Source organism: Pleuronectes platessa, chromosome 3 (assembly GCF_947347685.1).
Source record: "Pleuronectes platessa chromosome 3, fPlePla1.1, whole genome shotgun sequence".
NCBI lineage: Eukaryota > Metazoa > Chordata > Actinopteri > Pleuronectiformes > Pleuronectidae > Pleuronectes > Pleuronectes platessa.
In genome coordinates this window covers 19,173,840-19,309,157 of record NC_070628.1, presented here as the reverse complement: position 1 = coordinate 19,309,157, position 135,318 = coordinate 19,173,840, and the positions used below count along the sequence as shown (strand labels likewise).

General features: G+C 41.0%; 6 protein-coding genes and 1 long non-coding RNA gene across 9 annotated transcripts; 1 reads left to right on the top strand and 6 right to left on the bottom strand.

The window, feature by feature from the left end:
* Window positions 1-1,384: 1,384 nt before the first annotated feature.
* Window positions 1,385-21,678, bottom strand: tmod1 (tropomodulin 1). Its single transcript, XM_053418005.1, has 11 exons — window positions 21,538-21,678; window positions 15,943-16,079; window positions 11,508-11,664; window positions 10,436-10,552; window positions 8,693-8,782; window positions 7,787-7,917; window positions 7,456-7,563; window positions 6,133-6,276; window positions 5,497-5,641; window positions 4,617-4,716; window positions 1,385-3,267 (listed from the first exon to the last, which is right to left on the bottom strand). The coding sequence occupies exons 2-11, from the start codon at window positions 16,063-16,065 to the stop codon at window positions 3,228-3,230; spliced, it is 1,155 nt and encodes a 384-aa protein (XP_053273980.1). The 5' UTR covers window positions 16,066-16,079; window positions 21,538-21,678; the 3' UTR covers window positions 1,385-3,227.
* A 1,562-nt stretch (window positions 21,679-23,240) lies between these two features.
* On the bottom strand, window positions 23,241-33,672 carry tdrd7a (tudor domain containing 7 a). Its single transcript, XM_053419100.1, has 21 exons — window positions 33,460-33,672; window positions 33,137-33,281; window positions 32,890-33,004; window positions 32,584-32,667; window positions 32,257-32,294; window positions 32,027-32,067; window positions 31,181-31,351; window positions 30,102-30,773; window positions 29,762-29,952; window positions 28,990-29,182; window positions 28,773-28,884; window positions 28,369-28,580; window positions 27,956-28,090; window positions 27,308-27,391; window positions 27,074-27,208; window positions 26,354-26,464; window positions 25,944-26,124; window positions 25,584-25,750; window positions 24,776-24,966; window positions 24,194-24,354; window positions 23,241-23,473 (listed from the first exon to the last, which is right to left on the bottom strand). The coding sequence occupies exons 1-21, from the start codon at window positions 33,661-33,663 to the stop codon at window positions 23,241-23,243; spliced, it is 3,576 nt and encodes a 1,191-aa protein (XP_053275075.1). The 5' UTR covers window positions 33,664-33,672.
* A 19,253-nt stretch (window positions 33,673-52,925) lies between these two features.
* LOC128436271 (dynein regulatory complex subunit 4) lies at window positions 52,926-60,833 on the top strand. The gene is made up of 12 exons (XM_053418040.1): window positions 52,926-53,116; window positions 56,331-56,382; window positions 56,468-56,563; window positions 56,800-56,997; window positions 57,143-57,343; window positions 57,432-57,486; window positions 58,602-58,807; window positions 59,016-59,183; window positions 60,057-60,143; window positions 60,226-60,435; window positions 60,565-60,630; window positions 60,726-60,833. The coding sequence occupies exons 1-12, from the start codon at window positions 52,926-52,928 to the stop codon at window positions 60,831-60,833; spliced, it is 1,638 nt and encodes a 545-aa protein (XP_053274015.1).
* A 211-nt stretch (window positions 60,834-61,044) lies between these two features.
* On the bottom strand, window positions 61,045-69,200 carry stra6l (STRA6-like). Its single transcript, XM_053419478.1, has 18 exons — window positions 68,879-69,200; window positions 68,424-68,496; window positions 67,916-68,016; window positions 67,669-67,799; window positions 67,450-67,570; window positions 66,919-66,964; window positions 66,689-66,814; window positions 66,503-66,576; window positions 65,734-65,842; window positions 65,448-65,601; window positions 65,185-65,260; window positions 64,963-65,044; window positions 64,773-64,821; window positions 64,179-64,296; window positions 63,953-64,072; window positions 62,822-62,985; window positions 62,244-62,387; window positions 61,045-62,045 (listed from the first exon to the last, which is right to left on the bottom strand). The coding sequence occupies exons 1-18, from the start codon at window positions 68,902-68,904 to the stop codon at window positions 61,804-61,806; spliced, it is 1,956 nt and encodes a 651-aa protein (XP_053275453.1). The 5' UTR covers window positions 68,905-69,200; the 3' UTR covers window positions 61,045-61,803.
* A 912-nt stretch (window positions 69,201-70,112) lies between these two features.
* spink4 (serine peptidase inhibitor, Kazal type 4) lies at window positions 70,113-72,885 on the bottom strand. The gene is made up of 4 exons (XM_053419331.1): window positions 72,719-72,885; window positions 72,275-72,306; window positions 71,321-71,433; window positions 70,113-70,298 (listed from the first exon to the last, which is right to left on the bottom strand). Exons 1-4 carry the CDS (start codon window positions 72,768-72,770, stop codon window positions 70,253-70,255), a joined length of 243 nt encoding a protein of 80 aa, XP_053275306.1. The 5' UTR covers window positions 72,771-72,885; the 3' UTR covers window positions 70,113-70,252.
* A 212-nt stretch (window positions 72,886-73,097) lies between these two features.
* LOC128437258 (phospholipid-transporting ATPase ABCA1) lies at window positions 73,098-110,053 on the bottom strand. Of its 3 annotated transcripts, none has more exons than XM_053419328.1 (49): window positions 109,847-110,053; window positions 105,940-106,045; window positions 104,813-104,906; window positions 103,448-103,589; window positions 103,196-103,314; window positions 98,253-98,374; window positions 95,934-96,125; window positions 94,329-94,418; window positions 89,784-90,033; window positions 89,540-89,679; window positions 89,324-89,440; window positions 87,855-88,049; window positions 86,185-86,393; window positions 85,930-86,106; window positions 85,617-85,839; window positions 85,210-85,431; window positions 84,892-85,096; window positions 84,650-84,763; window positions 84,353-84,527; window positions 84,098-84,229; window positions 83,869-84,008; window positions 83,628-83,765; window positions 83,265-83,491; window positions 83,103-83,175; window positions 82,780-82,982; window positions 82,574-82,625; window positions 82,350-82,454; window positions 82,073-82,221; window positions 81,825-81,949; window positions 81,544-81,642; window positions 81,207-81,396; window positions 80,981-81,075; window positions 80,844-80,876; window positions 80,629-80,734; window positions 80,196-80,270; window positions 79,530-79,699; window positions 79,237-79,414; window positions 78,985-79,100; window positions 78,747-78,891; window positions 78,488-78,611; window positions 78,243-78,372; window positions 77,906-78,089; window positions 77,651-77,757; window positions 77,205-77,346; window positions 76,955-77,089; window positions 76,729-76,832; window positions 76,468-76,560; window positions 75,859-76,102; window positions 73,098-75,763 (listed from the first exon to the last, which is right to left on the bottom strand). In XM_053419328.1, exons 2-49 carry the CDS (start codon window positions 106,003-106,005, stop codon window positions 75,620-75,622), a joined length of 6,810 nt encoding a protein of 2,269 aa, XP_053275303.1. In that variant the 5' UTR covers window positions 106,006-106,045; window positions 109,847-110,053; the 3' UTR covers window positions 73,098-75,619. The 3 variants fall into 3 exon arrangements, with proteins under 3 accessions (XP_053275303.1, XP_053275304.1, XP_053275305.1); XM_053419329.1 differs by lacking the exon at window positions 109,847-110,053 and adding an exon at window positions 106,312-106,902; XM_053419330.1 differs by lacking the exon at window positions 109,847-110,053 and adding an exon at window positions 106,387-106,902.
* A 9,756-nt stretch (window positions 110,054-119,809) lies between these two features.
* LOC128437269 (uncharacterized) lies at window positions 119,810-123,444 on the bottom strand. Its single transcript, XR_008338185.1, has 3 exons — window positions 123,329-123,444; window positions 123,044-123,239; window positions 119,810-119,860 (listed from the first exon to the last, which is right to left on the bottom strand). It is a non-coding gene; the product is annotated as an uncharacterized LOC128437269 (long non-coding RNA).
* Between the last annotated feature and the right edge of the window lie 11,874 nt (window positions 123,445-135,318).

The following is a 135,318-nucleotide window of genomic DNA, read 5'->3' as shown; positions in this document are numbered from 1 at the left end:
GTTTCAGACTCATGGTATGTGGCATTATATAATAGATTCCACTTATTGCTTCTCCTATTAATAGCAGTTACTTAGTAAATAGTATATATTATGAATGAAGTAGAATGAAATACAGTTGTTATAAAGTCCAATCAAAAAGCAATTGTCTGAATAAAGAAGCAACCACTCTGGAACAAAGAAGCAACCACTCTGGAACAAAACAAAGGTTAAAACTAAAATGATCCCAGGTCTTAGACAGCAATTATTTGAGTAACTAACCAAGAATAGACAGAATAGCGGAAACAACTCCCCAATTTATAACTAATTAAAGTTGAATTAAATCAAGACGATACATGAAATCACTAAATGGCACAGAGAGAGCACACACTCCTGCCAAGGCCCAATTAACAGTCCCTTTATGAAACCACTCTTAAATTCACTAGAGGCAAATGAATTATTCTCAGCGAAATCAACTAAAATGATGAAAATCCTTCTCCCTCGCAATGTTAATGTTAAACAAAATCAAATATTACTGCATCGGACCCCTGATCCGATTCCACACTGATATGGGTTTAATGGGTTCTCTCTTGAACCATACTCTATCCTTCCACCAAGTTTCGTGCTAACAAAGAAATGCAGAAGAAAACATGTATAACAGTTGATAAATTACAATAATTCATATTTCATTGCTTCGATATGTTGGCTTTCATTCCCATCATTGCTACAGTTATGGCTTTGTCCATAGACTACATATACACAGTCTATGATCTAGTTCTATAGATAAAATGTTGGGCAAATCTTGTCTTAACATTACTAATCGATGACCTCTGAGTTTGACCTGGACATAAAGAATTTGATAGAGAAAAACTTTGCACTGCAGTGTGATGACACCTCACACGTTCTAACACATAGGTCCAACACATAGCTGCATCGATGCTGAACTCTTGAAACTCTGCCATTGATTTCCCAACCTTGCATTAACACACAGCCCCAGCATCACAACTACATAATTGTATTCAAATTCTTTCTCTCTAAAATACCAAGCACCAGGTTCCTCTACGTTCTATCACAAAGTAAATAAGATGGTAAAACTTTGTTTCTCTTTACTGGGAACAAGATTCATATTATTCTGGCTCTCAGGTGAAATCTGAACAATGACAAGGAAACAGGGGACAACCATCAATCATTACAGGTTAATAAAATATATAATGTATAGTAGTATCAGTACAATTCTTTGCATGATGAGGGCACTATGTGGTAGAGAAAGATGGACTCTCTATGCTGTTGTGGTGTATTTTTTCCATTTAGCCACTGGATGTCACTGTTGTCTCTAAATCGAAGAACATTGCACTCTATAACATCCAGCTAAATGCCAATAAAGTTTAAGCACACGAACATTGTCGGATTTGTATTTTTCAAGCTTTATTTTACCCCTAATCAAAAATTCAACCCAAAAAAAAGAACAAAAAAAAAAGAAGTGAACTATCAAACAAAACACAAGAGTCAAGCATTAAAATATCAGAGAACACCAGACAGAAGAAAAGAGTGGCAGGGGCCCAGTCCTCGCTGCCTTTCAGCATTCAGATACTGTCTTCAAATGTTTACAACACAACGCCCACAGCACCGACGAAACAGGAACAGAGTAGTGGTGACATTAAGTGGGTTAGCGGACTGTTTTCAATCTCTGAGAGTCCGTGGCAGGTACAGTTGTTGGTAGGAGAGACAGACAAATCTCATCTCAACAGTGTGCAGACCATTTCAGGAAAAAGCGACATTAAGGCTCTAGTTCCTCTTTTTTTTTCTCATTGTGCTGTTGAGTCTAAAATTAAAAGAAATCAAATGAATTGTTACCAGATAAACAGCAGCATTTATCATAGTTGGCTGTGGATTTGCCAATCTGACAGCTGTAAAGACATTAGAGGTTCCCTGTGTTTTTAAATCTGTCTAAATATCCACTCATGATATAATCCAAACCTCGACTGAGACGTTAATGTGAAACTCGTAATAAACAGTGAGTCAACAGTACCGATCATTTCATGTTAAGGCACACTTTTTTTTTTTATAGCTCCAGTAAATAAAAACAAACACAGTCAACAAAGCAGACCTGGTTTAAAGTGCAGCAAGAATCCATTCATATACTGTACGAGTTGGCACATAGTCAAAGCATCCACAGTTACCTCGATATCACAAGATGTCGTTGGTAGAATATTTTACAGTGGGTTCATAGATTATCCAATTTCAGTATACAAAACTTCAATTGGCAGTTGTCATTCGCAGCTTATAGGATTCCTCTGTAGAGCCTGCTGATATCAAGGCTAGATAATGTAACCGTGTAAAATTCACATTTTGTTTTACAGCAAAATGTTTTTATTACACATCCAGCACAATGGATCCAATTAATGCCAAGTATTTGAATAGATACTGACTCTTTCCCAGGTCTGTTAGAAATAAATATAATCCGTATATAGAAACAATCTCACAGGTTTACAAATCTGTCTATAACTGAAAGTCTGAGGGCATGAGTCACTAAAATACAGTTTCAAACAGAGTAGGAGAAACGGCTGTAACATCAAACTGTCACATCAGGGTCAAAGTGTGACATTATAGTTTTCCTATAGTTCTTTTTCAGTTTTGTCTGTCAAACTAAAAAAGGACATTGACTTTTGTGTAAAGTTGGTAGGAAATACCTTGTATGTATATGCTGACGTTGAAGCAACACCAGAAACTGTTGGGAACAACAGTGATGACCGTACAAATCCTTTACAGCACATTTATATAATTGATTAAGCTCAATTGGAACAAGGCTTGTGAAATAGGCCCATCACCTCTCAAATGGTTGCGCATTAAAAACCAGACCTCCAGCCCTTCAATATGAAATCTAGACACTTCCTAAGATACTTAAGGATTCAAGATGAGAACAAGCTCATACAAAGAGCTGTAGATGTTGTTGTCCAAGACTAAAACCAGAGTCGAAATACAAAATTCAGGGAACAAGATAATATTACTCTTTTTAGCATGCACCGAAAGCTCATAAGGACACTGCTGATTAATCCCATTGGATCCTTTAATATCTACTAAAACTGTCAGTAAGAGTTTTTCTATCAACCCTTGACCCGGCGTGGGGGTCGTGGTCTTCTGAAGGGTCGTCAGAGGTTGTTTACGAGACTGGGCACCGGAAAGGTGACGGGGGTCAAGGAGGGAACATGGGGATTGAAGGTAACCCTGGTTTCTACACATTCGTCCGACACTTAGGGAAGATGGGTCCTCCCTCCAGCCTTCTCTTTCTTACTGCAGATGGAGAGAGGGATGGTAGAACACATAAGGGAAGAGAGAGAACAAAGGAGGGAGAGGAAAGAGAGGAGAGGGGGAAGAAAGGGAGACAAAATTTGAAATTAGATTTTTCATCATTATCTTTAACTAAAGTAGAGAAGAGCCAACTGAAAAAGATCAGGAAGCAGAACAAAAGGATGAAAGATTCACCACTTTACTACAAGTGGCTGCAGAAGGAAATGGCTTTGGCAAGAGCTGCTGAATGAAGAGAAGAACAAGAGCCATAGGCTGGAAGGTAATTGGGGTAGTGCTGGATTAATCCACTCTGGTTTTTGCCTGATTGGCTGATTACATAATCCATCATCCATGGTTTGGGGCCTGGTGGCACTTGCCTCATTTTCCCTCTTTGCCAAGTTGGTAATCCATCTTTTGATAAGAGGAATTATAAGAAGAGAAGAGCAGAGAGCAAAGAGGCTGAGCAGAGGAAGAAGAATTTCTCCTGACAGTGCATGATAGACGAGAAATAAGCCATCCTGTTGTTGTATCCCTCAACCAACCGCTGCAGATTCAATGCATTCACATAATACGAGGTCAGCTTTGACCTTTGACTTGAAAGCTAATCAGTTAAAATGTAAAAAAAATTCCCTAAAGGCACACTTGGCATATCATGTACAAGTGGCCAGTGTTTTGTGTGGCCACTTTGATCTTATGACCTTTGACCACACAACTTGAATCAGTTAATCTGTGAGTTTATGTGAATATTTGTGCCAAATTTGAAAGGATAATCTTAATGGGTATTTAAGATAACGTGTTCACAGGGCAACAAAAGGGATGTGTGAAGTCGAGGTGATCTTGACATTTGAGATTTCGCTTTAAAAAGACAACAAATTAAAAGGCTGCAGTGACCTTTGACCACCAGATTCTAATCAGTTCATCCTTGATTCCAAGTAAAGGTTTGCACCAAATTTGAAAGGTAATATGAAGGTGTTCTTCTCAGAAGAACAGATGGACGGGAGTTCAAGGCTAAAGCATTAATTAACAAAAATAATATTTCCTTTTTGATCAGACGTTCTTTCACTTTCTTGGAAACCTTGGCAACAAATCATATAGTTTCAACAGCTGAAACACGCGAGGCAGTGAGGCCTTTGCAAAGAGATGACCAGAAGAGGAAAAGAAGGAAGGTGATGATAGGTACTGTGCAGAAGCAACAGAATCCCTCAGAGGAGCCTGAGAGGAGGGGGCAGCAGCTCTGGTGGTTTGAAAAACCACCAGGAGATGTTGGCAGAAGAGAGGCGAGGCAGAGCAATCAAACTGTGCCGTGAAGGTGATTCAAAAGGTTTTCTTATTTTTTTCCTCTCTTTCAATACTTAGTCTTGGACTTGAACTTTTTCCCAAAGGCCCTCTCCAGCTCCGGAACAGACAGAGTGAGGGTGAAGGAGCCGTCCGACTCAGACCTGACAACCCGGGCTTAACGATGACGAGGGGGAGGGAAAACCATTACACATTATGACACTTCCATGCAGCTTTTCAATGGTTTGTGACACAATACAAGCAGACTATGAAAATATCAGGAACAAGCTAAAACATAATCTGAACTAAAATGTGATAATAATTCCAAGTTTGATCCTGATCCTTCGGTTGAGGAGAAGAAGGACAAACGTATCCTCACTCTTTAATCTGAAACTGGTTGTGAAGAGCAAATAAAAACACACAAATAACTCAACTCCTTTTTTTAATAAATAATCTTGCCTAATAAGAAATATCTTGTTCCATGTGCAAAACTCATTTGCTCCAATGTGTTTCATTTTTCCCTCTCTCTCATGCAAACAGTCCTTTCTTAGTGCTGATGTCATCACTCAGGAAGGTACTGCTTTGATTGGCTGGGGCTTTTTAGCTGATGACATCATCCTATTACTTTGAGTATTCGAGTCTGATTAAAGTAGAACTCAAGGAGATATAGTGAAGATAGAGTGTCAGCGCTGATGCACATAACAACTCTAGCGCTGCCAGAACACAGTGTACTAGTTATGTAACTAAGCAAAGCACGGTGGGGTGAATCGGTCATCGAATACAGTTTGTACTTGAAATGTTATACGTTTTAATCAGGCCAAACGACTTTTGTCACGTTCCCAGATCTGTTGGTATGTGTTCATGTCCCTGGTTTCAAGGCTCAGGGCTGCTTCGTCTCCATCAAGTGTGTGTGTGTGTGTGTGTGTTTGTTTGTTTGTTTGTGTGTCTGTGACTAACCAAGGTCGTTGTTGTTCATCATGGCGTTGGAGCCTCGGAGGCGCGGGCCCTGCTGGGTGAAATGGTAACCAAACTTCAACAGCGTGGTGTTTTTCTCCAGCATGCTGGCTATCTCCATCTCCACTTTGTTGCCTAACGGTTGGCTCTGGATTTGAGAGAAAGTGTGGGATGGATAGAGCAGGAACGACATAAATAGATGGATGAATAGTGGTGGGGGAAAAAAGGGGATTTATGGTAGAGAGCTGGAGGAGGCATTCTGAATGCTAGCACCACTTCAGATAACAGAGGGATGTGATAACAGAGGACGAAGCAGTGGGGGGGTAACATGCTTTTTTTAAATTACGTTTTTGTATCATTCCAACCAATCGATCCAGGGAGCCAAATGAAGCTAATGACACGCAAGAGAAAGTCGCAGGATAACACATCTGTGAATCATTTAACAAGTTGAACTAATGGGCGAGCAGTGAGTCACAGCTGTACGACTCTGCACTATGACACATCACTATGAAATCTAGGAGCATTAGACTGAAGTGGCAAAGATGGTCTGTGTACACGACCTGGCACACACACGCCCACACACACATTTCTCTGCATGGTTAGTGTGTAGGAGTGTGCATGCACTCTATGTGTTGGTACCTGGTTGTCTATCTTGAGCTCCTGTAGCGTGGTGTTGTACTGCAGTGAGTTTATGAGGAACAGGATTCCAGTCCCCGTGATGAAGTTGGACTCAACGTTGAGGCTCTTCAGTGTCGTGTTCACCCTCAACATCTCTGCCAGGGCCTGAAGAAACAAACAACAACACATTACAAACCGTAAGCAGCTCATTGCCTCGCAGCCATTTTTCTAAAATCCGGCTACTGGGTCACTGAAATAAGGGATAATCAGCATGATTTTCACGAATAGATTTTATTAGTTAGTAAATGGTAGTTTGATTATATGCAACACCAGTTATTAGGAATGTTTAACCTCACTTATATTGTAACCTATCTAGCTACTAATCCCACAAACTAGTCTTTGGGTTAGGGTTAGGGTTCTGTCTGTGGAACTGATATCTCACAAACTGTTCATCTTATCAGCTTCAGATTTAGCACGTGAATTGTTAATGCTAAGGTTTTGACACGCGAAATGCTCAATATTAATAAAATCTGAATAAACAGTCGCAGTGAACATGTCTTCTACGTTCTCAGATAAACTACAACACTCTTCGACAACTGGATCGATTCACGGGTCGAAATCGCCCCCAGATCATTTTTATAATTTTTTTTTTTTTTTTTCACCATATCTGACTGTTACACAGTCACAGGCTTCACAGGTGCTGATCTCTGTCATGGCACCAACATTCATAGAATCACTTCATCTTTGTCTACAAAGTAAAAGCACAACAATTTATTGCTGCAATGCTTTATATTGAGCTAAATCACAGAGCTTTTATGTTGAAATAGCCAACATGATATGTATGAATAGAGTAAATAATTCAAACACATATAAGCAACATGCATGAACAATGATAAAGCAAATTCAGTTTGATTTAATTGAACACATTGACTGTAACATCTTCAATGCAGGTAAACCGGGTAGGATGAACTCAAAGTTGTTTTACTTCACTCTGCACCATAGATGGTATATAAAATGTTCTGTTACAGTATATTGGTTGCCTGTTTTGTTATCCCTTAGTGAGCACTAACAACAAGGCTCGGTAGCATTACCACAGGCCAAGAAAACTGGCAGGTTTACAACGGGCACTGCACTAGCTGATGAAAATATGGGCATTTATACAATATATGTCATTATCACAATAACAAACACAGAAAGGCTGCTCGGGCCAAGCTAGTTTTTTATAGGCTAAAAGGATTTGCATTAAGTAAAGACAGTCAGACCCTTTTTCTTGTAAAAGACAGACTTAGTGTTATAGCAGTATAACACCTACTGAGAGATAAGAATGTTACAGCTATAACTTACAAATGCTATGGGGTCATTGCTCCTGGTTCCTACGATACTGAACCTCTCCACCACAGTGTTCTTCATCAGGGCCTCAGCGTACGCCTTCAGAGTCGGGACGGGGATTTTCTGTGAACAGAAGGAAATACCAGTAAAACATTACAGCTGAACAAAAGCTCTAGGATTAATTTATCCTTGATTAAAATGTAAGGGTTTCACATAAAATTTGGCACAATATAGCAACCCTTTTCTATGAAATACAGAATTTATATAGAATTTGGATGTACAACCTCATATTAAACCTTGCTATCCTCAACATAACATTTACACAAATAAACAAACAAGCTCTTACCCTGATGTTGTTGAGGTTGACTTCAACTAGGTCAGGGTCGTTCCTCTTTAATCTCAGCAGGGTGTCTTCTACGTCAGTGGAGTTGGGCTCCTCATCAGGGACTGGTTTGTACTGAGTGCACTGGATCACACCTGGGACACAACAGAATTTCAGAACACACTCTTTTTGTGGACCCAGTAAAACAAGCATATAGTCCTTTCCCCAATGTCTACATGTAGTTCACTGAACACCATAAATAGCATCAGCTGAATAGTCTGTAAACATACTGCATCTGCTTACAGTCCATGCCAAACAAAACAATGTTTTCTATATTATTCATCAAAGTAACTTTTTCCCACAGTCATTGATCATAATGAATATTGTTTATGATTATTGGGCTCCCTGCTGGATCAAGAGGGAACTTCCTCAGGGCACGTCCTCCTTGAACTTATTAAATCATGATACATATATGTATCATATAATTTGTATGAACTTAATGTGTAGTGTTAAAAGTTTGTACAGGTGAATCAGTGATATTCCTGGAGAGTCTGTAGAACAATGTCTCAATACAAACTTGGCTATATCTGCTTATTTGCTCAATGTGTAACTATATTTGTGCATGGAAGGAGTGCAACACAAAGAAAGAGTGAGCCTATTATGTTTGGTAAAGTAAACCCACTTTCTGCCAAGATGATATCATTTCACTTGACTCCAATCCAAGCCAAATCCAACTTGAGCATTTTTCCACAATGAGGTGATATTTTCTTCTAACCAGCCCAGAGATCTGCTGCGTTTCAGGCTTCTTGGACTTGTTTCTTGGGAAAACCCACCAGATGAGGCTGTGTTGGAATCAAGTGAAGAAAGCTGGTAGCGCTGGCAGATTTCATGTGTGTGTGTGTGTGTGTGTATGTGTGTGTTTTTATGTACTGTTGAGGCCTTGCTTGTTGACAATGGTGCTGCTGGCCAGGGCTTCGTAGTACTGCTGGTTACTCATCAGGGTGTGCATACCCAGAATGGCTGGAAGACAGAGGAAGGATGAAGTGAACAAAGGGCTGAAAAACAGTCAACAGATTTGTCTTACATCCATACAGATACCACCATGCCAAAAGCAATTGCAGCATCACAAGCAGGTAAAATCGGACACCATCTATCAAATAAAGCAATCATGCAGTCATATGATGTGAGGTTTGAGGTGCAGTAGTTGAATTGATAATACACATGTTCCAGCTGTGGTGTATTTGCCGTAGCTGAGATCCGGGTCTCTGTTGGCTGATTACTGTCCTCTATATGACAACTATAAAGCACGTCACTGTGTTAGCCTGTGAGGTCACCCATCCAGAACCTTTCCTTGCTGTGAATCTGAGCTGTGTTTTTACTGACGGCAGATTATATAAGATGATATTTAAATAACTATCACCATCAGGAGCACAGACTGTGTTTGCAACGATGTAAACAGTCTTGGAACAAAAGCTACCAAGCTGCTCTTATTGGGTGAGGTATGAGGAGAAGGGGGTGGCCATGTTACCCTCAACCACCCCAGATAGTTTTTTTGCTCCCCAAATACTACATTTTCCGTTTCTTTTCCTAGTTGCAATAGTATTTTACAGACAATCTCATGCTGATAACCAGTTGCCATGCTGATGACAGACAGGGGCCTGAAGTTGCAGATCAAATATATGCGTTTCCATTTTGTAAAAATCATTTGATGAGTTCAAAGATTATCCCAAGGTAGCAAAGAAATTATGGCTTTCATAACATATTATTTAGACCTATAATGTCACTAAGTAAAGTCCATTCTGCCCCTAGGCTCTGACAAAAGTCCCTTTAAATTCAAACATACTGCATCCAATTTCACACACTCACACACATTCCAGTTTCCTAAATATGCCTGATTTTTTTAAAATGTATATCTTAACTCAATTCAAACATGATATTTTTTTACTTATTATTCTTGATTTTAAATGTAAACATAGACATGTTATGGAATCAGACAAAAGGTGGTACTTGCAGCAAAATACTGACCACAGTAGTAATGAACACTGCGTTCAATATGTTACACAGACTCTACTCAAGCTGTCAACATGAACATAACAGCAGACTATAGGATCACCCCATGCAAAAAGCTTTGTGCAGTCTACAGATATACCCCGGGTGTCGTTCAGCTAGCAAACAAAGAGATCCGGCAGGAATGGAGGAGGTGGAAAAGATGGAGGGACTGATGGAGAGATGAAGGGAAAGGGTGGAGGGGAGGTGGGAGTAGTGCTACAGGGGATGGAGAAGAGTTAGATGGAGGAAAAAAGGGGCTGGTTAAAAGTGAAAAGATGTGATCACACTGATTATTGCATAACCTATTATTATTTCATTTCAGCAAATTCAACTCCACAAATAAAGTTTATTCAAAGTCTCATGAGTCTCATTCAGAGATTTTTTAATTAATAAGTTAATGTTTTTAGAAGATTTAGAGGTTTGTATTATAAACATTAAACATTAGAAAACAGATGAAACAAAAAAGCTAAAACCAGTCCAATATTTTTGGTGCATGGAATATGTGTAAGGTAAAAATTACCTTGAACTAATAAATCTAGACCTAAATATAGGATTCTGTGAGGAGACGTGTGTATGTGTGTGTGTGTGTCTGTGTGTCTGTGTGTGTGTGTGTGTGTGTCTTACCTGCAATATCACACAGTTCAGCATCAGTAGCACTCGCTAGAGCTTCTTCTAGCTCTGGCTCCAGAGTCACGTTCTCTAAGATGGGGTCCACCCTCTTTTTAGGCACAAATTCTTTTCCTACAACATGATTATTACACAGTTTTAATGCACAGACAACCTCATGAGACCACAAGCACCTAAACCTGAGCTGATGGCGTTTTGCATAATTGTGATATTATAGTATTTTCTGGAGACAATTTATGTTCCCATGTTATTAAAGGTCCCATGCCCTTGAACCTCTGCGCAGGTTGAGGTTGAGGGAACTTTGCAAGTTATCCTGACCCGTCGGGTACAAGATATAATACTGACTTGAATGTGGCCATGAACGCTTTTCACAGGTAATTTATTATTCTGTAAGATTAAAGTTTTGATATCAGTGCATATTTGGCAAACATGAACGCAGGTACCGATACATCTGTTAAAGGTTCATATTGACTGACTTTTATCTGCCAACCAATCGGTCAGACTCTGAAAGTGAGTAGCTAGAAGCAGACTGGTTGTACAAGAGGGCAGCTGCAAAAAGACAACATGGAGTTGTTACAGAGTGGTCAAAGAGAGATTTGCAAATGTCCACACCGTTCATATGATTCAATTGGCTGCTTATTGGCTGAAGCATAAGACGAAGATGTACTTGAATACTTTGGTCGCTGGTAGTAAAGTTACAGCTGCTTAGCAAGAAGAGGACATCACTAATTCACTTTCCTCCTCTGCAGCAAAGATGATGATGATGGGAGTGACAGCAGTGACGCCTTCTAGTTTCCCACAGACATGACTGGTATCTCTCACCATCCATCACTTACCTCTGATAGTTCAAAGATACTTTAGGTTTACTATCAATTCATAACTTTGTCTTGTGCCTATACTACACCTGAAAGAGTAGAGAGTCATATAACTCAGATATAAACTCATACATATTAAATATTTAAAGGACCCAAACAGGGTGGACATTTCTTGTCATATGTTCACTTTGTATCAACAGTGCTTTTAAAACCACCTCTTTATCTAAGTAGATTCATCATGAGACACTTCTCACCTCTCTTCTCCCCTGTGAAGGGCACCAGGTCTTCTTTGTCGGGATGCTCTTTGGCCTGTTTCTCCAGATGGGCCAGGAGGTCATCTCTCTGAAACGACCCCGTCGGAGCTTTCTTAGTCTGGTCCTTCTGCCGCATCCCAGCCGGTAGCAATGCGTTCTAGACCAGCACAGGCATTTAAATCGTTTAAAGGACTGGCACATGAATATGTCTCACTTCTTTCTTCTTTTCATCGTAGTCATCAGATACATAAACCATGGACAGAAAAATATTGTGCAAACTTATACTCATTCTCTGATGCAGCTGAAATAAACATTTGTTACCGCACATTAACTGAATGAAGATCCGCCCCAACCTGATTTTTTTTACCCAAAGATCTCTGCATTAAGAAAAAGAAATGTTCAAAACACCCTATGTCACAATGTTAAATAAAGTGAAAAAAGAAATAAAGCCCTGAGTTCGTCCCCTGATCCAGATCCACACCCAAGTTTAATGGATTCTTTCCCAACCCACATCGCATCCTTCCCTCAAGTTTCATCATAATCCGTTCAGCAACAAACCCCCAAAAATGGTCAGTGGTGAAAACGTAACCTCCTTGGTGTTGGTAATTAGTAAGATTAAAATACACCTTAAAAGCATGGACCCCCAATGGGAGAGTAAAGACTTATTCTTGAATACATTTTGCAGGTATTCATTCACAATTCTATCGATATCCGTCCAACATTGATATGGTCTTACTCTCAATAGTAAGTAATAATACAACACAGAGCATCACAGTATAGAACAGAGTGAGATAGATATAGAGATAATGTTGCAGTATCTCTGCTCTGGTTAATGTCACTCCTACATCTCTACTCCAACATAGGACCGAGACGTTTCCCAGAGCTTTGGTGCATACCAAGTTATTTTCACTCCAAAGCCAGATTTAAAAGCCAGCTCTTTGAGGTGCCACTTAAAGCTTCATATCTTATCTGTCCCCTCAGCACTCAGGGACTCCTCTCTCCGTCCTCATGACTCCATGTCTCTTTCATTTGCCTCTCGCTCTTAATTCATCTGCCGTCAGTCTCCCTCCTTTTACCAGAAGCTTCCAAAAGGATAATCATTCCAACACAGCCAACAATAAAAAAAAAAAATTGAAACTGCCTTTTTACAAAGTCTATAGAAGTAGAATAAACCTGCTCCCCCTGTGTTCACGTGACTTACAGGAGTATTTATAGAAAAGACAACACCACCGCTGCCAAGCTTTTTATGTCACAGTTTTATCAGCTACAGATAACAGGCCTCTTACACTCGCTCCCAGCATGAGACCCTCCTGTCCCCTCTAACTGTATTTCTCTTTCTACTTTCTCCCTCTGATCTCTCTCTCTCTCTCTCTCTCTCTCTCTCTCTCTCTCCCTCTCTCTCCCTCTCCCTCTCTCTCCCTCTCTCCCTCCCTCTCTCCCTCTCTCCCTCTCTCTCTCTCTCTCCCTCTCTCCCTCTCTCCCTCTCTCCCTCTCTCCCTCCCCCCCCCTCACAGGCCACAGTGGTGATCTATGGACAAGGCAAGTTTATTTACACAGCACCATTTAGACACAAGGCACACTGCCTCACAGAAATGGCTGTAATGTAAATAACAACTAAATGCGTCACAGAGGCAGCGAGCACATGACTGGGACTTCAGGACAGTATGTGTGTGAGCACTGGTCTGAGATACAGAGGCTCCCTTTTCAGACGTGTAAAAAGACAACGTTTTCTGTGTAAATGTGTAATTTAAACCCCCGAACCCAGCAGAAGAGAATGAAACAATCAATTTAAAACGTTGATATGGACAAATTGTTTGTGGAGAGTTGGTGATTTACACGACAGACACTGTGAAACATGAGCATTTTATTTAGACTTTCTGTAAACCTGATGAACATAAGTCCAATATTCACTCTGCTTTTTGATTTGGGATACACTACGATCAGCAGCTAGTTGATACTAGACAGGTTGGTAGCAACACAGCTGCACATTGCAGAAAATACAGTCACTGTAACAAGAAAACAGTGAAGTTGAGGGCCGTAAACTGACACTTACACTATGCAACCTTTTAGCTTAAAATAGTAGCTTCAAAAATAGCTTGATGGGACACTGATTTGAAAAGGGAGGATGGCGCCATTTTCATTCCAACTCCTCATTCTGAACGTCTGTTCTTCTCTATGTTAATGTAGTAAGAGGGGACAGAACACAAGTGTGTGACTGACTGAAGTGGAAGAATAATGCTGAGCTGTAGATAAGATTAAAAGACTTAGAAGTCATTATGAGTCCACCTCCAATAATTAGTGAGGAAACTTTTGAAATATACAGAATTATTCTAAGCAGAGTTTGGTATATTTGTTGTAGTCGCAGCTCCTCTGGTTCAGGACACCGGGTAACAAGTGTAATATCCACCGTTAAGATAGGTTTCAGTTCAGTGAGTTGGACTACGCAGTCACAGTCAAGAGACGGTCAAGAGACTTTCTCAACATGAAAATCCTTTAATTGCAAAAACATGGCAACCAACATAAATCATCAACCCCGGTGTGGCGGCAGAGGGCGCTGTTGCTCAATAAAAGCTGTAATGAAAAAACTTGCTATGATTTAATTTGAAATGCTACCCCTGCATTATCCTATTCCAGATTAAACAGGACCTTAGAGATGTGACCCCAAAGTGCTTTGGATACCTGTAAACTGTATCCAAAACAGATCACAGGTGAGAGCCACAAGGATGTGACCATGATGTCTGAAGTACACAGATCCAGATGTACTGCTAGCCCATTAGCTGTGACGTAGTACAGTATGTGTCCACAGAATGTTAGCTGGGTGATTTACAAAACATTTATCCTTCTACATCACAGGGCAGCTGGCAGACATTGTGTTTTTCTCCCACATGACGAAGCTTTTTCACAGACTTAGAGGAACTGACGTGAAGCCCTGCTGGGAAAGAAAAGGGGCACTTCACTGTTGTGTAACACGTTTCCCTCAAACACAGGCACAAACAAGGCAAACGCACTCACTGCCTCACCCTGTTTATTATGTTAAAGTCATGTAGTCGCTCTGGTCACTCAGTGCTGGCATTCACACACACACACACACACACTCGCACACACGCACACACACGCACACGCACGCACACGCACAAACACACACACACACACACACTGAGCCCTGCAGATTATACCCTACCAGTCATCCCCTTGGCATTGAGGGGGAATCCAGGCTCTTTATGAGCTGTTGGGAAATTCATGAGCCAGCTACTACAGCTGCTGTCACCACTTCCACCCATGACGCATGACTGTGGGTATGAAGGTAGACGTTTTAGAAGTATCAAATGGTGAAGAAAGTAAATACGCAGAAACTAAACACAGTCACAACTGGTGAACTGGACCAACTATAGCACAATGACTGCAGCCATGATACCCTAACCTGGCCTCCCATGAACTGCACCACAAACAGACTAATGCTGTACATCAGTGGTTCCTATGGATCGGGACCCCCCCCGGGAGGTTGTGAGAGGGTCGCAGGATGATTTCAATATATCGAAATACCATTATTGTTACAAGAACTAAAAATTACTTTCTTTAAAATTTTACAGCACCACAGGAAACATTGCATGTAGGTGAATGTGTTTTCGGCGAACTTGCTCAAACAAAAATCCTTTATAATATATAGAATTCAGTTGCATTTTATTTTCAGGATTTATTCATCTGGATCACTTGGCAATTTTGGGGGAAATTATCAGAAAACAGCAAAGAAAAATGTAGCTGCCATTCTGCTGTTCCAAACGAAAAGTTCAGAGGACTCGTGGTTTATTTCAGTTGTTACGATTGGGGTGAAATGACTGTTCACCCTCAAACTAATGTATAGTTTCTACAACTCGATAAAACTGACAGTTGATTGTTGTTCTAACATTTCATAAAATCTCATTATGCTCGATAATCAGTTGTATTAAACTGTAAAAAATACTGTGTGACCCTACATACAATCTTTAATTTGATTACTATTATTTGATTATAATAGAAACTCTAACCAGCTAAAAGGTCCCATTGAGCACACACACTGACAAACCAGCTGCCAACTGAGGCACAACTACAGAGGCATGTAAATTGACTCTGGAAACGCTGGTTTTATCTAGAGCATTCAAAGCACTGTCCATCAGCTGCCAGTGAAGTAACACAGTGAACCTACTGCCCTGGAACAGTAATAACCTTTGTTCCAGGGCATTACCCAGTTTGTCACTATTCAGTTTGACTGGCTTACAACTGAAATGACCAGCTAACAACAATTCAGATGAAAACACAAGTAGCTGCAGTGACAGACTGCATTATGCAGTATATTACCTTAGGGATAACTGTTAAGGATGCCTGACCTCCTAACTCTCCCCTGACAACAACACAGTGACAGGAACAGCTTCTTATGGACTTAATATTGCAAACTTACATCAGGGTCCAGCTCCTCTAGTTCATCCTCTAATCGCTGCAGCTCTTCCTCTGAGAGTTTCTTCAGCAGCTCGTCCTCGTCTATGTCCCTGTACTTCTCCATCTCCTTCCTCATCACCGACATGATGGACAGCGCACCTGGAGACACAGATTCACATGAAATGTGGGCACACTTACATACACAAAGTTATAACTGTTGTCATTACATGGATTTTCTTACAATAAATCAGTGAGTGACCTTCAGGGACCAGGAACTTCCTTATTGGTCAAGTATATGTAAACAGACAAGGGATTTGACATACTCCACCAAGGCCCAACAGTCCCTTTATGAAACCACAATTAAATTCACTGAAGCTGGTATTTTTTTTTTTCTGGACCAAATTGCACACACTCATAAATATCATTCCCTTAAATTATTAGCATTCCTTTAATTTATGGAATTAGTATTTTTGTGTTCACATTAGCATTCAACCAAATCAACACGATATCTTGGCATGTTTTCTTTTTGGCAAGGTTTATATTTCTGAGCTGTGTGTTGAGATATGAGATTCAGAGCTGCCATGCTAATTTTAAACTGTACAAACACAGCAAGAGATATGAGAGGCATTCCTACACTTCCCTGACCTCAGTGACCCCTCCACGCGGACAGACTGTAATGTAGATCAGGAGTCTTCAGAAAGAAATATGTCTGTGGATGGAGAAAGCTAATAAGAAAACAGTAATGGTGGAATAACAGTGTTTAAAGGGTCAGCGAAATTGGCTCTAGTCTGGCATAGGACAAAATGGCAGATATAGTTTATACTAATCATGCATCAACTCAATGCTGCTGCTTGTTGCTGTAAGAACTTGACCAAACTCACTTCAATAACGGCCAGCTCAGGGGTAAAGTGAAGAGTGATAACAGCTCTCAGAATCAAACGACAAACGCTACAGTAAGTAATCTTACCGTTTGAGAGGCAGCCAATCAACTCATTTATGTTTGTCTTTATCTTTTTTGATGATGTAACACTATTGTTCTGAAACTTATGATAACACATCATCACATTCAGGAGAAATGATTTTGGAAATTTGATTTAGTCCAAACAAGACATCCAGATTGAGGTTTGATTAATGAAGCCTGTTTGAGTGCAATGAGAATGGATACAATTGGCCTTCACTCCCGGGTCTAATGACTCTGCAGTAGCTCTGGCTCCAATCGGCAGTGATGGGAAATGACACCAAGGTGAGGACGGTAATTTTAGAAGGACAGCTAGATTAGAGGCCGCCTCAGTTTATGGTGCGTTCGTGACGTTGAACATGACTCACCGCAAAAAGAAAAACAGAAAGCCAAACTCCTCTGCCAACAGGAAAGTACTCAATCGACTTTTTAACCAGGTTTACCCAAGTTTTAAAAACCTGCGTTTACAAAATTTTGGTGTGAAACAGATATTAAGGACTCTAAATTGGCCGTGGGAGTGAATACGAGAGTGAATGGTTGTTTGATCTTGCATGCAGGTCAAGCAATACTCTGGTGACCTGTCCAGGATGTACTCTCACCCATTGGCAGCTGGGATTGGATCCAGCTCCACATGCTATCCTTTAAGGTAAAGCAAAATAGGTAATGAATGCATGAATACTTTTATTTTGTGAGTTGGAGTTGGTTTATATTTTCAAACCAGAAACAAACAAGAAAAAGTCAGATTGTTTTGAGTTGGCCATGAGGCCTTAGTTTAGGTATAAACACTTTTTCTCAGGCAATAATGACTTAGACTTAATGATAAGTTATGTTTTGAGAGTTGTAACTTTTCTAATAATCATTTTGAAAAAAGGCCAGACAGTAAGAAGCTTAAATATTCTGACCTTGGTTGATGATGTAGAAGGCGTCGTGAAAATGTGTTTGAAAATTAAAAAATAGGCCTAAAAGACTTTACGTCAGGTGAGGCAGCAATGACTTGCCTAAAGCCATATTATACAAACCAGCTGTTTACCTAAGTTCAACAACAGACCACTGATGTGATTTCCCACAGGATATACATGGATGAACTCCATTACATGATCGTGGATTATGATAACAGCTAGATTGTTTGCAAAGACAATATGCCTGCCCACATATACTACTATTTCTGACCACACCTCTATCATTACAGCTGTCATTACCGCTCTGCCTTCCATGAACCCCCTTAATCTCTTTTTAGATTATTATCTGTTAGACACAACATCTATTGCACTGCTGACCGTCCTGGGAGAGGAACACCTCTAGACTCTCCCTGAGGTGTCTACGTTTTTCTTCCCCATGTTAAAAGATTTTTGGGAACATTTTCCTCACTCCAGTCGAGGCTTAGGGAGCGAGGGTATCGCTCCCTCTACGGGTTGTTAAGCCCTGTGAGGTATATTGGGATTTGGGAATATGGGCTAAACAAATAAAATTTGATTTGATTATAACAACAGGCAAACCTTGAACTAGCACACATTTGCACCTGTTCCTTTGTCTGAACTAATCCTCTCTTTCCTCCCAGTTTATAACCTGTTTCTGACCTCAGTGTCAGAATGCAGCTCTGCTTCTCTTCTCCAAACACTCTGCACAAAAGGCTAAAAGTCACAGCCGGGATGAACCAGATATCTTGTGTGGAAATGTGTTTTTTCTCCTACTTTCTGTCTCAGCTGGAGAGACTCTGGATCCGTTTTCCTCTCAGGGTAACTGTCTACATGGCAGGACAGAGTTTGGCTGCTGGACCAGATAATCGATGATGGGTGAGCTGCAGCGGAACATTTGTGGGTCACATCACCAAACACTTGTCATACGTGCTTGCCCCAGAGTCCAGGTCTCTTACAACTCTGGGTCAGGCTTTGAAAGGAGTTGTGAGCTGCCACTGACAGATCCTCACATGAAAAGACTAATAATAACTTGAGCCAGCCTCCAATGCCGGGATAAGAATTAACTCAAATTAGGCAGAACAAGTTTGAGATGGAGTTTAAAAACCCAACTGACATGCAAGAGATCCGGCAGTCGAGCTGCACAAATGTGACTGCAAACTTTACTTTTTGATCTTAAGTATGTCAGCAAGTGTGTTTTGGCTGACCTCCTAAAAGGTGGGGTCAAGCGTGCCGTTCTTTTGTTCTGCTCACTCTTAAGCTCATGACAAGACAAGTTTCCAAAACCAAAGATGAAGAACTGGGCCGAACTCCAAATAACGCTGCAAGTCTGCTGGAAGACACTGACCTGCCCCGATGAGATCTAACAGACCTGCGTCTGTATTTATAAGGTTTACAAGCTCCTGCTCCATCCCAGAACATTCACTAGGCAGAAAGGACGAACAAGCAGCGATGACCAGAGACTGAATGTTCCCTGTTAAGTCATAAACACTTGACTTGGCCCCTAAACCAGGACCCCTGCAGTCACCTCTAGCTGCAACACTGGTGCACGACTATTCATCCAGTCAGGTGAGGGTAAAACCTTGCAAGCGCCTGGTTTAATGTGGCAACTGCACACGCGGCTACACTTGTGTATGTTGAGCTGCTTCAACCACGATTTTTTCTTTGTAAATCTTTTGGTTTGCTATTTAAACATAAACCCCAAGGAACTCCAGAGTGGCGCTTATAGCTGTCACAGAAAAACACAGTGAGAGCCCGGCGGACGCCTTCCCTGGTAAATGTCTCCAAACAGCTTACACCGTCATGACAACAATTGCATGGGAGCAGCACATGAAAAGTTCACGTAAAATGTCTTCAGCTTGGCGAGTTCGAGATATACTGCTGCCGTCTCCAAGCCGTTGTCAAACCCAGTCACCGTAGGAGTTTAAACTAGCTGAACTGACCCTGACACGATTTGTAAACTTTTTACTACTGTAGGTAGTATAGATTCCGACAGAAAAATAAAACTGAATTAAAGCTACGGACTCCAGATCCCTCTTGAGATCCCCTGGAGATCTAACCAGATGATAACTGCAGGGTTGAAGGGGGATCCTTAGCTGCAGCGTGGGTCAGATAATCTTTCATTTCCTGGGACCGTGCCCCGTTGAAAGTGCAGGATTGAAGTCGTTTGAATTGTGCTGGTTTATAAAAGTGGCACAGAAGAAAACAGCTGAGAGGCAACTGTCCTGCTGCCCCCTCCCCCCCCCCCCCCCATCAGCCACATGTCATAAAGCAGAGACAGCGACAAGCTCCAGCATAGTTTGTGTGTGTGTGTGTGTGTGTGTGTGTGTGTGTGTGTGTGTGTGTGTGTGTGTGTGTGTGTGTGTGTGTTTTTTGCTCTGTTAGTAATAAGGGTGTCCACTTACTGGGTAGATTTAAGTTTAGCACAGATATTAACTAAATAAATAGCCAAACCCTAACCCTTAAATTCAGTCAAGCTGCATCACACTAGTCCCCTGAACAACATCCACTGATGATCCTCTAACAAAACCAGAGAGACCTTGAAAAACGCTCTATCGTAACTATCTTTCCTGGATCAGCCCCAATTCAGATCTGCACCAAAATGTTATGGGTTCTTCTCGGCCAAAACTGCATCCTTCTACCAAGTTTCCGAGAAATACATTATATTTCTGTAATCTTGGTCACAAATAAATAAACAAACAAACGGACAGGGATGCCACAATCCTCACCATGCTAACTCAATGGAAACTGTTCTAGTTCTGCAAAGTGCCTTGTGATAAAGTCCGTCGTTATTATAGGGCTATACAAATAAAACAGCATTTAACTTAATAATTCTATATTACTCTCTGAAAACTTTAATCAATCCCTTTTTGAAGGACGATAAACTCATCAGAAACTGGCCACTGTGTTGTGAAGTCTCCAATTTGAGGACCAGTGTGGAGTCTTATGTCACCATCTACCTTTTCAGAGGCCCAGCAGCTCGGCTTGCTGCCTGGGACCTGGGGTTTGTCCACTGGTGCATTCTGCAGAGGTCAAAATGTTATAATGTTTTAGCACGAATCAGTGCGTAGTCTCAAGTTAGCTGCTTGTGTGGCGCACCACTCAGCTCAGAGATCATGAAGAGACCAATGGATGCATGTATGCAGGTTTTAGATGGTGTGCAGGACTAAAGAGTGAGGAATCATCTCCTGGAGAGAGATGCATGCTGGACCACAACAATTTAAACTAACCAATTCATGAAAGGTCACGAAGAGCAACAGCCTGAGGACAACGGCTGCCCCTCATTCATGCACTACGTAGGAGACAGGTTATTGTCTACAGCTACAGCATGTTTGACCTCTAAAACAACCATTTTATTAGATGTTAGAATTTAACCGAAGTTGGGAGCGTATGCAAATGCAGATTATAGTAATTTATTATAATTATGAACCATAGGACATTTTCAAATTGGTCATTAAAGAAAAAATATCACACATTACTCCAGCAGGACTCCAAGTAACTGTGCAGGTTTTTTTTGTTTTAAATCTTGTGTCATTACTTTAACAGGAAGTCTCCAACAGCCAAGAAAACAAAAGGAAAGGAAACATTAAAATAATGAACTATTCCTGATATTCCACCGAGCTCCTCTATTCTCACTGACTTGTAACTTCTCTCTTTTTCAAACTGTTGCCCTGCTCCATTATTTGCACGCACATATGTGATGTGCACTAGTGTGCGTTCGGTTTTTTTGCGTTTATTTCCGTACCTCCTCCCGCGCTATTTATAGCCGGACGGTCCCACCGGGTGACAGCAACGAATACTTTGACCAGATATGGTTTCCTCCAGTCGCCCTGCGAGGGTCCGCTGCGCTGCGAGCCGCGCTGCGAGCCGCGCTGCTCGGGGAGAGCTCCGACCGAGTCCCGCTACAAGACACCGTCCAGGGCCCCGCGGATAAATCCTGAATGCGGCTGATTTGAGAGTGTTCCCAGCAGTTTCCTCCCTCCCCGTCCCCGCTGCTCGGCTCTCAGAAGTTTTTTTTTGCAGAGGCTGAAACTCATCTCCCGCAAAGGGCAAAGTAAACTTATGTGGGGGGAGAGAGAGAGAGAGAGGGAGAGATCGTCCCTCCTCCTCCTCACCCCACATGCGGCTGCCCTGTCACTCCAATGATGTCACGAAAGGCAACTGAGCCCATTATCGGACACACAGTCACACAATATTTGATCTAACTCGGAATGTGCTCGTTGTAAACCTGCCTGTTGGATTGTGCCGTTCTCTTGTCCTGTGCCAATGCTCCGGAGCTTCTTCGGAATTAATCCTCGTCTAAGGGACTCCTCCTCAAACATTTCTACAATGTACTGTCACTTTTTTTATTGCTTGTGTGCAGAGCTTTTTTTTTTTATTTAACAATCTATGGTGCATGCAGAGTGAAGTTAGGAAAGTGTGTTCATCCTAACTGGTTCATCTGCAATGGAGAATTTAGTTTTTATAAAATGAAACTGAATTTGTTTTAACACTATTTGTGTAACGGGATAGTTCACAGAAAATGCACTCATTACCCACTCAACACTATGCCGATGGAGGGGTGGTCATTATGAATACGGCTTCATATACAAGATTGACATTTCTTGTGTTACTTTTTCATACATTGTATGTCAGCTATTTCTGCAGTCCGTTAAAGCAACTGATACAATTTTATTTTTAATTCTGCTGGATATCAAGGAATGAAGCAACAGAACAATCATTGTGCTTCGAGTACGTAGGAAGGAAACGTTGCAAATGCACCGTAAGTAAGCCTTCCTGAAAAGAGGTCACAAGTGAATGGCAACATTCATTTCCAGGATATTTTGGCTCCATTACTCGACAGTGGGAGGAAGTGGAGACAAGTCATAGTACACCCGCATTCACTCGACCGTTTATTAGAACAAATTGTGAACAACTTTTCAAGTTCAAACAGTAGTACAATATTTTTTTTTTCAGCCAAGTAACACAAGAGGTTTCAATCAAGTTTTAACAACTACAGTTGTTAAATTGTGCTTAGTAGTGCAGAGAAGTCAAGTGAATTGGATTAGTAAAACACAGATTATTATGTACACAAAACAAAGTGCAAAATGAACCACACAGCAAATAAAACAAATTAAATCAGGTCATATAATCACAACATAACATGCAGCACAAAAATGACTTAACTAGAAGTAAGTCTGTCAGTCCTTAAAGTCTGGACAATTATTCCTCAGCTAAACAAAACATCTGTTATCTTCACAAGAGCCTTGGCTCTTTGTAAGTCTTTGATTGGCAGAAAGATCCAGAAAATGCTGAGTGGTGAAACATTTGGCTAGAAAAGTCTCATAGGATTTTCAGATTTTAGAAAATTAAAGGAACCATCAAAAACAGTGGCTTGTTAAAAAAAAAGTATAGTTTTGTAGTCGGAGTCTGAAAACAGATTTATTTCACCGTGTTTGAAGAGACGTCTTACGCAGCTGAAGACAGCTCGACGTCCATGTCGACCATGAGGGTGTGAATCCACAGGTCCCTCTCCTCCAACGTTGTGTCCACAAGATAAACGGTCAACCGGGGCTCTCTCAGCCTGCCTTTAACCTCTGACCCCTCATGCACACTCACCACCTGGGCTACCAGAGCTTTCTTTTCCACATGGTTTCTGAATAAAATGGAGGCTTCCTCTGACCACTGGTTGTTTATCACACCTGGAGGAAAAACAGGAGGAGATACAACTGTATGTGGACAGATACTGAGCTTAACATGTGGGTATAGGCGATCTGGCTGATGACACAAAATGCTTCACTTTGTCTTACCAAGGGTCATTGTGACGCATACAAAAAACTATTATTTATTCAGAGGAAACCCAAGGGGGTAAAGTTTAGAGCAACAATTCAACAAAACATGCATACAATAGAGTATAGATCCAACACAGAAGCATCCAGGGATTCTTGCATTTAATGAGGACAGTTTATTTAATATATAATGAATAATAATAATTGAGCGAGAGTTGGATAAATGCTTAATGAAAAATCCGAAGGACTGAAAATTCATTAATTTTGACTATAAAGAACACATTTAAAAAACAATTCATGGTATTATCCCTCATATATAAATAAAATGAAATATAATACAATTTTACCATAGACTGAGCATCATCAAAGACATGACAGCCCCCCAAAAGCAAACCCAAAACTTCTTCAGCACCCCCTGGTGGCTGGCTGCAGTATAGGTCATAAATCCCGCCCCCTTCTTGATAGCAGATGGGCCTTGGGACCAATCTCAAAAGTCAAAGTACACGTCAAATACATTTTTCTCAAAGACGCTATGTAATCTTAACTTATAAGTTGGAGGAAGTAGTGATGAGTCATCCATCTTTATTGACTGTCTATGCAAAAGCCAAACATCAACTATTACATTCATCTCACCTGCCAGTTGCGCAGTGACAGCCTGGAAAGGCAGTTGTCGGAATTCCTCGATCAGGGGCCTGATGAGATTACTGTGGACATGCTCATGTTTTCCATAGTCGAGCTCATAGACAGACACCAACCCATTGGCCAGAATGCCTTTCACCTGAACGCGGTGCCAGCTGTTGAAAGATATATCAACCATTAACAATAGCATCTTGTTTTTGACAGATTTACACAACCAGCAATGCTCAGGTACCAATCACAAGAATTCATGTTGTATCATTAGAGTAAAAACAATTTAAAGAGCGCTGCAGTGTTTTCTTTGGGAGTCTTTAACTCCTTCCAAAACAGAGGCATGTTGCAGTCTCCAATATCAAATGAGATTAGCTACCGGACAGAAGCACTTACAAATTAACTTTTAGATCTACACAAGTTTAAAAGATGTTACTATGACAACATTGTGTGTGTGATGGATGAATGGACATGGGTTTTGTTTCATGGTCAAACACTCTTTGAGCACACTCTTCGCAGGAGCCATGTGTGTTAGGTACAAACTACAAATCACATTGGCATTAACTAAAAACACATGAAATCACTTACTTCTTGTCTATTCTGGCAGCAAAGAATTCTCCACTCTGAATGTGTGTGGGGGTAGTGGTCTTGTGTTGGTTATAGTAGAAGATCATCTCCCCCATCAAAACAGTTAGCTTATGCAGGTCCTGCCATGGCTGTAGCACAAAGTACCTCGGGTGGCAGGCCACCGGCACAAACACATCCATGTTCTGACCAGGCTGAAAGAACAGGAAGAAGAAAATGAGGTGTTAACTACCCCATGGCATTTTTTACCTTATTTTACAGTTACAGTTAAGGCACAGTTGTGATGCCTTTCCAGAGGAAATCAGCCTTCTGTTAAAAACAATTATTAAGCAGTACACCCTCAACAGGGCAGCATAGAGTTGAGAGTTCTAAGAAAAACACACATTGTGACAGTGGATGTTTTGTTAAAGAAACTTGAAAAGGCAGCTGTAAGTCCCTGTGCCCAGTGGAGGTGAGGAAATAGTTTTTTTTCCCGATGCATCTCGATGTGGACGACTCTGCATTGATGCACAGACAGAACATAATCGATTCATGTTTTCTGCTACATTCACTTTTAGCTATGTCCCGCCGCTGCTCCATTTTAACCACTACAGCTTCAGGATCCAGACAGACGGACATTTCAGTTCTGGACATCTTTTACCGTGTCACAGTTTCCTGTTTGAGTGTCCCCCCCACTCTCCAGCTGACCTGGTCCCACATTACACTTTAACAATAAATAAATGAGCTTTCAGAAGATGTACACAAATAGGCGCAAATTGAAGGTATCAAACGTTGAGCATGAATGAGACATGGTTTATTCCCCTCCACACACCTGGGGAAGCTCCAGTAAAGGAGGCAATGGAAGTGGCTGCTTCACATTTTTGGTGGTTCCATTTGTGAGAGAGGAGTCAGCTTCGTAGCAAGGCTGGTTTGAAGTCTTAACGAAAGGGCTCGGAACTGGGCTGTTCAGAGTCAACTTCTGCACTAGAGCATCGAGACCTTGGTAAACACAAGTACATGCAAAACATCTTCAAATGGAGAGTTCATTTCAAAGTCATTGTGCTTTAAATACAAATAATAAACAATAAAACAAATGTGTCGCTGCCCCAATGTTTTAATTTCACATGTCAGACCAAGAAAAAAAAAAAAAGAAGAAAAAAAAAAAAGAGTACTAGCCTCTGTTAAGTATTACCTGTATCCATGCTATAGGTGCTGCTGGTGAAGGTGTAGTTGTTCTGTGTGATAAGTTTCTGCCACTGCTCAGACTGAGCCAGCTCATGGTTGATGCTCTTGTGCAGATCCTGGCTGTCAACACCGATGAAGAGGTACATATAGACCAGCAGTGCACCTTTGTGCTCATCTAGTTTCGTGATCTGAAATGAGGCATATACAAAGTTAGAAAGACTCTAGAGGTCAGCATGACTGTTCACTCTCCCTTGAAGAAGCCAACCATAACCTGAGCCCTTACAGTTCCTGTCTATCAGGCAGTATTTTACCATGGCTTTATTCATAAACTTCATTTGCAAAGTGTGTTTATTTAGATTATAACTGAAGTCTAACTTAGCTGTAGGCTTAACTTGTTAACCATGTTAAATATATAACCTTCATTTTACAGTCTTTAGAGCTCATGACAGCCTCTTCCATCCACTGAACAGCCTGTGGACTCCATTCGCCCTCTGGAACTTTGAGGTCGGCCAGACGACATCTGATAGCCTGGAGAGGTCAAAAATTATACAGTGTTAGGATCTTTAGGAAGTTTATTGATGCCCTTTGCTGAATTATCCTTTAAGTACTATTGACAGAAGTTTTTAAATCAAGGAATGAATGCGCCTCCTGCTATGCATTGGTTGGAGATTAAAGCAACAATGTAAGTTTTGGTAGGCAACAGCATCCTCTGCTGGTACGTAATTCTGTTTGGCTCTGAGTCCAACTGGTCACCGAACAATATATAATCCTCATGATGTCTGGCATACTGAAACAGAGGTGCTGTCAATAACAAACATGTCAATTCCAAGCGAAATTATTGTTGTTTTAAAAGTATCTTTCTTTATCGCTGGTATGAAATGACTAATACATCTTTTTAATGACCTACATTTCAGCATCATTTTAAAACTTCCTGGACCTGATTCTGACATTTAAAGCCACTGACTGTCATTCGATTTGGCACTTCTTGTGGGAGATGGTACCTGCTCACCAATGCTAAATAGCGCAAGGAAAAGGTGGGAAGAACATGAGTGGGCTGAAGGTCACAAGCTCTGTGCAGCATGGTCGTTACTTCATGCTCAGGTGGACATACCACAACAGCCACAAACAATAACTGACCTGCGGTGGGATGGTGATGAACTCTTTGAGTAAAGGAGGGGGAATCTCTCGGAGAGCAGTCACCTCTACAGTTGCAGGGATCCCCAAGTCAATGAAGAGGATCTCCAACACTCTGTTGTTGTACATGTTGGTGATCTGAAAACAAGAAAAGTGGGAGCCAAAGAAATAAAGAAATACATTTTTTTTTTTTTTTATACATTTCAATATTAACTAATTTATGGATTCTGATCTTACCTCGACTCTGGACCACTTTCCTTTGTAGCTGGCAAGACAGAACTTTCCACTGAAGGGTCTGGACACCAGGGACTCAGAGGTCATCTGGTAGGAACAATAACAGTGACTATGTTTACATGGACAGCAATATTCTACGCTTTGTTTTTACTCACAATAGGACAATATTTTGATAATGCTGTTGCTAATAGAATATTCCATTCACATTCATGTCCACATAATGCAACTAAGATCACAAAGCTCCACTTGTCTTAATTCAAATATTCAGAGTGAGATCTGCTAAGCAAAACAGTGATTTCTTACAACTTGATACAACCTTGAGTCAGAGACCTCCATAAAGTCATCCATGCTTTTCACATCTTGACGAATGCACAACCTTATTTGTCCGCCTCTGTCTGCCTACTCCGAACAAACAGTGTAGATCCCAACAAACAGGTCTGGTTTTCTAAACTACCACCAACTATTTCTTCTTCAGAAAAGAATTCAAACCTGTGACTTGCATTCAAACCTGTGACCTGAAACAGCCTCTCATCAAGAAGCTTAATAAAGAGACACTAGAAAACTAGACTGCAGCTACCATACTGTCACTTGAAATGTTCTACAACACAGGTGCAGGAGCAAACTGAGATATTTGTGCACTGTGACGTCTACCTGGAAGATGAAGAAGGCCTCGTTTTTTTCCAGTAACTTGTTAAGTTTTGCTGTTCCTCTGGAGGGAAGCTGGCAGTAGATGATGCCATCTGGACTCACTTTTGTGACGCACACGTCCTGTTGGGTAACATTCAACTACAGGCAACACAAAGAGTAGAGTAAGATAATACAGGAGGGGGTTGATAACACAATTGTGTGTCACTGAGGACTTACAAGTTACTGGTTTAATTCAAAATGAATGAAATGCAGAGTTCTTGTAACACATTTTTGGCTACTATAGCATAAGACAAAATAATATAAGAATGGTACAAAACCACCACTTGCTGGGTTAAGGTTGTCTTCAATGCACCACAAAAAACAAAGGAAGCTTGTAGCTCAGCATTACTACACGTGATTAACTTCTTCAAACTTACAGTCAGAGGATTGTTCATGGTATTGTCCCGCAGGCTCTTGAGGCAGGTGGAGTTAATGTTAATGTCATCATCCTGTGACGTGTCGTACAACACTACCAAAGGCAACTCGATCTGCTGACATGGCTCCAATGTCTCCATAAGCAGAATCTTCCCAACTACCAACTTATCTAGGGAGGACTGGACCAGTGGGTGGGCGCTGAGAGTCTCTAAACCTGATCAGAGGAAGGTAAAGAAAAAGGAGATAAAGGGTAATCAATTCAGGGCTATTTATAACTATATGGTATTGACCGATGATAATGTTTTGTCCTTCATTTAGAGGAAGATTTCTCCTGTGATATCTTTAGGGCTTTCACCAACTTCAGACAAATTAAAGTCTTCAGGTAGATTCCTTATCTTGCATGTACCTGCCAGTTTCACATTAGTGGCCTGGAAGGGAAGAGAGAGGAAATCCTGGTGCAGCTCCAGCAGATTACTCCCACTCATCTCCACGGAGAAGCCATAGTCAACATAATACACCTGATAGGCAGACACACACACACAAGAGCTTTTTTTGATACAGAAACACTGACCCGAGTTCTAGCTGCAGAATGCCTTCATCCAACAAACTGAAGGATTAGTTACCTTGACTTTGTTAGGGGCCATAACCTCTATGACCTGAGCTCTGGCCAGCTCGTCTCCACCCTCTCCCCTGACTGCTATCAGCTGACCAACACGAGGGTTAGACAGAGGGTGGTGGGTGGAGCCTTGACTGTAGAAGGAGCACATTGCATCCTCCATGGCTTCCTGGGCATTGGAGTAGTTCTCCCCTACATATCTGAATGGACAGAATCACTTTTTTTCCAGCTTTATCACAATATGCATAGCAGGCAGAACACTTATCTGACATTGCTTTATCAAAATAATGGCTCATATCTGTTTTCACAGTTAAGACTGCACCAAACTAATTACAGTTTTCTGTTTATCCAAGTGAAACTGATAGTGTTGGTAAATGTGTAGAAATAACTATCTGGATTCACGATTCGACACCACTAATTAAAACTAAATTAAGGTGATCATCCCTTTGTGTGAAGAGCGACAGAGACAAGCTCACACACACACACACTCCTGCAGGTAAGTTCCTCCTGCAGATTATGACACAACATTGTGTTTTAACTTCATTGTGGCAGAAGAAGCGAGGCAGAGATAAATTAATTCAGCAGTTTATTATAAAGTTTGACGAGTGACACTTAACCCCCGGGGTTCAGAGGAGCGTGCCTTCAATCAAACGAGCAAGGTTTTGTACTGTATCATGGCTCATTAATTCAAATAAATGTTTGGTGAGTGAAACATTTCTTTTCTGTGAACCCCATCTTAAAAATTTGAAATGTACCAATAATCTGAAAGTGTGCCCTACCTTATGGTAACAGCATTGCTCTTAGCATCAGTAACTAGCACAGAGGGAAACTGCTCTGAGGGACGAGGCAGACCGGGAGTAATCTTGGGGCTCGGGACCTCGAGACCAGAGGGGAAGGGACATCTGCAGTGCTGCTTTGCTTGTCCGTCTGTGGCTTCCATGTCTGTGCTGTCTGAGAGATACAGGATGGCCTGGCCAAAGGGAAATATATTAATGACTGACATAATGTATACAAATAATTTAAGATAAGGTCAGATTAATTTCCAAGGTGACTTCACAGTACTGTTAACTTGTAAAATGTGTTAACACTGGTACACTGAGTGCCATCGTATTCACTTACCCTGTTCTTGTCGTGTGGTATGGGGTACTCCACAGAGCACATATCCAGGAGAAGAGGCAAGTGGTCCAGAACATTTTCAGGAAATGGCGTCTTATATGTCTCAATGAACAGTTTCGGCAAAGCATTGGCCCACAAACCATGGCTGTACTTGGTCAGAAGCTCCTTTATTCTCTGACGCACTTCAGCCGACACAGTCACAGCAGAAGTTGTTGAGAAAGGGACAGAATCAGAGGTAGAGGAGAAGGTGAGTTTCGAAAGGGGTAAAATGTCAGGGCCACGTGGAGTGTTTTTCTTCCGGGTAGCTGTACTTATATTATGATTATCTTTACATTCTTTGGCTGCACGACTGGCACGTGGGGGTATTTGGGGAGCCAGAGCTGGGTTGTGGAGAGGGCTACGCAAAGTGACAGAGGAGAGCTGCTTGCCTGAAGAGGCAGCAGCAGATTGGGGAGGAAAAATGAAGGTGGGCTGCGCTAAAGGGCTTCTGGAGCGAGGGGTGGGTTCTTCAGGTTTTGAGGGACGTGGAGAATTTTGTGTGGAGCTGGCTTCAGAGTTAGTGGGAGATGTTAGAGGGGTGTTGTTGGCGACAATTCGAGGAACAACAGAGAGCTTTGGAAGCAGAGGGGGGTAGACCAGCCTGTCAGCCCGGTTATTACAGGAAGTTTGCTCCAACTGTGAAGAACACACAAGAAAGAAGATAAGGGAAAGAAGGAAAGATTCTGACTCTTACCTAAAAAAGGTTGTGTATAATATAAATTTGTGGGAAAAAATATAAACTATTTAAATTTCTGAATCATCAAACTATGTCCACAAGTTGGGGCAACCATGAATATTTTTCTCATGTTAAGAAATATGTAGATGCTATAAAACATTAATGCAAGTATTAAACATGCTCTTCAGACAAATACAAAAACATGACGGAACCTGGTTTCTTAACATTGGATTTAATTCAAATGCATCACAGTAACCACTTTTTTAAATAAAAATGAAAAGGATACTCTTAATGAACTAATGTAAAAAAAACAGGGCTGGCCAGAAGTTACCCAATTAAAAAACATGTTGATGCGTAATCGTCTCACCATACAGATGTGTGTCCACTTCTCCAGGTCTTTGAGCACCTGAGGGTGAAGACTCTCACTGAACATTTTACTGTAGAGCTCAGATATCTTTGACATCCACAGTCCACTGCGGTACTTCTTCAGAAGGAGAGTTATTCTGCTCTGCATCAGCCCCACGTCACACAAGCTGGACTGCATGGACAGAGTTCATAATTTACCACGACAAGCATATCCACATCCTCTTTTGGTTTAGTGCAAACATGAACACACATTTAACAGATTGGCGAAATAAATTCCTTAAATCGGTTTGGGTATCATTTGTGTTTTTGCCACTACTGGTGCTAAATCAATACTTTTAAAAACCGTTCCAGTTTCTTACAGTGCCAGAAATTATGATTTTATTTTATTTTAAACACTGCATGTCTCTAAATCGTTTTGCATGACGTACAGAGACACTTCCCTTGCCACAAGAGTGAAATTGAATTTTAACTAGAGACTTAGAATGTTAACTAGATATTACAGTGATGTTTATGTTGCTTGTTAGCAGAGCGACTATTATAGTGCAGAATTCAGGCACTGAAATGCGGCAGATATCTGCATTGTGATTCGTTCCGGTACATAGGGCCATGATTGGCACCAGATTTCTGTAACCAACCTTATTCATTAAAAGGGTTTATGGAAAATGTCTATTATGACATAACTGAATCGGGTGGGTTTTACATATATTATATAAACAGAAAAGTTATATATTTTTCTAGCATACATTTTCTTCTTACAATTTGCTTGCCTAATATCACAACCATTTCTCCTAGGCTGTGAAGTAATTTCCATTAGACAAAGCAGAGAGATACAGCGATTTATCTGTACCTTGGATAGATTTGGTCTGGAAGCTCGTTCCAGGGGCTTCTCTGTGGAAAAAGAAGGGAAAAAAAAACATTAGATGCAGAAGAGCAATTTTCCTGGTTGTTAATCTGATTCTTATTTTTAAATATTCCCTCCCCAGGGTCATGTTGAAAATAGCTCAGCCGTGTACAGATTTACAGACATAAAAATGTTGTGAAATAAATGAGGATGTAAATCACAAGGGTCTGACTTACCTTTGGGTTGTTGGCAGTTTGCAAAGCTGTTCTCTTTCCTGTTGGCAACAAAGCAGTGTTTTTTTTGTTTTTCATAGTAACACCGTCATTCAATGCAAATGCCAGTACTACAGCTCTACGAGATTAAGCCAATACAGGTTTACCATAATATGTCTTGATATAATAGTCCAATAGCCCAATCAGATAAATATGTTCAGACTCGGCTGTGAATTGTTTTGAGAGCGACACATGAGACTGTAAAAACAAATATATTTTAGCATCAAGTACTGTTTCATAAAGGGAGTTAACATGGTAACTTATCAGGTTTGTCCACATGTGTATATTCACCTGACACACTGTCTCACAGCTGGTTGAGGAGCCGGTTGTCTGTGTTCGACAGGAGTGGAGTAGCTTAACTTTTGGTCCAGTTGCCTGATGTTTGGACACAATACAAGAGAAGCTTAACATTATTGTTTTAGAATACACTCCAGACAAAGCAAATTTAGAAGAATAAAGAGACAATATTCCATTACAGGAGATTTTGGACAACCAATGACTTCTTATTTCTGGCTGGCTGTTGTCCAACCAACTTTTAAGTGTAGCCACAGCTCATCATGTCTTGACAAATCTTTATTGCTGATATTGTCTTTCTACCTGTAGTCTCCTGCTGCACTGAAGCCTCTGAAGCCACCGCAAGTCCGAGAACGACTTGATGTCCAGTTGGAAGCACCACTAGCTGAGGGCTGGCGGAGGGAGGACCTCGGCTTCACTGAGAGTATGGAAAGAGGGATACGAGTTTTGTTTGATGAATGACGAGAAACCTTTTTTGGAGGTTTATGTCCCCGCATCTAATTTTAACAAATAAACAATGGGTGTTTATGAAGTAATAAGTGTCTCCTACAGTTGAACATCAGGGGGTTGGAGGGTTTGAATCTCATCTTGCAGTTGACGACTTGGGAGCGGCCGGATTTCTTGGAGCTCTTCTGCCTGGCCACCAGCTCAGCAATGTGGGCCGTTTCTCTACACGCTGCGGCATAGCATTTCAGCTGCAAAGCAGATTCATTCATTACACTTACAGACACATGTATTCCCATGAGACGTCAGAACAGAAGATTTCACTAAATTTGCAGAGAGGTGCAAGGATGAAAAAACATTAGTCAAACCAATTCAGACATGGTGAAACAGTGGACGTAAGCCAGGGTTAATGATAAGAGCAGCACTCACCTCACCCATGCCGTACTCCAACTTGACCACAGAAGGGATACTTCTGAGGAAGTGCTCCAGTTCAGAGAAGCCCAGCTTCTTCAGCGGGATGTTCTGTCCACACAGTGACCGGTACTCTGACTGGAGACTGTTGATGGACACACCACGATTGCTGGACTGAAGAACAGATCGCAAGATTTTGTGGATCGCCTCGCTGTCCGACATCCTGGCGGACACACACTGAAACAGAGACAGCACGGAAATGTAAATCATCAGAAGTGCATCAGAAACACCTAAAGCGACCTGAATCATAATTTTGCTTCCAGAACAGTCTGCTGTTCTGTCATTGGGTTCTGTTGTATTACAGTCAGAGTTAAAACTAATCTATAGATTTTCTATTTTTTTTTGGGGAGTTGATAAAAACTCAGATTGTAAATCACCAAGCACATCTTAGATTTCCTTCAGGGAAGATAAATAATCACAAGGAATGGAAGAAAAGAAAAAATGAACACACACAAATATATTTTTAGTTCAGACTTATTGAGACTTATACGATCATCACACTTTAGAAATACACAAAGGATTTAAAACATACACTTTTGTTCCAGTACTTCCAAAAAACAAGGACTACTTTGTGTATACACGCACACACAGTATACCTGCACGTATCCACATATCTATTTATACACATATTAAAACTACATACATACACATATCTAAATAATAATATAAACTCTAACTATTAAAGCTGTTTGGTAAATTGAGAAGATACCGCAATAAGAGCCCCAGTGGAGGGTTTCCACTCCAGAGTTTGAGGAGATTTACAGTCTGGAAAGGGCGGTGCATAGAAATAACAGCTGATCATTAGTGAATCAATTTCTAAAACATGTGAGAATCATGCAAGCCAACAGACTTGGTGACATAAAACCGTGCGTTTTAAGAATAACGTACTAATGCATATGTATAATTAGCCATGTTACATTGAAAGATGTTATTTGGTGTAAAGTATTGTCTCCTTGGGGTTTTAACTGATCAGGTTTATAAGGGCTAATTGTTTCGCCTGCCTACCACGTGACAGTTCGTTTTCAAGTTAGCGGAACAACTTGCGGAGGAGCAAACAGCCCTGACCTCGACGATGATCGAACAGCAAACTCATTCACTTGTAACCGGAGACGTTCAGGTGGCTTTGAAACCACTTACCGTGCGGTGCGAGGGAAGTTTCTGCACTAAGTTCCACTCAGACGCCGGTCGCTCCTCGATGTGAACCAGCAGACAGGCGACGTCTAATCACTGTCTAGTAAGTCAGGTGCGGGAACCACATGTGCGCTAGCTAGCGGCTTACCACGGCTAAGCTTCTGCGTGTAGCCCGCGGTTGGTAGCTAACAGCAAATAACGTTTGTTCGTCTTCTGACAGTTGAACGAGTACAAACAGGTCGACAATTTCCCGCGGTGACAAACGACATTAACTCGAACTATTGTTTTCTTCAATGTGTAATTTACCTGTAACTTCGACTTGCTTTCCCAAACTGACTTCAATCTTCCTCCGCAGCCTCCGTAAGCACGAGCTCGTTCACGGTCACAAGGTCACTACCGGTTCCTCAGATTTATTCATAATTTAAATTCAGCACAGTTGTATCAACACGTGTTCCTCAAATATACACAAAAAACGAGATGAAACCGTCACGTTTGAGGCAACGAGTAACGTCAAATAACGAAACTACATGATTTTATCTTATCTTTGTTCAACGACAATTGCTGCATTTAAGTACGGTAGGAAATTCAAAGCATCTAATACTGCCGCAAAAAAACTGAAATATAGCCTCTGTGAATTGTGCATTTAATGGAGAAAGCCTGAGCTGGCTCCAAAAAAACAACTTCAATTCCATTTTACAGTCCCATGATGTAACTTTTACACATTTTATTTTTATTTCACTCTGTTTATGCAACATAACCACATTTTCAACTTTCAAATGCACAGTAGAAGCTTCCTAAGAGTTTAGTTTTTCTCTTTTGTTAGCACAGGCCTGATGTCTGCCGAGACCAGGAGGAGACACCAAATGTGTATTGCATTTTAAGACACACTTTTGCTGAACACCTTCCTGATCATATTTAAGTTTTAAATTCCCCATTCACTGTTAAGACGTTTTCGATGTTCGTTTAAAAACTGGTGATTTTTATCCTAATTTGGTGATGATTCTATTTTATATGGTAAAGCTCTTTGCAATATGAATTTCTTACAGTTATCTACACATAAAGTACATTATTATCAAACAGAAGCTATCCATTTGTATTGCACAAACCTCAAATGATAAGAATATCTGTGTGATGCAGTTGATTATAATAAAACTAAATAAAAACTATTATCAAAGAATTGGCCAGCTGTACATCCATGTCCACTTCTTGAACAGATGTTACAGAAGAAATTGTGATTATGTACAAAGGTTCACATTTACCTCTGACTATATATAGACAATACAACAGGTCAGATTTGACTTAATGTATTTTCCAGCAGATGTTTCAAATTAATTAATAAAATCAGACACTCTAGATAGATAGATAGATAGATAGATGGATACTTTATTAATCCCGTGGGAAATTCTTGTGCCTTGTGAGGACAAGAGCACATTACTCCCTCAGCGACACGGTGATCAACCCCAAAGGGGCTCATCTACAATCTCGGATTTCAAACCTTTTGTTTTATGAATCAGAATCAATGGAAATGTTTCTTCAACAGTCCTCTCCTGGAGTGACTATGACCTCTGGCAGAGACTGTGATGCCACTTGGCTTGTCTGCGTTAGTGAGGCCATGACCCAAGCCCACATCATGTCTGCCTGGGGAGAAGAAGATGTCCGTAACAGTGAGGATAAGGAGAGGTGCGGCTTTCTGAGAGGGATCAGATGAGGGTTTCTCAGCAAAGTATGAAACAACATCCAGTGCCTCCTGGCCTTACTGTTAACAGGGGGTTCTACGAAAAATGTCAATGGTTAGTAAACTGAGATTAAGACTAAAAATAATGAGGGAAGAAAGATTAATTATATCTCGGATCAACATATCAATAAATTCGAGGTAATTTAAAGGGAATCCTTATTTTGTCAAAAACTTGGTGCATCTAAGTCAGGGGTATCCAAACTACTGCCCGCGGGCCAACTGCGGCCCGCTGTCCATTTTTAATTGGCCAAATAAAAAAAATCACTTTAATGGCACTTACTAATAGCACTCTGTAGTTTTGCTTTATTTTTTGAAGAAATTATAGATTCTTGTTGTTCTGGGTTTGTACCCTCGGGCCTGAATGCACTTATTGTAAGTTGCTTTGGATAAAAGCGTCAGCTAAATGAAATGTAATGGACTATGGTCCACTGTATTGCACTTCTGAGTTTAGACACTAGGTGGCACCAAACTCACCAACTGACTTGGTGGCGCCCAACACACCAACTGGCGCCCAACTCACCAACATACCTGCCAGCTGTCCCTCAGAACGCTGCATGCGGCCCCTCGGGATAAAACGTTTGGACACCCCTGATCTAAGTGGATAGATTTAAGCAGGAGTTATTTGGTGGATTGTAAATGTCATAGCTACACACACACACTGACCAGATGGCATGTTGTTGAATGCGGAGTATATAGAAGGCCTGTGTCTCTCCAGCTTGTTGGAGATGAGCAGCTGACAGAAACACATAATGACTGGATTGTTATGATAGTGGTCAGCAAAGATTATCCCAATCCAAGTACTGTAGCAGGAACATGGGGAAATACTGTTACAGCCACACACCATAGACGAGACAGAAGAGTATATTTACAATAGTCATATTGTTTATAGGTATGTCTAGAGACGGCTATGCCTGTGTTCAGGACCTCTCTGACTACCTATATACTGAATATCAAAGTACTGTAAAAACACTTTGCACAATACTTTCAGAGAGAGACTGATACTTTGAAAAATCTCCTAATCTATACAGTAAAATTTTGTTGATATTCAGTACATTGATAGTTTTAGAGGTCCTGAACACAGGCATATCAGTCTCACTCTGAACTTATCGAGCAAAGTGTTTTTATAGAACTTTGAAATATCCAGAAATTAACTGAATTGATTGTACACATGTTGGACTTTACTTTGAAAAATCTCTTGATCTATACAGTAAAAATGTTTGATATTCAGTATGTAGGTAGTCAGAGAGGTCCTGAACACAGGCATATCAGTCTCTCTCTGACCTTATTGAGCAAAATGTTTTTACATTACTTTGATATTCAGTATATAGATAGTCAGAGAGGTCCTGAACACAGGCATATCAGTCTCTCTCTGAACTTATTGAGCAAAGTGTTTTTATAGTACTTTGAAGTATCCTGGAATTATCCATTCCACAGTGCAAATGTTGGACTTTACTTTGAAAAATCTCCAAATCTATACAGTAAAAATGTTTGATAATCAGTATGTAGGTAGTCAGAGAGTTCCTGAACACAGGCATATCCGTCTCGCTCTGAAGTTATTGAGCAAAGTATTTTTATAGAACTTTGAAATATCCAGAAAAAGACTGTTTGATTGAACACATGTTGGACTTTACTTTGAAAAATCTCTTAATCTATACAGTAAATATGTTTGATATTATGTACATTGATATTTTGAGAGGTCCTGAACATATCAGTCTCACTCTGAACTTATTGAGCAATGTGTTTTTATAGAACTTTGAAATATCCTGAAATGATCTATTCCACAGTGCAAATGTTGGAATTTACTTTGAAAAATCTCCAAATCTATACAGTTAAAATGTTTGATATTCAGTATGTAGGTAGTCAGCAGAGTTGGGCAAGTTACTGAAAATTAGTACTTAGTTACAGTTACTAGTTACTTCTTTTAAAAGTAATTGAATTACTTCACCAGTTACTGTATATCAAAAGTAATTAGTTACTAGGCAAAGTAACTTTTAAGTTACTTCTGTTATTTTATTGTGAAAATGTTTTATTGTGAAAATGTTACATGATTTTATTTTGAAACGGTTCCGGTAGAGTCGCGGACATCCTGTGATGACTACAACGGCGCTACGGAAAAGGTTTATGTTTTTAGCAACCCTCCGAAGAAGCACAATGTCTTTCGGTGTCCACGGTTGTTTTAAGGTGTTTCTAAGTTGTTCAATGTTGTATTAAGGTGTACGGTGTTACAAGGTAGGCTCAAATAAACGACCAGAACATTAGTTTAAGTCTCGACCATCTTTCGGGGGATCTGGTTCACTTGTCTTCTTGTCTGCAAGTGTTCAGTTTTCTCAAAAGAGAGTAACGCGAGTAACGAACTTATTTAAATTTCAGAAATTGTAACTGCGCTACTTGATTAAAAAAAATACTTCGTTACATGCTCGTTACGGCTAAAAGTAGTGGAATTACAGTAACGCGTTACTTTGTAGCGCGTTACTCCCAACACTGGTAGTCAGAGAGGTCCCGAACACAGGCATACCAGTCTCTCTCTAAACTTATCGAGCAAAGTGTTTCTACACGTTAATTTGGGTATCTGGCATGTCTACTGTCCCAAAAACTGGAAAAAGACAACTCTCGTGATTTGTTTTGGTTCCTTTGTGTCAGAAACGATACGCTAGATGGCATCGAATGGGATTACGACCGAAAATACGTAATGTTCCAACCATGCCCATGTAGGGAGTCTTGGTACATGGCCTTGTACCACCCCGCACCTTCATCTCACCGGCTCTGGGGGGAGCCGGGCAGTCTCTCCCCAGCTCATTAAATGATCCTTGTGGTATTTTGACCAAAATATGTTACAGACATTTCATTAAGACCCCAAGGAACCATATCAACTGTGGTAAAATGGGCATACGATGGGTCCTTTAAAGGGATAGCTCACCCCAAAATGGAAATTCCCCCATTACCTCCTCACCACTATATACCAATGGAGGGGTGGGTGAAGTGTTTGAGTCGGTGGATGTGGATGGAGAGGCGGCCATTATCCTGACATATTCCAGATTTGTGGAGGACTTAATTTCGAGCCACCTGGAGGCTCCGGTGGGCCCTTTGGAGCCAAAACTACAGTCAGCATTACAACTAAATTCTTTAAAAGATGGAAAAATGTCTTTGTCTAATTGGTCTGTGAACACTTCATGTTAGAATGTTTGTAGTAACAGTTGGGACTGGGCAGTACACACACGCAAACACACACGCAAAATCAATACATGGAGTCCCCCATCAGATGATCTGGGCCCATAGAGCCATGATCTCATCATCATGGGGTCAGTGGGAACATTTGAAGAGACACAAACACTGAACACATATTTTAAAAATGTGTGCAAAGGAGAGCTGGTGGTCTCTTAATTACATTTAGTTTTTTTTCCATGACTGATGAATACATACTGTTCATGGAATTATTTCTAGAGGTGCTGAGCAGTACTGTAAAGATATATAACTAAATATAATATTTGATATTAATGATCAAATACATATTATAAAATAAACGGGGGGAAAAGCCTAAAAGCAGTTAGTTAGTGCTGTATCTCTGTCTGTACAGGATGCCTTCAGATACTGGGCTGACTGTAGGTCATCTGCACTTTGGCCTGACTCAGAGCTCAGTGCACAGAGAGTTGAGGTGTAAATATATGGATGTGTATTTTTTTGCAGCACACTTGTTTGAGATGGACAAGTAAAAACTAGAGCTGCTTGTGTAGAGTCACTGAACAAGAAGCTGATCTCAGCAAAACAAGGAGTGACATCAACATTTCAATTGATCATTGATAAAAACGGTGTGTAATGTTTGCTCGGCCTGTCAATCACTTTAGGATCAATTAACCAGGTTTTCAATATTAAAAGGGAAGCATCTTTTAATGTTAAAATTTGAATCACAGATTTTTATTTAGATGTAAACAATGCAGACAAGATCATAGAAGAATTGAATACTCAAAGATTAAAGACAATGTGTCTTTGATGTGTCATGCAGCTCTTGACTTAATCATTGCCTATAAACCAGTGTTTGATCATTCTGAGCATCTCACAGTTTTGAGAGAGAACGATTTTTGATAAACAATATCAGGCATCTGCTCAACGACAAAATCAAACAGCAAGATTACTGCTGATTCAACCTGATTTCAACCCCAGGAAGAAAGAGCAAGTTGTCCCACCATGTCACGATTCAAGTTGACTTCTGAAAAGAGAGAGAGAGAGAAATATTGGTACACCAGGAATGAGTACCAGGGCCTTCAAAAAGAGATCAGACATCTGAAAGACCTGTTGAACAAGGAGAGGGACAACGCTCACTATGAACGAGGGAGGAGAGTCCAGGCCTGCAATGACCTGCTGGAGACCCAACAACAGTTGGAAAAAGAGAAATCCCTGAATGAACAGCTCATCAATAGGAAAGGAAGATCTAGGTCACCCTTATACAAGCAGAGGATGATGGACAGGGACTCTAGAACTACCAGCTCCATGGAGGTGGTGACTGAGCTAAAAGCTGAGAAGGAAAGATACAAGATTCCCAGACTAGGACGGAAGAGACAGACATCTTCCCAGGCTCTTATCCCAACAGGGAAGCAGCAACACCTGACCAGTGACCTTAGGAATAAACTCAGGGCTTCGAGAGAAGAAGAGCGAAAGCAACAAAAAGTTTCGAACTTCAGGATCGAGCAGGACGCTCGCTGCCAGGATTCAAATTTTGCTGTTAGGCAGGGAGCAGATAGGCTCTCATTCACGACTCACACAGAAGAAGACAGGGCTCCCAGACGTGAGGCTGCCAAGCGACAGAGGTCTGCAGTTTACACTGAAACAAACCATCGGCAGCAAGTCCTTTCTAATTATAATGAGGTGGAGGAATCCTTTGGAGATAAAAGGCACACCTGGAAGAATGACAGAATGTATCAGCACTGAGGAAACCAGATATTGACACCCAGCCTAAGAGACTACGTCCATATTTGCATATGAAATTATATTTCATAATAAATCCTGAAAATGAATCCTGCGAGTGAAATCATTCGCACTCCGCTTCATCGTCTCAACCTCGTTTCATCTTTGATCGGACAATAAACAAGCTTGAACTTTCCATTATGCGTAGTGCTCTGTGTTCTGTCTCTGCGTTGGGGTTTGAACACGCTCTTAAACATGACACCTGTCAAATGTAGCACCATGTCTCTCATTGTCAGGCTCTGATATGGAGGTACAGTTGTCACAGTAGATGGCGGTCATGCACCTAGACATTAGTTTCGACCCACCAGTGAAGAAGAGATAATAATAAGATTAATGTGGAATGGTGATCTTTGCTGGATCTCAAGGGAAAACATTTTATTATGTCGATTTTTAGAACATTGAGATGGAAAAGGGGTTGGATTCGTCCACTCTACAAATCAAACTAGTACTGAATGCACCTTGACGTTGGTTTCCATCCGCCAATAAACCGAAAGAAGAAGCAGAAACGGAAGGCTGGGAACGGATCAAGCAACTGAAGCAGGATGTCCGCACTGGCCTTAAATGGATAATTCACCCAAAATGAAGATTCCCTCATTATCTACTCACCACTTTGCCGATAGAGGGGTGGTTGAAGTGTTTGAGTCCACAAAAGATGTATTCACTGGTAGACAGCGTTGCAGCCAAAGTAAGTGGCAACCTCTACTTCAGAAGAAAAAACAACAGAAAAAAAAACTGAAAATGTCCCCATATTGTTCCTGTGGTGTCATCCAAGTGACTTATTGGTCAAAGTGTTTTTATAGAACTTTGAAATATCCAGAAATGAACTGATTTGATTGTACACATTGTTGGACTTTAGTTTGAAAAATCTCCAAATCTATACAGTAAAAATATTTGATATTCAGTATGTAGGTAGTCAGAGAGGTCCTGAACACGGGCCTATCAGTCTCTCTCAGGGTTCCCACGCTTGCCTTGAAAAAAAATTCCATGCTACCTCCTGATTTTCCAGGTACCATATTAAGTAATGATCTATAGGCCCCTGAAGCTTTCCGCGCCCCCCTCCCCTCACAAACACAACCCCCTAGGACACCTGACTACTAACTTGATTTAAAAGATGTGCCAGTCAAGTCTACATTGTAAATGCTTAGAGATTATGTCTTATTGATATATCAATGCATGAAATAATGCAACAATCTGTAGATGACCAACAATTTATTGAACGGGAACTTTGAGACACATGAGCACTGGGATTGATATTTGTTCTCTCTTCCACTCCTCTCCTATCTTATCCTGTCCTCTTCTCTCCACACCTCCCCTCTCCTATCCGCTCCTGTCTTCTCTTCCTACTCTTCTCAACTCCTCTCCACTCTTCTCCCTTTTCCTCTGTCATCCTCTACTCTTGTATCCTCCTCTTTCATCTTCTCCCCTCTTCTCTTCCTCATCCTGAATCTACAGCATGTCATTGTCACTCACTCCTGTAATGCATCACACATTTGAGATTATGAGTCTTACGTAGAAGAGGTAATATGCCTACCCTTACTCTGTAAAAGCTTTTGTAAATCAAACTAATGAACCTAAAAGGAAAAACATAAGGCTGGTTCCCCTGTGGTTCCTCAGTACAGCAACCTCAAAAATGTCTCACCCCAAATGTTCCTATTAAGTAGTATCATTTTTTTAAAGTAAAAACGAAAAATCACAAAATAGCTAAAAGTAGATATAAGAATGAATGTTACAAAATTGATCAAGACTAGACTGGTCATGTCAACTAGTATAGAAGTAATGTCACAGCCTAATGTGAAAATGTATTGGTAGTTAGCTAGCAACGCAAGCTAGCAAGATTGCACTGCATGTGCTTGCTAACCATCATTAATGAATCCAAATTCAAAACATACTCCCCTAAATGTGGTGAATAACACGGTTTTAGGAAAATTTAGTGAGTGAAATACATATGGGGATCGAACATAGTTCTAGTATTTTAAAAGCAAGGTAAAAATTGCGTCAACAATTCTAGTGTAAGCTGAAGCTAGCAAGTTGCAGCTTGCTAGCTAGCAAGATTGCACAGGTTACTAACTAACGTTGATAAACCCAGGTTTATCACACAGTTGAAACACAGCTTCTTACATTTGAGGATAAACTTGCATAAGAAGTTTCACTGTAGATGTCAAGGCTCCCGTGTTGGCTGGGAAATGCATGTATTTGACCCTTCTATTGAGATCGCGAGTAATGTTTCTCGGTTATTATTCCCGAAGTCCACCAATCCGAAAATATACTTTTAAAGTCCATATCACCAGGTTGCCTCATCAAATTCCAACATCCAATACACCAGATAGGATGCCAAGAGCATGTTCTACAACATGGGATCATCCATTTCTATCTACAGTAAGAGCTGTTCACATGTAAAGGGTTTTTATAAACTTATCTTAATTCTGTGCTCAATAGTTTCATTTTATTACTATTTTACACATCATCCAATACAATTTTCCAGGATAACTGTTTCAATTTCCATGTAAGTGTTCACTTTTGCTCAGTTTCCATGACTTTTCCAAACCTGGAAAATGAAAAAATAAATTCCATGTTTTCCATGGTTTCCAGGTACCGTGGGAACCCTGTCTCTATGAACTCATTGAGCAAAGTGTTTTATAGAACTTTGAAGTATCCTGAAATGATCTATTCCACAGTGAAAATGTTGGACTTTACTTAGAAAAATCTCCAAATCTATATAGTTAAAATGTTTGATATCCAGTATGTAGGTAGTTAGAGAGGTCCTGAACACAGGCATACCAGTCTCTCTCTGAACTTATTGCGCAAAGTATTTTTATAGAACTTTGAAATATCCAGAAAAAGACTGTTTGATTGTACACATGTTGGACTTTACTTTGAAAAATCTCTTAATCTATACAGTAAATATGTTTGATATTATGTACATTGATATTTTGAGAGGTCCTGAACATATCAGTCTCACTCTGAACTTATTGAGGAATGTGTTTTTATAGAACTTTGAAATATCCTGAAATGATCTATTCCACAGTGCAAATGTTGGAATTTACTTTGAAAAATCTCCAAATCTATACAGTTAAAATGTTTGATATTCAGTATGTAGGTAGTCAGCAGAGTTGGGCAAGTTACTGAAAATTAGTACTTAGTTACAGTTACTAGTTACTTCTTTTAAAAGTAATTGAATTACTTCACCAGTTACTGTATATCAAAAGTAATTAGTTAATAGGCAAAGTAACTTTTAAGTTACTTCTGTTGATTTATTGTGAAAATGTTTTATTGTGAAAATGTTACATGATTTTATTTTGAAACGGTTCCGGTAGGGTCGCGGACATCCTGTGATGACTACAACGGCGCTACGGAAAAGGTTTATGTTTTTAGCAACCCTCCGAAGAAGCACAATGTCTTTCGGTGTCCACGGTTGTTTTAAGGTGTTTCTAAGTTGTTCAATGTTGTATTAAGGTGTACGGTGTTACAAGGTAGGCTCAAATAAACGACCAGAACATTAGTTTAAGTCTCGACCATCTTTCGGGGGATCTGGTTCACTTGTCTTCTTGTCTGCAAGTGTTCAGTTTTCTCAAAAGAGAGTAACGCGAGTAACGAACTTATTTAAATTTCAGAAATTGCAACTGCGCTACTTGATTAAAAAAAATACTTCGTTACATGCTCGTTACGGCTAAAAGTAGTGGAATTATAGTAACGCGTTACTTTGTAGCGCGTTACTCCCAACACTGGTAGTCAGAGAGGTCCCGAACACAGGCATACTAGTCTCTCTCTAAACTTATCGAGCAAAGTGTTTCTACACGTTAATTTGGGTATCTGGCATGTCTACTGTCCCAAAAACTGGAAAAAGACAACTCTCGTGATTTGTTTTGGTTCCTTTGTGTCAGAAACGATACGCTAGATGGCATCGAATGGGATTACGACCGAAAATACGTAATGTTCCAACCATGCCCATGTAGGGAGTCTTGGTACATGGCCTTGTACCACCCCGCACCTTCATCTCACCGGCTCTGGGGGAGCCGGGCAGTCTCTCCCCAGCTCATTAAATGATCCTTGTGGTATTTTGACCAAAATATGTTACAGACATTTCATTAAGACCCCAAGGAACCATATCAACTGTGGTAAAATGGGCATACGATGGGTCCTTTAAAGGGATAGCTCACACCAAAATGGAAATTCCCCCATTACCTCCTCACCACTATATACCAATGGAGGGATGGGTGAAGTGTTTGAGTCGGTGGATGTGGATGGAGAGGCGGCCATTATCCTGACATATTCCAGATTTGTGGAGGACTTAATTTCGAGCCACCTGGAGGCTCCGTTGGGCCCTTTGGAGCCAAAACTACAGTCAGCATTACAACTAAATTCTTTAAAAGATGGAAAAATGTCTTTGTCTGATTGGTCTGTGAACACTTCATGTCAGAATGTTTGTAGTAACAGTTGGGACTGGGCAGTACACACACGCAAACACACACGCAAAATCAATACATGGAGTCCCCCATCAGATGATCTGGGCCCATAGAGCCATGATCTCATCATCATGGGGTCAGTGGGAACATTTGAAGAGACACAAACACTGAACACATATTTTAAAAATGTGTGCAAAGGAGAGCTGGTGGTCTCTTAATTACATTTAGTTTTTTTTCCATGACTGATGAATACATACTGTTCATGGAATTATTTCTAGAGGTGCTGAGCAGTACTGTAAAGATATATAACTAAATATAATATTTGATATTAATGATCAAATACATATTATGAAATAAACGGGGGGAAAGCCTAAAAGCAGTTAGTTAGTGCTGTATCTCTGTCTGTACAGGATGCCTTCAGATACTGGGCTGACTGTAGGTCATCTGCACTTTGGCCTGACTCAGAGCTCAGTGCACAGAGAGTTGAGGTATTTGAGTATTTTTTTGCATTACACTTGTTTGAGATGGACAAGTAAAAACTAGAGCTGCTTGTGTAGAGTCACTGAACAAGAAGCTGATCTCAGCAAAACAAGGAGTGACATCAACATTTCAATTGATCATTGATAAAAACGGTGTATAATGTTTGCTCGGCCTGTCAATCCCTTTAGGATCAATTAACCAGGTTTTCAATATTAAAAGGGAAGCATCTTTTAATGTTAAAATTTGAATCACAGATTTTTATTTAGATGTAAACAATGCAGACAAGATCATAGAAGAATTGAATACTCAAAGATTAAAGACAATGTGTCTTTGATGTATCATGCAGCTCTTGACTTAATCATTGCCTATAAACCAGTGTTTGATCATTCTGAGCATCTCACAGTTTTGAGAGAGAACGATTTTTGATAAACAATATCAGGCATCTGCTCAACGACAAAATCAAACAGCAAGATTACTGCTGATTCAACCTGATTTCAACCCCAGGAAGAAAGAGCAAGTTGTCCCACCATGTCACGATTCAAGTTGACTTCTGAAAAGAGAGAAAGAGAAAAATATTGGTACACCAGGAATGAGTACCAGGGCCTTCAAAAAGAGATCAGACATCTGAAAGACCTGTTGAACAAGGAGAGGGACAACGCTCACTATGAACGAGGGAGGAGAGTCCAGGCCTGCAATGACCTGCTGGAGACCCAACAACAGTTGGAAAAAGAGAAATCCCTGAATGAACAGCTCATCAATAGGAAAGGAAGATCTAGGTCACCCTTATACAAGCAGAGGATGATGCACAGGGACTCTAGAACTACCAGCTCCATGGAGGTGGTGACTGAGCTAAAAGCTGAGAAGGAAAGATACAAGATTCCCAGACTAGGACGGAAGAGACAGACATCTTCCCAGGCTCTTATCCCAACAGGGAAGCAGCAACACCTGACCAGTGACCTTAGGAATAAACTCAGGGCTTCGAGAGAAGAAGAGCGAAAGCAACAAAAAGTTTCGAACTTCAGGATCGAGCAGGACGCTCGCTGCCAGGATTCAAATTTTGCTGTTAGGCAGGGAGCAGATAGGCTCTCATTCACGACTGACACAGAAGAAGACAGGGCTCCCAGACGTGAGGCTGCCAAGCGACAGAGGTCTGCAGTTTACACTGAAAAAAACAATCGGCAGCAAGTCCTTTCTAATTATAATGAGGTGGAGGAATCCTTTGGAGATAAAAGGCACACCTGGAAGAATGACAGAATGTATCAGCACTGAGGAAACCAGATATTGACACCCAGCCTAAGAGACTACGTCCATATTTGCATATGAAATTATATTTCGTAATAAATCCTGAAAATGAATCCTGCGAGTGAAATCATTCGCACTCCGCTTCATCGTCTCAACCTCGTTTCATCTTTGATCGGACAATAAACAAGCTTGAACTTTCCATTATGCGTAGTGCTCTGTGTTCTGTCTCTGCGTTGGGGTTTGAACACGCTCTTAAACATGACACCTGTCAAATGTAGCACCATGTCTCTCATTGTCAGGCTCTGATATGGAGGTACAGTTGTCACAGTAGATGGCGGTCATGCACCTAGACATTAGTTTCGACCCACCAGTGAAGAAGAGATAATAATAAGATTAATGTGGAATGGTGATCTTTGCTGGATCTCAAGGGAAAACATTTTATTATGTCGATTTTTAGAACATTGAGATGGAAAAGGGGTTGGATTCGTCCACTCTACAAATCAAACTAGTACTGAATGCACCTTGACGTTGGTTTCCATCCGCCAATAAACCGAAAGAAGAAGCAGAAACGGAAGGCTGGGAACGGATCAAGCAACTGAAGCAGGATGTCCGCACTGGCCTTAAATGGATAATTCACCCAAAATGAAGATTCCCTCATTATCTACTCACCACTTTGCCGATAGAGGGGTGGTTGAAGTGTTTGAGTCCACAAAAGATGTATTCACTGGTAGACAGCGTTGCAGCCAAAGTAAGTGGCAACCTCTACTTCAGAAGAAAAAACAACAGAAAAAAAAACTGAAAATGTCCCCATATTGTTCCTGTGGTGTCATCCAAGTGACTTATTGGTCAAAGTGTTTTTATAGAACTTTGAAATATCCAGAAATGAACTGATTTGATTGTACACATTGTTGGACTTTAGTTTGAAAAATCTCCAAATCTATACAGTAAAAATATTTGATATTCAGTATGTAGGTAGTCAGAGAGGTCCTGAACACGGGCCTATCAGTCTCTCTCAGGGTTCCCACGCTTGCCTTGAAAAAAAATTCCATGCTACCTCCTGATTTTCCAGGTACCATATTAAGTAATGATCTATAGGCCCCTGAAGCTTTCCGCGCCCCCCTCCCCTCACAAACACAACCCCCTAGGACACCTGACTACTAACTTGATTTAAAAGATGTGCCAGTCAAGTCTACATTGTAAATGCTTAGAGATTATGTCTTATTGATATATCAATGCATGAAATAATGCAACAATCTGTAGATGACCAACAATTTATTGAACGGGAACTTTGAGACACATGAGCACTGGGATTGATATTTGTTCTCTCTTCCACTCCTCTCCTATCTTATCCTGTCCTCTTCTCTCCACACCTCCCCTCTCCTATCCGCTCCTGTCTTCTCTTCCTACTCTTCTCAACTCCTCTCCACTCTTCTCCCTTTTCCTCTGTCATCCTCTACTCTTGTATCCTCCTCTTTCATCTTCTCCCCTCTTCTCTTCCTCATCCTGAATCTACAGCATGTCATTGTCACTCACTCCTGTAATGCATCACACATTTGAGATTATGAGTCTTACGTAGAAGAGGTAATATGCCTACCCTTACTCTGTAAAAGCTTTTGTAAATCAAACTAATGAACCTAAAAGGAAAAACATAAGGCTGGTTCCCCTGTGGTTCCTCAGTACAGCAACCTCAAAAATGTCTCACCCCAAATGTTCCTATTAAGTAGTATCATTTTTTTAAAGTAAAAACGAAAAATCACAAAATAGCTAAAAGTAGATATAAGAATGAATGTTACAAAATTGATCAAGACTAGACTGGTCATGTCAACTAGTATAGAAGTAATGTCACAGCCTAATGTGAAAATGTATTGGTAGTTAGCTAGCAACGCAAGCTAGCAAGATTGCACTGCATGTGCTTGCTAACCATCATTAATGAATCCAAATTCAAAACATACTCCCCTAAATGTGGTGAATAACACGGTTTTAGGAAAATTTAGTGAGTGAAATACATATGGGGATCGAACATAGTTCTAGTATTTTAAAAGCAAGGTAAAAATTGCGTCAACAATTCTAGTGTAAGCTGAAGCTAGCAAGTTGCAGCTTGCTAGCTAGCAAGATTGCACAGGTTACTAACTAACGTTGATAAACCCAGGTTTATCACACAGTTGAAACACAGCTTCTTACATTTGAGGATAAACTTGCATAAGAAGTTTCACTGTAGATGTCAAGGCTCCCGTGTTGGCTGGGAAATGCATGTATTTGACCCTTCTATTGAGATCGCGAGTAATGTTTCTCGGTTATTATTCCCGAAGTCCACCAATCCGAAAATATACTTTTAAAGTCCATATCACCAGGTTGCCTCATCAAATTCCAACATCCAATACACCAGATAGGATGCCAAGAGCATGTTCTACAACATGGGATCATCCATTTCTATCTACAGTAAGAGCTGTTCACATGTAAAGGGTTTTTATAAACTTATCTTAATTCTGTGCTCAATAGTTTCATTTTATTACTATTTTACACATCATCCAATACAATTTTCCAGGATAACTGTTTCAATTTCCATGTAAGTGTTCACTTTTGCTCAGTTTCCATGACTTTTCCAAACCTGGAAAATGAAAAAATAAATTCCATGTTTTCCATGGTTTCCAGGTACCGTGGGAACCCTGTCTCTATGAACTCATTGAGCAAAGTGTTTTATAGAACTTTGAAGTATCCTGAAATGATCTATTCCACAGTGAAAATGTTGGACTTTACTTAGAAAAATCTCCAAATCTATATAGTTAAAATGTTTGATATCCAGTATGTAGGTAGTTAGAGAGGTCCTGAACACAGGCATACCAGTCTCTCTCTGAACTTATTGCGCAAAGTATTTTTATAGAACTTTGAAATATCCAGAAAAAGACTGTTTGATTGTACACATGTTGGACTTTACTTTGAAAAATCTCTTAATCTATACAGTAAATATGTTTGATATTATGTACATTGATATTTTGAGAGGTCCTGAACATATCAGTCTCACTCTGAACTTATTGAGGAATGTGTTTTTATAGAACTTTGAAATATCCTGAAATGATCTATTCCACAGTGCAAATGTTGGAATTTACTTTGAAAAATCTCCAAATCTATACAGTTAAAATGTTTGATATTCAGTATGTAGGTAGTCAGCAGAGTTGGGCAAGTTACTGAAAATTAGTACTTAGTTACAGTTACTAGTTACTTCTTTTAAAAGTAATTGAATTACTTCACCAGTTACTGTATATCAAAAGTAATTAGTTAATAGGCAAAGTAACTTTTAAGTTACTTCTGTTGATTTATTGTGAAAATGTTTTATTGTGAAAATGTTACATGATTTTATTTTGAAACGGTTCCGGTAGGGTCGCGGACATCCTGTGATGACTACAACGGCGCTACGGAAAAGGTTTATGTTTTTAGCAACCCTCCGAAGAAGCACAATGTCTTTCGGTGTCCACGGTTGTTTTAAGGTGTTTCTAAGTTGTTCAATGTTGTATTAAGGTGTACGGTGTTACAAGGTAGGCTCAAATAAACGACCAGAACATTAGTTTAAGTCTCGACCATCTTTCGGGGGATCTGGTTCACTTGTCTTCTTGTCTGCAAGTGTTCAGTTTTCTCAAAAGAGAGTAACGCGAGTAACGAACTTATTTAAATTTCAGAAATTGCAACTGCGCTACTTGATTAAAAAAAATACTTCGTTACATGCTCGTTACGGCTAAAAGTAGTGGAATTATAGTAACGCGTTACTTTGTAGCGCGTTACTCCCAACACTGGTAGTCAGAGAGGTCCCGAACACAGGCATACTAGTCTCTCTCTAAACTTATCGAGCAAAGTGTTTCTACACGTTAATTTGGGTATCTGGCATGTCTACTGTCCCAAAAACTGGAAAAAGACAACTCTCGTGATTTGTTTTGGTTCCTTTGTGTCAGAAACGATACGCTAGATGGCATCGAATGGGATTACGACCGAAAATACGTAATGTTCCAACCATGCCCATGTAGGGAGTCTTGGTACATGGCCTTGTACCACCCCGCACCTTCATCTCACCGGCTCTGGGGGAGCCGGGCAGTCTCTCCCCAGCTCATTAAATGATCCTTGTGGTATTTTGACCAAAATATGTTACAGACATTTCATTAAGACCCCAAGGAACCATATCAACTGTGGTAAAATGGGCATACGATGGGTCCTTTAAAGGGATAGCTCACACCAAAATGGAAATTCCCCCATTACCTCCTCACCACTATATACCAATGGAGGGATGGGTGAAGTGTTTGAGTCGGTGGATGTGGATGGAGAGGCGGCCATTATCCTGACATATTCCAGATTTGTGGAGGACTTAATTTCGAGCCACCTGGAGGCTCCGTTGGGCCCTTTGGAGCCAAAACTACAGTCAGCATTACAACTAAATTCTTTAAAAGATGGAAAAATGTCTTTGTCTGATTGGTCTGTGAACACTTCATGTCAGAATGTTTGTAGTAACAGTTGGGACTGGGCAGTACACACACGCAAACACACACGCAAAATCAATACATGGAGTCCCCCATCAGATGATCTGGGCCCATAGAGCCATGATCTCATCATCATGGGGTCAGTGGGAACATTTGAAGAGACACAAACACTGAACACATATTTTAAAAATGTGTGCAAAGGAGAGCTGGTGGTCTCTTAATTACATTTAGTTTTTTTTCCATGACTGATGAATACATACTGTTCATGGAATTATTTCTAGAGGTGCTGAGCAGTACTGTAAAGATATATAACTAAATATAATATTTGATATTAATGATCAAATACATATTATGAAATAAACGGGGGGAAAGCCTAAAAGCAGTTAGTTAGTGCTGTATCTCTGTCTGTACAGGATGCCTTCAGATACTGGGCTGACTGTAGGTCATCTGCACTTTGGCCTGACTCAGAGCTCAGTGCACAGAGAGTTGAGGTATTTGAGTATTTTTTTGCATTACACTTGTTTGAGATGGACAAGTAAAAACTAGAGCTGCTTGTGTAGAGTCACTGAACAAGAAGCTGATCTCAGCAAAACAAGGAGTGACATCAACATTTCAATTGATCATTGATAAAAACGGTGTATAATGTTTGCTCGGCCTGTCAATCCCTTTAGGATCAATTAACCAGGTTTTCAATATTAAAAGGGAAGCATCTTTTAATGTTAAAATTTGAATCACAGATTTTTATTTAGATGTAAACAATGCAGACAAGATCATAGAAGAATTGAATACTCAAAGATTAAAGACAATGTGTCTTTGATGTATCATGCAGCTCTTGACTTAATCATTGCCTATAAACCAGTGTTTGATCATTCTGAGCATCTCACAGTTTTGAGAGAGAACGATTTTTGATAAACAATATCAGGCATCTGCTCAACGACAAAATCAAACAGCAAGATTACTGCTGATTCAACCTGATTTCAACCCCAGGAAGAAAGAGCAAGTTGTCCCACCATGTCACGATTCAAGTTGACTTCTGAAAAGAGAGAAAGAGAAAAATATTGGTACACCAGGAATGAGTACCAGGGCCTTCAAAAAGAGATCAGACATCTGAAAGACCTGTTGAACAAGGAGAGGGACAACGCTCACTATGAACGAGGGAGGAGAGTCCAGGCCTGCAATGACCTGCTGGAGACCCAACAACAGTTGGAAAAAGAGAAATCCCTGAATGAACAGCTCATCAATAGGAAAGGAAGATCTAGGTCACCCTTATACAAGCAGAGGATGATGCACAGGGACTCTAGAACTACCAGCTCCATGGAGGTGGTGACTGAGCTAAAAGCTGAGAAGGAAAGATACAAGATTCCCAGACTAGGACGGAAGAGACAGACATCTTCCCAGGCTCTTATCCCAACAGGGAAGCAGCAACACCTGACCAGTGACCTTAGGAATAAACTCAGGGCTTCGAGAGAAGAAGAGCGAAAGCAACAAAAAGTTTCGAACTTCAGGATCGAGCAGGACGCTCGCTGCCAGGATTCAAATTTTGCTGTTAGGCAGGGAGCAGATAGGCTCTCATTCACGACTGACACAGAAGAAGACAGGGCTCCCAGACGTGAGGCTGCCAAGCGACAGAGGTCTGCAGTTTACACTGAAAAAAACAATCGGCAGCAAGTCCTTTCTAATTATAATGAGGTGGAGGAATCCTTTGGAGATAAAAGGCACACCTGGAAGAATGACAGAATGTATCAGCACTGAGGAAACCAGATATTGACACCCAGCCTAAGAGACTACGTCCATATTTGCATATGAAATTATATTTCGTAATAAATCCTGAAAATGAATCCTGCGAGTGAAATCATTCGCACTCCGCTTCATCGTCTCAACCTCGTTTCATCTTTGATCGGACAATAAACAAGCTTGAACTTTCCATTATGCGTAGTGCTCTGTGTTCTGTCTCTGCGTTGAGGTTTGAACACGCTCTTAAACATGACACCTGTCAAATGTAGCACCATGTCTCTCATTGTCAGGCTCTGATATGGAGGTACAGTTGTCACAGTAGATGGCGGTCATGCACCTAGACATTAGTTTCGACCCACCAGTGAAGAAGAGATAATAATAAGATTAATGTGGAATGGTGATCTTTGCTGGATCTCAAGGGAAAACATTTTATTATGTCGATTTTTAGAACATTGAGATGGAAAAGGGGTTGGATTCGTCCACTCTACAGATCAAACTAGTACTGAATGCACCTTGACGTTGGTTTCCATCCGCCAATAAACCGAAAGAAGAAGCAGAAACGGAAGGCTGGGAACGGATCAAGCAACTGAAGCAGGATGTCCGCACTGGCCTTAAATGGATAATTCACCCAAAATGAAGATTCCCTCATTATCTACTCACCACTTTGCCGATAGAGGGGTGGTTGAAGTGTTTGAGTCCACAAAAGATTTGTTCACTGGTAGACAGCGTTGCAGCCAAAGTAAGTGGCAACCTCTACTTCAGAAGAAAAAACAGCAGAAAAAAAAACAGAAAATGTCCCCATATTGTTCCTGTGGTGTCATCCAAGTGACTTATTGGTCAAAGTGTTTTTATAGAACTTTGAAATATCCAGAAATGAACTGATTTGATTGTACACATTGTTGGACTTTAGTTTGAAAAATCTCCAAATCTATACAGTAAAAATATTTGATATTCAGTATGTAGGTAGTCAGAGAGGTCCTGAACACGGGCATATCAGTCTCTCTCTGAACTCATTGAGCAAAGTGTTTTATAGAACTTTGAAGTATCCTGAAATGATCTATTTCACAGTGAAAATGTTGGACTTTACTTAGAAAAATCTCCAAATCTATATAGTTAAAATGTTTGATATCCAGTATGTAGGTAGTCAGAGAGGTCCTGAACACAGGCATACCAGTCTCTGGTAACTTATAGAGCAAAGTGTTTTTACAGTACTTTGAAGTATGCTGAATTTTTATTTAGTAAAATCTCATAATTGATATTGTCAAAATTCTATTCATAAAAATGACACAGGTATGACAATATGTACTTCTTGTGAATTTAATCCAAGAAATTATTTGTCAATTATGCATTTGTATAAGCACAAGTATATGCTCCATGTCAACAGTTTATTTTGAAAACCGGACATAGGCCCCCATGTGTTCTTCCTCTAAGTACTCGCAGTACCGCTAGTACTGCGGTTTGGATGCGTTTACCATAAGTGTCAGTATGTGCAGTAGAATTTCTGTGTCAGCTGATTTGACCACAGAGATGCGAGTGTCGGCTGGCATGATCGCAGTCATATATTTACACTGTTCTAATAGCACTTGACAAAGGGTTATTGAAGGGATCTTCAGCATTGACATTAATGCCACTTTACACTAATGTTTGCAGATAAGAAAATAGTTTTAGTTTAATTCTTCCCTCGGTATTTTCTTTATGCATCATCAAGTTCTTGCTTCTCTACGTGATATTATGCTCTTGGGAAGTATGAATTCATAGATACCTGTTGAAAACTGTTGCTCTACTTTCAGAATCATTCAATTGCCACAGGAAGTTAAAGCGTCAACGTGTAACAGTGACACAGTCACAGACAAGGGCATCAGACTTTCCCTGGAAGATGCCATTGAAATGTGGAATGATGGAGACATCACCTTGGCAGCGGTGTTGAAGGGATTGACCACTCCCTCTGGAGCACATCGTATCATAAATAAGCCTGTCCTGGGTTTTTGATGTAGTATTCACCCTGTATTGTCCAAAATATGCATTGACCAACCCACTACACAACCTCTTGTTTTAGACTTGCCTTAATGTAATGGTAGAACCTTAAGTCTGAATACTGGCCATCAGACAGAACTGTAGTGTCTTGTTGTGACGTCTTTCTCCACTGCTAATGATAGTCATCTGAACCAGCCACAGAATCAGGGCTCAGTCACACATACTAATCTATTACTACACCATATTGCAGAATGTGCTTTGCCTGGAGTTAAACTTTGCTAAATATATCACTGCCAAAACCTGTGATATGTTTAACTGGGCCCTTAGACCTGAAGGATTTGTTATTCTTTCATGTAAGTGAGGAAATTAGGTTTTAGGACTTCGTCATCACAGGTTAGTAAGCATACTCAGTACTTTCCAATGCATAAACCCATAGACTGTACTGTTAAACCTATAGAATTTGTTCAGTGTTGACGAAGGGAAATATAAAGTTTGCGTTTTTACAAGAAACTGGCTCAACTCAACAGTAAGCTATTGGTTTAGCCATCAGCTTACAGTTATCAGCAGCATTAGCTGCATCATGGCAGCTGCCTTTAAACAGTTTAGCAACCAAGCCTCTTGCCTTTAAACAGTGTAACATCGCAGCTGGCTTGGATGTTACACTGTAACAGCTGGCTTACATATCAGTGGCAGATTCTGTTTACACAGAAAGTGCAACGAGACATCGCTTCCTGGATTTGAGCTTGCCCTTACTGCGATGGTGAGTGAAGTTTCTATCGTTTCCTTTATGATGCATTAGCGCATGTTAGCTTAGCATCAGTGTTTAAACATCTGTTTTTTTCCAGGCACCTAAGAGTAAGAAGCCCGGGAAAAAGAATCCCGGGAAAAAGAAATCCTCTGCGGTGGTAGTCAGTCGGTCCACAGAGATGACCAAGGAACAGGTCAGAGGCTAACGATGCTAACATGGCTACAACATTAGCTTCAGACTAAATCACATGATACAACCTGTTAAAACTGATTCTGTTTATAAACATACATACACAGGTATATGTGTACATATACATGTATATTACATGTTTAGTAGTAGTATTATATCGGTATATTACATCACACTTAGCTGTGGATATAAATATGATTTATTTAAGAACTGTGAAGAGCTCCCACTCTGTCCCCGCAGATGGAGGAGCTAATTGTTCATCTCGGTGAGGAGTTGAAGCGGGTGCGGGAGGAGAAGAGGATCTTCAAGCTTGAGAGTGAGAAGAACCAGTCAGTCTGGGAAACTTGCAGGAGACACATGGAGAAGGTGAAGGATGTGCTGAGACAAAGATACCGGGAGAGAGAGGAGTTTCAGCAGCGCCACCGAGTGGAGATCAGTGTGAGTTGCACGTTTGTCCTCTGATGCCACAATATTTCCAGACATTTTGTATAATTTTATAAACGTGATTTTAGTTTTTTAATTGACAATTTTAGAATAATCAGGAGGTTTTCCTCTAACGATCAGTGTGATGGTTGATGCTCAGGTTTACAAGGAGAAGCTGATGCACGTCCTGTCTGAGCAGCACAACACCATCTCTGAGCTGAAGATGGACACCGCCGCCTCCGCATCACTGATACAGAACCAGCACACCGAGTCAGAGCTGGCACTTCGGAGCGAAACAATGCAGGCAGACGCCAGAGAGAAGGCACTTCGCAACAAAAAGTTCATCGAGGAACTCAAACTGGTAAGTCAGATTGAACTTCAACACTATAACACTCTTTAGCTTTTCCGTACTTCATTTATGCGATTGAACATCGTTTGATTCTCAACAGAAACACCAGGTCGAACTGTTGGAGATGACAGACAACTATGACCGGAGAAACAGAGGTAAATTAACTGAATCTGACCTGGTTGGTCAGAACATGCACCGTTAACAAAGCCTGACAACACGACGGCTCTCAGAATGAAGCCATATCTGTATCGCCCCCTGGTGTCTGGCTGCAGTAAAGGTAATAAACCTCTTCCTTGTTAGAAGACGGGACTTGGGCGAAAGTAAAAAATAAAATCAAAGTAGACGTAAAATGAATGTTTGTCAAAGATGGTTTCTGTCATTTCAGATACTTTTTATCACAATGATGTTTGTTCAAGTGTTTCTGATCAGTTTAGTTTTAATTAGTTATTTGATGATATAATTGATTGACATCTGACACTGACTCCTAATTGGTCGAGCACTTTAGGGTGAGATATTTAAGCTTCATCTTTGTACAGTGGGAGGAAGGGGAGATGTGTCAGCATCTTCATTTACAGTTTCAGTTTTAGACTTGGACAAATAATGTTAGTATGACGGGATCATGTGATTGATCACATGTCCAATCAGAGAAGGAAAAATATATATATAGATCAACCCACATCTTTAAAGACAGTTCTTAGAATTTAATCAGTTTGTCCTCCTGCAACAAAATCTGTTAATAATAATTTAATCAGCAGGAATAACAATCATGATTCCTAGATATTAATGAAATTAAAAATTATTATCAGATTTACTGATGAATAAATAAACTAATCAGATTCTGTTTGTTTCTATGGACGAAGTTTCAAGAAAATATTTATAGAAATGAATTTCATTAACTATACTTTTAGCTTTAATATATTTGTTAAACTATAAAAAAAATAGTCATTTACAAATCTATTTATAATGCCTATTAAAGTATCACATTTCAAGTGTTAAAGAGTTAAATTTATAAATCCATCTTTTACTTTAGTTGTTTACGAATGAGGATCTAAAACATTTCTGACACATGTGGTCATAGATGCAGCCTGATAAATGATTGTGGTGTAACATTAAACTATTGTTCTTAATGATTCAGCTAATAATTATTATAAGATAGAAAACTGAGGCTCTAAAAGACTGAAGGTTTAGCCTTTTATTTTTTTGCCCTGAATCCGTTTAACCGACTTTCCCTTACTGATGAACTCTAATTCTTCTTCTATCATTTCAATAGAGCTGGAGGTGAAATTTAACGAGAAAATGGAGGCGACCATCCAGGTGGAGGAAAGGAAGCGGAAGTCGGAGGTCAATGAGCTTGACGATCGGATGGCTGCTCGATTTATAGAGCTGACGGAGGATCACGGACGTGCTCTCAAAGTAGCTCAGGGCTATTACTCCAGCATTCAGAACAAAGTGCTGGCGGACGAGAAGGAGCTGAAGGTGAGAGACAGACAGTTAGTGACCTTTGAGTGTTCAAAGGTCACAGTGGCCTCAGGAAAATAAGTCGTCCAAACTCCTGTTCGTTAAAAATGTTAAAAAACTTTACAAGTGTCACTATGATCATCAATTTATTTTGATGACACTTGATCAAAGGTTCGACAGTATTGACAATTTCAGTTTTATGTGTGGTGCTTCTGTTTTTGTCCAGGAGGAGGCAGCAGAGGCGCTGAAGCAGCTGACACGAGTGGACAAGAACCTTTCAGTTGCTCAGCGAGAAAACAAGCATCTGCGCGAGTCTCTGCACGAAGCCCAGCAGGAGCTGCCCGAGCTCCGTGCTCAGCTGCAAGAATACAACAAGACCAAGGCCAAGATGGTGGTGCGTTCATATCTCACAACCTGATCTGAACCCAAACACCTCACAGCTCGATTATCTTTAATCCCATAACATCGGTTTTCAGTGTTGACATGTTTTCTAAGTTTTTTTCTCTTCTCAGACTTTGGTGTTGAAGGTTTTAAAGATAATCCTGGTTTGTTTCCAGCTGGTGACGATTCGTGGCTCTCACGTTCATGGTTTCAGTGAAACAAAATGAAACCGTTCATCTGAAGATTGTCTCATTTATTTAATTACAAAGTAAAAACAATCCTTGATCGCCAAAAGTTAACGAGTTCAATCTTACCCAATGTTCCATAACTCCGAGTTTACAGCAAATCTGTTCATCCTGCTCACAAACACAAATTAAACAGACGACGGACAGGGGTGGAAATGTAAACTCTCTGATGGAGGTTAAAGGTTCAGATTTAGTGACATCTAGTGGTGAAGTTGCAGGTTGCAGCTGAATACCCCTCACCTACCCCTCCCATTCCAATCATGAAGGAAAAACCTGTGGTTGCCCTCAGTTGTCATTAAAACTCAGAGGCTGTTTAGTTTGTCCAGTTTGGGCTCCTGTCAAAAACATAGCAGCCTCTGTAGAGGAGACCCACTCCCGATGTTAATATAAAGTATTTAAACATAAAAGGGCCCATTCTAGGGTAAAGAAAAATACAATTTGTACAATTTAGATGAAAACGTCACAAGGATTACTTTATATTCAGTTTCAGCCAATAGATCCCTTTCACCTAAATCGTACACACAGGACCGTTGACTGTTTTTTAATAGAAACTAAACCTCCGTCACATTATTTGTAGAATTGAAACGTAAACTAACGTCTCTGATCGATCATTTTCTTCTAAACATCTGATGGTGTGACAGAAGTCCGGTGCTCGGGCGAAGGTCACCGAGAAGGAGCTGTGGGATCTGAACATCGAGCACGAGCTGCTGCGGCAGGCGTTGGAAAAGGTAACGTGGATGTGTGTTGTCACGTGACGTCCCGTCAGCGCGGCGGCGGGAGTTGACCCGAGGTTGTGCTGGTTGTCGGCAGGTTCAGGATGAGTGCGACGAGCTGCAGAGGAAGCAGAAGGAGATCAAGTTGGCGCTGCAGCAGAAGAGAGGCCTGGAGCACCTGCGGCTGGAGATGAGGCTCGCTGCTCTGACGGAAACGGTGGAGACGACGGAGGGCCAGCTCCGCGCCGCGCTCTCCACGGCGGCCGCCAAGGACACCGACAAAAGCAGCGCCGCCAACATGCTTAGGGTGAGTGTCCCCGAGGGTGAAGGTTCAGAGCGGACATGGCTCTTCTCCACAGGTGTGCCGTCGGGACACGTCCTCTGAAGACACCACTTTGTGTTTCACGTCTTCAGTCTGTGATTCTTCTTCTCGTAGGAAACGTTGGAGTCAAAACAAAAGACCATTGCTGCGTTAGAGGAGGAGCTGGCTCTCAGGCATAAGGTGAGTCGCCAGTGGACACGTTAAAGTGAGGCTGTAAATACACGTCATTTCCTGTTGTGACACGCTGACCATTTGACCTATGATTTGACCTGCAGGAGTACGAGCAGCTGCTGCAGACCTCCACCGGCAGACTCAGGGCCCTGGGCGTCCCTCTGCATGACTTCCCCTTCAGGCCCGCGAAGCAGACACCCAACAGGCAATAGGCAGTAGGAAAACAGAAAACTGCACGTAGTTAAGAGCGTCACGTTTTAGGCAACGAGTTACGTAAATGCCTAAAATACACGTTTTTCTTTAAATCTTTTTTGGATGGCAATTGCTGTTTTAAGTACCGTAGGACTGTTATATATTTAATTTAGCTGCATTGTGCATTTAATGTAGAAAGCTTGAGCTAGCTGCAAAAAATAGGTCCTGAAATCCATTTTAAGTCCTGTGATGCAACTTTGACCATTTAGCTTTTTATTTCACTTTTTTTCCCCAACATATTCACATTTTCAACTTTCAAATGCACAGTAGAAGCTTCTTAAGAGTTAGTTTTTGCCTTTTGTTAGCACAGGCCAGATATCTGCAGATTTTATGACGAGTCTGTTTTATACGGTAAAGCTCTTTGCAATGTGAATTTCTTACAGTTGTCACCACATAAAGTTTATTATTATTATGCAGAAGCTATCCAGTTAGATCTGTATTGCACATACTCAAACGATAAGCAGAATATCTGTGTGATGCAGCTGATTATAATTAAAATAAAAACTAGTATCAAAGAATTGGCCAGCTGTACCTCTATGTCCACTTCTAGAACATATGTTACAGAAGTTGTTATGATTATGTACAATGGTTCACATTTACCTCTGACTATTTATAGACAAGACATCAGTTGAAATTTGACTTGATTCTTTTTTTGCCAGCAGATTTTTCTATAGTCTATGGTATAAACTGACATTTGAAAACTAGAGACAAGAACACATAAAGCGCAAGTTTTCTCAAAAACAACAACGCATATTTAAATCTTACAACTGCATACAATTAATCTCTAGTACCGGTTATCACACTATCATTATATGGCGAGTAGAAAGATGAAATCAACCTGTGATCACATTAACCAAGTCAAATCAGTCTGATTGTACTGTGAGACGACAAGCCTTCATTTTATGAATAAGAATCAATGGAAATGGTTCTTCAACATTCCACTGCTGGAGTGACTGGGACCTCTGGCAGGGACTGTGATGCCACTTGGCTTGGCTGCGTTAGTGAGGCCATGACCCAAGCCCGCACCACCATGTCTGCCTGGGGAGATGAAGATGTCCGTAACAACGAGGATGAGGAGAGGTGCTGCTTTCTGAGCAGGATCAGATGAGGGTTTCTCAGCAAAGTGTAAAACAACATCCAGCGCCTCCTGGCCTTACTGTTAACAGGGGGTTCTACAAAAAAAAAGTTAGTGGTTAATTAATTGGAAATAAAAAATAATGAGGAAAGAAATGCACAAATAAAAAGAATATCCCGGATCAACATATCAAAAAGTGCAAGGTCATTTAATGGGATTCCTAACTTTGTTAAAAAGTAGTTATTAAGTGGATTGTACATATCATAGCTACACACACACACACAGACACACTGACCAGATGGCATGTTGTTGAATGTGGAGTATACAGAAGCCTTGTGTCTCTCCAGCTTGTTGGAGACGAGCAGCTGACAGAAACACACCATGACTGGATTGTTATGATAGTGGTCAGCAAAGATCATCCCAATCCAAGTACTGTAGCCTGGAACATGGGGAAATACTGTTACAGCCACACACCATAGACGAGACAGAATAGTATATTTACAATAATCATATTTAAAGGTATTTATATATATATATATATATATACACATATAAAAAAGATATGTCTATCATATATTTGTTGTTTCTTTGATATTTTAGGAAAATGCTTAATTAAGGAACCAATAGCTTATTGACTGGATTGCTAATTAACCATCTCACTTATCTACAAACACATTAAAAAGTAATACATGTCATGTATATACACTGACTGCTTTATATAAAGCTTATCTGTCATATTCCTAAACCCACTACTTGTCCTTGTCTTGATTCCCTCAGTATGACAATGCTTTGTGAAATACTGACATCTACTGGATGATGTTTTGCAAGCCCCTCAGAGATTACGTATTTTTGTTGGATTGAAATTCATCTCACCAGCATCCATGCTTTCATATCCTCTCTGCATGATGGTTCGGTCTATGCGTGACACCAGCCACGTTCCTACAAAGATGCTGCACAGCAGCCTCATGATGCAGTTGCTGATCCCCATCACCACGTTGTAGAAAAAGAAGAAGTAGTTGAAGCAGTGGAATGCCTTTCTGTAGAAGAGGAGGAGAGGAAAGTACTGCACCATACAGATTTACACTGTTCTAATAGCATTTGACAAAGGGTTTTTGAAGGGATCTTCGTTATTGTGAAACATGATAATTCATTAGTGTCACTTTACACTAATATTTGCATATAAGAAACTATTTTTTGTTTATTTCTTTCCCTTGATATTTTCTTTATGCATCATCATCAAGTTCTTGCTTCTGTACGTGACATTAAGCTCTGTGGTGAGATTTGTTTTTACATGAATTAACAGATACCTGCATAAAACTGTGGCTCTACTTCCCCTGGAGGATGTCTGTGAAATGCAGATTGACGGAGACATCACCTTGGCAGAGGTGTTGAAGGGATCGACTTAATGGGTTACTGGCAGACTGGAGCCCATTGTATTCTAAATTGGCCTGTCCCGGGTTTCGATGTCGTATTCACCTTTTGTTGTCACATAGACTCATTGACCGGCCCACTACAGAACCTCTTGTTTTAGACTTGCCTTAATGTAATGGTAGAACCTTAACTCTGAATACTGGCCATCAGACAGAACTGTAGTGTCTGGTTGTGACGTCTGTCTCCACTGCAGAGTGAATGAAACTCATATGAACCAGCCACAGAATCAGGGCACAGTCACACATACTAATCTATTATTATACCATATTGGTGCTTTGCCTGGAGTCAAACTTTGGTGAACTTTGACCTGTGATATGTTTAACTGGGCCCTTAGAACTGAAGGATTTTTTATTCTTTCACAAATGTTATGAGGAAATTAAGTTTTAGATATTCGTCATCACATTATATCCTGAGCCAGTCCACATAACACAGCAAATAATTAAATTAACATTTTTAATCTACTGCTTTATTACCATCTCTCCCTCTTTCTACAGTATTTGCAAGCAAATAGATGATCTGAGTTTTAGTGTTGTGTCCATCTGATGTTTTTATGGCGCCCACTAATAAACCCACCTGTTGTTAAGAGCCAGAGGTTTGTCTTTGTCTGTCGGAGATATTTTGTCCTGGAGGAAGAAGATCTGCACCAGAAGAATCTGGAGAATCACCAGGCCGATTACCAGGCCGATGGTGAGACTGAGAGACAGCGGAGAAAAAAGTGAAAAATCTATCAGTAACAGTGTCTTTCTCTCAATCCAGCCATCCAATCATATATTCACAACCACAGGGAAAGCACTCTTACACAATGATTCCAAGGTTGGTGAGCATAATCAGTTGTCTCCCATGCTGTATGGGGATAACCAGCACATAGGCCACGAGCAGGGCCATCAGGAAGTGGACAAAATGGACAATCAGATAGCCTAAAAGAAAACAAGAAAAAACATAAGAGAGTCATGCACAGATATCTCATTGTGTTTTATCACTTTTCATATTTTGAAAATACAGTGGAAGCATTAATGAGCAACTATATTTAGTGTAATTATTATGTTAGCAGATTCTTGTAAAGAGGGATCGCTCCTATCTACACCTTATGAAATTATCATTGAAGCTAATGCAATATTGTATTTTGTAGCTGCCTCTGTGATATTTTAGACCAATTTTCTGTATTTTTGTGACACATTTGAAGACACAAGAAAAAAAAAGAATGAAAGATTCATCTTTTCCCTCCTTTTGTGGTTTCAGACACTAAGTAGAAACAAGAAAAAGAGACTTGGAGCTGGGTCCCAAAATATGAATAAAGGAAGTCCTAATGTAGATCACATCTGCTGCTCTTGCTGTTTTGGAAGCATGCTGCACATGTTAGTTGTAAACGTGTCTTGGATCATGAAAAGCTCACCCCACAGTGTAAACGCGATTTGCCATCCAGAGTATCTTGCAATTGAAGCCTGTAAAAGTCAATGAGAAAAGTCTGTTTGCCCAAACGAGTGTGTGAAATATGTCATCATATAAGAAAAATAAATACAAAGAGATGCAAACAACAATGCATTTAATATATTTAGACAACTGTGTGTGTGTGTGTGTCTTACTACGCTGACAGCCGAACTGGGTTTGTGAAACTTCTCAGGAATAAAACCCTTTTGCCCCCTCCACAGTCTCTTCAAGTGTTTCCTGTATTATTAGTAAAACATGTAAAGAAATTATCATTAAATATGATATATTTTTTATAAATTTTTAATAATTTCCCCAACATTTAACAATAACATTTTTTAGCTGTACATTCCAGTTTAGATTTGTTATGGATCTCTAACCTGTAACATGCCAATACATGGAAAGTGTACCCAACAGAGTTGAGACTAGCAAAGATGGTGGTAGCTAGCCAAGACTCTGAAAATAAAGAAAAAAGTTAAAGTTAAAGAAGTTAGAACGTGTTTCATTAAGTGATGACCATCATATATAGCAGATGAAAAACTAACTAAGATTTAAGAATAGAGGAAGCAGGGCAGATCTCACATTAATCCCACCGACCATGAAAGCACCAGACTATATGGGGGGTGCAGACTGACTCACTCACTCCGAGCCACGTCAATGAATTCTTCCAGCTGTGGTATCATGGCTCCCAGAGCCTCAGTCTGGTTACAAGAAGAAACCAGTTGCTGCAATGTGTTCTTCCACCTGTCCACTTGGCCAAAAGCCACATTACTGAGAGTGTAGTCTGCGATAGTCATCTGGAGACATTATAAAAGAGAAAATTAATACAACTGTCCCTGTTGCACATGCACAGATTATTTACCTGGGTAAAATGTTCTGACCCAAGCCCACAGTTGAGATATTTGATTTTACATAAGAGATGTCTTTACCGTATAAAGGCCTATGAGGGATATAATGGAAGTGCCAATGATCCTGTTGGGGAACTTGAAGTGCGGGTCCCACTCATACACCCGCCTCTGGAACCAGCTGAGTGGTTCACTGTAAAACAAAAAGGTCAAAACCCCTGTGGGTGTATATATGTAGGTGTGGGTACACAGACCCAGGCTGCTTTCAAGTGTCACCTGAATACTCGCACTGGAACTACAAATATTGCGAGAGCTGCTGCAGGAGTAGCATAATTTAAACATAACAACTTTCTAACTCGGACTCTCACAATATCAATGCGGTAAGGGAACTAACTGTAAAAGTATGGATGCTGAAGTTTACCAGCAGCACATGAACACACCTCACTGGATATAAAGCCAGACTGCACTGAGCTGCTTTACCTCACAACAGTAATATACATTTTTTTTTTACATATGATTAGACAGACTTTCATCCTGATTGTATTATCATATTAAAAAAAATACTTATGATAACACAACATAACAAAATAAACGTATCAAATATAATAAATAGGAATTGTAATTTCTAAACTATAGTGAACTTAGAGAAAAAAATATGTTTGCCTGAAATCTTGTCAAAAAGACATTAATACATCTTTCATGTTATGTTTTTGTTCGCATTAAAAGTTTCACAATTAATACTAAACTAGTTAGAACTTGAAATAGAGGGTTTCATAACAGGAAATTAACCCTTAAACCTAACAACAAGAAACCCACTTGAATGCAGCATGGTATGTATGAGTGTGTGTTGTACCTGTGTGCTGGTGCTTTCCTCAGCAGTCCCTTCACATGCTGCACCTGGTGTTGCCCAATCAGCTCCTCAGGGTCCTGGCAGCAGATTCAGCACAAACATTCAGAAAATTCAAGAAAGAAAAAAGCTAAACATTTTCTATAATCACAGCACATCCCTTCAGAGATTTCACGCATGAGTCAAACCGACCTCCTGTTCCAAATGCAGCCGTATTCGAACACCTTTAACCAGAATGTAAAAAAACCGTCCCAAGAGGAAGATGAGAGAGAGGATGCACGGCCACTGGATGATCACCTTCTGGTATGGACCTAAAATCTTTAAAACCACACAAAGTCTTCCAGTCATTTGCTTTTTCATGAGGATACACACTGCAGCCGGCACAATGTGCTTCCACAAGCGGGGATTCAGTACTCACCTACCTTACCATCAGGACAGGTGAACGTGTCCCACACTGTGATGATGATCCTACAAACAAGGCATGTATTATTTTTGTGTGGTAAAATATAGTCATCCACATGTAACTCTGCCAAAGAATTTGTTAAATATTTCTTGCCCTGTTCGATGGTTTGTGTTTTTGTTTGTTTGTCCACAGGTAAAAACTACTAAAAATATTTTCATGAAACATTTACATTTTTCCCCCCTTTCTTTAAAATTGCAATAGATGAAGGTATTTTTTGTCTTTTTTTTATCAATCTACCAGCTATTAATTCATCAATCTTGATGAAAATAACTACAAACATTGATGAGGCTGATTTTTATGAATGTGCGCAATTTCGTGCAGATCCAAATTAAAGTCTGGATCTACTGAGTTTAATTATGGTTTCACAAGGGGATGGTTTGGGCCTTGGTGGAGGCTGTCTAAATGCCATCCTGCAGAATGACTTCACATTTGGTGATATACATGTAACTAGTATGTCACTATAACATACATAAGTAGGCTAAATACTCACCAGGACAGAGAGTAGAGTATCCCCAGCACAGCACCAACTGTTCGGAAAGGCGTGGACAGACAAGCAAAGAAAGGGAAATACACCATGCCCACTTCTAAAGCTCCAACCAGGTACACGAGAGCTGCGGGGAACAGTCAGCAAACATCACTTCAGTTAATGCATTTCTTTTACTCTTTACTTATGCTAAAGATGTGTGTATATGGATAACAGAGGGAGTACCTCGAGCCCAGGCTGGGAGGGTGAAGGGGATGTAACTTTCAGAGAAGAGCAGCAGGACGCTGCTGGAAACTGCACCAAAAGCAAACCCATAGGACCAACGGTTACTGAGGCTGCCTATAGTATCCAAAGGCCTGAGGGACAACAATGACAGCATTTCATAAACAAATAGTTACTTCGCTGAGGTGGTTGTCAAAAACTTTTCCATTTTTCCTCTTCACAGATTTAGTTGTTGTTGCTGCTGACTTACACCACGATGCCAAAACGTCCCCCGAGGAAGGGCAGTCTGCGGTCGATGGCCAGGCTGTATGCTCTCTTCTGGAGGAAGGACAGCACCGCTACAATCAACACCTGGAAAACAATATATCAATACACATAAACAAATCTACTGGAACAAATACATTGACTTGTGCTGTATATTACAGAGGTGGCAGGATGATCTTCTGAATCTAGGGGCCATCTTGTAAAAAGATGCCTCACATACAACACTGTGTACATCATGAGTGATGCCACTTGATCCAAAGCTCTCTTGTGTTTTGTTGCAGTGCTACATATTGTGATTCTGTTCATCCACGTCCTATAATTTACAGGTTGAGTCAAAATGTTGATTCTCAGGATACTTCTCGGCTCCCGTTGACATTCATCTCAGTGCACGACAAACAACCAAATGAAGAAGCACAAGAAAATGTTAGTTTCAGGGAGAAGTCACTTTCATTGTGGTTACGTTCATGTTGCAGATCAATGGATAGACGACTTACTGCAGGTATGAGTGACAGGTGCAGGAAGAGTTCCACAGAGATTCCACTCTGACAGACCTGAATTGTGGCGATCCTGGAGAAGCAGTGACAGCATGAACATGAAAATGATCCAGGGACAAAATGAACCTGAGTCTAAATGAACAGGACCAGATGGACCTGAGTGGAACAGACAAAGCCTAAACTTTACTACACAAAATATAATAACTGAAGGAAGGCAGACATCAGCACATAAGACTGTGTTTGTGAGATCGGTAAATCATTAACATTTTATAGTCCAAGTTCTCAAAGTCTATGAGTGCAATTCTCTGTTTGCTAATCCTTCCTTTTAAGTCTCCAGGTTCAGGTTTGCTCTCCCTCCGTCTTCAGGTAGCTTATCTCAAACTTTACCTTAACGAGCTGACGATAACAAAGTACACAGCAGCATCGTAATGTATCATGATACAGACTGTACTCACTCGTCTTCCACGCCGTCTTTTTCCATCCTGGATCAGTCCGTTGATTGAAGCCTGCTCCACTGTGAAGATATAGGAAGTGACTGTGGATCAATGTCACTTCTCTATTTCCTGGTTTCAGTCATGTGACTCCCACATTTGACCCCAGGATACAACACTTTGTGTTACGTCTTTATTTGCTCACACTTTTTTGTCCATATCACACAGACGCACGCACACACACACATGCACACACACAAACACACACACATTACATTTCAGCGACTTACAATGAGTGCATTTAACCATGATTTTTTTTTAATTCAAAGTATAGTCAGTCCACAAACACACACACACACACACACACACACACACACACACACACACATACACACACAAGCACACACTCACACACACACACACACACTATTGACTACTGTGTTACTCAGTATAAGGAGTGTAAACAATTAGCTCACGCACCGAGATGACCAACAGATCATTCACCCTATGAGTCTGCTTTACAAAGGAATGCATCTCAGATTGTGTTACAGAAACCAATAAATCCCATTTCCTTTCTTTCCTTTCACCTGATATCTGCTTTGTTTATTCATTAGTAATTTTATTCTAATTCTAGCCTCTGTTTTACTCTATATGTCCATTTATCCATTATCTTTACATCTTTTCTGTTGAGAGGGGAGCCGGAGCCTATCCCAGCCTGGACAGATTGCAAGTCCGTCACAGACCTGTTTCACTCCTACATACATAACCCAATCTTCAAAATGATGCTAAATATGGCGACGCCTGCGAGCTAGTTCTGGCAGGCAACTCGAGCTGCGCTGCGCCAATCACGTGACATACATCATGTGACATACATCATGTGATATACCTCAATCTCCACAACCATCTATAATACACACCCACCTTATCAGGTGGTCTATTTAACCAGAGGGACATTTCCCATCAACCCCTCTTGCTCGCACTGCTGCTGCAGTATGGCTACCTGTTGCTACAGTCCCTCCACCACCCCAGCATCCACCTGTAGGCCCAGCATCCACCTGTAGGCTCCAACGGGGGGTTACAAGTATTTGCTCATCACTCCCATCATTCCTGTGTAATCATATGGGGGAGTGATTAAGTTGGAGCCTAGACGCCAAACACTAAATCTGTTGTAATAAATATATTACATGATCAAACGTGAGTTGTCTGACAGAAATGAAGTGATTTATGATGAAGAAAAAATATAGACATCACAAGAAGAGACTGCTGAATCATATTTTATTGCCCATGGCAATTAGAGGATAATCTTTAGGACAGTTTGGATCCAGTTATGTCAAAGATCCACATTGGACACAGGATCAGATCCTGGTGAGTCCCTGGTGAAGCCCCCTCCGGTGCAGATCAGCAGTTCTCCTCCTTAACGATCAAAATTTCCATCCTGGTTGTTCTGCAAAGAGAATCGTAACATGACTTCACTGGGATTCATTTTGTTTTATGCGTTCACTTTAGTCCTGAATGAAATCTCAACATCAACTTAACTGACTGGCACAAACTGTACCGACATTCATGGTTCCCAGAGGATTTATCCCTATGAGTTTGATGTTGTGGTTTGTGATTAAATACCTGCAAAACCAATGACCTCGGACTCAGTTGAACTTTGTGTTTAGGGCTAATCATTGATCATAACTTGATTGATTTAATACCTTTCACAATACAAAGTGCTTCCCAAACCCGGACCAATGAAGAAAACAAAACATCAAAGACAATAAGTGACATAAAACAATGGTCAAATAAAAGGGTATAACATCACATATATAGGTAATGAGCTAAAATCAATTCAAGTTGGTAAAAGTGAGTTTTGAGAGATGATTTAAAATCAGACAGTAATGTTTTAAGTCAAAGCTAAACTATGAGCATGATACTGTGCTAAACTAACCCACTGATGTTTTTATCATTGTGCTACGTTCATGTTAGCACTTAGCATAAACAGCTGGGAACTAACAGTACTTTCACAGGGCTAGTAGCATTGACTCCTGGATACTCTTTAGTAAAAGGACACTGTTACTAGGTAAAGTAACATGAAATCATGAGACAAAGACTGAGACATTTTTTGATTTGAAAAAGATATTTGAGAAAAAGATCTGAAAACACAAAATCCACAAAGATCTTCTAAATTCGATTGCTTTAGTAAAAAAAAAGGCACGTGTGAATATTATTCGGTCACCAGAGTTGTGACTGTTGTCTCTGAATAAACATTAATGACCTTTAGCTCCTCCCCCATGAACAGAATCATGAAAAACAGGCTACATTGGAAATCTTCCAGCGATGTGTTGTGGTCATGGTTGACCTTCGTGTCTATAAATGAATTCACCGCCAGATGGCGACTGGAGCATTTTCCCCCCCTCCATAGAGAGCAGATGGGTGTTGTGGAAATGGCATGGGAGAGAAGCAGCTGTGGGTTGTACTCACTGTCTCTGGACACACAGGGTACACTCGTTTGCATAAGTGATTCCATCGCTGCCACACACAGGAGCGAGGTTCAGAGGGCACGCCATGATCTCCGTCGTGCTAGGACACGAAGGCTGCCAGAAAATAAACCATTATGACGTGACAACAACAACAATAACAACAACTGAATAACAGCAATAAAACATTCGCATATATCTGTCAGATATGAGGTTTAGGTTTTTAAAGGCTAAAATTCTCCCAACATTACATAAGCAATAAAGATGTTTTTTTTGTATATTTGTCTTGGACACACACACACACACACACACATACACACACACACACACACACACACACACACACACACACACACAAAACACACACACACACACACACACACACACACATACATTTGCAAAGCTATCCTGGATAAGACATTGTATTGACTTCCATACATTGCGGACAGCCCAACGCAAAACCTAATCCCTAACTTTAACCTAACCTTCAAATGAAAGGTCCACTCAAACCAGCTTCTTGGATCTGAAGGAGGAGGATAACAGCAGACATTTAGGCTAAATGAATGTCAGGCTTATTGGCACTGGGATCACACCAGTGTTTTTCCGTTTTTTCTATGAATTGGTCACCAGTTACTTGAATTGTATTGGATTTGGCTGAAACGCTGTTTACCCCTGAAACTCCGGAGGAGTTTTTTGGACTCAAATAATTCACCCACCCCTACAACATCAAAGTGGTGAGTGGATAATTCGTGAATTAATTTTTTTTTTAACTATCCCTTTAACCTTGACCATGACCAATTCATGCCTAACCCTGAACTTAACCTAACCACAGTTCACATCTTACCACTAACCTTAACCAGGTTCAAAGGTTCTGACAAGGTCAGTGTTTACAATGGTAAAGGTCATAAAACATTAACAAAAATGATAAGACACATAAATACATAAATATGCTCGTCACCTTTCTCACAAGTCCTGACGTCTCCTCTGCATCTGTTAAAAAAGGCACATGATTTCTATTCATATATTAAGTCCAGATCAGTATGTAAATAACTGACAAATATCATGACAACATATGTGTAGACATGAATGAAAAGTAACTAATTTCATGTAAACATCATACGCTACCTGTGATATATTTTATTATGGTACCTAATATTGATATTTCTGATCCATTAATGTTAATACACAACTAATATAGAAACAACTAGAGTATGAGTGCATACTTGAAAAAAACTTGAAAATGTTTGCCTGAACCCAGCGTTAATACTCTTTATAGATGCAGTGAGGTTTAACTCTATGGTCTCTGAACAGAACAAACTCAAAGTTTGTCTATAGACTTACATTTTAATCTATAACCTTTCAAACTAGACGGCAAAAACACCTCAAATGTAGTTTTTGTTACCTGCAGCCAAACAAACAAGCAGGAGTCCCAGGAAAACAGCTCTTCCAGTCATGTTAGTGGATGAATAACTCAGGAGGGACAGGAACCTTTGAATGTGTCAGTGTTCTCACTGGCAATAAAACTGTGTTTGTGTGCGTATGTGTGTGTGCACACTCGTGTGGGAACGCAGCAGGTGAAGCTAGTCACACAATCACATGCACAATCTAGAAACTCACAGTCATCAGCACACATTAACACCCACACCCCCCAAACATACAGTAAACATATCTTTTGTTCAGTCAGTAGCTACAAACTTCCATTTGAAAGGCCCATGGTGGCGTTTTGTATCTCACTCAGGGTACACAGGTGAAAGATAAAATAATCAGATGAGGAGTCGTCGTTCAAAATGTATGAATTTTTATTTATTTATTAAAGAGTAACTATGCACAATGAGTAACAGACTCAAACTGTCGCTTAATACTTAAAAATGTAAACAAATGATAATATTGAGCACAAGAGAAAAATCACCACCGTAGCACTGTTCTGTTTTCCTCTTCTTATCTCACCACTGTCTGCCATTCGCTCGTTTCCCCTCGAACACATGAAATTTCTCATATTCTTCAAGTTTTTTACAACTCCTTTAATACAGTGGTGTGGCTGCCATGTGTCTTATCTGTTTTCCAGTGCAGAGATCTGTTTTTCTAATGTCTGACTTCCAAAATCCCCAACCTCTGCGTGTTTGCAACTTACGGGCAAACGACAGAGTACCCAGAGGGGTTTGGTCTGTTGAGGCGCAGACTGTCAGGATTGGTGCAGGGTTAAACCTAACAATAGATAACAGAAAAACACCCATCCAAGATTTTTGATACGACACAGAGCACCCGTAATGATAATCTGTCATCATTTAATACCCTGGATTTTGTTTGTTTTGGACTTTAAAGCATCGCAAGCACAACTCTAACTGACGTGGTCCCTGTTTATGTGAAGTCCGACTTATTCACTTGCTCTGGATACAAGAAATGCTCCTTAGTTTCTGACAGCTTATCAAAGTGAACGGACAGAGATCAGAATTTGGCAACACCACTAGAAGATAGATGGCTCTAATGCAGACTGAATGAGAGAGAGAGAGAGAGAGAGCACGTGTATCGTTACATTTTGTTTGAGTTGCTGGAAATGAAACGAGGAGGATTTCTGTCAGTCGAGCCGATGGAAAAGACCTGAAATAAAAGAAAACTTCAAAACACAGCTGCCTCCTCGAGATTATGCTGGTTGATCACAGATACATATTCAGCTCCGTTTGGCACACAGACGTTTTGTTCACTCCACTGGTAACACTTTTTTTTTGTTGATTTGACATCAAACTACTGTTAATGTACACGATATCCACATTGGCGCCAGTTCAGGTCTAAAAACCCCCCATCGCACAGGTTACTGGAACAGATTCCACCTTTAGATCACGTTCGAGCACAGAAGCTGTAAAACCATCTCCTCCATGCTTGGGGGGGGGGGGGGGGGCGGGGCTACAGGATCATTTGCAGGAACGTTTCTTTATACAACAGAATTTGGGTTGAATCTCCACGTGTATATAATCCCACAACACTGAAACAGTCCTCTGCAGTCCTATACACATTGATCTGACGGCATGCTTTTCGGCACACACACACACACTAAAGTGCTGGCAGTCAAGGTGTGCGGCCCGGAGGAAAGCATGCAATATATATTTCCATCGAACTTTCATCGATCCAGTCCCAACGTTAACTTCATCTTTCTCGTGTCCCTTCTCATCGGTCTGCGGATCCGTTTTAAAGAAAGCAGAGGGCGAGTAAAACAACAAGCCGGCATAACTGACTGCACGTCTCATACGGACACAGAGCAAACACAGGATTTTTTGTTGTTTTCTTTTTGACAATAACGGACACCATTTGAAAAAAACTAAAACCGTCAAGTTTCATTCATCAACTCCACAAAAACAAAATCTCCTTCGTGTGCTTTGGATGCATGTTGCCATCTGTCCTCTACATTCCTCGGCAACCTTAAAAACATTGTTGTTTCAATGGAGTGCTCGGATTCCTCTCCCCACCATGGTACAGTATAGGCACTGTGCTGGACAATGTCAAGGACACCAAGAACAAAAAGACAACTTGGGCGTTGATCTTGATATTAGAGTTAAAATTAGTAAAAATCATCTTGCGTGATAGTTTGTTTCTGACTGAAATCAACTGGATTGTATTTTTCTTTGACCATCGCTCACATTATAAAACTTGAGATTGTGAGAGTTTTGACCCTGAATAAAAAAAGTAGTCAGTCAGTCTGTCTTTAAGCAGTTGGCAGTGAAGGATCCAAACCTGTTTCTGTTTGTTCGTTGCTGCCGTGATTTCACATACACAGTCCCACTGACTACTGCTAACTATTCTAGAAACGTAGAGAAAATATAGAGATGTCTGGTCCTGTCGTCCCCGACGCATTGTCCGTTGAGTGAGTTGCAGGGGTACAGGCTTTCCAGTCTGACGCAGCATAATAAACGTGCTGCTGCTTCAAGTGTTCTAAGTGTTCTTTTTTTCTTTCTTTCTTTCTCTCCATCCGTCTAGTGAAGGAGAAGCACCAGTCTCCAGCCCCCACAGGAATATCTCCTCATCTTAAATATATTTATATACGTCTTGCATTGATTTGCATTGAGTTTTCATAGCTTCAGTGTCTGTCGCGATACCTGCAGGTCTCTGCCTTTTCAAAAGGCTGTGCGCTGAAATGCAGGTCCACTGAGAAATGATAACAATTAAAAAAAGACTACAAAATAGAAATAAAAAATAAAAAATGAAAGCAGTTCATCTCCCCCCTAAGGTTAGTGGTCCATATCTTCTGGGATCGGGGGGGGGGGAGGGAGGTTGAAGCAGAGCAACAACCCGCTGACGGTTTGATGTTGAATCAGACGCAGCTCTCCCGAGTCTTGCTGTTTTTGAGAAAGGAGTTTAGCTGGGGAAAGTCCACTACCACAGCGTCCCGCTTGCTCAGATGCATGTCTTTCAAATGGTCCTCGTCACTTTGGTCCTTGGCGAAATTTACAAACACCTGTAGAAAAGTAAGGAGACGAAAAGGAAATGAGTCTGTGTTGGAATCAAAGATGAAACCTAGTCATAGTCAGAGCTTTGGGCGTGTGTGCTTACTTGGTCTAGAGTGGTCTGAGAGACTGAGTAGTCCTCTATGCTGAGCGCCTCCTTGTTCTGGGAGAGCAGAGAGAAAATGCGGGCGAGGGAAGTGAGGGACGAGGGCAGCTGGTACTGCAGCATGTTGCGGTGCTTCTCCTTCAACGTGCTGCCTGGGAGCTCGTGCTCTATGAACCCCATCACCGGCCGAAGGTCTGGGTCCGGCCCGGCCACCCGCAGGATGATGGTGTAGCCATCACCAAATCTGAGGGAGAAGAAAAGAAGGATGAAGAGTTAGAGAAGAAGACTTGACTCTTTCTCCAATTTCTCATGATATTTCCTCTGCCTAGAAATGTGTTTTCATCTGAATTTTTTCTTCTGCAATCTTGTTAGTGAACAGGATTGCATGAAAACGACTGGATGGATTACCATGAAACTTAGTGGAATGATGCATTATGGGTCAGAGAAGGACCCACATTTTTTTAGGTGCAGATCAGTGGCGCGGATCCCAGATTTCCTTTTCACATTTTTAACATTGTGTTTTTTAAATATTTTGTTGAGTTATCGTTCTACTTTGCGATGTATTTGTATTGCAGGTCTATTTGAAATTGCTCTGGTGAGGGTTCCTACCTGTTCTTGAGGTGCTGTACGCTGCCCAGACAGCGGAACCTGCCGTTGACCATGATGGCCATCCTGGTGCAGAGGGCCTCACACTCCTCCATGCTGTAAACAAGAACACACCAAGATTAGGATAATCATATATAAATTAAAGGGGGGGAATAATCAAGGAATAATCTCTTGGATGCAGTATTAGGAAAATACTGCATGGTGTATGGAAATACACATTTGCATTGTGGATTTAACGGATGTAGTTCAGATCACTGGTCTAACCTGTGAGAGGTGAGGACTACAGATCGTCCCTCCTTGATGATGCTCAGGATGGCGTTCCACAAGGCCCGACGCGCCTTAGGGTCCATGCCTGTAGTTGGTTCATCCTGTGACAAGGAAACAACAGATTCTCAGCGGCTGCCACAACACAGCGATCAACACACAATGTCTCACAGGAACCTGCAGCCGCGCTTTGTGTAAAATAGTTTAGATTTATTTCCCCACTCACCAGAAACACGACAGGCGGTCCTCCTATGAGAGCGATGGCAGTCGACAGTTTCCTCATGTTTCCTCCACTGTAGCTTCCTGCTGACTTGTCCACATATTTCACCAGACCCAGCTTCCGGATGCCCCACTCTGCCACCTAGTGGATGGGATGAATTTTTCAGTTTCACACATTTATACATACATATTTTTTAACACAGACTGTTTAACTCATATGATGTAGGATTGTCTATGTATTTGTGTTTGCTGCTGACCTCGCAGACTTCCTTCTCAGGCACTCCTCTCAGGATGGCGTAAAACTCCAGATGCTCTCTGCCAGTCAACAGGTCGTTGATAGCGTCAAACTGGGGACAATAGCCCATGTTCTGATGCACTTCATCGATCTCTTTGGTTACACTGGAACGAAATAAAGAGGAGGATTATTAAGTGTTATAGAAAGCAAAAGTATGCTGAGAAGTACTGTTGTTTTTTGGTAGAAAGTCTGCTTATTTAAACAATCTTATTCAAGCCGTTTTCTGAACAGGGTTTGGATGGAGTTGTTTTGTTCAGTCTTGATTCAGCAACTATTTCAAATATCGTTAATGCTGAAAAAATCTTCCATACTAAAGAGGCTGCATAGGAGAATATTGAATGCATCTTGTAATAGTCTAAAACTGATGATTGGATGTGTTGGTTATTCTGTGGTATGATGTGTTCTTACCTTTTGCCAGCCAGGTACGCCTCTCCACCGGTCACTAGAGAATCTCCTGTCAGCATTTTAAAGGTGCTGGTTTTTCCTGCTCCATTCACCCCCAGCAAACCGAAGCACTGCAGGAAAGGATACAAACAGTTTACCTCAAGTAAAGTGACCATTATTTTCTAATTCAGTCTTAAAAATCCATTTAAACCCATATTAAAGCTTTCCCTTGTGTTAAACAGGTACAACAGGTGTTTAGACACTCCCTTTGTTTCATACCTCTCCAGGGGGGATGCCGACACACAGCCGGTCCACTGCTGGCTTCTGTTTCCGCTTGTAAATCTTGGTAAGCTGCCTGAGCTCCAGGATGTCGGTCTGTCCTCCTCCACCCAGGATCCTCTGTCTCTCTCTGGCCACGTCCTCATCTTCTTCTCCAATAGGCTTCAGGTGACTGGTGGAAGACCTGGACAAGCACAAGAGTGGAAACAGAGGAGGAGTTGCATTATAAATCAGATTTACTGGAGGTGTTACATTTAAATCCCTCTCACAGAGAAGAGTTTTTAATGCTAACATTTTAAACCTGCCTGAACACCCATAGTAGGCGAGTTTCACCCACCTGGCCTTAATGCAGAAGCGATACTGAATGAGGACGGTGATGATGAAGAAGATGAGGCCCTCCAGGGCCATCGCAAACAGATTCTTTCCAACCATGTCCCAAGCCAGAGGTGAACGGAACCGGTTTTCACCTGAAACAGTACAGACAATTCCGTTGTTTTAGAAACATGTTGTCAAAACCAGAAAGAGTAAAACAAAAATCCTCAAGCAGACATGGCTGTGTTAACAGAAGTGTGCTGTACTTACCAAACCTCTCCAAAGCATCAGACATTGCCTGATTCTTCACCATGTCAATCAGTCCTCTGCCCAGACAGAAGTGTGGGAAGATGAGGAACACGTTCTTCAAGATGTCGTTGATGCCACCGACCTCCTGAAACGTCAATATTTACAGTTAATATTTAATCAACATGGGTAGAATCATTTATCTTACAAATATCTTTTCTTCTAGACATTTTTTTTCAATCATCAGTTAATAACTTGTCTGTTCCATAGCGACATTACTTACATTGCTGCCGAACAGCTCCAGCACAAATGTGGAGACACTGCCATTGATTCCTATCAGTATGTTGACGCTGGTCAGAACCACGTAGGCCGTGCTCGGAATCTTAAAGAAAAATGAGGCTGGGTACATCAGAGGGGTGATCGACCACCTGAGAGGAAACACACAGATCATTGTTAGATGAGAAGCACAAAGAAACTGAGAAAATTATAAAATGAAGAGAGTGAATTTGAGTCAAACTAACCCGTAGAGCAGCAGCAGCAGAGCCAGCACAGGCAGATTAGTGGAGGAGACGTAGGCGTCTTGTTGGAAACACACAAAGATAATGATAACCAATGTAGCTGGGACGATGTAGTTGCACTGCAAGAGAGGAGGAAAAACAGGCGTCAGGGCTTAGAAAAGAGCAGCAGGTTCCAACTTATTAAGACTTTTCTCTTTTAATTTGTCTGATAGTGTGGAGAAGAGCCAGTGGAAACAACTGAATTCATTTTCTTACCATATCCCAGACAAAGTTGGCCAGCCAGTAGAGGAGAGGCTGCACTCCACTGATGAACTGCAAGTGCTTTGCCTTGTTCACTCTCTCCTGAATGAGGAAAACCACAAAACTGGCCGGGACGAAGGACATGGCAAAGATCACGCAGATGGACACCAACACGTCCACTGACGTTGTCATCCTGAGAGAGAGAGAGAAGAGAGAAGAGAGCGAAAGAAGGAAATGAGTATAAGATGATATTTCTCCAAAATATAATAGGTACAAATTAAAATGCAGCTCAAAATCCTGATACTCACAGTGCGACCTGTGAGAGCTGCTCCTTGGTGAGGTTGAGTGGGTGATTGTGGGCGGTGATACCAAACTTTGTGGGGTCTTTGCCGGCTGGCAGATTTGCTCGCAGGATGCCGTTGTTCATCACGTTGAGGAAGGAGCCGATGCTGTGCCAGCCCTTGTTGTTAAACCAGATCTGGAGAAAAGAGAAGCAAAGTGTCATTTCAGTCCCAGTAACTAAAAAAGACCTCTGGAGGTACATTGCTAGCTTTCTAATCAGAGTGCCATAAGTGAGAAGTGGAAGATTTTTATGATTTTCTTTATTAAATCCTATAACCTTTTTCCATATTCACAGGCATATTGCACATGTGCTTAAGCTGTGACCAAGGCATTCTTTTTATGTGTCCGAATTAATGATTAAAGGACAACTTCTGAAAAAAAAGAAGAAACTGTATTTGGAAGTTTTGTGTGGGACTGTGGTGCTGCAGCTGTGCTAGTGTTTAATCTGCAACAACGTGGAAATCAATTATTATGCAATCAATTTACACAATACGACAATCACTGTGTGCATATTGTGTCTAACAGAGCCATGTTGAAGAATTTTGACTGGGAAGCTCGTCAGTAGCAAACAGGGACAAGTGCTGTTGTATAATCTCTTTGAGTGCATGTGTCATGTGCATGTCTGTACTAACCTTGACATTATTCTTGCTGTCCAATCCTTGGACAAAACTGGAAAGACTGTGAAAGAAACGATCAGCTGCTGCTCCCTGGGGGACGGGTGAGGAAGAGAAAGAAGGAGAGAGGTAGAGAGGGAGAGAGGTAGAGAGGGAGAGAGGGAGAGAGGGAGAGAGGGAGAGAGGGAGCTCTTTAGTCTTTAGTCTGATTTTCCCAGGGGATTATTAAAGTATGCATCTATCTATCTATCTATATATCTATCTTCAAACCTACAATAACAACGTCTATTACATCAAAAATGTTTAAAAACATAAATTTTGAAATAATAATGTCTCATCATGACTAACAGTCGTAAAATAAAAATGTTATTAGCCAGTTTTAATTCAGTAACATGCTGCTGTGGACCAGTTCATCGTGCATGTAAAGTGATCAAATCATGAACTGTCTTACCCTCTCCAGGCGGAAGCGTCTCCTCAGATGAGCGATTGCTTCGTCGAGATCGTCGCTGTTGGACAGAAGCTGAGATCCGGGGGCACCCAGCGAGAATCCTCCATATCTGTGGAGAGCAGGATCGTTTTAACATCAGTGGGGGACCCAGACAGCACAACAGCTACTCCAGTTCAATATTATTGATATATCGAGACCAATCATCTCTGATAATGTACCTGAACTCGTTGACCCCAATCTTGTTCTTCAGGCTGGAAAAAAAGAAGAAGATATTCAGCATCAACAATTCCTTTTGTGAGAATTAACACATATTTAGGTTTGTCACACACACACACACACGAGAGATGAGTGTTACCTCTTTCCAATAATCTGAGCGTAGGTTTTAACCAGATAGTCTGAGACGTTCCTGCCAGTCAAGTTCTGAAGTGTGTCTTTGTCACTGATCTTCATCTGGAAACACAAACAGTTCAAAACAAAGATTAACATTTGTTAGTTTTTCAGTGTGTGTTTTATTGCTTCTCTATTTTGATTATTTAATAACCATTCTATTTTTGACTTTCTTAATGTTTGGTGTCACTAACATGTGGTGGTGGAAGTCCGCCAGCACCAGCCGGACACTCGGGCAGCATTCTCTTGCGGCCGTCGCAGCTGCACTCGCACATTGGAGACGGATTCTCCATGGTCCAGTTGCCGTTTTCAAACATGTCCATCAAACCTTGAGCGACTTGTGGGATCGACCACTCATCCTCTAATGGAGTGCACGAGTTATTCCTGGAGCACGGAGAGAGATAAGTTAATAATACTCACCAAATCACCATTATTCAGTACTAATATTATTTACTATGTTGAGATCTACAATAGTATCTATATATTTCAATTTTTTCTATTTCACAGTAAGATAAAAAGAGATAAACTCACAGTAGGGGTTCTCCTTCCATGCAGCGTGTTCCAAATCCAGGTTTTCCCATCAGAGCTCCAAGTAGTTTGTTGGTGTGGGCATTCTCAGGCATGTCATTACTATAAACACACACAGATGATGCTATCAATCTAATATCATTTTAAAAGGTGCAATCATAGAAGATTTGATTGAGGGGGAGTAGGTGGTTTGACAGAAAACTGGTTGGCCATTTTATTTTGATGATATCATATTTAAATGGATGAATGGGAGGAGGAAAACGTGATCAAATGTAATATCTCACCTGATGAAGGTAAACTGTTCTCCGTACATGCTGGGATCCAGAGCCAGACTGGGGTACTTTCCAAAGGGAGGAACGATCAGGCTGAACACCAGAGCGATACACACAAACACCGCAGGCAGAACAATCTGAAAAATAACCAAATTTCCTAAATTTATTACATATTACAACAATAAACTGAACAGACAGAGTCCTCGTGTGGTTTACTGTGTACGTGACTAAAAGTTAGTAAGAAAAAAGCATCAGCATACCTGAGCAAAGAATCCTTTTCTGGAGCGTTTAGCATAGAGGTATCGTTTCCAGAGCAGCGCAACAAACTGCTGCCTCTTCAGACTCCAGCCTTTCACCTGGTACGAACCCTTACCATCTGTTCCACTGAGCCAGTCGGTCTCACGGGACTCTGGAAAGAGACACCGCAACACACATGAGCACACTCATCGTGTCGCATTGCTAATAATATAACTGCAATTGCAAAAGTGCTGCTATCATTGCACTGCATACTGGGTGGTGCAGGTCTAACTGGGTCACCTTCAGAGTCGTTGAATTCAAAGTCGTCCTCGGTGAAGGGCTTCAGGCAGCTCTGGTGGTCTCCGAAGGCGTGATGGCGACGAGTCCTTGTTGGTACGACTCCATCTGCATTCACAGGAGAGTAAACACATTCATTTCATTCTCCTAAAATATGTCTTAAACTATTTTTTAAAGAAATATGTGTAAATCTAACTATTTTAAGTGGAAAATGTTAATAATCTCACCTGAAAGCTCCACAGCGTCCACTCCACTGTCCTCAGCCACTTTCAAGAAAATCTGAGTTGGAAAACATTGAGTTTAAACAATGGCTAAACTCAAAGCAGATGTTTTACGAACTGCAGATGCTTAAAACCACAAAATGAAATGTAATACAACAGATACATTTTATTTACAACCATCTGTGGAAGAAAAAGACAAAGGGGCAAGTCACCTCTTCCAGGCTTGTGTCAGATATTCCATAGCTGGATATTCCCAGGTCGGTCAGTCGGTCGTCAAGCTCATGGAAGAGCTCCACAAAGGCTCCGTCTTTAGCGGACTGGTAGGGCAACACATATGTGAGTTCATGACCGAGATCCTCCACCAGGCGAGCCTCCGAGACGTGCTTGAATATCAGGTTAGAGATGAGGGATACATCTGTAGGAAAGATCGAGAGTTTGGTGAGAGGGAATAAAAAACTGTATTTGTTGCAAAGATAATCTTGAATGAAAAAAAACTGTCCGACTCTGAGGCAGCGAATTTAGTGTCAGTTCTTACCAATGGTGGTGGTTTCACTCTCCGGTTCGCTGCCCAAACCAGCATCAGAGCTGCTCTCTGATACGTTGTCCTCCTGAACAAAGGACAAAGAGGTTTCACAGGTAAGAACATCAGGCGGAAATATACATCAGATTTAATTTTTTATAATAAATTGATGCTTACCTTCTCTGTTTTCTTGTAGCAGACGGTGCTGGCAGAATTCCTGCAGGACTGAAGGGCCAGGTCGTAGTCTCTCTTGACCAGGGTCAGGTAGTAGCCTGTCCCCAGCTGAGTCTTCAGGAAAAGTGAGGAGCCCACGCAGCACAGCTTTCCATGGGAGATGATGGCGATGCGGTCGCCCAGGATGTCGGCCTCATCCATGTGATGAGTGGACAGGATGATGGTGCGGCCTAACATCGGGAAAACACACATTGAACTTCATTGGATGGAATGTGCTGCTTCTGAGGAGAATTTGGCTTAATGATTTATAGAACTACAAAATTAACGACATCAAGTATGGAAAAGAATGACAGTAGTTTCATTTACCGGGTCTGTATTTAAGCAGCAGGTCCCATATGCCCCTACGTGCATAAGGATCGACCCCAGCAGTCGGTTCATCCAGGATCACAACCTTCGAGCCTCCAACAAAAGCCAGGGCCACTGACAGCTTCCTCTGCATCCCACCTACAAAGACAACAGGAAGAAAATGTTAAGGGTGACATCTTTCTTGCTTCGTATATCTAAAACAATTTCATGTAATTTGAACATTTTCAATAGTCACACTGACCGGACAAGGTGCAGGTGCGGGACTTTCGTTTGTGCGGCAGCCCGACATCATTCACGATCTGCTCCATCTCAGCCTTCACCTTCTCCTCCGGCAGCCCCTTCAGACGGCCGTAGAACCAGATGTGTTCCTCAACCGTCAGCCTGGGTCACAGCAAGTCAACAAATCACACATCCAGCACAACACAGGAGGGACCATGCGTGCTAAGAATCTCTTGATATGGAATACATACATGCTGAACAGTACGTTGTGCTGCGGACAGACGCCCAGATTCTGTCGGATGGTGCTGAGCTCAGTGCGGATGTCCTTGCCAAGGATGTAGGCCGTACCGGAAGTGGGCGGGAACAACCCCGTCAGGATTGACCTATCAGAAACAAAGCAAGGGCACATGAGGAAATCTTCTAAACTGAGTAGATTTCAAATTCCCTTAACAATTCTCTTGGGAGCATTGCACTTATATTGTGTGATAAAACGTGTGTTAACTCACATAGTTGTGGTCTTGCCAGCTCCGTTGTGTCCGAGGAAGGAGGTGATCTGTCCTTCGTAGAACCTCAGTGACAGCTCGTCTACAGCCAGCTTTTTCCCATGGCTGTAGACCTTCACCAGATTTTCAATGTAAACACCCGGTTCGATGTGGCTAGGCTCCTCCTCAATACACACAGCTGTGGGGGAAGAAAAGGACAAGAACGGCATTTTAGCAATGACATAACTTGTTGTTTCACTAATTGTTTTATATCTCAAAATTCTGCTTAGTCAGAAAAATTATACTGATAATCATTGGTACCTTCAGTGTTGCCCTTCTTTGACGGAGGGGCGGAGAGGTTTCTGGTCTCTTTCTCCCCGCACCAGTACGTCCTAGTCAAAGGGAAGTACCAAGCTCTGGGGATACCATACTGACCTGGAACAGACAGAATTATTTTAGTGTTTTAAACAGAGTTCACTGAAACAATCTACAAGAACTCATAGTCCTATCAATATTAAACTGTATATCATAAATTTAGATAGTAAAATCATTCAATGGCTCACCAGGAAACACAGCTTCGATGTACCAGGTCATTACTCCGTACAGAAAGGCATCAAACAGCATGAGGCAGATGGAGGTGGTTAGATTGTAGCTGTCGTCTTCCAGAGGGCTGGCCAGCAGATTGGACCACTGGATACCGACGCCTTGCTCCTCAAACAGGGCGAAGTATTCACAGCCGAACCCAAAAGCGACAGGAGACAGCAGACTCTGCGAGAAGACGAGAGCAATCAGTCTGGGTTTTATGTGTGTAGCACTTTGTAGCTTTGTTTTGAGAGTGTTGTATTGAGTGCTATATAAATCAAATGATTTCTTCCACACACCACAACAAGTTTGGCTCCAAAGCCGACGTAGTCTTGCCAGGCAACACACAGCACATAGGGCAGGTAGAGAGTGAAGTAGATGATGCCCCCGCAGGCCGCTGCCAGGTTGGCACGAGAGAACAGGGTGCTGATGAGGAAACACTGCATGATGGTTACCACGCCGAACGATCCCAGGAACAGGAACACGACCCCTGGATCACTGTACGGCAGCAGGTTGCCCATCTGACAAGAGAAAAAGAGAAAACAATGTTTAAACTGTTCCCTGGTTTGATATCACCTGTTTTCCACAAGTTCATGTCATTTCCAAACAATAAAGTGTTAGAAAAAGCATCGACTTTATTCTATTATTTTTTGATATTCCTTTGTAAAGACACCACTGCATGCAGATGTCTAAGTCCAACACTAACCTTTAATAACACGACCAACAGGCAGGCGCTGATCAGCAGCGGGATTAAACTGCTGATGAACCAGCTGAGCCACAGAGTGCCGTTGTTCAGTCCCATGATCCTCATGGTCTCCTTGAGCCGTGCCTCCTTCTCGTACACAACGCCCTTGATGATGATGGCCACGGAGTACATCCACGCCAAGGTCATGAAGAGAGGCATCGACCGACTCATCACCCGAAGGAAACTATGGGCACAAGAAATTACAGTCAAACAACCTTTCAAGAGCCTCTACAGAGAAACATTTAAAGTTGTTCTTCTCAAATAGTTCACTTACACGTCATCGACATAACAGGGGTAAGGCATCTGCTGAATGTAGACGCCTGTCCTCTCCTTTGAGCCAGTGATGGCTCTGATGATTCCTTGCTCCACGACGTCCTGCAGGTAGGAAAATCCACCCCAGATGTACCGCAGATCCTCGAAGGGGTCTGCTCTGGGACCAGGGTCCCAATACCTGCAATACAAGATGGAAATTAATAAATCTAAATCAAATCATACAAAGATTTAATAACAGTTGGACACAGCCTCTTACCCGTCTTTGATTTTGTTCGTCCTCTCCACATTATCGATGTCCATGCGGATCTTGTAGTTGACATTGGAAGGCAGGTCGGTGCTGTTGGTACGGGCGATATCAGGAAACACGATTCCAGCCCAGAATTTCTGGTTGCTCAGGAGACCCATGGACTTGTTGACCAGTCGCTCCTCATTAGCCACAGGCTCCAGCTTGTCCAGGTTCACACACTGAGAATGAAAGGAGCAGGTTTAGGTCATACTTTACTGAGAGCTGATGTAAGACAAAAAGCGATATGACATACTCGACTTGAAACAGCCCTGGTTTCCAGAGCCATCAGCATGCACCTGCTAATTAGTCACAAGCTTTTCTCACAAATGTTTTTCATGGACGACTGTGATCTTTAAACCCTATTACTCATAATTATGTGCCTTGTGCAGACACTGAGTAGCCATACCACAGTTGTTAAGTTGACATCCTGAGACCTCCTTATATATTACCCTCTCACATATTTATCTGACTGAACATCATCCCTGCATACCGAGAGTTTGAGAAGCCAACGAGTTCAGAGAGCACAATGAAAAAACAACTTAATGACCCCTAATGCTGCAGGCGTGACGGTGTTTTCTGGTCCAGAGGCCTTGACATACTTTTGGTGCGAGAAAAGCCGGTTTACACACATTATATGATCTTAGTCAGTGGGTTGTTGCTACATGTTAACATTGTGAAAGACATTTTTATGACTGACAAAGATATATAATTGACCTCAAGTCAGGGATTCTCTATCTGTAAATGACTGGTACACCACATTAACCACAGTATACAGAGGAGACTGGTGGGAGTGTAAGATCACGGAAACAAGATTATAATCATGGGTTATATTTAGAAAGATCATGAGTCTATGTGATGGATAAAACCATTTCTAATTGAGGTAATCCCGTAATTAACATTATCAGAGGCACACCATCAGGCTGTTATATCACAGCAGCAAACCATGATGTGTATTTCAACAATCTCAATGAAGAAATCCCCCTGACACAGATAAATCCAAAAGTAATAATGGCCCATTCACTGGGGCATGAACATTGATTAACATTTGGCAGGAGTCTAGGGGCAGATTGTTTACGTCTAAGACTCAACTTTGGCACACTGACCCCATATGCAGAGACAGGGAGAAGTGGCCCACTGGGCATAGCAGTGATTTAATTTGACGAATGAAGGGGAAAGCAAAAGAACATTGGATTTCAAGGCTTTTAATAGCTGTGCCGAGATCTCAATGCAGTTTAAAGTGCATTAAGAAACAACGAAAGATGATGGGGGACTGTGTAATGCTCTGACCTAAATGGACAATTGGTATTTAACATATTTCTGCTCTATGGATATTAGATAAAAGCTAGTGGGCACAAACAACTTGAGACCCGTATTAAATGCACATTTATTGTCCCCTGTCCATGAAAATGAGGACGGCTACATCGTGATATAATTACACAAGTCTGCCACAAGTCATGCGAAAACATCATAACTCGCTCTACATTTCTTTATCTTTTACGTCAGAACTGTCTTGGCATTTTATACACTGAACATTTTCTTTGGAGAAATAATTTCCATCACGGCACACACTTCACTGCTGTCTCTCTTATTTTACTTTTTTAGTGTCTTGTCTTAGTTACATGTTTCTCTATGACACTAACCTCCATGAAGCGTGAGATGGTCTGTATGGCTTGGTCGGTCTCGTTGAAGACCTCTCTCCAGGTGAAGGCGGATCCTGCAGGTCTCCGGTCCTCTGAGGACTTGGACAGGAAATCGATCACGTCTGACACGCGCCACTCGGTATCACTGAGCTGGGCGTTGAAGAATGCAGCGCTGGCGTTATTCTGCAGCAGGGTCTGTAAAAGGGGGAAAGATTTATATTGGTTATTTTATTCTTTTATTTAGATCTGAAAGTAGACAGAAAACTTTACAGATAAACAGAACACCTTTACAGAAAGCTTTGATTTTGTTTCTTACTGACACTGTGCTGTAAAAATGTGTGTTGGGAGAGGGTTAGGGAGTTAGAGAAAATAAAAAACTGGAGCATCACATTAAGACTTCGGGCATTTTTGTTTGGCTTGTGACCTTGTGTCTTGTGACCTCTTTTACTACTCAAGGGTTTTCTCTAAATAATTGCCTCTGTTGATGTCACCAATGTTGTCTTTCCTAGACAGAGAAACTTACTTCATCTAATACAATATTGTACAATATAGAATATTATTTACATCCTCATGTTATTAAAACCTGTCATCTAAACCTGTCCCTCCAGGATGTCACAATGTCACAGTTGCAAAAATAAATTTTGAATTCTGTTAACCAGTGACCTCAAGTGCAGATGCAGACTTGTGTCATGTGAAGATCTCACATTTACTGACCAAGATTAGTGCCAGTGATAGAGACAGTAATAGAAGCCTATTTGCTTGTTTCAGGGACCAGCTTGGTGCCTTAAATTGCTTTCTAAGCATCTGAGTGTCAATATCAAATTTCACCACTGGGTGGAACTGGTGCTTATACAATATGCATAGGAAAAGTGAAGAAAATGTAGGAAAACAGCTACTGAGAGACATGTTACAAACTGCATCACATCAGACGACGATGTTTGAACTAGTCAGTTTCTGATCCTGCAGAAGAAACTAAATCTTTACATTCTAAAACCTCAAAGCAAAAGAAATAATCCTATGGGCAAGACACTGAACTATTGATTTAATATTGATATGATTTGATGCCAAACTGCCATCCATCTATCCAGTGTTTAATTAATCAAGTTTTATGCTTGTATTTGGTCTTTTTAGCTGGATTATCTGTCTGTGTTTAAGTTAATCACCTTTGCTTCTGCCCTCTTTCAGCACAGTTTAAAGTGTTTTCGTCAGCCTGAGCCCAAAAAAACATGTTTGTGACTATCCGGGGCAGTCGGATATCTTGTGAATGTTAATGTCTCGTTAAAATAATCTGGGTGGTGGCCTCCACAGACGCCTCAGAACTTGAAAGGTCCTTCCTCCCTGGCAAGTCACATCAGAGACATAATTTCACTGAAGTCATGTGCACAGATTATTCTCTTTGAACCCCTAATGTAAACAGGAAGAGCCGCTCTCATGTGTGTACGGGAACAATGTCAGCGCCTCCCACTCACCCTGACTAAGTCCATTTCTTCGCTATTCTCCATGAAGCTCCAAACTTTGGGTCTCATCTCTTGCCACATCCCTCCAAGATCCCTCAGCACGCCGAGCTCCTGGAAAGTCTTATTAACCTGTAGCACACACACACACAAAAATCATACTTCAATCATTTGATGGGTCTTAAATGATCATTCTGAAAGGGTCTCAGAGATTATAAGAGCCGTGTGTACCTCATGGATGATCCTCTGTGTTGCTGGTGTATCTGGGGTGTACAGGATCTTTCCCATGAGCAGTGGCTTCAGGGCTCTCCAGATCATCCTGGAAATGGGGCTTGACTCCAGCTTCCGCATCATGCTGTTACAATAAGGTGCTGGAAGAATACATACAATACAATTTGAGTCAAGGACACCGTGAAAAATACAAATGAAGGTTGAATCTGAAGGTGCTTCAGATTAGATAGCAGTGGACACTTACTGGAAGAGTTGTCGTAAGAAGTGCTGGGCTCGCTGTCGCTGTCGTTGCCGCTGCCATGGTTTCCAAACAGGGCCTTGTAGTTGTTGTCCTCGTACCAGTTGAGAGATTTAATTTTGAGGCCACCTCCCTCGGGGTGTCCGCAGACGATACGGGACACCGCCTGGTACATCTGGTTTGGAGAGCCTGTGGCATTTACAGTCAGATAGAGGATCTCCTTTCGCATGTCTTTCCAACTCTTCATACCGGCGAGCTGAGGGGCGGACACACACAGAAATACACAAACATGGATGTGAGTGTTGGTCTCATTGTCAGATCAGTGATACTAATTCTGAAACACGTGGCTGGAGGTTTTTGATGTCTTGCTTTAAGCTGAAAATACAATATCTATACTGCATTCGGTTATATAGAGCTCTTTGAATTGCCTTGCTGATGAAATGCACCATACAAATAAACGTTCCCTGCTTTGCATGGCTTTCAAAAGTGGTATTTTTTTACCCCCATGATTGAATCAGCACATCCTAAAGTCCAAGTTTATGCAGAGGGCCCTCGAGGAGTTACTAAGATATCAGGTTATCACATTTGAAGCAGACGGAGAGAAGGACACAACCACAAGAAACACCGCCTGCGGCCTGCACCATAAAAATAATTTTAGTGTGGGAATAATGTCTGAGAGCCACGTCTGTGAAGTTCTAAATGAGATCAGCTCGCAGCAGCAGAACAAGGACAATCTGTGCTGAGTCTGCTGAATGTACTGTTTGTTGGTTTCCAACCTTTTTTGTCCGTTGATCACCACACTCCCACAACCCACATTTCAAGAGTTTTATACAATACAGGAAATCAGTTTTTACTGATATTCCTTTAATCCATGACCAGGACTATTTTCACGGTGTATCTATTACTGCTGGCTATCTACTTCTTTTAGTGTTCATATGCTATATGCTACATTATGTATGAACCTTTTTAAGTACCCCGGAAGTCAGACCCCCTTGGGTGAAAGTACTCCTTGTTCTGAATGATTCCTATTGAAGGTTGTCATTTTCAAAATGAGTGGTATTCCAGATTTGGAAGTGTTCAAGTGTTGCACTGAGGGATTAAGACCCTCTGCACTCAGCGGTCCGACTGAGTAACTTAATCGGACCGCTGTTCCCGATCCTTCCTTCCCCCCCTCTGCATGTGTGAGTGTACTTATATGGATTTGCCTTTCTGCCAGATAAGATGATTTACACTGTTACGAATTTATAAAGAATGTACAATCATTCCTAAAGTATGTTAGTACATGTTTTTTAAGGGAATTTACAGCTACATTGTGCAACAATCTTGTACCACTGCAGTTGCTACTGTGTTGCTGAAAAGGCAAAAGCCAATATGCTTTTAATCAAATACTGTTGTTCTTGATTACATTATATGAGATTAGTTAAAGAGTCATTGAAGCGGTAGCCTTCTGTAGTGTTTAGGCACTTTCAAAATGCAAACAGTTATCCCTGTTAACAAGCGAAGACCTGAAAGTGTGTGGAAGAACTGCGTAGTGTTTTTAAAACTTAAACCTACAATTCTGCTGTACTCAATTGTCATTAATGAACGAGAAAATAGTTCTGTCACACTTGTCTCTCTTGATATCCTCTGAACAGTCATACGCAGCATAACATCGGGCTAAAAGGAGGAGGGAGTTCATTCTGATTAAAGTTGAGGTTACTACAGGTCAAAAGACAAGTCAGCGCAAGTTCCCACAGTTTCTGTCTACAAACTGGTCAACCAAACCACACATGCAACTCTGACACCGACCCGTGATGGAGGAGGAATGGAAGGAGGGGGTTTGTGTTTTTCTGCAATTAAAACGAAGCAAGGGAGAAGAAGTTGAGTGTTTTTGTTTCCTAAGTGTGAGCCAGAGGGTAGCGCATGGGCTGAAAAAAGGACAGAAAGAAAGAATAAGAAAGAAAGAACGAAAAAAAAGTGTTTTGTTGCCGTGGCGCAGGAGCTGGAAACGAGAGCAGAAGGCAGGAGTGGAAGATGCGAGAACAAAGAAAGGTTATTATCGGTCATTCTCCTAATAGGCACCTCTGCAGGCTCCTCGACTGGATTGTTACTGAGAACAGACTCACATGGGATGAGGCACAAACACACAGAAGATCCTAACTAGACATGAAACTGTTTCCTTGGTTGACTTCTCCATAATTTGTATTCTGCCCGTCAACAGGCTATTCAACCCTGTTTTCCTACAACAGAAAGTGAGACGGTGCGTGTCTGAAAGCAGATTAAGAGAACTGCTGCGTCTCGGATCCCTCACACATACACACACCACACACACGCACTCTCTGAGGTCTTTCTGTATGCAGTGACTGCAGCTGAGCTCTCAGCCGCATAACACTGTCACATGCTTCCTTGTTTGTTCACACGCAAATAACTGCATCCGTTTGTGAGTGTGTTGTGTTCGTCTAGGTGCATATCTGGGTCTTTGTGTCTGCGACTTTCTTTGGTGTCTGGCGGTTTGCGGTTATGTTTCACATATCTGTGTACCCTCGTTTCTTCATTGCCAGGAGCTACAGAAACTGCGAGAACACAACATCGACAAGATAGAAACCTTAACCTCCTTCTTTTGCTAAGTGTCAAACCCTTGCACACCCCCGGGGGCACACAGACATGACTCTACCAACTGAAATTCACACGTGTGAGTCGGCCGATGTGCTGTCTGAATATTCATTTGCCCCTGCTGAAAACACTTTTGTGTGACTGATAATCTCGTTAGAGAGAAGATAAACTTGTTAACTTGGATGACTAGGTGAGTAACACACACACACACACACAAACAAACACACACAGACAGACAGGTAGGCAGGCGGCAGAAGAGGATTGTCCTAAAGTAACCTTGTTGCGGAGCTTTTAAGTTCGAGGTTACTATCGTTCAAATTTTCACTCCAGCACGCAGCTCAGGGGACAGTCATAAATGAATTATTATGAAGTCACACATCATCCCCACGTCCAAATCAGGCTGAATATTTTGTCATCTGAAGTAGGTTGTCTTGAGGTTACAAGAGTTCCCTCCTGCTCCCTCTGAAAAGATACATCTGAGAGCTCAGACTGAATCAAAGGGAGAACAGATACATATTGTATTGTTTTTTACAAATGTAAATAAAAAAGACTCTTGGTTCAATCCTCCATCCTGATATTATACATGACGACACTGATCAGGCTTTGGAAGGGAAAAGGTGGCTGGAGTTCATTAACTCGCTCCCTTATGCTTTTCTGTGCAATCGCTGCAGATACTAACAGCAAACAAATCATACAAAAATGACGGTTCAAATTAAAATTAATTGATATAAAAGGATAAGTATTCATTCGTTTTGTCAAAGGTAAAAATGAATGACCTCTTTTTCCTCATTCACCATCCATCCTGAAGACGGCTCCGGTGTTGTTTACAGCTTCGGAATGAGTGGGAGTTTCGATATTTTAGAGTTCAAACCTGTGCACTGCCAGTCTCCTGAGCTCAACTAAATAATCTGATTACAAACGCAAACAAGTGTTAAGAGGGTTAACACTGCAACATAATTAGGACTCAACAGCCATACATTACGAGTACAGATGATTAACTGGGTATTAATTGAGAAATTATTGTAGGATATTCTCTTTTTTAACACCTTGTTGCATCATTTCCCATGTAGCTGGGAGCTAGTGGTAGATAAACACTTCAGTTAATTCCTCCACATTGCTACACTCACACCTTCTCCTTATCAGCTTATAAGCTCAGGGCAATCAGTGTATAAATATAAACATGGGTCTTATAGCAGGCGCTTGTATTTTGTTCTCGCATTTTTCTTGGCACATTTTTTTTTCTTGATGATTAAATATGCCACAGTGAGTTCACAGGTCATGCCTGAAGTACCACTGGCCTCAAGTAAGCACAGTGCACCAAGTCTCAATGTGCGCTCTCAACCAGAGTTGGTAGAGAACTTCGGTCACTTTTCTTCAACCACTGTCTTTTGCATATTCCGTGGTTTTGTAAATCCTTGCCCTGTGACACAGTGCCCCGCAGAGAGGAAGCGGATGTGGTGGACAGAGGGTGAAAAAATCATTTAGCTTAGGTTTCAACATCAGTGGTTAGGACCAGCTCGTTGATGTTCTTACAGCTGCTTGGAAAGGAAATGCACAAATCACATGCATACAGCTGGCTCTTTATTTTCTGCCAACTCAGCAGAGCACGGGCCTGAGAGGAAAGGGGCTCTCCGCATGTGTGTGTGTGTGTGTGTGTGTGTGTGTGTGTGTGTGTGTGTGTGTGTGTGTGTGTGTGGCTCAGCAAGGCTTTTGTGCCACTAACAACAGGAGCATTTCACACGGCCATTTTGTTATTGTTTAAGCTTTTATCTGTGGTGGATGAAAGGGATTCTTTGAAATTAAAGCAGTGTCCCTGTGTTGGAACAAAGTTAAAAATGTGGCTGAATGTTGAACCAGTGTGTGTGTGTGTGTGTGTATGTGTGTGTGTGTGTGTGTGTGTGTGTGTGTGTGTGTGTGTGTGTGTGTGTGTGTGTGTGCATGTGTGTGTGGTTTATTTACCTCCACAGCCAGCGCTCCCAGGCTCTCCAGAAGATGGTCGGTTGCAGCTGAGACCTCCTGAACGACTTTGGGATCCGACTTCACATCCTTCTGTTGGAGTGAAAGGGAATCATTAATGTGCTGCAGAGGTTTTACACTGTGTCTTTTGGTGTGTGTATACAAATAAGACAATAAAATTAAAATAAATCCACCATAATGTATTGCAAGTGAAGGAAGGCAGCCATGGCCAGTTGCACAACAAGAGACCGCTTGGTCAAAGGTGAGGGGGGCTGAGAAAGAACAAGTCAGTGTGGCTTTGACCTCCTGTGTTCCTGTCTGTCAAAGTGCTGCGTGTGCGTTTGTGTGCTTGTGTGCTTGTGTGCTTGTGTGTGTGTGTGTGTGTGTGTGTGTGTGTGTGTGTGTGTGTGTGTGTGTCTGTGCTCTTGTCTTTCACACTAAGCTGTCAGCTGCTGGAACAATCTGACACTCCACAAAAGCACACGAATGGCTGAAGACAGAACAGCCCTCTAGGAAGAAAGAAAGACACTAGAGCTTTCTACTTTCTCATTATCTCACACTGCTGTCACCCCTTCTCATCCCATAACGACCCCTCCCCTCTCCCACAGATATAAAAACCACAGAGTAATTAATGGGAAAAAGTTGAATAATGTAACACAACTTCGTTACTTAAGTAAAGGAATTTCTCTCTTGCAAGTTTGGACATGCAAATGTAAATTTACATACTGTATGTATCAGATCTGTATATGGAGCCATAAACTTCACTCTCATACCTAGAGGCAGGAGTCCTGTTAACATTTAACAATGCCTTTAACACCACAGCGAGGATCTGCATTGTTTAGCACTGCTGACTTGATTTATGTCTAGAGCAATGATGATGTTTGAAGAGAATAACCATTTAACAACTGCTAGCACGGAACAAAATGTTTTTCTGGCACCCCTCACCATTGACTCCCGTGTCTGTTGATCATGGGTCTTATGGGAGGTGTGTGTGTGTGGGGGAAGGCTGTTTGAGAAGATACAGGCAGGGAAGAGATGACAATGGACAGGAAAGAGAGGAAAGAGGGTGGGGGGAGGAAAAGAAGTGGATAAAGAAAACAGAGATCTGCAGTAAAGAGAGAAAAGGCATCTGCCATGTTTGCATTTTCTCTTTAGTATCTCTGTGTTTGGAAATCATCACCACGTCCAGATCATATTTTCTCCATTTCTTGGAATATCTACACTGACTTCCTGAAAAAAGACACCCCCATCCTGTTTATGCTGGAGGACTACCCAGTGATCTTCCAGGAATGTGATGATGAAGAAACACCGGCGAATGATGATACTGTGTTTTTTCTAGTTAAAATGAGAAGGGATAGTCTTTCCGTCATCCCCTTTCAGGTGCAGTTTCCCGGGGAGATGTGGGGGTGGTTTAGCACGCTAACAGTGGGTTTCGTTACAACCTGTCTGATCTAGATAGCTCTTGATCCGTTCATTCTTTGGTAGAACATTAGCAGTTATGCTCAAGGGTTACACCCCAATGGAAAAATCCAACCCGGGCAATTATTAAATATGTGAGAATCCAACTCTCCAACTGGCGACCAAGTGATACAGGATAGAGGAACTTACCCGAATAGGTTTGAGGAAGTCTAGGTTGGACAGGAAGTGGCTCTGGGCCTTGTTAAGCCAGTCGCTGGAGGACTTGCAGATAATTTCTTGAGTCATAAGCGACACGTTGCGGTCAGCAATGTGGACAAACTCATCCAGTGTCGTGCTGTTACAGAGGTCTCTGAGGTGGAAGCCAAATCCTTTAGTCAGCACCTGGATAAAGGAAGAAAAACAAAAGCACAGCAGTTTAGATAAAGCAGAGAATTGTGGGAGAGTGTGAAAGGACATGAGGAGATAAAAATAAATCCAGTTTGTCAGGCGCTCAAAAGTTAACATGGGTGTTAACATGGAGGCACAAGGGAGTGATGAATTCATTGATGGCTCATTCTTCCATTTACAAAAACACTTCAACATAAATGTTTTTCTTGGAAACAGACACCAAACAACAAAAAAGTCCTGCCAGTTATATTTTCTTTTAAGGAAAAAGTCTCTAGAGAACATTACTTTACCAGAAACATGGGTCACAATGTCTTAACAATAACTTCTGCATATTGAGAAACAATATATATGAGTCCCTTTGGTGCTTAGTCCTGGCTCTCTCTTGCTATGTTTTGTCAAAAAGATTTATTTACAGACAAAAATGCTCATAAAACCAGAGCAACCATAGGGAAATTAAATATGAATATCAATGCTGGGCCAAAGCAAGGTTTAATACACTGAAGCTTGATTCTACTCAGACTCTAATGAAATGCCATGTATCTTTAGATAAAATTATCTTTGTCATTTAGCAAATTCTTGTCCAATCCTTGTGTTGTTGAAGGTTGAGCACATTACTTAGAATGGACAGTACAGCTGTGCCCGTGTGTGTGGAGTAACAAATGTCTTGGGACATCGGAGCGTTCAGGGACGGGACAGATGCTCCGTTTTCTCTGACAGAGTCAAGATGGTCCTACACATGTGTTTGTGTGTGAAAGCGTGTGTTAGAGAGAGAGAGAGAGGGAGCGGGGGTGGGGGAGGGCACACTGACTTATCTTCTAAATGTCCTTGACTGTCTTTTGACATCATGTCTACCACATCGAGTAGTGACAGCTGACAATCTTTAAAAGGACATCAAGGCTTACGGCCATCGGTTTGGAGAAGTCATACTCAACATCAAGCTGAGAATTCAAAACATATAGTTCCTCTGACAGATCTTTATGTCTGTGCCTTCGTGCATCTCACTGCTGCAGGATCATTGAAAAAATGCTCCATGTAACCAGGAGCCCGGGCAACAATATGCTTCCATTCATTTACAACCCCTTTCCTTAAATAATGTTTCTATCGACCATGCTGAACTAATGGATACACTTATAGTCCTTTAGTCTCAGCTGCATCCTGTGTGATCAATAGATGTCTGCGAGAGGGGTGATGGGTTAACAGAATCCTATGGTGGAACGTGAATGAGTCTCCGAGTCTCTCTCTCCGCACGTGAGGAGAAATCAGGGGGGGAAGGGAGGAGGGAAGAGGGGCAGTCATGTGACTCCCACCCTCCAATTGTAAAGCAGGTATGTTGTGACGGGCTGGCCTGGGAGCTGTTGTTGGGGTGGACCAGGGAAGTCTAATGAGCAAACGTGTGTGCGACTTGAGTGATAAATACGGGGTGTAAATAAGTGAGAAAAATATTAAATGAGACAAGAAAAATTAGGGTTACTGAAAAAGGAAAATGAGCAGAAAAATCGTCTGAAGTAGAATTCGATTTTCTTGGTGTGGGATAAGAAACAGGAGGAAGAAAAAGACACGAGAGCGAGATAGAGAGAGAGAGAGAGAGAGAGAGAGAGAGAGAGAGAGAGAGAGAGAGAGAGAGAGAGAGAGGTGGGTTAGGTACCCACTGTGACACCCCCTGTCACAGTGATTCTGTTTGGTATTAAGAGCTTATAGCAATTGAGGCCTGTTGTCCGACAGATGCTGTTGAGCCATGGTCACTGGTTTTGTGCACCAGCAGTGTGGCCAGGCCAGAATGATTATCTCATATGTGAATGGGGCACAACAAAGGGGCTTCAGAATCCGTTATCTACACTGGCATTATGCAGCTCAGTATAAACAGAGGAGGAACTTGAGGAAGGATTTCATATTTAGTTTTTTAACTTTGACTTAATCTTAATTATTTTCTCCTGTTGCTATACCGTTACTGTTGTTTGTGTTGTACTGTATTATTGTGTGTTCCACAAACCAGCTAAAGATACATTTCCATTGATGCCTGCATTATTGGACAAGACAGTTGGGAACCATAAGAAGGGAATATGTGGTTTAAAATACATAAGGGATTTATTGAAAGAAAAGTTAGTAAATGTGACAGTTTACCTTCTCCAGATTGACGTCTGCCTCCACTATCTGTTTCAAAGCGTGACGAGGAAGTGAGGCATTGTGGTGCAGGAAGTGGGAAAGGGTCTCGTTGTCTTTCAAAAAGTCCTTCAACTTGAAGCCTAGAAATGAAACATATAAACTTATTAAATCATCCTGACACAAAATCCTCAGGATATAAAGCATAGTGTCTACATTTGGTGGCAGGACAATCAACAGAGTTCCCAGTGAGATAGACGGTGAAAATATGTTATTACTTTACAAACCAGCTTCATATGCAATAAAAGAGTATAATAGCTCTTACAATCCTATAAATCCCTGAGCAGGGAAAACATTACAGAAAGAACAGATGATTGTAGGAAGAGTAATAACCACAGTATTTAATACATCAAGCTGAGAACAAAAACATACATAACTGGATACAATGATTAGCAAGCCAGATCATATTTTATATTCAAATAAGTGCTCTGAGAGGCTTTTGTTCTCCAGCTGAACCATTTCTGGAACTGGCCTGAGTCAGCTGTGTGGCTGTAAAAAACACCCACACACACACACACTGCTCCCTTTTCTTGAGCTCTTGTACCCAGTCAGGGGTTACTGGAGGACATTCCACTTTAGCCTAGATACTCGCACTCTGCGTCTCCGTCTCTCGCCGACTAACTCTCCTCCTCCCAAATTTTCTTTCCACCTTTCACCTACTTTCAGTTCAGCTTTGCCATTTTCTCTGAGTTGAATTATGAGGACATGTTTTAAAGGGAGACCTTTTGTATTCTATCAAAACGTGGACAAAGTTTCAAATAATCATCAAAATATGTATGAAATCCTTGTGACACTGAAGGTCAGAGGTCCGATTGTCCTGAACACAGGATTTCTAGTTGTGTTTTTCTACCTCTTCATCTTTCATATGGTCATCCGCTCCAAGCACAGTCGACTTAACAAGTATTTATTGTTCTCAAGCATACAAATAACCAAGGGTGCACGTTTACAGCAGTTGTTTGCGGACAGTAGAATTAATTTTATCAGCAATGTTAGATTTTGTATGTCATTATTTTGTATGTGTCCTGCTGTAATCTTTGTTGCCTTGATGTTCGTTCTGTCCACTGGTTCAAACATGTGCAGATGGATCTGATAAAAAGCCCTTTGTGGTTATTTTTGTTTCTATTAACTCGTTTTAGTTACTTGTAACAAAAAAAGTACAGTTAGCTTTCAGAACCTCTACACTGGTATGAGGATGGAGTTGTGCTGGGTGCACTGGGTGCTGGGTTTTTAAGGAGGCCTGAGCTAATAATCCCCGTCTCACTCATGCTGCTTTTAGATATGCACTGCAATCCGGATCTTCTCCTGAAATAATCCGGAAGGGCTTTATTTGAGAATCTACACGTAGAAGACGCAGACGATGATGTCAACTTGAAAATATCCGATCTGAGAGCTTTTGGTGATGTGTCGATGTGCTCTTGACAAAATCACATTATGGCAGCCGCGGTATTTAAACGTCATGTCTGCCTCTTGCATGCTCTACCCAGGCGCCACCCCTCGCCTGAATGCTTGGGATATTTTCCTGTTGTTGTGAACTTGTCTGACCTTAACAATCTCCTGCTGTGTTCTCCATATATAAAAATAAAACTCCAGTTAATAATACAAACAATTGGGTCCGGCAATTTCATGTCTGAAAAAAGGCTTCAGAGGCTCGTTTCATGAGATATGTCCTTTAATCTCCTGCGAACATTTTTCTTTCTATTTTTTGTATGGCTATCAAATGACGCACAAACACAGACACACACACACACACACACACAAAACAGGAAACACTTTGCTTTTACTGAACTGAGCATCCTTTGGGAGGAAGTGAAAGAGAACAGAATGTGTCTTGGTTTTGGGGGGGGCGACACAGGTCACCCTCCCTAGCTGCCTCCTGACTGGGTGAATGCTATTTAGGTGTGCGTGTGTGAGTGTGTGTTACACATGCATCCCTATCATTTCTGTTGCCCCATGGGACCTGTGTGTGCATGCAAGTCTCAGGAGTGAGCAACCAGGGAGTGCTAATAAGGTCTAATCAGTGCCTCTGTAGGAAGCCACAGCTCCCATGGTGCATTGCATCTGGAGGCCCTTGAGGATGCACTGGACTGAATGGTGCAACCTTGTTGAAATAGAAAAACTAACAGTTGGTGTAGGCAGAAATTTCCTTGTTTTATTGTTATCTGTGAGTATTTGTTTGTACTTGCACTGCGATAGTGGATTAAACCTGCGCATTATCAGGCCCAGAAACATTTTGAACTAAGATAAAGTAAGAAGTGACAAACTTTATCTTTGTGTGTTTTTCCTACGTTGAACAGTTGTGAGCCATTCATTTACTCTTACATGTCGATACATGTTTCAGCTGGCGTGGATCCTGTGTTAAATTAAACTGTCCTGACATCCCACACCCTAAACACCAGTGGAGTCACACTAGGACTAGTCCACAAACAGGCGCGAAGCACAGAGACGTTTCCTCAGTCAGATCAACTAAAGATGGCTGCTGCAGAGAATTCTAACCGCAGAGGGATCAACTCACAACATGGTCGTGTGGTGGGTGGATCACTTTGATACAGAGACTTGGAGGGAAATATCATTTTAGATTTCATAATTGGGTTTGACTTTTTGTATTCAGTACCATCATACTAAAGGTTATAGATAACATGTTATGACCAGCTCATTTGTTATAAAAAAATATTTTGAGCAGTCTTGCCAGGGTTTGTGATGTCACAAACATAGGAAACCAATCCTGTCAACATGTGGGTGCGGCAACATGGGCCGCAATTGCTTGTCCGAACCTGATCCAGCCTATGAGAAAGCTAACCGACCCAAGCAGACAGCCAGCCCGACCTGAGCTCGATGTCTTCCCTCATTTAAGGCATGTGCATTGTAGAAAATGAAACACCCAGTTAACATGAGTGAACCTGATTCATAGATGCCAGTTACAAAGTGAGGAAAGAAGGGGTAAAGTTTCATGTAATGCTTTTTAAGGCCATGAGAGAAATGTTTTCATGACCAATATTTAGAGTATGTCATTCTGAGGAACAAAGATAAGTTTTAAGGGTGTAATCATTTATAGATGGAGATGGAGTTGAAGTAAGTGTTGAGGTTGACAAGTTAGCCTTATTTAGTCCTTAGGTTTCCTTTATAGCGATGGAGTTTCAGAGATGTGAGTGTGTTATGTGAAATGTAAAGTCTGTAAAGTCAGGCCTGTGCATCAAATGGAGTCTTTTAAACGCAGCCTCAGATAAAATATGAAGGTGGTGAAAGGCGAAATATATCAGACGTTCTCTTCTGTTATGCAATTCCACCTGTCTGCTCACAAAAGTAAAGCTGCAGGTGAAATTGCATAACAGACGAGAACGCCAAGTGTGGTGCACTTACATTTTCATCTCTCCTCTATTCATCTATTTGGCATCAATCAGATTTTAATTCTGTACAGTCTCATAAAGCAGAAACGCATTAGATGATCCTGTGTCGGTATCTTGTGAGACTTGACAAAAAGCTCATACCTCTCCCTGACCTTTCCCACCGCCCGGTCACTGTAAATCGCTTTGCTGACCCCGCCGGTCGCTGAATTGTTAACTGACACGTGCAGGGCCACTTTGAACCATGCCGTTATTCCTATAGTGTAACTGTGCACTTCGCCTCCTCCTGCATCATGACTGATGTGTCCAGGTTACATCAGGGCATTACCTCACGAGGATTAAAAGCAAAGATAAAGCATGTAGGGATGCGTGCTATCAGACAGTTGGGCACTATAGAAATCAATAAAGTGCGCACATGCACTGCAATTAAGCAAGGGGAAAAGTTGCATCAGTGCTTTTTACTCCTCCTCTACTCTGTCCTGCAACGCCCTTGCTTGTCTTATTATCCTCCATATTCATTACATGTTTTTCTTTTTGTCCTCATTAAGTTCGGTTGAATGGAAAACAGGGACTGCTCCCAGCATCAGAGTAATGGGTGATGAATTAAAAAACAATTCTGAGCAAACCCTTTTCTGAGCAAGACTAATGTTTCTCTAAGTGAAGTGAAATGGTGGCAGAGTTAAATGGTGCCCTCTTTCCTATTTTCAGGTTGCTCTGACCTAGTCTGCACAGCTCAGTGTCATCAATGTTATTTTAGAAAGGTGATTTTTTTTTTTGCTCAGCAACAGCAATGATGACTCTCTCCCCTTTTTCACTCTCCTCCCTTTTCAGTTTTTCACAAAGCTTGAAACCTCAGCACATAAGATCATGTTTGAACATGTTGGCAAAATGAGATAACAGAGTTCGCTGCAAAGCGCGCTCTTTATCAGCGGTAAACAACATGGGTCGTCTTTCCACGTACTCAGGAAGCAGCAAAATTCCAGCCAGGACCACTTGACATTTTAACTGCCAGATCTTTGTCGTGATTGTACAGCTACTGTCAGGGTGGTGCACACTTTTCTTTTCCCCTTTTTCCGGTCGTTCCGTGAACAACCTCGTCATAAGAGACGCAGAGAGTCAACACCCGCTGGCTTTGGGGGAGATGGGCCCACCACAGCTGGCAAATAGTGATAAGAGTAATGTTACACCCTCGACAAGTCTCCAAATATTCAGAGATATATAAGCATCAGAGGCCCTCTGGTTAAAGGCATTTAAATTAGTTATCACAAGTTATTAATCATTCATTAAAAATTCACTTTTTACCTTATTTTCTTCTTTTTACATTAGAATTCTTAGAAATAAAAGCTACACTGGAAAAAATCCTCTTGCACATAAAAGCATGTCATAGCACATTTTAGGCAATTATGTTGGGGTGTGCCTTTAAGCCTCAAATGAGCATACCAGCATGAAAAAGGGATGAATGGGTACATAGTGAGTGGGCGGGAGATGACTGATCTCATCAGTCATCTTGCCATTCAAAAAACTTAATGAAAGACCGAAAAATAAGTAGATAATCTAACTTACGGGCAGTGTTCTTCTGCAGCTTCCTGAGGGCCCTCAGCAGGCCCTTGTAGCCCTCGTAGCTTTTATCGTTCTGAGTGTACAGCAGGATCTTTTTGGCATCGATGAACAGACGAGAGATTCTGATGATAAAAGAAAGACAACAGATCACAGTTATTGTGCTGATAAAAGCAGGTAACATATTACTGCATACACAATATCAAAACTACAGATTAGGTTTAATGATAGATTATTGAATATGGTTGTGTTGCTCACATAGAGTCGTTGAAGTTTCCCACGACCGCGGGGCTCTCTCCAGGAGTAGGATTGCGGAAACAGGGGTTGTTGGCGTTACAGATGATGCCTTGCATCCAGGGCAGGGTACCCGCAGAGGGCATGGCCTTGTTTGGGAAATGGCCTGGAAAAATAAGCATACAATCATGAAAAGTTATAACTGTGGATTTAAAACTTAAGGGGAGGTCAGAGTTTACACTCAGAGGAGAATATACGGGTATTTGTCTTGCTAATCAGAGGAGTGCTCTGATTTTTAGGAGCTTTTTCTCAGCTTCAAATTATTTTTTCTTTACTTGCCACCACAAAAACCTGAGACCCATTAAACACTGCGTAAAGGATTCCCTAAGGAGCTCAAATAACTAATGTAGAACAAATCTCGGAAACAATTAACAAGAGTAAGACAAAGAATCAGCTGGAATTGGACTTTGTCTTTCGTCTCGATTGTTTGGACTGACTTTACTTATCAGCTGCCTTTACTGCCACTGCTGTAATTGACTGAGGTTAACAAGCTTTACAAAGATAAGCATGCGATGCGACAAGTGGGTCAGGAGGTTAAACACGTCTTTGGTGTTAACTGTGTTATCTGGGCTCACACTGACTTGTAGGGAGTGCACTGTTATTTGGCAACGGTTTTTTTTCTCCAAATACAGTAGGGAAACTAATTTGGTCAACAGCAAGCTCATGGTGATTACTTGCCTGCACTTGATGTAGGTCTGTATATGTGAACAGGCATAAACCTGCACAAAATCTCTTCGATGGAACTTGTTCATGCACTTTCTAAAAGTGAGTAATTATTGAACAAAGGAAAATACTTGCAAGGCCTTCAAATAATAAATATCCCCATGGGAATATATTTTTTTTGAGTAATGGTTCACTGCTTTTCTTCCCAAAAGTGCAAAGAACATAAAAGTACGGAGAGATTTTTTTGTGCTTTGAAACGTTGAAAATCTTATTGAGATACAAACTGCTCTAAGTTGTGAAACCAGCTGTGACAACGAAAGATATTGTATTTCTTTTTCTAGGAGCTGAAGACCCGATTCCATGATCACACAGTGCAAACAAATATTGACAAATCCAACAGATCCTCCTGTCAGCATAACACAGAAACCTTGGATAACAATGTTGATCTTACCGAGAAGCAAGAGGCCAAAACTTTGTCAAAAAATAGGAAAAAACTATTGAAAGATGGCCAAATAAAATCCCAAAATATTAAAAAATATATATCTGTTTGTAAAGAAATGTATTTTTAAAGATGTAATTAGTTTAATGGTGTGTTCATTGAAGATTGCAAGTTCTGTCAAACCAGTCCAAGGCTCAGTGAAAACCCTCCCTCCATCGTCCACTTACATTCATGTTGCTCGTAGGGCGGATAGTACATCCGCACCGAGATCAGGATCAAGAAGATGAACAGGGGCCAGACTATCTCAATCAGCAGCTGGATCTGAGACCGGAAGACAGACAGGGTGATAATTAAGCAAATAAAAATGGGAGATAAAGCACGTGGAAATGTGTGAGTCAATCATTCCATAACAGTGAAGTGAGAATTGTTTTCTTTGTGGTCTTACTAAGGTCATCTTTTCTGCTTTAAAATAAAAAAACGTAATCTCGAGTGTTTGTCTGGGTGTGTAGGGGGGGCTGTTAGCTGCTGTCCTTTACAAACAATAATCCCATCATGATTCTGGGTAAAGTAAATGGGTTAATTAGGGGGGACACAGCCAGCCAGGGACAGATAGAGAGAGAGACGTTCTGCAGGGTTTTAGAGGATGTGTTTGTCCATCTGCTCCATATGGCCACTCCACCTCAACTGTGTCTCAGCCTGCACAATGCAGCATGGAGGGGGATAAACCCACTGTCTGAGAAGATGCACTGTGCCCCTTTGTTGGGAATAATTGGCCTGAATGTCAAGCAGGCGCAGCCGTCACATTAAAGAAAGGTTCCCGCCTGATGGACAAATGGTTTGATTGTATGCAGATGAGCCTCCTCACTGATAAAAGAAGCTCTATGCTGCGGCTTTGAGCTGAATTTGATCAACATGACTTTGAGTGTGTGGGGATCGACCAGCACAGAACGTCCCCTGGATAATGGATATAAATGTGTCACCGTCACATTTTTGTCTGAGTCACAGTTATCTCATGTACTGGAAGACGTTTCAGTTCGAGTGGCCCAGAGAAGAATTACATCATTTTCGATGTTGGGGGCTGCAGACGTGTTAAACAATGTTTAAACATGAAAAAAGCCGTTTTTGCTTATAAAAACTGATATCATGCATTATCATCCAAGCTTCAGAAAAGGGGACAATATAGTATAAGTGAATGAGTGTATTTATGTGATAATGAACACAGCGTTGAAAACCTGATCATAAGGAGCTTGGAAATAATATTTTGAAGAAGAAAAAAACATAAAAACATAAAATAATCGGCTGTGTTTTCTTCCATTGTTCTAGTGAGTCGGTAATTAGAAGCACTACTACTTACAGTCTGTCTCCGTCGGTAGGTGAAGTTTTTCCAAAGCAGCAAACCCAGTTGAGTGAAGACCGCCATGTTGTCTTCCCAACCTCACTGCGTGTGCTCACGCTCCGCGCTGTCAAACCAAAGAAAACAAAAGAGACGGTGTCAATATCTTCAAACTTAGAATTGGACAACAGGCGACAGTGGAAGTTAACAATGACGATGCACAGATGACATCAAGAGAACATAACCAACGATATGAAGCAGCACCAAATGTGGCTGTTGAGTTCAGTAGATTATGCCCCTTACAGGATATGAAAAGTCAAAATCACACATCCTCTTGAAATATTGTGAAAATACATAATCAAGGGAAATTATCAAAAAAAGGACCCAACAAACCTTATCTGGCTGCTTTTAAAAATATCAAATTAAAACATAATTACACTACACTGCCATAAGAAATAACAGATATACTTGTCAGAGAAAACTTTCCGACCAGCCTGAAGTACAGCAGCAACACTCAGCGAATGAAGTGGACTGACGTCTGCTAACCCCCGCAGACTAGGGGCCCACTTCAGTAACACTCATCTGTTCAAAGGTCGAGCTGTGGTTCAAATGGCAGGATGACCGGCAGTTTTCCAGTGGTGAAACCTGGTGATAATCCTTTCATCATCACATATTTCCCCCAATTTACACCTCATACACAATTCAAAGACTGCATTCGATGTAAATGTCGAAATTTCCCTATGAACCCAGGTCATGCTGTTGGTTCAATCTAAACAAAACAACCCAGTGATTGAGCAGCACTGGTGGATTTAAGCAAAGCACTCTGATTAACACTTTAACTCTTGTTTTCTCTCAGACTTTGGGTTTTGTCCGATTTATCAAATGGCATTTAACTCATTCTGAGTGAAAAACGGTTTATTGTCTGTTCCTGTGTCTATTTGTTTTCTCTATTTACAGATTGAAATGTCCTTGAGTTTGAGTGCTGATTTGTTTTAATGCAACATGGTCCGATCAGCCCACCAGGTCCAACCCCCTGACAACGCAATTCCGGGAAGAAGACCAAAGCACACAAAATACATGATGCAATTTTGTGGTTTTATATTTCTGTGGAAATAATTATTAAAACGACAAAACCTGAGGTATCTGAAATGAGTGATCATTTTACAACACTGTTTTCAATGACAGACAGCTAGTCTTTCAGAGATAAGTCAGGTCAGGCACTCAAGACTGACTGAGACCTGTAGTTCTTAGTAAGGACATCGTGGCTCACGGCAGACGGGGAAAAGATTTGTGTTATCTAAAGCAGTGAAGATGTTTCGTAGGAAAAAGTTTCATTCTTAGCTACGGATTCATCACAGCTAAACCCACTTCTCTTTTCCACACACGCGCAATGACAAAAATCCCTGGATTGTCATGCAACACTGGAAATTTTGATGAGTTTTGAATGAGTTTTGTTTCTGTTATTTCGAATCTGAAGGCGATCCTGTAAATGTTTAGACAGCGAATGAAGGACACCCTGCTTGTCACGCTCCTCTATAAAGAATGAAGCTGATTGGTTGTAATAGAGAGTGGTACAGCACATCACAGACTAGGATACTAATGCTCAAACACGGCCACCCCTAATCAAACGGTGTTCACACTTTTCTATGGTTTTACACATTTCTTCTTCTGCAATCAGAATAACACCATGTTCAGCAGCTTCCATTTGCTCACAGGCTGAATCTAATTTATAACATCACCGCCACAATTTATGCCCTCTAGCATTAAATCTAATTCCCTCTACGAGTTGGGGAAAAAACAAAAGGATGCAAGTATCAATACTAAATACCAGTTAATCTAAATTTTCCAGTTCTGCGAGCAGTTGGCTGCATTAAATAGAATAAAACCAGTGGAATGTGGAATATGTTGCAATAAAAAAACAAACAGGAACTTTGGGATCGACAAACAACAGTGACCGATGTGCAATATCTTCTGTACCGGGGGGCATCTGTTTTCTCTCTGACTCACTCACTTTACTGGCAAGCACGCTACGGCTCAAACAGCAGTCAGGCGTCTCAGTGATTGACAATAGATAATAACCGCTGTCGAGTCACCTACTTAAAAAACACACACAGCAGTTTCATTGGGGAAATAATTGAAGAAGCAGATAGGGAGATTTCACAAAGACACAATATGAGCACTTGAAGATCACGTCTTTGTTTAAACACGTTGGATTTTTCTCTCTGAGTGTATCAACCTACGCTTCTATGCAAATCCTACGAAAGGACACAGCTTAAAAAACAGATCATTCAATTGTGGTCTGAACATTTGCTGTAGGCTATGTATGGGTACAAATATATATAAATATATATATATATGCGTGTGTGTGTAGACTGCATAACAGTTTACTCCTGTAGCTGACAAACACTGAGGGTATTTTTGTCCTCCCTTCCCTTATAAGTTAATCCTGCACTTGATCAGGGAAACAAACTATTCCAGCTCCTGTTAGAGCTACATCTACCAACACTGTGTGAAAATGTTTATCTCCAATTCAAAGACCTGATTTTCGTCCATCTTCCTTCAGTGCATCACAGTTTTCTGATCTAAGCATCTTGAGTGATTTTCAGTTTATCTCAACGTACAGTGTGATTTTGGATGTTCCCCGTCTGCACGGATAAGAGGGTTTTATCAGCCTGTATGTTTTTCAGGCCAAATGGTGCAGAGCCAGGGCGCCCCTAGTGGTACACGCTAAATATTTCATTTTTGTACTTGTTTACCATCAATCCTCGTTCACGTGTTATATCACACTCATGGATTGTTTTCCTCCATTGTCTCCCCTTGTCTTCTGAACACATTTTCTGGCATGTTATTAATAAATGCAAAAAAATGAATGTTTTTTTCAATGCCATGAGGGGTAAAAGGTGTCAGAGAAGCGACGCTGCTTTTGCATGAAAGAGAATGTGTTTTGCTTCTTCAGACGACGAAAGAAAACAGGAAACAGATATTTTTCCTTCTCAACTCTTCACACGCACATTGATGGAAGAGAAAATATTCGTCACAAAACATTACAGCGCTGCCATCGCACACATTTGGGGGACAAATTGAAATAAAACTGAACAACGAGTAAAGGGATGAAAAACGAGGCTGTAATCGAGAGTCACAACAAGTTAACCTCTGCACCGTGACTTAACATCAACATCATGTCAGAAACACATCCGACTGACTTCGGTGCTTAAGTTTCATTGTTCCCCTGAACCGAGGTTACTCTCGGTCATATCCAGCTCCGCGATGCTGAGCCACAGCCGCGTCAAGCCGGAAACAATCTACCAGCCAAGCATGGCGAATCAGCCTTTCACAATAAAAAATCCAACAAATGTGATTCGAAACCGATTTCCAACATCCTGTCTTTTTATTTCATAAGTTATATCATATGAGAGATAAGTAATACAATACATTTTCTATGACCATCTTAATCCTTTTAAGATTCATTGTCTTTGTCAGACAAAGAACTTGCAACAGAGAGGCTTTTATTTTTTAGATCCAGCACCGGAGGTCACGTGCAGACTGTCGCAACCTTGACTCACACACGGTCGAAGATGAGACTGACTTGAATGATCAAAGAGCCAAAACAGCCAAAATCGTTGTTGTCACTTTACCAATATAACAACATTAGTCTGAACATATTAAGTCGTTTCAGCACATTGGATCGTATATTTAACTTTGGGGTGTTAAAACAAATTAAAACAACCCCCTGTGAATAGCCTGGTTATCGGGATGTAATTGCGTTCAACATCATAATATTTTTTTGGTCATTACTCAGAGTGAACTAAAGCGTTGAGCCAACAAGACACGGACAAAAAAAAACTGTTTTCACTGCGACACGACTGTGGCATCTTTCTGTCTTTTACTGATGCTCCAACAAAGAAACTCAGAAAAAGTGTAAACTCACCGAGCTGGCTCCTGGACGCTGTGTGAGTCCTGTCCTCGTCTTCTCATGAAATGAAATTCCTCATCCAGTATTATATTAAATAAACACCGTTAAGGTCCGTCGAGATCCACTGGACTCGTCTCCTCTTCTCTTCTCTGAGGCTGACAAACACTTTTTTTCCTCCTCCGGCAGCTTTTATATGGCCCCGGTCTGCAGCGCAGCAGAGGTAACTAGCGGTCACCGTTTGTTGCTGCTCCATATAGGGGGAGCACGTGCGGCGTCAAAACATGTGTTAAAGGGCCAGCGACACCTTCAGCGCCTCATTCATTCAACGCACCTCTGACTGACAATGGAGGAACAGTCGCTAAATGACGAGAGTTACGTTTACCATATTCCACTAAAATTTCAATAATGCTTAATATCAGCATTGCAGAAGTGTGTTGCATTCAATCCAGAGAAAAATCATCTCAGTTTGTCTCGATTAGCAGACATAGCACAGAAACCGGTTGGAATTCCATCAAACCAATCAACCAAACAAACATCCAACATACCAACCATCCAATATGGCAATATACCGACCAAACAACCATCCAACATACCAGCATGCCAACCAACATACCAAGCCACAAGTATCCAACATACCAACTTATCAAATTACAAACCAAGCAAGCTGTTGAAAGTTGCATAAGGAACACCCGGATATAAATCATTGAAATGGACCATTATAATGAGGAATAAAGCAGGACTACCGATATAAAGGGAAACAGAGTTTAAGGTAATTGTAAATAAAATGAAATGCAACATGTGTTGTTTTTGTTGTTATATGAGGAGATTGGCATCTAAAAGTAACAAATCTACAGCTGTAAAATTATTTGCTGGTGAAATGTAGTAACCATTACGTTCAATAAATATGTTGTATTTGTGATCATATCAGGTGATTGGCCTCAGATATTAGCCACGAGCACTGCTGACAATTTCACAGAATAAATAATTGCAGAAGTAATTCTTAATATATATACATATATCCTAATATAAAGTTATATAATCTTTCTATATCCACACATCCATGCATCCATGTATCTTCTTATAATGCATCCATTAGCATGTAACTACAAGTTACTACTTGCCTGCAAGCACATGGTTGAAAGTTGCATAAGGAGCACTGGATTTAAAACCGAGAATGGAGCATGAGAATGAGGAATAAAGCAAGAGTACAGATATTAAAGGATACAGAGTTTTTATATAAACTTAATGCAACGTGGAATTATGTCACCATACAAAAGGTCAATAAATGTGTTGCACTTGTGGTTACATGAAGAGTGTGGCATCTAAAAGTAACAAATCTAAAAACTTTTAAATGATTTGCTGGTGTGAGTAGTGAAGTTAAGGCCATAATATATAATATGAAAACATTATGAAACAAGCAATCAGCAGGGTAATCTGCAGATATACTTGAGGGCCTTCAGACGGCAAACTGCTACACTCCATCAATCTTGTCCCATTGAGTGTCTGGACAGAATTCTCAAAAGTCACCTCCTTGAAACCCTCCTCCTTTTTCTTCCTCCTAAAAATAATTATGAGTATCATTACATGTCTGGATGTGTGTTATCCCTGTGGCAGCTTGGCGTCCTTGCTGTACCCTGCCTCTCACTCAGTGTGCCCTGGAATAGGCTCCTGCCCTCCATTGCCCTGAACAAGATAAGCCTCTTACAAAATGGATGGATTGATGCTAACTTGCCACTGCTTCATCTGCACTCTCATCCATCAAACCTAGACACAGGCCTCGGCAGGGAAGAGACAGCAGGCCACGTGAAGTGCTGCTTTCAGCAAAGCACAATTCACTCACTGATCACTTTATTAGGAACACCATGCTTATACTGGGTAAGGTCACTCTTAATCTTACAATATTATTCTCTTAAAGTAATTCCCACATCTTCAAATATTACAACCTAATTCTCATAATATCTCTCATTATGTTACCATCAGTGTCCCTAAGCAGAAATCCAGATTCACCATGTTTTTACAGTCGTCAACAGTCCAGCGTTGGTGAGACTGTGTCCACTTCAGCCTCAGATTTATGTTCTTGGTTAACAGAAGTGAAACCGGATATGGGCCTCTGCTTTCATAGTCAGGGTTCAATGTGTTGGGAAGCTTTTCTGCTCACCAAAGACGGAGTTACCACAGACTTTCAGGCACAGTCGGTCTGACCATTATCCTCTTCATCAATAAGATGTTTCCATCTTTGAACGTGCCGCTCAGTGAATGTTTATGTTTTAAATACAAAGCCCAGAAGAAACTTACAAACATGCCCTGGTCTACGATCACACACCTCCCATTCTGCTGTTTGACATTAACATCAACTGACTCTCCTGACTTGTATCTGCATGCTTTTATTGTACTGCGCTGCCGCACTTGAACGTGTCAACGAAAATAGCTCAACCCCAGTGGTTGGGACTGAACAATGACCCGACCTGACATGGCCTCTAGATAACAGGACAAATTTACGAACCAACATCACTGTGTTCAGGAGCAACAGTAAACACTTAACATACCATCAGACTGCAGCGCCTGGCTGTTTCTTGTTTGTCTGGCTGAGTGGCCTCGTGCCAACCACACCAGGTTAAACAGAAGTGGAGAGGAAGCCTGAGGGGCTACAAACCTTCCAGTATACCAAAAAAACAACTACAAGAAGAATCTTCAGTCCATAAAGACAATGTTAGGGTCAAGAGGGAGAGGAAACTCAAGGCTTCATGCGGCTAACAACATTAAGGAAGTTATGCTTTCACCCGGCCCCTTGTTTGCTTACACAAAAACAATGGAGCGGACTTCCACCAAACTCGGTGAAAGGTTGCAGTGTAAATCAGGGAACCCATTACATTTCTTGGGCTGCGTATCCGGATCAAGAATTTTTTTACAGAACTAATATCTATGAGTCTGTCAAAGTTGGTGCAGCTTGATTGAATTTAAGGTGATTGTTGTTGCCTTGGAGTTATGTGTTATATTCATTGCCCTGTCTTGGAGCCCATCGGCCATCATCAGATGATTAATGAGCCACCAGCCACCATTTGGGGCTTCCTTTGTAGACAGAAGGAATACACAGTGTTTACTTTAAAACAAGTTTCTTTTATGACATGAGTCATGTGTTTATCCACATGAAACACAGCCGTACGTCTTGTGGGTGTTTTAGTTCCAGGCAACATTTTGTCTCTTTTAACCGCTATCAGCGCTTGAATGCTAATAAATAAAAAAATCCGATAGCTGATCGTTTCAGTCAATGTGTTCCAACTCTTTTGATCTCTATATGGACTGTTTAGCTGCAAGTAAACAAAGGCTGCCAAAACTTGATTGGTCAAGCTGGACACAAAAACCTGAAGACTTCTGCCCCCAAAATCTTGTCCCTGGCCTGCATACTGAAATGCAGAATCTGTTTATAGAAATTCCGTTATCATATGTGGTGCTTTGTATGGAACATCCGGGGTAAAAAACTTCCATGAGAATATATTATGATATTTGCTGAATGGTATACTCATATTTATCATGTTACAAATGGTACACTATGACTCATATCATGTAGAGAAAATCATTTGCACACTCACACTATCATTAACTGAAGGGCAGAATTTCTCCTGAACTCTTTTCCCACTCAGTTCATGGCGTGTTATGTTTGAGTGAGGCTACAGGAGCCTGGTGCACAGTCCTGTCTCACTAATGTACAAAGAACATCCCAAACCATCTGGCAGTGATTATCTAGCTTAGTCTGCCTGCACTGTCTTTTATTCCGCTCTCTTTGCTTTAGGGGGCCATTAGCTTAAAGATGGTGGACGGCTAAACTGTTCTTCTTTCCGTCCCTTTCCAAATAAATCTCCAGATCCCCAAATCAGATACAGTAAAAAGGGCACTATTAAATTAAGGCATTCCAATGTGTAAAATGACTTGTTTTAACAGTCTGCAACTGACATGCTGGGTATTGTCTATAGATATATTTCTTAATCAAAGTTGAATTTGATTTCTTCATCAAAAAAATGGTCATTTTCCATTGATTGATCCAACTGATTTAGAAGCAAGTTGCATACAACTGAGCCTTTACACTACTGTAAGTCCTACGTGGCCCCTGGCAGCTGAAACAAGGAAAGAAGAAAAAAGTGGCCAAGGTGCATCATGTCTCCTGCTTCACTGTGGATGTGGATCCCCCAGTATGGAGTCTCATTAAAACAAGATCCTCAATCAGAGTGATTAACTGCTTAATCCACAGTAGAAGCTCCAGAACTGTCTACACGGACAAAGGCACATGATAATCATCCAAGATGACTGAATTTCAGAGTAAAATACTTTTCTCATCTAGAGAATCAGGGTCACAGAAAAAAAAAAAATGTAACCAGTTACGTAAGATGAATTCATTTAAATATAAAGAGTCACAAAGTTTGTTATGTTATTGGTGATTCTAAAATAATATATTGGTATTTATATGAAAGGCCAGACTGTTATGAAACCTGTGGATTCTTTGAATGATCATGGATCGTCATAGATCATCAGTGATTAAATCTAATCAACCAGTGGATTGATTTACTAACAAAGCCATGTATAAAGGGAGTGATTCAATCAAGTGACCAATACAACAAATTCAAAGTAACCAACTATATAATAAAATGACCAATTTAAAGTTTCCATTGTATAATGCAAATATCCGTTGATAAATACTGCATGTAACATGAAATAAAGAGTTAAAAGGAAACAACTTTCTGATAAGTAGATTCAGCCTTTTCCTTCTCCCTCTGGTCACCTCGTGTCCTTTCAGAGGGTCAGAGGTGACCGTCAGCCACAGAGCAGCTTCCTCGAGCTGACAGGCAATCATTGTCTTGTACCAGGACATTTGAGGACAGTAAACAGTGAAAGAAAATGACCAAAAATCCCATGACAGATTCCAAACAACAAGTACAAGTTCAACTTGTTCACCTCTGCCACAAAAGTTGGAAGCAGAGCATGAAGGCAACAAAAGACAGTTTTCTTCTAGCTACACTGGAAGAACAAAGAAAATGCAGTACTCTAAAGTCAGTACTGTTGAAATCAACAAATATCTGTCTCCGTCTTGGTAGACGGTTCAGCAGTTCACTCCTCATTCACTGTGATCAACTGTCAGGTGCACTTATTGTCACCGGCTGGAGAACAATGGTCTGTTATGGCTGGCGCAGCGTGAGCTAGCTTACACAGCTAATGGGATCACCCCTGAGATGTTGAAACACTGGTGGACTTCCTTCAAGTTGCGGCTGTTAGGAGTTGACAGTGAGAGGGGTGCAGTTCAAAACTTGGGCTTCTTGTAACAGTAGTTACAGTGGGTTCAATGAAGCAGGTCGCATGTCACGCATGGAGGAGCAAAGGAATTTGAACATTTAAAGAAACTAAGACAAATGCCTACAACTATCCATATAAGATTAAGTGTGATTTGGCTGGTTTGAAAATATAAGGAATGTGGATTTTGGTATTTTGGGTAAGGGGCATATAGTAGTTGTGGAAAGCGATGAATCAACAGTAAAAGCCATTCTACAGTAAAACAGTTCATAGCAGTATTAGTATAAAAATACAATCAGATAAGACTAAAAAATTAACTAAATGTAATTACATTTAAATAAAAAAATATGTATTGGGAATGTCTGATCACTCAGGTGAGTATCGTCATTCAAAAATAGAATTTTCATGGATTGTGGCACATTAGCTGTTAAATGCCCAAAAAAGTAGGAGAATATAATTTGCATAAAGACTCTCACATAAATGTATCAATCAAAATCTTTTCTGTGTTCCTCATGTCACTGTGTGCCTGTAGGCTATTTAAGGAAATACAGTATAAGGTCGTTGGGTTCATCCTATAGTCAGCTAGGCTGGAAATGTCCGATTTATTTTCTTTTACCATGCGTATAAAACCTGCATGTTTCATTCTGTGATAGATACGCTTCTTGTGAGCCTTTATCTGAAAGTAGCCAAGCTTATCTTACCCCCCTCAAATAAAAAGCACTCTTTAAGCACAGGCTTCCTGTTGCGTTTTCCAATTGCACCTAGAGACTTTTTTGTTTGTCTGGTCATGATACACCTGTGTATCGATTTTTGTGAAGACCGATCAATGTGAACACGTTCTGGGGGTCTCGGGGGGCACCATTCAGACATTTTGCGACGCCCATTGAAAAATCTATGTAAAAGCCCTCAAAAAGCCAATTCATTCGCCTGAATAATAATAATAATAATAATAATAATAATAATAATCATTACAATTTCAATAAGGCCTCCCACTCTCTGTCTTCGGGCCCTAATTAGAGATTATTGATCAAAGAAATAAAGCATGTAAAGTATTACGAGGAACCCCATGCAACTTGGTGAAAAGCTACAAACCAGACAATTTCAACTTTAATCTGACTGACTTCTCGACGTGCTGACTTCTTCTGCCTGATGTTAGAAGAGCGTAAAATTAAAAATTTATCAAAACCCCAAAATGAACTTGAACTTAAAAGAGTGAAAACTCCATGATTTATTCATGAGCCACACACCTTCACTTTGAACCCACAAGACCACTTATGTGATTTGTGTTGGGTTTAATAAAGTTAACAGTAGCCTAATCCCCATTTTGCCCAAAGACGTGTCTCTGGGGAATCTGGGACTTTTAAGGATACATTTGTCTGTGTACAATGAAGGAAGATTTGAAAATAGAGCACAGGGACACTCATATGAGAAACTGATGGAGCCTGCACTCCTTTTATGTGCATCTAAACTTTAAGAATGTCATTCTTTGCTTATTGGAATTTGAGTTAGCTTTTGTCTTGCACTGAAATGTAAAAGCTTGTTGCTTCACTTGTCTTCCTCCTCTGCAAACATCTTCCAGTGCGTCTGGATTAATCATGAAGCATAAACAGAATTCTTCCTCATTTTCATTCTGACCGACTGTAACCCTGCACACAAACTGCAGCAGGAGAATAACGGTGGGTTTTGAGCAGTTCTCCACTTCTGATTTATGTCTGTCCGTCTAATAAAACTGCCTGCTGGAGCAACACATGGTCCTATAGGTGCACAAGATGACATGGTGTACAGCCACATATGTGATGCGGTTATTGGCAAGTAGGATGAGATGATGAAGAAGAAGAAGAAGAAGAAGAGAAAGAAGAAAAAGAGGAGGAGGACGAGGAGGAGAAGGAGGAGAAATCTGTCCGACAGTAACCCCAGCACGGAGAGTGATGGAGGAGGGGAGATTTGTCCGATAGTAACCCCGCCACAGAGCAGGATGGTGGGAAGCAGGATAGGAGGATAGGTGGGGGTGGTGTGCAGATCGACTATATTTATCTGTGGACTGCAAAAATGTGTCACATCTGTTTAGTGCGGAGAACAATAATAATAAAAACACGCCGTACTTATAATGCATCTGTATTTTGAATCCACCTCAATGGGACATAAACACAAAGGACGAGGTTCGACCCGGACTGAGCGGGACTTCGTGTGCAGTACCTGCAGTAATGAAGGATCGGACTGAATAACGGACACACACTCACACACCCACACACACCTGAGCCGTAGATAAACACAATTCAGTTTCTTTTTCTGCTTGCGTCGTTGGCACCTATGACGCATTCAGATGCTGTGGGAAATACTGCAACTAGTCTAGAATATGAACCACTTTGTATTGTTTTTTGTTTTTTAGGGGAAACATTCGAAGATACTCAGCGGAGCAATGAAACAGGTCACACAGGTCATCATCAGTTACACCACCTTCTAGTTGAACTAAATGGCTCCTTAACTAAGTCACTATTTCAAATTATAATATTTTAATTCTTTATGTGTTTTTTATATATATTCTAAAAATATAAGGCTGAAATAAAATTTAAATTATTGAATGCATCTCCTTCATTACACTGTGGTCAGGCAAATATATACATTGTTTTGATAAATGTTTTTTTTAATTAAATCTCTATTATTCAATTATTTATTTGGATAATTTAACAATAGTCAAACTCTTCTTTATAAGCATCTTTGAAAAAAAAGCTAAATCTCTATTTAAAATTATTTTCTTTATCTTTCTCAAGACATTCTCTGTTTGTTAATCAGTTTTGTGGTTGCACACGAAGTCACCTGAAATGAAATGAAATCACGTAAGACTTCCCCTTGTGCGAGTATGTTTTTGCAATGACATCATTGAGTCTGTTGATTTCATTCTGGTCCGGTTTGCATTATTTATTCTGATCCTGGTAAATCTGACTTACCCTGACACTGTGATGTCGGAGCTCTGGAAGAGTCCATGAACGCACCGTGTTTTGACCGCTGGTTACCTTGCAGCCGTCGGAGAAGTGGGTGAAAGGGGAATGATGTCACTGCCTGGCTGAGACTGGATGAGGAGAACAATGAAGAGCGCACGTCTCCTGGAAAATGGTTACTTAGCAGAAATAGAGCGATCACGAAGCTGACTGGTCAAAACACGACTGAAGTCTGAGGACAAGAATGACTGAATGTTATTGTCACTCAGAGGCGAATTGATGAAGCAGATCGTTTTGAAGTGAAGAGAATCTCGTGTAGTGAAAACACTGAGACACCCACTACAGCTTTGTTAATACACAGTGACATCATAATTAATTGTATGAATCAATGTATTCACATTTACATGGAGATTTTCATTATATTTATGTTTTATTGTAGATTACATGTTGGTTGAATCTTCATTAGATCAAGTCAGATAGTGACAGACTTGTTGATATCATGTTTATATCTTGTTCCTGCATCTGTATTTGTCAAAAATAATGCAGAGATTTTAATGGAAAATAATCAGGCATACGTAGAGTACTAATATCTACAAACAGGTGAGATTTGGTGCAGATTTGTTATGAGATTCCTACTATTTTAGTATATAAATGTATGATTTCAATGGGCTCGGACATGCATTATTAATTTCCTCAATCCCTTGATTAGTATGAGTCATCCCAATGATACAGTATCTTATATACATACATATACATACTTGTGACTAGTGTTTTACTGTAAACAACCCTTGTGACCTAAAGGCTCCCATCGAATAATTATTTCCCAAGCAACTGTCATGAATCTCTGTGGCTCCTCTCGCAGTGTCCTACTTACACACACTCTGAATCAGGCCATTGTCGCAGGGCTGGATTTCAGATGTATATTTTTTCTGGGAATTGCCTGTAAACAATTCATTTTCACAAGTCATGACCCTGACTATTTACATTGCTTTGATGTGGGCGCTATGTCCTGTTCCATTTTTCATTTCTAAATGGGACCTTTGTTGATATAATGTTTGTGAGAGACACACAGACACACACCAGTTGGACTTCCATCTTAGTGAGGACATTAATCGACAAAATACATTCCCTGGCCCTTTACCCTAGACTTAACCATCCAAACTTAATGAAACCGATACCTAATTCTAACCCTAACCCCAAAAACCAAATCTTAAACCTCATACAGCCCATTGAAAAAGTGAGAACTAGTCAAAATGTCCTCACTCTGTTGGGTCTTTGCTTAAAATGGTTCTCACAAAGACATAAGTACAGGAACACACACACCTCCTTGTGTAAATTGATATTGTTTAATTACTGTTTACACTTTTGTCAGTGACGTCTTGAACCAACTGCACTTTCCAGTCTGTAGTTGAAGGTGGAGCCTGGGCGTCAAATTTCATTCCTGAATACTCCTCTGCCGGAGACATTAGTTTTTGTCAGAGTAGTGGTGTTGTATTGATTATACTGCACTGTGTGTCCAATCATTTGTCTTCCTCCGTTACATAAATGAGGTTGGTTTAAAATAGAGCGCAACAGAAGAAAAACTCCACTGATTATACACATCGGTCTGTTTGCAGATCTTACAGGTAGCCCATGTGAAAAGATTAGCTGCATGAAATCTGATAAGCGACCTCGAATGATGTCACATTAGCCTCAACAACACCTCACCTGAATCTCTCAGTTCCTCAGAGGTTCCCATCTCCAGAGTTGTGAAGTCATTGTCCGTACTTTGTTGTTCTCATGTGGAAAAAACATGGACGCTGTAAACAAACTGTATTGTATTTATGTGTTTAGTGGGTTTCAACAACACCGTACCTTTGACACTTTTTACAATATTTATACAACAATCAAGAACAAATAAAAAGGATCGGGTGTGAAAGGCACGTACAAAATGCATGTGTTGGTTAGAGATGGATTTTTAGTTAGAGGTTACAAAAATGCTACATTTGTTCACTTCACATTGAAAGATGATATTTAAGCTAAGTGTAAAGTTATGTTAATTGGCTTATAAGTGATTAGAATCAGGATTTGGGTTTATTGCCAAGTAGGTTTACACAACAAGGAAATATATAAATAAATATAAATATCAGAAACATTCGACAACTTGTTATAGGAACCTTACACATGTACAATTGTAACGTTTGTACAGTATCACCGTTCACAGGTGAAGACATTTGTTAGCAACTGGCCAACTTTAAACCAAAGTTTTCCCTGAAAAGTCTTTGGTCCGACTTGAGATGGCATTTATTTGAAATTTCCCAGTCACAAACTTGTTTTTCCAATCATTCCAACACCACATTTACGTACAATCTGACTGATTATGGTTGAGATGAATGTGGGTCATGTAGGCTCCAGTGGTTGATAAAGAAGAGGAAGGCATAGAATAAGAAAAGAGCTGTTTCTCATTTTGTTCGGCGTCTTGAGTGCAATGCTACAGCAGTGGATTATTTTTTTAATCAACCTATTTTAACCATCAAACAAATATTCTCTATCACAGGGGCTGCACTGTTGGTTGAAGCTAGCTGCAATGATTTAAATACAAACTTATGACAGTCTCCCATTAACACTGCTGAATCAAATTTGCCTTCAGCTAAGTCTGATCTTTTACGTTCATCACTAACTCCTCCATGCATTCTTCATTTCAAGGGTGATTTTCAAGATAAAATCTGTATCAGATAACATGAATAGCTTCCATATGTTTTCTTCAGGAATAATCCCCACATTTTTCTAGACCTACTGATTTGTACAGTCAATTAAATGAAATGAAATAAGTGCATTAGTTCTGTTCATGAGAGTTTTAATGTAACATATCCTCCTCTGGTTATTTTAAGGTTAAATAACATAGCGATGGCACAAAGGACACAGAGTTTCCATCATTGTGCCAGTGCTCCATATAAACAGCTCACATATTGACTGTCGAGCATTGAACAGGACCTGTGAGCACACTTTAATGCCAGGGTCAGAATACTACACAATATCCACCCAATTATAGCTCGGGTGGATTTGGAATTGATCAATAGGCATCGGGTGAGACAATAGATTATTTCATCTCGTGTAGTTAGTCATAGTGTAGGACAATGAATACATTAGAAAATGTTACTTTTATTAAATGGCTTTGATTTGATTGTTTTATGTTGATTTATATGATTTTATATGATTTTTTAAATATGTTATATATTTTTTTCTTGTATCCTTTGCATATGTCAATATTTTTTAATTATATATTATTCATCTGCCGTCTTTGTTTTGAGATTTTGTGAACTATGATTAGCTGTATTTGATTTTTGTTTTCTTCATTTCATTGTTAAGCTTTTTGAAAGTTACTATACAAATAAAGTTATGATTATTAAAGTTATTAATCTGGGATGTCTCACAACGTCCTGACAGAAGAAGGATCATATCAGAGTTTTCTAACCTTTCTCCGATGTTGACCAATGGGAGCACAGCTGACAGTGCTCGGCTGGAAGAGATAAAGTCATGTACAAATGTAAAACTGATGTTGTTGGTGTCGCAGCATCTGTGAACTGTGAAACTGAACAAAGATTGCAATAAGGACCGTCCAAACAAACCACTTTAAGCACCATACACATCGCATAGATGACTTATTTGTTTACATCTAACCCTGGAAGTCACTTGCAAGTGATTCTTCTCCAGTGTTGTAATGCTTTCTCTCAAAAGACGGCAAAAGGTTATTGGTCTGGAGGCAACGTCATGTTTCTTGTCCATGACACGACAAGAATTTATTAATCTATAATCTCATAATCAAACACACACATGTACACACACACACACACACACACACACACACACACCGGACACGCACACACACACATGCACACACACACACACACACACACACACGTACATCTTTTTCCTGCATCTTGCAGCAGGTATGACTCATGAGTGCGTGCGCAAGCATTTAGGTGTATGTGCGTGTATTTATTTTGTGTTTGTTTAAAGAGACTCTAAGGTGTCGAGAGGCGGTGATGACATCAGCAAACACCTACTCAACAAAATGAGTCAAAGTGTCACAGAGGAAGTCATGTGCTGTGGTCACATGTTCAGTGAGTACTGACCTTTAACACATAGGAACTGAGCAGAGGCACAGTCACCATGGACATGTCTACATTAGCATACTTAAGGAAAAACAACATTGAATTGGAGTAGTTTTTTCTTTCAGCTAGTTACAATAAGTATAGCTCTTCTCCATTTGTGTCTCAAGTGAGTCATCATGCATTATAGCCGAGCCCTGGAACTGAATGGACGGCAGCCCTTGATAATGTTATGAGGGTTTCTGCTGTGTGAAAGTTCTCTAATCCCTGACCAGGAGACTGAGTCACCAAAGATAGCTAAGTCTATTTTGAATTCCAATACAACTGGAGGATTTTGAATTCAATGCAACTGACAATTACGTTAAGAAAACGGAAGATAAAAACGTTGAATAACACTTTTTAGACACTTTTAGGAAATGAGATGCAGGCAAACAGACAAAAATAATTTTACCATTAGGATATGTGACTTTAAGCAGAATACATGCGAAATCCGTGAATGAACAAATAATAAGTGATAAAATTACGACCCTAAAAGCCATAAAAGCAGGTGCCAGATCCAACCTTTAAAATTGTTCATGATATTTTTTACAGAATCTCTTGATCTTTGGATTTGCGTATTGCGCAGACTTTCCCAAAGTAGGGTCAAACGTTTCTTTTATCCTTTTCATGACGTTAATCACTGATTATCCAGCCTTGACACAGGAGTCAGTGCAGTTAAATTTAAAAAAGCATCCGTTATCATTTATCCTACTTCGCGGATGGATTGGTTTAAGGTACTTCCTCAGAGAGGTTTGCTGGGTCAAATTTCCAAAGTACTTTGTGAATAAACAAAAGTTGATGAGAAGAATAATGGACTGGTAAAGTCAAGTTATAATCATTGGCTTGCAGAACTGAAGACGTACCTAAACATCCTCAGGTCTACTGTTAGGATGAGGCCTCTTCACTGTGGTCAGCCCGGGGGTGTGTATTTGTTCAGCTGGGTGTGGCCTGTATCAACCTGCTCCCACTGATTCACCTGAGACTCAACGTTCAACCAGCTCATCGGCGGCAGAAATTCGTCTCCCTCATCTTCCCTGCAGTCTCTGATTGTTCAGTTGCCTGTGTGGTACAAACATCGCAGGCAATTATAACTCTGTCGTTTTCCTCTCGGTCTGTTTGGATGTGCTTCAGGTTCATTACCCACCTACCTATTACCTGCCACATCCACCTAAATCCCAATCGCTGAACCCTGTCCCCAGCTCAGCACCTCTGTCCACCCTGCAAACAAAATCGGCTGCAAATTTGCAATAAGAGACCTTTGAACCTCATCAGTGTCTGAGTTTGTTGTCTGGGCTTTGAGTTAACAGCCCTTGACATGTTCAAACCAAAGTCCAATTCAGAGTTTAATTTTAACTTGACTGTGTACAACCAGGAATAAATAGACGGGTTAATATGAAGCTGTTGTCGATCAGTAAGCTGAATGTGAAGTCAGAGCCAAATACAACATGACATCAAACCAAAAACATGTCCTGCATACAGTTTAAAAATATAAAAGTAAAGCATGTGCTCAGACATGAACTTGCTCCTGTGATGAATTTAATGGATGGAAACATGGTTTATGATTTAAAAATGTGATATATTCACCTGAATGTCATCATCTGTTGTGTTTTTTAAAACCGAGCATCTGTTAATGTTTGTATCTGTGGGTACTTAAGGTCAGCAGCTCACAGCTTTGAGTGTGATTGACAGAACTGTTTTTTGTGATGTGAATTCGTGTGTTGAGAGGTTAAGCGTGTGAGTGTGTGTGTGTGTGTGTGTGTGTGTGTGTGATGTCTGATTTATTGTATAGATATTCATGGAACATCATAACTGCTGAAAAGTTTTGTGCACTACATTTTTTAGAAGTATCATGTCACTCAGATGATGTGTGTGTGTGTGTGATTTTTTTTTTTCTTTTTAATTACTGCTATTGTTTAAGACCAAATTATTTCCTATAATTCCAAACAAAGGTGCATGACTCACAGGGTGAACACATGTCAGACCTTGCCGAGGCCAACGTGTAGAATGTAAACATATAAAGTGATTGTCTTTGTATTTAAATGTTCTTATCTCATCTGAGTACTGACAAATGATCGCATGCCAAGCATCAGATTGTGTTTTCACTGAGTGTCCTCATGAGCCTTTCGAACATTTACTCTGTGTGTGTGTGTGTGTGTGTGTGTGTGTGTGTGTGTTGCATCACTTTGCTGACTGGCCATCTGTCACCCTCTTTCCTATATAGTGGTCCATTCATCTCAAACAGCTGGCGGCCACTATGACCTTTGTCTACTCTCTCTCTATTTTGTCTGTCTGTCTGTCTGTCTGTCCTCTCTCACTGGGATTATTCAGGTCTCCCTCTGCTTGTGGAATCCCTGGACCATCACTGATGTTTGTCCTTCTCACATTGGGGAAGTCGGGGACGTTTCTTGATTCTTTGGGACATTTGGAGAATAAATGAGTGGCCACACTCTCTTAGTCTAACTGTAGGTGAAGAATTAACCATCCAATGGTGTTTGTGAATTAGTTACAGTCATTATGTTGCCATCAGTTCAGTAAGACAGAAACTAGAAAGTTGTTTAAAAAAAGGTGATCACTTTTAAATATAACAATTCCAAAAACCCAGATTTTCTGATTCCAAACCAAACAGTGCAACATGCTGTACATTGAACCAAATAGGTCAGGTCACCCTAAATCTAAAATACACTAAAACAAGTATCTATAACTCGTATAGTCGACCAGAGACGAGTTTACCTCTGCTCAGCAGCTCCCTGCAGGGACACACTGCAGGAATGAGCTAATCTTTCTCTTCTTCCTGTCATCTCTCCCTATCATCTTTCAGCCATTTTAACACCGAGCTAATGTTATGCTGTGTTTATTCGATTACTGTGTGTATGTGTGTGTGTGTGTGTGTGTGTGTGTGTGTGTGTTCTTTGTCTCTGTCGACCCACCATATGGAATAGTCTTCCCATATTTCCCATATCACTCTTTCTGCTGCCGTGGTTGTTTTCTCGTGTCCGGGCCTCCGCTCCACTGTGCTGATTAAGCAGCATTTTATGTCCCATGCAAGGTATCCATGCAAATGCACACACTCACACAGCACACAGACACTCACACACACACACACACACACACACACACACAAGGAGATTATTACAGCAAAGCTCTGCTGTAGTTCCCAAAGGAGAACCAGTGGCTATTTTGGGCTGCGGAGGACTTAATACTGAGTGAGAGAGAGACGCTTTATGGAAAGGGATTGAATTGAACAACATAACGATCCTCTCGATCGAAGAGGAGCTGGGATTATTGCTGCTGTTGATTGTCCGAAAAAAGCAATGACAATTCAACAGTTCGTGAGAGGGAAAGTAAAATAAAAAAAAAAGAAATTCCGATTCAACTCTCAGCATGAAAATGACAAAGTAAAAAGCCTCTCTCTTTACAGGAGGAGGAATGAGATTACACAACAAAGCTGTGCTGTGCTTGTGAACATTTGACCCACTCTGGAAGAAAATGTTAAGTCAGTAGTTCAGAGGTCTTATTCTGGCAGTTGGCCTAAATGTCTCATGGTTTAAAGTATTTGAAGTTATGAAATCTATGAGAGATTTGGTTTGTCGTTGTAAATATCACAAACATCTCCTCTCTCAGATGTCTCTGGGTAGCTGGAGCAAGAACAGAACGTTTTGTTTCTGATCACAACCCCCCTTTTTCTGGGGCTGTTTTGGCACAGTCAGGCTAAGCTCCTGTGACACACTGCAGGCTGCTACAGTACACTGGTAAAACTCACACATAAAGACGAATGGCGACTGTCAGTCAGTGCAGAAATGAGCCAAACAGAGGGTCGTTCTCAAACTCAAATGCTCTGGTATTTCAGTAAAGTTAAACCTTAGCCCTTAGTTTTAAATGATAATCCTCTCCTTGGCTTCTTGACCTCCAAAGACTGTGCAGCATTTCCTCAAAATGTTTCAGTCTTGCAGCTGGAGAACAGGGCGATGGAATGAAAGGTGTTGTGTTACTATAGTGAAACGATGGGCCCCTGGGCCGGGCCGGAGCATGGCTGAGGACGGTGAGTGTATCACAACCTTACAGGCGCGTTTCTCAGTGGATTAGGTGTTTTGATACCAGTGTTCATGCAGCAGCTGTCTGCTTTGTAATATAGAAGATATGGAAATCTCACTTTCTACAATATGGGACCTTGAAGACCTTTGCTGTTAATCATCATGGAGATGTTGTCTATCAGTGTAGAAGGAAAAAGGGTTTAATTGACCAGAAGCGTCCTGTACGACTGGATCTATAGGTAAGGAAAAAATGAAATATTTTCCACCATTCGATTATTAAGATAAAAAAAAAGAAGTAAGTGATAATGAGAAAGAGACTGGCCTGATATAAAATATAAAAATAATTTCATTTGTATCAAGAGAATGATAGTTTTTTTGGTCTTGTTTATTATTATTATCGTTATCATTATTCAGTATTGTATAACTTGGAGAGAAAATATTCAAGGAAATCAATAGCTTTTTTTGTAAAATAACAGTTACAGTTGCAGATATACTGACACACACAAACACACACACACACATGCTTGGACTTCTTTTGGTGAGAATCAGATTAAGCTGTTCATTTTCTGGACCAAGAGTTTGAGGATAGAAATAAATCTGTTATCTGATGGGTTTGGCTGGGGGAATGAAGAAATCGACAAGAGTTTTCCATCACTGATTAGTCTCGGTAAAGTTCAGTCACAATAAGAGGGATCATCCGACCTAAAACTCAAATCTATTCACATTACAGAATAAGAAACACAAGGATGTGGGTATGGAAGTAAAACAGAGAGCAGCAGTCCCTTATACACCAGTAGACATGTAAGCAGTGACTTTGGAGCAGCTATTTGTTCCAGGAGAGGGGCTGACGTCTCATTCTGTGACTTATTTTCATCAGCTTCAAAGAAGAACAGTGCTTCTGAAAATTTGAGGAATCCTGAATAACTTAACTAATAACAATAACAGAAATAATAAAATATTGTAATAATAATAATAATAAAAGCAGGAAAAGGAGTAAGAATATGAATAATAAGAATAATAAAGACTATAGGACTTTAAAATCGTTGATGGTCACAGTGTTTTTGAAGCTGTGCATGGGTTTTCATGTGTGCTCATATATGTCAGACAGCCTTTAATTTTTTTTTCATGTGTGCAAGAGTGCATGGTCATTTTATAACCCCGATTAATCAAAGTCACCATGAAGGTCTGCGTGTGACTCATGCTCTTATCATTGGACAGAGACAGCTGTAAAGCTGGACTCCAGTGCCATCTACTGTCCTGTTTGAGGAAAAGCACTTCTAAAGCACATGAGTGAATGTTATTGCAAGTCTACTGGAGTGGAATATGGGAAACATCACACAGGATGTGGATGTGTTATGCTTTGTCCTTTCATGACTGCCATTTGATGTTTCGTGGGAAATGCCGAGCTGACAACAAAAGAGAACTGGGGCTCTGCAGGGAAAACCTACTAGAGGGTGAAGTGATGCAGGGTTGTGATGAGAAAAGTCAGAATTAACCAACATTACTGCAACACTCTTCACTTTATCAAAACATAGTGTATATTCAACCATCCATAGAATGAACAGTTAAAGATGGGGAACACATGACTGCTCCCCAACAATGGAGGCCAAACTGTCTTGACGTCCACCAGTTAACTGGCCGCACTAAAGTCCAAACTCCTCCATGTTAGAAAAGATGTTTCTTTAATTTGGTTTCTAACATTATGTCATTCTTATCACACAGATGTATGTACATCTGCTCATTTTCCAAATATATTTGGCTTTAGTCTTTAGATGCTTTTATGATGGACAGCTTAGACTAACTCATTCTTTCCACATGCATAGTTAACCTTAAGAGTGAAAAACCAACTTTTAAAATTCAAACATAAAATCTTATAAAAATAGTTAACTTAATGTATAACTAGGGTTATATGAGGGTTAACTATGTAAATCAATTGTCTGTTGATTCTTAGTCATCCAGATCATGTTCACAGCCTCAACCTCTTCGAAGAAAGGCAAAATATCTTCAGAGACTTACAGCCTTATCAATTTGTCCTTCATTCTACCCTTATTTGCATCACAGATCTTGTAGCTGTACTATTAGATCCACTGTAAATACATTTGTTGTCGCATTATGGTGATATATTTTAACAATAGATTATTAAACTGATGACACACAGGCAGGTATAATGCGTAAACTATCTTAATAACAAAGACTGAAAAAGGCTAAAATAGTCCAAACATCTCAAACTCAGGTAGGAACCAGCAACATAGAGGCACCAAGAATTCTAGGAAACAAATCAAACCAGAAGCACAAGGAAGTCAGATGCGAGAAAACATAACTGAAACACAGTCAGGCAAGCAGCCAGGGGCGAGTATAGAGAAAATAGACTATGCACACAAAAGGAGGCAGTGATAAATAAACTCTGGTGTGACAAGTTAGTGCAGCTGCAGAAAATCATAATGACTGTAAAATCAGATAAAGTCAGGAAGTAAAACAGAATTAAAAGCGGCCATTACATAAAAAGGCCACACAACAGAGAGATTCACAAAGATAAAAAAAAAAAATCCATGAAAGAGGCGGAAAAAAAAATTGAAACTGGGGCAGAATCATAACAAGAGCTCTTATATAATTCTGCTTTTGTATTTATGCTTGAGACGCACTTACCCAGGTTCATTCAGTTATAGCTGTAATATCTGTTTGGCAAAAGTAAACAACTCTCTTAATCTTCCCCTCCGTTTCATGAGGCTGATAAAAAAAAACCTGACTTTGCTTGATTAAAATTGTACTTCTGAAGCGTGAACTTACCAGTATTATATTATTTTCTGTGTAAAAACTCTGTAAAAAGAGCAGTAAAAAGTTGTCTGGTGTATAATGCAGTCATAGTTTAATCTATGATCAAAGAAGTACCAATAAATGCAGTATGGTCAATATTGTGTCACAGCAAATGCTCTGTCGCGACGGCTCGTAAAATTCTAAAAGGTCTGATATGTAGCCGGGAGAAAAGCCATGGAGAGCTTTAAAAGCAATCAGTAAAATCTTGATATCAATTCTAAAACATACAGGGACCCAGTGTAAAGTTGCTAGAGCAGGAGGAATGTGGTCATGTTTCTGTTAAGCCTGGCAGCTGTGTTCTGTGCGGTCGATCAATCGATTTTTGGCTTGGGGAAGTAAAAGGCTGTTACAATATTCAATGCGTGATGAAATAAAATACACCATCAGTCAATGTTTTACAAGAGACTGTTAATAATCTACTAACAGTGCCCTGTGGCTAGTTAAACAGATAGAAGGTGCTGGTAGTTGTTTGGATCAGGGACTTCTGCTTTTATGCAGAATAACAATATACGTATATAGTTTGGAGGGCTAACATCTAAAAAAGACAAGTTCATGTACACGTAGCAACAATATGTTTTGTAAATAATGAAGACAAATTGGTTTAATGCAGATTCACCTGTAGTTTATTTGATTATGTCTACTTGCAGAGTGAGAAGAGTTCCCGTAAAGGCTGGTTCAGAGGTTTTGCTCGTTGCTTGTTGTTGTTAGGACGTTTCAGCCGTGCAGGCTAAACCCACAGCCTGACAGTCGCAGTTTTCACTTTCCCTCACGCTGGAAAGAATCACAAAAGAAGAATGTGCAAAGTGACATCAGTGCATCACAGTTGTTGAAAGCAAACAGTTGAGATATTAATAACTGTAAGGCCAGCAGTTGCATTTATGAAACACATTTCATACACAGAGGTAGATTCAAGGTGCTGTACAGGCACATTCAAACAAATCAATTTAAGGTTAATTTATATACATTTTCAACCAACATAAAAGAGATTAAAAAGAGTAGAATAAAAGCGGTAAAGAGACTGAAAGAGGTAAATAAATAATAATGAAGGATGAATTTGTATAATTTTTTTTAAATGGAGGTCAAAAGAGTTATATAATACAAATAAAATTGATAGAGCATTGTAAAATGATATGAAAGTAGATTTATAAGCTACTTAAAGACGATCTACTCCTTTACTTTTGTTCACCTAAACATGGGGCAGTGTGTTACAATTATTTAAATATTGTGTCCTCCTTTTTTCCCCTTCTTTCAATCAAATACAGTTGTAAATACCTGCAATTTAAAGCTGGAATTCTCAACTTTTATCACATATTCATATTCATACTCCACTGTAAATGGAGCAGCAGGATACACTGACTTATCACTGACTCCACGCATTAACCAGCAACCTTCAAGACACAAACAAACTTTTCTAATCTGCGGGTCAATGCTGCTCTACCTCTTCCTCAGAACGGAAAATTAATTTGCAGTACTTTCATCACGTGTGCAGTCAGGGGCGAGATGCCGAGAGGGCGGCACAAGAGACTGATTTATCATGACGTAACACATGCAATGTAAAACAATACAGTAACGTCACTACATCATCCTGTAACCCCGGGACGCACCAGAGAGGGTATGCAACGGCGCAACGAAAAGTGGTCCGCCTCCTTTACTCGTCCATGTTAAATACTTCAATTAAAAACAAAAAAATATTAAATTAAATTAAAAAAAAAAAAGAATATGCGCAGAAGCCCACTGCGCATATTCTGCGCAGAAGCCCGTTACGCACATTCTGCACAGAAGCCCACTGCGCACATCCTGCTTGAATTCCTGCCAATTTAAAGACTTCAGAATATTGCCGTCATGAACTTAAGAAAGAGTGGGGCTCAAATCTGGGACTCTCCTGTTGAAGAACGGTCACTCTACTTACTAGGCCACACAGCCTGCTGATTTCTGTGAGGAACTAAGCACTATAACTTGATGGACAAATTATCGTGCGTGTGTGTCCGTGTCATTCTATGCTGCTTTTGATAAACACTTCAGAGAAAATATTTTCTACTTTACTACATATATTTGACAGCCTTATTTTTTATATTTTGGGGATTTTATATACTGGATGCTCCCCTTGTGTTCCAGGGTCTGGTTGACCCAGCATGTGTTTGTGTGCGTGTGACAGTCTCCCGTCTAAAACGTTTGCCACCGCATTTTTTCTTCTTCTTCTTCTTCTTCTTCTTCTTCTTCTTCTTCTTCTTATTATTTGTATTATCACTGAGCAAGAACAGGCTCCAGCAGACAACACTGGCAGCCGGGGATGCTCGCAGCCCGTGCACTCGGGTCACGGGGACCCCGAACGACAAGAGACGTGCCCTACGTCTTCGAGTGTGTCTTGTGCAGCTATACAAAAATAAAATAAAAAAGAATTAATTTTTCTTTATTATTATTACTGAGCTGGAGTCTTCTTCTGCTGCTGCTTCTTCTTCGTTGGTGGAGGTGTAGTTGTGGAGGTGAAGGAAAGCGCGTTCAAACTTTTTCAGGTTTATATATGTTTATTGTATGATCATTGTTTTGTAGTGTTTGTGTACGTGTAGTGTAGTTTTCTGTGTGTTGTGCGTGTCTCGTGGCGGGGATGGCGTCCGCAGGGACGCCGCCGATGTCCCTGAGACATGGCGTCAGGCTGGTGCCTCAGCTCAGCTCCACAGTGGAGCAGGTGCTGCTGGCCGTGGGGGAGCAGGTGGGTCACGGGAACATCACCTACGCTTCCAGGATGAACAAGGCGCTGGTGATCTTCTTTAAGGATCCAGACTCGGTCACTAAGCTCATTGAAAGCGGGGTTACAGTAGAGGAGGCGTTCAGGTGTACCCGTTAGCGGTAGCTTCCACCCGGATCACCGTGTCAGGTGTCCCTCCGTTTATCCCCAATGAGGCGCTGGAGCGAGAGCTGCGGCGCTTCGGGAAGTTCGCGAGTGGGTTCCGCGCGGTGGGTCTGGGCTGCAAAGACCTGAAGCTGAAGCACGTCCAGTCTCTGCGGAGGCAAGCTTTCATGTTTTTAGATAATGAGTCTCACACACTAGACGGGTCTTTCCGGGTTCGATATGAAGAACAGTTCTATATGGTGTACGCGAGCTCGGGAAGCATGAAGTGTTTTCAGTGTGGAGAAGTGGGACACAAGAAAGTGAGGTGCCCGCACGGGAGACGAGCGGCGGGGTCCGCTGGAGCGGAGGGAGGGGAGGGCAGCGCCGGGGGGACTAAGCCTGCGTGGGGACGGTCGGCCGGTGCTGCTGCCTCCTCTGAGGCTGATGCAGCGGTTCCGGCCGCGAGAGTGCCGGTGGCGCCGGCTGCGGTGGCGGTGGCGGCGGTGGTTCTGGTGGATTCCGGGCCGGGTGCGGTCGGTCCGGTGGGTCCCGGGCCGGAGCCGGCTGTGCCGGCTCCAGCTGCTGAAGGTCCAGTGTTGTTGTGAGGGGCGCAGAGGTTCCCTCTGCTGCGCCTGTTTCTGAGTCCTTGGCGAGGCAAGAGAAGAGAAGTGAGGAACAGGTCGTAATAGGAAAGGTGTTGGTTGCCAACCCGGAGCAGGGGATGCAGTGTGGTCCTGCTCAGCAGGCTGAACAGATACAGGCTGAATTAGACAGCAGTCAGGTTAGTGAGATGGACGTGGAGGAGGACTATGAATCGGACAATGTGTCTCTGGCTGACAGCGTCTCAATTAGCACAGATTTATATTCATTAAAGGAGGTCAATGAGTTATTAGATGAATCCTTTGGCAAAGCAGTGGAGGTAGCAGAGTACTTCCCAGATATTAAGAAGTTCCTCCAGACATTCAGTACCCTCCAGAAAGAGGTAGGGACGGATGTCCTGGATGAGAAACGCAGATATAGGCTCAGGAAACATGTGACTGCAGCACGAAAAGGTCTTCCATGTAAAATACGGTCCAAGAGAAGGAAAAATTGTAAATAAAATTGACCATGACCATTCATCACTGGGTGTTTTCATTCTGCTGTGTTTACCTGTTTGTCCTTTTACGCTCTATTTTTTAATCCTCTCATTGCATTAAAGGTAGCCTCATTAAACATGAACGGGGGTAGAAGTGCTAATAAAAGGTTTCTTAGTATCAGAACTTTTTAAAGTAAAAAAGCTGGATGTCCTCTTTTTACAGGAGACTCACAGTAATTCACTGAATGAAACAGACTGGGGAGTATGGTGGGGGGGGGGGGGGCAGCACGTACTAAGCCATGGCTCTAACCTGAGCGCTGGAGTCGCTGTTTTATTTTCTCCCTCATTAAAAAGGACTTTTCTATCCAGCACAGAGATCGTGGCAGGCAGGGCTCTGAGTATAAGAGTGGAAATACACGGTATTATTTTTAATCTAATCAACGTGTATGCACCAAACCACGGTCCTGAACGTGTTACTCTTTTTAAATTATTAAAAAACAAGTTGGACAGTGTGGGTCAAGGGGAGTGTATAATAATGGGGGGGGATTGGAACTGCTGCACAGACGTCACTTTAGACCGGACAGGACAGGAGCTCCATCCTCAGTCCTCCTCGGTTCTGGGCCAGACAGTCATGGAGGCGGATCTAGTGGACGTGTGGAGGAGGAAACATCCTTCAACCAGGCAGTATACCTGGATAAAAATAACAGATGGCAGGGTCAGTGGGGCCCGGCTGGACAGATTTTACATATCAGCTCCTTTTATCACACGTGTGACCAACTGTCAAATCCAACCGGTTGGTTTCACAGACCATCATTTGGTTTTAGTAGAGCTACTTTTATCTCCTGCTAGAAAGCCTGGATCCTTCTGGCATTTTAATGTTAAGCTTTTAAATGATTTAAATTTCTGTGAGAATTTTAAACTGTTCTGGGCCAACTGGTGTTCCAGGAAAGACTCGTTTCCCTCCCTGGGTCAGTGGTGGGAGGTTGGCAAGGGTCAAATTAAGGTCTTCTGCCAGCAGTACACTGCATACGCTACAAGAAACATTAAAAGAGCGATGGAGCAGTTGGAGGAAGACATTAAGGAGCTGGAGAGCGTACCTACCAACACAGAGAAATTAAAAGCTAAAAGACAACAACTGAACTCCTTTCTCCAGGAGAAGGCCAAAGGAGCTCTGGTCCGAGCTCGGTTCCAGGAATTAAAAGACATAGATGCACCTACCACGTTCTTTTTTAACCTGGAGAGATCCGTGGCCCAGGGGAAGCAGATGGTGGGTCTCCAGCTGCCGGATGGGAATATTACATCTGAACCAGCAGAGATGAGGAGACACGCGGTGGACTTTTATACCGACCTGTTTGGGGCAGAGGAGTGTGACGGGGAAGCTGTGGCTGAGCTGCTGCAGGACCTCCCACAGCTGAGTCCAGGTGAGCGAGACACCCTGAGCGCCGACATCACTCTGGAGGAGCTGACCACTGCTGTATCTCAGATGGCTGCAGGCAAGTCCCCAGGGTTGGATGGATTACCAGCAGATTTTTAAAAACATTTCTGGAACAGTATGGACAGGATCTGCTGGATGTCTTGAAGGAGGCATTTTCTAAAGGGCTTCTTCCAGCCTCCTGCAGACGGGCAGTAATATCACTGCTACCGAAGAAATCTGACCATGCTGAAGAACTGGAGACCCGTCTCTCTTTTATGCAGTGACTATAAGGTTTTATCTAAGGTTTTAGCAAATAGACTCAAGGTTTTTATGGAAGTATTTATTAGTGCTGACCAATCTTATTGTGTACCAGGAAGGTCAATCCAGGATAATTTGTTTTTAATGAGAGACATTTTTTATGTGTGTGCAGCATATAGCATTAATATTGGCATTATTTCCATCGACCAAGAAAAAGCCTTTGATCGTGTCGATCGGTCATTCTTGTTAGCCACACTGCAGGCTTTTGGTGTCGGGGAGCACTTTCTGCCCTGGGTGAAGTTATTAAATAATGATACATGTTGTGTGGTGAAGGTGGGGGGAGGGCTGAGCGGACAGGTACCAGTCCAAAGAGGGATCAGGCAGGGATGTCCAATATCAGGCCAGCTCTACAGCGTGGCCATCGAACCTCTCCTGTGTCGCCTCAGAACTCGGCTGAAAGGCCTGCGTCTGCCAGAGCTGCCTCAAAGTCCCCCTATAATAATATCAGCTTATGCTGATGACGTAAACATTCTTGTCCGGGATCAGGGGGACATACAGGAATTAGAGGGCAGTCTGGCATTGTATGCAAAGGCTACGACAGCCAAGGTGAACTGGGAAAAGAGCGAGGCATGTGTGATTGGTCAGTGGGACGCAGGGAGAGTACCCGGTCTCCCTGGGAACCTGACATGGGGAGTAAAAGGGTTAAAAGTCCTCGG

Excerpts from the sequence above, each read along its gene's own strand:
- tmod1 (XM_053418005.1), bottom strand. The coding sequence starts at position 16,065 with ATGTCGGTGATGAGGAAGGAGATGGAGAAGTACAGGGACATAGACGAG. Across the intron at positions 11,665-15,942 it reads TAGAGGAGCTGGACCCTGAT|AACGCATTGCTACCGGCTGG; the intron begins GTAAGTTTGCAA and ends GTGCTGGTCTAG. Across the intron at positions 3,268-4,616 it reads AAGTTCAAGTCCAAGACTAA|TAAGAAAGAGAAGGCTGGAG; the intron begins GTATTGAAAGAG and ends CTCCATCTGCAG.
- tdrd7a (XM_053419100.1), bottom strand. The coding sequence starts at position 33,663 with ATGTCGGACAGCGAGGCGATCCACAAAATCTTGCGATCTGTTCTTCAG. Across the intron at positions 32,668-32,889 it reads AGTGCAGCAGGAGACTACAG|GCAACTGGACCAAAAGTTAA; the intron begins GTAGAAAGACAA and ends TCCAAACATCAG. Across the intron at positions 26,465-27,073 it reads TCATCACCATCCCACCGCAG|GCTATCAGATGTCGTCTGGC; the intron begins GTCAGTTATTGT and ends TGACCTCTCCAG.
- LOC128436271 (XM_053418040.1), top strand. The coding sequence starts at position 52,926 with ATGTCACGATTCAAGTTGACTTCTGAAAAGAGAGAAAGAGAAAAATAT. Across the intron at positions 56,564-56,799 it reads CAGAGATGACCAAGGAACAG|ATGGAGGAGCTAATTGTTCA; the intron begins GTCAGAGGCTAA and ends CTGTCCCCGCAG. Across the intron at positions 56,998-57,142 it reads GCCACCGAGTGGAGATCAGT|GTTTACAAGGAGAAGCTGAT; the intron begins GTGAGTTGCACG and ends GTTGATGCTCAG.
- stra6l (XM_053419478.1), bottom strand. The coding sequence starts at position 68,904 with ATGGAAAAAGACGGCGTGGAAGACGA. Across the intron at positions 68,497-68,878 it reads AAAGACGGCGTGGAAGACGA|GATCGCCACAATTCAGGTCT; the intron begins GTGAGTACAGTC and ends CTGCTTCTCCAG. Across the intron at positions 64,822-64,962 it reads CCAGTTCGGCTGTCAGCGTA|GCTTCAATTGCAAGATACTC; the intron begins GTAAGACACACA and ends TGACTTTTACAG.
- spink4 (XM_053419331.1), bottom strand. The coding sequence starts at position 72,770 with ATGACTGGAAGAGCTGTTTTCCTGGGACTCCTGCTTGTTTGTTTGGCT. Across the intron at positions 72,307-72,718 it reads GCTTGTTTGTTTGGCTGCAG|ATGCAGAGGAGACGTCAGGA; the intron begins GTAACAAAAACT and ends CTTTTTTAACAG. Across the intron at positions 70,299-71,320 it reads ACCCTGTGTGTCCAGAGACA|AACAACCAGGATGGAAATTT; the intron begins GTGAGTACAACC and ends TTCTCTTTGCAG.
- LOC128437258 (XM_053419328.1), bottom strand. The coding sequence starts at position 106,005 with ATGGCGGTCTTCACTCAACTGGGTTTGCTGCTTTGGAAAAACTTCACC. Across the intron at positions 88,050-89,323 it reads AAGAAATGGACTTAGTCAGG|ACCCTGCTGCAGAATAACGC; the intron begins GTGAGTGGGAGG and ends CCCCTTTTACAG. Across the intron at positions 84,764-84,891 it reads CATCGAAGCTGTGTTTCCTG|GTCAGTATGGTATCCCCAGA; the intron begins GTGAGCCATTGA and ends TGTCTGTTCCAG.